The sequence below is a fragment of the Sphaerodactylus townsendi genome, linkage group LG06 (genome assembly GCF_021028975.2).
Source record: "Sphaerodactylus townsendi isolate TG3544 linkage group LG06, MPM_Stown_v2.3, whole genome shotgun sequence".
Classification (NCBI taxonomy): domain Eukaryota; kingdom Metazoa; phylum Chordata; class Lepidosauria; order Squamata; family Sphaerodactylidae; genus Sphaerodactylus; species Sphaerodactylus townsendi.
The window spans coordinates 128,674,500-128,800,007 of NC_059430.1; the positions used below are offsets into that span (position 1 = coordinate 128,674,500).

At 49.4% G+C, this 125,508-nt stretch overlaps 4 protein-coding genes across 4 annotated transcripts; 2 read left to right on the forward strand and 2 right to left on the reverse strand.

Annotated features, from left to right (window-relative positions):
* Positions 1–5,016: 5,016 nt before the first annotated feature.
* On the reverse strand, positions 5,017–81,716 carry CATSPERG (cation channel sperm associated auxiliary subunit gamma). The gene is made up of 24 exons (XM_048501729.1): positions 81,643–81,716; positions 71,605–71,731; positions 71,430–71,505; positions 67,701–67,856; positions 63,504–63,675; positions 61,895–62,032; positions 57,201–57,266; positions 54,954–55,064; positions 52,017–52,067; positions 47,192–47,321; positions 46,773–46,884; positions 42,690–42,848; positions 37,796–37,914; positions 32,500–32,713; positions 31,420–31,482; positions 26,136–26,319; positions 24,770–24,897; positions 22,052–22,132; positions 19,697–19,806; positions 15,395–15,493; positions 15,109–15,201; positions 12,320–12,419; positions 7,991–8,117; positions 5,017–6,248 (listed from the first exon to the last, which is right to left on the reverse strand). Exons 1-24 carry the CDS (start codon positions 81,668–81,670, stop codon positions 6,130–6,132), a joined length of 2,763 nt encoding a protein of 920 aa, XP_048357686.1. The 5' UTR covers positions 81,671–81,716; the 3' UTR covers positions 5,017–6,129.
* A 785-nt stretch (positions 81,717–82,501) lies between these two features.
* On the forward strand, positions 82,502–90,125 carry LOC125435536 (zinc finger protein Gfi-1b-like). The gene is made up of 3 exons (XM_048501730.1): positions 82,502–82,603; positions 86,146–86,302; positions 89,665–90,125. The coding sequence occupies exons 1-3, from the start codon at positions 82,502–82,504 to the stop codon at positions 89,841–89,843; spliced, it is 438 nt and encodes a 145-aa protein (XP_048357687.1). The 3' UTR covers positions 89,844–90,125.
* A 1,133-nt stretch (positions 90,126–91,258) lies between these two features.
* Positions 91,259–103,902, forward strand: PSMD8 (proteasome 26S subunit, non-ATPase 8). The gene is made up of 7 exons (XM_048502132.1): positions 91,259–91,490; positions 93,582–93,654; positions 96,665–96,767; positions 99,132–99,297; positions 100,510–100,610; positions 102,169–102,277; positions 103,267–103,902. Exons 1-7 carry the CDS (start codon positions 91,314–91,316, stop codon positions 103,402–103,404), a joined length of 867 nt encoding a protein of 288 aa, XP_048358089.1. The 5' UTR covers positions 91,259–91,313; the 3' UTR covers positions 103,405–103,902.
* Positions 103,903–106,048: 2,146 nt separating this feature from the next.
* GGN (gametogenetin) lies at positions 106,049–116,780 on the reverse strand. The gene is made up of 4 exons (XM_048501731.1): positions 116,751–116,780; positions 111,826–114,056; positions 107,255–107,457; positions 106,049–106,207 (listed from the first exon to the last, which is right to left on the reverse strand). The coding sequence occupies exons 2-4, from the start codon at positions 114,040–114,042 to the stop codon at positions 106,075–106,077; spliced, it is 2,553 nt and encodes an 850-aa protein (XP_048357688.1). The 5' UTR covers positions 114,043–114,056; positions 116,751–116,780; the 3' UTR covers positions 106,049–106,074.
* Positions 116,781–125,508: the final 8,728 nt, after the last annotated feature.

Consider the following 125,508-nt stretch of genomic DNA (forward strand, 5'->3'; position numbering starts at 1 on the left):
CTCTACCTCCACTGCTCTGGATGCTCTGGCCTCCGAGCAGCAGGAACTTCGTCAAGCGACCCTAGACAATCGTGCCGCTATTGATTACTTGTTGTTATTACATCACCAAGGTTGTGAGAATGTACATAATATGTGTTGTTTTAATCTTTCTGATAATTCCCAATTGATTCATATGAAAGTACGTGAGCTGCAAGAAGTTGTATCTAATCTGAAGTATGATGTTTTGCCCCATTGGTGGTCAGCCCTCTGGAACTGGCTGCCGGGAGGATGGTTGAGTGCTATTGTACAGCTCTGCATTGGTTTAATTGTGTGCCTCGTTATCGGATCTTGTTTCGTTCAATGTGTGTCTAATATTGCCTGTAACGTGTGTAAAAAGCCCCTCGAATTTCCCTTACCCCGCAACCAAGTTCTAATGTTACACAAGCAGCTCGGTCAGCTTGACCAGACGGCGGAGGAGACAAGCGTCCCTTTAAATCGCCCCCTTAGCGTTTCGGCCTCCCTTTTCTAAAATGTAAAAAAGGAGGAGATGTAGTAATGCACTGCTGACCCAGCAGCACCGTGGTAGAACGTTGGGACGCCAACGGACCTACGGCCTTCTGGTCGCACCGCACCCCCACTCCTCATCCCCCTATGAGTCACGGGTCATGAACTGTCTGGCTCAATCACCGGGCGCAGGGACAATGGTCTTGCCCCCAGGTGAGGATTAGGCTCAGACGCTTACGCTCCTCTCCGCACGTAGCCAGGTGAGATCATGCATCACATGATGATCTCCCGACCTCCCGCCTCCCGCTCTCCCGGAACTCCCCCCGGTCCTCCCTCCTACACGCCCCCGATAGAATAACAATAAAAGGTGCCAGGAACCGGCATGCGGGAGACTCGCTAGGAACACGGACCTCCGGGCTCCCGCTGCTGGCGATCTCCACCAGATGTTATCTCCGCGTCTCGTCTCGTTCTTACGCTGACCGCGTGGGTCGACTACATATATATATACATATACATATATATATACATATACATATACATATATATATATATACATACATACATATATATATACATATATACATATATATATATATATGCAGCAGTGGCGTAGGAAGTTAAGAGCTCGTGTATCTAATCTGGAGGAACTGAATGGATTTTGAAGGCCAGCTCTGCGGGCTGAGCTGTGGAGGGGGCGGGGGAATTCAGATTAGTTTGTGTACTTTACACACGCTTGTGCTGGGTGGGACCTTGGCGGTTGGTCACAGCTTCTCGGAGCTCTCTCAGTCCTACCTACCTCACAGGGTGTTTGTTGTGAGGGGGGAAGGGCAAGGAGATTGTAAGCCCCTTTGAGTCTCCTGCAGGAGAGAAAGGGGGATATAAATCCAAACTCTTCCTCTTCTTCTTCTATACAGTTGTCAACTCACAGTTGACAGGGTGACCTGTAGAGTTTTTAAGGCAAGAGTCAGAAATGGTTTGCCACTGACTGCCTCATGTCACAACCCTGGCATTCCTTGGAAGTTTTCCATCCAAATACTAACAAGGGCCGACCCAGCTTTGCTTCTGAGATAGTCTTTTTATAATCTTTTTAAAATATATCCCTAATTTTAATTTCAGAAACTTCCACTTCTGCTAACACAAGTTTGGAAATCGTTGGGCAAAATCATTCAGTACCTTCTCCAGACATGCCATTCTAAGGCGAAGGGATTTTTATTTGTCAGCTTCTACAAAATTATTTATTTTTGATACAACCCAGGCAGCCTGACCAGAGGCGAAGGAATGGATGCAGGCTGCCCTCTAGTGGGTTAGAAACAGCACAGACCAAAAAGAAATAAGGACCTGTTTTAAGGAGATGAAAAGAGAATCCTACTTAAACGTTGATTGTATGTAGTGTTTTCAAGGCATCCAAAGAGCTCCACAGACATCTTACTACCATTATTATTGTTGTTAGCATTATTCTGATAGTTCTGAAGGGTCGGGGGGGGGGGGGGGTTGAAATGGTGGCCACAAGAGAAATGGCTTTCTTGAAAACCAGAATGTGTAGGAATGTGTGTTGTGGGCACATCTACATTGCAAGACAGTGATCTTCAGTGGGGGCCACCTGCAGCTCTTCTGAGCTTTTCTACAATGTGACACCTTTTACGGCCCTGGCCCCTGCCTGATGGAACATTCTTCCAGCTGCAGCTAGGGACCTTGGTGAGTTCCGCAGAGCCTGTAAAACTGTGTTATTCTCCGGGCTTTTGGGGAGGCCAGCCGTGGAATGCCTGCCCTCGCCTGATGCTTGCACCATGCTACGCCATTTCCACTCCCAGTTTTAGCTTTAGGTTCGTACGCCATCAATAATAATTAGTATTGGTTTTATGATGATGATGCTGTGCTGTGTTTTTAAGGGTTTTAATGTTGTTTTAGGATTGAAATTTATTATGCATTGTCCTTTGTTGCTGTTGTACACCAGCCAGAGTCCTTCAGGGGTGGGCGGTCTAATAAATGTAGTAGTAGTACCGTGTTTCCTCGAAAATAAGACGGTGTCTTATATTAATTTTTGCTCCCAAAGATGCGCTATGTCTTATTTTCAGGGGATGTCTCATTTTTCTGTGTTCTGTTCGTTGGGCATGCTTCCAAACAAAAACTTTGCTACGTCTTACTTTTGGGGGATGCCTTATATTTTGCACTTCAGCAGAACCTCTAGTATGTCTTATTTTCCGGGGATGTCTCATATCCGGGAAAACAGGGTAGTAGTAGTAGTAGTAGTAGTAGTAGTAGTAGTAGTAGTAGTAATAATAATAATAATAATAATAATAATAATAATAATAATAATAATAATAATGATGCTAGTTCAGATTTTGAGAGGGAGTCGAGGAAGGGCTTTCTGCTGAGTCCAATGCTCCAGTGTCCATCCTCCAAACTTGCATAGGTGTCAAACTCGCAGCCCTCATGGGTACTGTAGTCCGTAACATGCAGTCCTTCATGGGAACTGTAGTCCATAACATCTGGAGGGCCGCGAGTTTGACACCTGTGCTCCAAAGCATCCATTTTCCCAGGGGAACCAATGCAGTCTGGAGATCAGTTGCAATTCCAAGAGATCTCCAGACCTCACCTGGAGGCTGGCAACCCTATAAAGAGAGAGGACTATCTATATACATATATTGACTCTGCTATTGACCCTAAAAATACATTTCCCTCCTGCAACTCACTGACTGACCAATAGAGCCTTCACTTAAGGCCCCCTTCGATAACGTTACGCTACTCAGGTTGGAGACCCCCACGCTGACGTCATCACCCAGCACTCCTCACTGGCCCAACCAGCTCATTCATAGGAGGAACCTCAACCTTCCCGTTCGCCTAAAAGTCTACCGAAAGCCGTTTCCGGGCCACGCGCATGCGCACGCGAGCAACAGTAGGCGCTCCCTCCCGGAACCGTTAGGGGGTGCGATCTCTACTTGCTATGGAAAAGCCAGGAGCGCGGGTGACGTCATCCTACGCGACCCTGTTCCTCCTTCCAGTCGCGTTTGTCAGGCGAAGCCGTTAGGGGCCGGCGCGGCGGGCGGGTTGCTGTGGAGACGGGGGTGGGACTGGGGAGACGCAAACCGTGGAGCTGCTTTCTGTATGGGGGGGGCACTTCGTTGCCTTGGAGACGGAGGTAGTCGCAAAGCGGCGCGGCTGTCGCGCCCTCGTGTTGCGACGATGTACCTTGACTTAGGAAAGCGGGTCTGGCTGTGACCCTCGGGCGGTCCTGTTTTCTAGGTTAAAAAATTGTTTTTATTTATTTATTTAATTTATATCCCGCCCTTTCCCGGTAGGGAAGAATGGGTGACCAGCCAATCCTGTGCGTGCTTTAAACACTGTTTAGATATAGCTGCCCATCGGCAAGAAGTCAAACTTAAGGCTGCAGCGTTAGGTTTGGTGGAGGGAGACCAGCTTTCCTACAGGGAAGGCAGTTTATGCGCCACAGGGAGAGGGAATGGAAATGGGTTGAGCGGGGATTCATTTAACAAGGAGCGAAGAAACCATGTTACCCTGTTTCCCCGAATATAAGACATCCTCTGAAAATAAGACGTGGTAGAGGTTTTGCTGAAGTGCAAAATATAAGGCATCCCCCGAAAGTAAGGCGTAGCAAAGTTTTTGCTTGGAAGCATGCCTGACGAACAGAACGCAGGAAAATAACACATCCCCTGAAAATAAGACATAGCGCATCTTTGGGAGCAAAAATTAATATAAGACACTGTCTTATTTTCGGGGAAACACGGTATTTGGAGGCAGCTCACTGGCCCCTCCCGCACATGCAGAATAACGCACTTTCAATCCACTTTCGCAATTTTTTTTCAGGTGGATTTTGCTATTCCACGCAGCTGCAAAGAGCACTAAAAGTGGATTGAAAGTGCATTATTCGGAATGTGCGGAAAGGGTCGCTGTCAAAGGTCAATGAGTCAATTCTGCATTTCGTAGGATGCAAAGTGCTGAGTTGCTTTGAGCTGCAGAGTTGAGCAAAGAATTGTTGGGATTTGGCAAGTGTCTGTCACAACTCAGTTATAAAAGGGTTAACTGTTTGTATGTGAACAAGTTGCTGAAGTTGCTGTTTACGACCTGATGTATTAATTAGCTATTGGTAAGTCAGATAGCCATTGCTTACATGTACATCTGAAGTTATAAAGTTAACTTTGTTTGAGTAGGCACAACACCACCACGAGCACAAGACAGTAGATAGGTACCAAGCTATAACCAAACTTACAGTAATGTAGATGTGTAACAGGAAAGAAAGGATTCCTTATTTTACCTCCCTGTAACCATCTGTTTATAGCTAGTAAACTCATATAGAAAAAGCAACTGAGAATTAATGTGTGTGTGAGTGAGAGAGAGAGAGACAGAGAGAGAGAGATACCCAACAAGAATTGGTGAGGTTTCACTGGAAAAGGACGCTTCAGTGAGATCAGTTGACTGAGAATCATGTTGCAGGAAGGCGAACCACCTGGATTCAACCAACAAGTGCCCAATCATGCGGAAAGGAAGAGGCTTTCCAGTCTATGGTTGTTTAATTATTTGTGAAGTGCCTAAAACTGATAGGTGCTTTACACAAAACTGAAAAAAGTAGTTACTAGATAAGCAACAGACTCCTTGCTAAACCAAACCAAACCGCACAGTAACTTTATTGAACAACACTGACTCTCTAACAGCTGAAAGAAACAATGCACAAATGTAGACAGATTAAACAGGTAACCCAGAGTCTTTCGCAGAAGTGGAAAACAAATCCACCTCCTTGGCATAAACTGGGAAGGCTTTCTGTCCCTTTGCAAGCTGTCTACACCCAGACTCTGAGCCTGCTGAGCAGAAGATTTGTCTCACTGACACCCCCTTTGAATGAGTTACGTGCAGGCCGTTTCCTCTCATCAACTGGTCTCTTTACAGCTTTGCAGACAGATCCCCGAATCATTCTTCCGGCTCATCCCTGGGGTGCAAAAGGGGCCAACTAAGCAATTTGCTCAGAATTTTACAAATGACTAATACTTAGATCGGGGTCACAGGCTCATGTGCCAGCAACCCTGCACCCTACTTTGAGGCACAAATTTCTGACCGAGAGATCCAGTACTGAACTGCTTCCAAACTGGCTGTCATTCAGCTAACTAGTGTCAGAAGCCATCCGCTTCAGTAAGCCAACAGAAGTGTGAAGGAAGTCCTGTGCAGGATTCGTTCAGAGGCAGAGCTGTAGAGGAATTCTGTATCCAGGAGTTGGGACGTGTACACAGGTTAAAAGGCATCAGTGAGAAGATATCTTCTACCTCCTTGAGACAGACATAGTGATAAGCGGAACAAAGATGTAAATGCTGCCAGTCCTTGGACAAACTACCCGCGCAGGCCCAGCTGACTTCAAACCAGGACAAGTGCTGCATGTACAGGATTGGATACATACTGTTCATATTCTAGCAGGTGAGAGGGTAAACAGATTTTATCCTCCCAGTACTGCCTGGTTAATTCTGTGATGGTTCAGCCGACAGCAAAGTGCCAGGGCAAGCAGATAGAAGTCACACGTTGTGAGATGCAGGTTGTCCCAGTATGATGAAGAGGGTGCGCGGAAGAAGAAATGTAAAGATAAAGCTGCTTGTACAAGTTCTCCTGACGATGGACAAGGAAGCTTGTAAGTCCTGGTCAGCATTACTGCTTTTCTTCGTGGACCGACGGTGAGGGGCTGCTGCTGCTGTGATCAGATATGGAGGCTCTCATGCTCAAGGAAGTCTGACTACCAAGTGAAGATCCGAAGGTGAGACTGGATTCTAGAAGGGGGGGGGGGAGAGAGAGAGAGGTTTGCAAGCAGGCTCCTTGAAAAAGCTGTCTCTAGCTGCACCTATTGGCGTGGAGATGGTTGGGAATGCCAGCATTTGACTGGCAGAGTAGGAAAAAGTTAGATCAGGAGCCTGAAACCAGAGGCGTTCCTCCCATTGGGCAATCGCCTTGTGGGGGGCGCAAAAACTGCAAGTTCGTTTGTGGGATTTTTAATATTTCCAGTGTTTTTCTGTTTCTGGCCTGCAGAGGGCATAGTTTTTAGGATAGCAGCACCAAAATTTCAGGGATTTTTCGGGGGACTGTCCTGATGATGTCACCCAGGTTTGGTGAGGTTTGGTTTTGGGAGTCCAAAGTTATGGACTCCCAAAGGGAGTGCCCCCATCCCCCATTGTTTCCAATGGGAGCTAATAGGAGATGGGGGCTACACTTTTGAGGGTCCATAACTTTGGACCCCCAAAACCAAACTTCACCAAGCCTGGTTGGTATCATCAGTAGGGTCTCATGAAGATACTCTGAAATTTTGGTGCTGCTATCTTAATAATTGCACCCCCTGACAGCAGGCATTTCCCCAGATTTTCCTTTTAAATCCACCCCCTTCCTGTCAATGCTTGTTTTCTTTCTTTCTCGGGTTTTGCCCAGGGCTCCAGTTTGCCTAGGTACACCACTGCCTGAAACCACCATTTCAGAAGAATGGAAACTTCAGAGTTGGCTGACCAAGGTGCCCAGAGGCCATGGAAGAGCCAAGGGTGCCATAGAAACAAGCCCAAATGTTTACTTCTTTAAACTTTCTTGATTCTTCAGGCACCCGCACCCCGGTGCTGTAGAAAGGCCAGGGTGTCCCAGTGACAGTAAGATGGAGAGCCACCTGTCCTGGGAGTGTAAGGGGAGGGTGACCCAGAGTCGTGAGTGGCTGGAAAGCAGAGATCACAGGATAAGCATAAGCATAAGCATTTTATTGTCATTGTGCACGCACAACGAAATTTACAGCAGCCTTCCTCGATGCACACAATTTCAGATTCATACCCCATCCTCACTTTCCCCTTCCTCCACCCATCCCTACACAGCCCCAAACACACATCCAACACGAAGTCCAGCTGAGAGTTTAGCATCGCCACAGCTCTAGAGTAGAAGCTGTCTCTAAGCCTCTTTGTCCTAGTTTTGATAGACCTGTATCGTCTGCCGGATGGTAACAGTTCAACAAGAGAGTGTGCTGGATGAGACGGGTCTCTCAGAATATTTTGGGCTTTCTTTAGGCTTCGGGAATTATAGAGTTCTTCCAAGGAGGAGAGAGGGCAGCCCATAATCCTCTGTGCTGTAGTGATCACCCTTTGGGGCACCTTCCTATCTGCCACTGTGCAACTGGAGAACCATACACAGATGCAGTAGGTTAAGACACTCTCTATAGCACAGCGGTAAAAGGACACCAGGAGTTTTCCATTCAGTTGTTGTTTCCTTAGAAGTCTCAGATAGTACAGGATGAGATCAGGGGGCAGCAACCACTCCCACCAGGTCCTTCTGGGACTTGGAGTGGGGCACAGCATGAGTGCCAGCCCCTCAAACAGAGCTCCCGGGGATCCTGCCCCACACGCTCCAGTGCACTGGGCCCCATCGGCAATTCACAGGAGACCCTCAGGGCCAGCCTCCTGCCAAGACGCAGCTGGCAAAAGCTCCCAGAAGAAACTGTGCCACCCCCAAAATCCAGAGCAGGCTTCTCCTGCTGTAGCCAACTCACCAGCCCGAAAAGCGATGGCTTCTTCCATTTTCCTGTACATGCCGTGGAACCATTTCTTGACGCCGGGGCCCACGATGAGAATGAACATGTACATGAACACTAAGCCAACTAGTGAGAACAGAGAAACCTGTGGGGAGGGAGGGCAGGCGACAGACCAAAAACTGAGCATTAAAACTCCTGGGTAATATTGAACAATACTATATGCCCAGAGATAGCACCCGGATTGCAAAGGGTGGGCACAGCCTGCTCTTGGCTAAATGAATCCTCCATCTGAAAGGGTGTGTATCTTTGCCAACTAAGGTTGCCAACTCCAAGTGGGAGGTTTGGGGGTGGAGCCTAGAGAGGGTGGGGTTTGGAAGAGGAACTTGTTGGAAGTATAATAGAGTCCAGCTGCCAAAGAAGCCATTTCCTCCAGAGCAGGGGTCTGCAACCTGCGGCTCTTCAGCTGTTCATGGACTACAGTTCCCATCAGCCCCTGCCAGCATGGCCAATTGGCTGATGGGATTTGTAGTCCATGAACATCTGGAGAGCTGCAGGTTGCAGACCCCTGCTCCGGAGCAACTGATCTCTGTCACTGTTGTTCATCGAGTGGTCTCCTTTGCAGGCACACATTTGGGATTGTGTGTGTGTGTATGCCTGCGTGTGCGCAGTCGCAATGTGGGACAGCAATGAAGCCACAGAGATGAACACCAAGTTACCACCAGCAAATATGGAGGCAGTTAGTAGGATCAACTGAATCCAGCCCGATCCAGCCATGCAGCTTCCGAGGACCTGGTGCTACAAGGAACCCTTTCCATGTTAACCAACGAATTCAGCCCTGCAGCCTTTGCAGGCAGAAGCATTGCACAGAGCAGATATCACCAAGCGCAGGATTGTGCAACTGTGTTTTTTCATCAGTCTGGCTTCCCCTCCCCCCAATACTACTTAAAGTCAGAAGGTTTTAATATTTCTAATATTTTCCATGTATTTTAAAATGTTTAAAATGAGGTCAATATTTTTAAAATGTTTTTATGCTGTTTTAAATGTATTACATTGGTTACATTTTTATGATGATTTGGTCATGTACTATGAAATGCAATGAGCCACCCTGAGCCCATTAGGGAAGGGCAGCACACAAGACAAGGAAAGAAAGAAAGAAAGAAAGAAAGAAAGAAAGAAAGAAAGAAAGAAAGAAAGAAAGAAAGAAAGAAAGAAAGAAAGAAAGAAAGAAAGACAGACAGACAGACAGACAGACAGACAGACAGACAGACAGACCTGCTTCTGACATCAGTTTGTCCCATCTGCACACCATGAGAATCACAGAATAGAACCATAGAGTTGGAAGAGGCCAGAAGGGCCATACCACGCCTGCCACGAAGCACCCTGCCACAAAGAAATACACAAGCACCCTTGACAGATGGCTATCCAGCCTCTGTTTAAAATCCTCCAAACAAGGAGACTCCACCACACTCCAAGGCAGCGTATTCCACTGTTGAACAGCCCTGACCATCAGAAAGTTCTTCCTAATGTTTAGGTGGAATCTCTTTTCCTGCATCTTAAATCCATTACTCCTTATCTTTGTCGCTGGAGCAGCAGAAAACAAGTTTGCTCCCTCACCGACATGACATCCCTTCATATATTAGAAACCAAACAATAGGAACCAGGCCATATTTCTCCAGCATGTCTTTGCTGGCTTTTTACGGCGCTGAACTGGGCTTGGAGATTTATTTTTGAAAAGTCACTCCCACCACAATGCTATCAGTACGTTGCAAAGACATGTAGCACCGTTTATATTGCAGTAGGGAGCTTCAATGTGCGCCTGTCTTGGCGACAACCCTTTAAGGAAAGTCAGTGTGATTATCACACACACGCACACAGTCCAGAGTGCAGAAGGGTCAGTGCTAGAGCATTTGCCTGGCACGCAAAAAGTTCAACCTTCAGGATTCCCCGTTCCTCAATGTTTAGTAATAGGTCTGTGTTAGTTATGTAAACAATGTTTAGTAATAGGTTTGTGTTAGTTATGTAATTGCTTTAAGATCTACATCTGGGACCTGCCATTCCTCCCTCTTGGGGAGAGGATTTCAAATACGGAGCAGCTGGATGCCATTTATATTTATTATTGTATAAATTTCTGTGTATTATATTTTCATTTATTGTATTTTGGCCATTGTATTTTATTGGTATCGTACTTGTAAGATTTTAGCTTTTACTGAACATGTATCGCAGCTTTTGCAGCAAAGATTTTGCCATTTTATGAGATGTTTGAGTTGTTGTATTAACCGCGGAGCCCCTCGGGGATAGGGCGGTATAAAAATCTAATTAATTAATTGATTGATTGATTGATTGATTAATAAAGATAAAGAATTAAGAAATAGGAAATGTAGAGTTTATTAGTAGTAGAGAGACTATTGTATTTCTCAGCAAAATTATAAAAGTCAGAGCAGTAAAGATACAAAAGTGAAAGATCAGGAAAAAAAGAAAGAAAGAAAAGAGTGAGAAACAACTGAGATATATCCCACTGAATTAGACCTGGAATGTCAGAAATATCAGACGGAGTCAATTAAGGGGGAGGAAGTGTATAACCTAGAATAATCAACAAATAAATTCTCATAGAGACTCAAACCAGTCTCTTTGAAAGAAAATAGTGAAATAGAGTTGTTGATTGTTATTCTGTCATTCTGTTATTTTATTTACATAGGTCAATAGATGACCAATAGAGATCAACAAATGTTATGTTTTGTAGACAAAAACTGAAAATGTTGGATACTTAAGTGTTGTAATGAGTTAACGTTATGTGTAAAATGTTTTAAAATTTAATAACATTTTCTATTGAGAAAAAAAAAAGGATTCCCTGTTCAAAGGGTCAGTTAGCAGGGGATGTGAAAAACCTCTGCTGGAGACCTCAGAGAACCACTGTCAGTCAGAGATCACAGAACTGACCTTCACAGACCAAGGGTCAGACTCTTTGTAGGGCAGCCTCATGCCTCCGTGCAGAGGTGATGTTGAGACTAGGGCTTGCATAAGTTACGTGCAAGCTCGTAACGATCCAAATCTCCCAGCTCATTCTTCAGTCACCGAGCGACGGCCAGGCTCATGAAGACTGAGGCCATTTCCACACAAAGCAGTTAAAGCATTTGCAAAATGTTTTCAGAACTACTGTCTTTGTCGGTTTTGTCCGCATTCTGCCTTTTAAGATGTTCTGCAAATGTTTTAACTCTTCAAAATAAAACGTTTCAGGTTGTTTGCACTGAAAACGTTTCCCTTTTTTAAAAAAAACACGCATGCGTGCATTTGATGTTTGGGAAGAAAGCGAATCTTTTGACTTATTGAAGCATCATAACCGGCAAATGGCCTGAAGCTTTCAAAAAGGGAAAACAGCACATTCATTTATTAATAGGCAGGCTATATTGAATATATAACTGTACACTGATGAAGGAAACTGTAGACAGCTGTAATGAAAGATGAGAAAACATGCTTAGGAAACTGAATAAAATGGCAGACAGTCAGTCAGAGAAAGTATCAACATAGAAAAGGGGCACGGAGCTGCAAATTCGGGCAGGAGAAATAACACATTTCTTGTTTGACTACACATCAAGGAGAAAAGGTTTTGATAACATTTCAGACTAAAAAATCATAAAAGAGCATTCATTTAAAATGTTTTGAGAGATGAAATATAACATTTTCAGGACTGAAACGGGGGGGGGGGGCATGCGGAACTCCACGGAGGAAACGTTTTATTTCCTGCCTCAAAACGCCTTATTTTGGTTGTGTGAAAAGGGATGTGCTGGGTATGACACTCTCCCCATAGAAAGGAGAGGGCAGGGCTTGGTTTGGTTTGGGAAAGATTTAGTGGATAGGATTGTTACTCTTGCCCCTAAGATGAGCTATTCGTATGCTTCTGAGGTGTGTCCGTGTGCCTGTGTGTAAATGCACAATAAGAACATAAGAACGAGCCTGCTGGATCAGACCAGAGTCCATCTAGTCCAGCTCTCTACTACTCGCAGTGGCCCACCAGATGCCTTTGAGAGCTCACATGCAGGATGTGAAAGCAATGGCCTTCTGTGGCTGTTGCTCCCGATCACCTGGTCTGTTAAGGCATTTGCAGTCTCAGATCAAAGAGGATCAAGATTGGTAGCCATAAATCGACTTCTCCATAAATCTGTCCAAGCTCCTTTTAAAGCTATCCAGGTTAGTGGCCATCACCACCTCCTGTGGCAGCATATTCCAAACACCAATCACACGTTGCGTGAAGAAGTGTTTCCTTTTATTAGTCCTCATTCTTCCCCCCACAATGCTAGCAGAGCCACACCCCACCTGCGGCAATGAGGACCCAAGAGAGGCTGCACGTACCTTCATGAGGAAGATGGCCCGGGTGGGGCTCAGGCGCAGGCCGTGGACGTGGATGATGAACTCCAAGGCATAGTCGCAATAAGTGGTTTGGTCCACATATCTGCAGAAGCAGGAAAAGGAGGAGGTGGGTCGGCTACCAGACCTCTGTATCCCCTTTGGCCAGCTCTTTTCACATCACCATATTTTGGTGCTCTACTTATCCCCATCGTAACTGAGATTCTTAGTTTAGCAATCTCCAAAACCACCCGCTGGGGACATGCAATCATGGCCCTAAGAGCTGCTTGCACGATACAACAAATAACGGCATTCAGTATAAAATAGCATAAGTCCGCAGCATCCATGCACTGAGGAAGTTGCCTGCTGCATCTCTGGATGAGTTACTGCTTTGGCCTTCCAACCAGCTTCTGCTGGGGAAAGGCCCCTTGACAAGTGGCTTCATCAGTTGTGAGTGGGACGTCCCACTCCCAATGCAAAGGCACAGAACAGCGGTCGCGCAGAAGGGATTTCCACCGCTCAGTGGTACAGCCTCCTACCATGGGACAGGCTCAGACAGGTGTCCCATTCTAGAAATGCAGGCAGTGCTCCCCAAGGTGCAGGGAATTTGCACTCTCAGGAAATGTTGCAGATGCAAAAACGGTCTCTCAACTTTTATTTATTTTATTTATATCTTCAATTTCTATACCGCCCGATCCCCGAAGGGCTCCGGGCGGTGAACAACACAATTCAAAGAACATTAAGCAGGAGCAAATCATACACAATACAATACATAAGCTCCATCCTATTAATCATCAATAAAACTTCTTAAAACTCATATAAAACAGCAGATAACAATTAATAGACAAACAAGAGGCATCCAGAAACCTCAATTAAAACCTACCCCAAGAAGGGGGACGGCAGGCCCCTCAATATGAGGGGGACCCTGATGTAACAGCGCCAGGGCAAAGAGCAGTGAGGGGGCACCATAACACCGGCTGGACACTCCGAAAGCCCGGTGGAACAACACGGTCTTACAGGCCCTGCGGAACTCACTGAGGTCCCGCAGGGCCCGGACAGCTGGAGGAAGGGTGTTCCACCAGGCCGGGGCCAGTGCTGTAAAAGTCCTGGCCCGTGTGGAGGCCAGCCGCATCATTGAGGGGCTGGGGACCACCAGTAGATTGGCCTCTGCTGGGCGCAGAGACCGAGTAGGGACGTATGGGGTAATGCGGTCCCGAAGGTATGAGGGCCCCAGGCCGCGTAGTGCCTTGAAGGTCAAAACCCACACCTTGAAGATGATTCAGAATTCAACCGGGAGCCAATGCAGCTGACGCAACACTGGCTGAATTCTGAGTGGTTACAAGCTTCAGACTAGTATAGGAGATCTGAGTGTGAATTCCCACCCATGTCATGTAAGCTTGCTGGGGTGACCTTGGGCCACACAAACTCTCAACCTAGGTTAGTTCACAGGGTGGCTGTGGGGATAAATGGGGAGAATGATATATGCCGCTTTGCTTCTCCCCTTTGGGAGAAGGGTGGGGCAAATTAATCGATCAGTAAATAAAACCTGTCCTTTTTTTACCCACTGAGAGAGTTTGGATTCATATCCCCCCTTTCTCTCCTGCAGGAGACTGAAAGGGGCTCACAATCTCCTTGCCCTTCCCCCCTCACAACAAACACCCTGTGGGGTGGGTGGGGCTGAGAGAGCTCCGAGAAGCCGTGACTAGCCCAAGGTCACCCAGCTGGCGTGCGTGGGAGTGCACAGGCTAATCTGAATTCCCCAGATCAGCCTCCACAGCTCAGGCGGCAGAGCTGGGAATCAAACCCGGTTCCTCCAGATTAGATACACGAGCTCTTAACCTCCTATGCCACCGCTGCTCCTGAGAGGTTCCCAGAGTCAAAACCACCACTCTCTGTTCTCCTTGGTATCTTCCCATGATGGTCTCAGTCCCCTAAACTGTTTACCCCAGCTCTGCTCTGCTGCCCTGTGTGTTTTCCCCCCTCTTTCACTTGGGAACATCTGAATTTTGCAAACTGCAGGTAATGTGAGCATCTTGTTTTTTTTATTAACACGTTTATATCCCACCTTTTCTCATGGCTCAAGGCAGCTGATGATCAGAGTTGGAAGCATCTTCGGTTGGAACCAGAAATAAAACAGTACATCCCCAATCCCTCCCTCCCTCCTTAGAAGATGCCTGCCATTCCAACCCCCTTGAAAGCCCTGGCATGACTTGTAGTGCCTCCTGGAGAGCTCCAAAGAGGGCCCCCCCTCACCTCTTCAAGGAGCCCATTCCCCAAATGTGTGGAAATGTGCAAATGTAGCTTATCGCAGAGAACCCTCAGATTACGGAGGCTGTCGGGGTGGGTTCTTTCCAGTGGTGGGATCCAAAATTTTTAGTAACAGGTTGCCATGGTGGTGGGATTCAAACTGTGGCGTAGCGCCAATGGGGCTGGGTGGGGCACGACGGGGGCGTGGCCGGACATTCCGGGGGCGGGGCACTGCTGGGCAGGGCTGTGGCAAGGACGCAGCCGCTGCGCCGGTCCTTGGGCAGGGAACGAATGCACGCAGGCGCAGGCTGCCACGCACGCCGGTGCACCTCCTGCTAGACTGCTTCAAGTTCTGCGCGCTACTGCTGAGAGGAGGGGCGTAACTAAGGCAAAAATCACGTGGCAAAATCACCCATTAGTCACCCCCTCTCGGCACACGCAAATAATTAGTAACCTACTCTCGGGAACCTGTGAGAACCTGCTGGATCCCACCGCTGGTTCTTTCCCTTCCGAGGCCCACGAATGCCAAGGCCCGCCATCCCAATTACCTGTTTGACACCCTCACTACAAAGAAGTAATCAGGAGCGCTCATATCCCTGGGAACGATATCGTAACAGGCAGACTTCCTCTGGCAGACGAATCTAGTGGAGGGAAAAGACGGCGACCAAGTGAATTGTGCGGAAGGGTGATTTAGGGTTCTAGGTGGAAGTCAGGGGAGGTTTTTAGGGAAGGGTTTGGACTGGAGGCTGGAAATCTTAATTCTGCAATTAAGCAGACGCAATGTTGCCAAAACAGTACGTTTTCTTTGGGAGGCAGAATCTGAGAATTCCTCACGTAATCCCATATTTGGTCCCAGAAAGGATATGGAAACCGTCCGCATCCGTGTGATTGACCGAACTGTCCTCCCTCAGCCAGATCAGACTCTCAGTTTTGCTAGGAAGAAAAAAAAATAGTGTCAGTGGGGTTCATGTTAGGATCTGTCAGACCTGATCGGCAAAATCTACCTGGCAGTTGGCCGGAAGATGATGCAGTCTCTTGTAATGGACAGAGTACGACTCATTCCCATGAGTTGCACGGAAGTGCTGATAAGAGGCTGCATAGCCATTGGTTGCATATATGTATATATAGAAGAAGGAGGAGGAGGAGGAGTTTGGATTTATATCCCCCCTTTCCTGCAGGAGACTCAAAGGGGCTTACAATCTCCTTGCCCTTCCCCCCTCACAACAAACACCCTGTGAGGTAGGTGGGGCTGAGAGAGCTCCGAGAAGCTGTGACTAGCCCAAGGTCACCCAGCTGGCATGTGTGGGAGTGTACAGGCTAATCTGAATTCCCCAGATAAGCCTCCACAGCTCAGGCGGCAGAGCTGGGAATCAAACCCGGTTCCTCCAGATTAGATACATGAGCTCTTAACCTCCCACGCCACTGCTGCTCCTAGAGACAAGGTGTGAGTTGTAAAGTGCACTTAGGGACACCTGTTACTGCGAAGCACTTTGTCAGTTGGAACCATGATTTGTACAAGTGGAATAAAGCCCTTCTTGGAAGTGAAGCTGCTGCGTTCCTGTGTCTTGTTTCTGGTTGCTGACTGCTCTACTGCTCCACTCCTCTTTAGACCCCGCTGATTTATAACCCTGGTCAGTTCATTCAGCAGATGTTTTTACTAGCTGGCTTACCATTCCACAGTCTAGAATATTTGATCCCTGAAGATTCAGGTTTAAGCCCCTGAAGCATCATCCCTAGAGGCAGGAAGAAGGCACCGCATGCAAGAAGGCCTAGCATGAACATTTGGTTTTTATACATTATAAGATTCACAAACACACGTGGCACATAGGCGCTGGCTGAAGCAATTTATATTATCTGTTAGCTTCTTGTAAAGTATGCCAAATTGTTGGCTATTAGATTTATCAAACTATTATATCTCCATAACACATATATCTCTCCATTTTAAATCCAATTCATGCAACAATTTATTACAAGACAACCTTCTCTCAAGTCCATAATCATGTTTTTGTTAAACCAACAATGTCCATAATCTTGTAAATATTATTGCACTTGATAAGGAACCCTCAACAGGTGATTCTGTACATAACAATCCTTATATCATCCTATTATTGCCATGAATCAAGTGCATGAACACTTCCCTTGAAGAAGACAGATGAAAACGCAATAATCAGCGCGAAGCGTTTGGGAAGTACAACAGAGTGGATTGAAATATATACAACTTAAAATGATGAGAAATTTGACTGCCCTTGAATTGGGACAGTATTTATCAGTAATTCAAGCCACCAATTCAAGATTTTCATTAATTGTCATGAACTTGTATTGCAGTCACAACGGGTGACATTGACGCAATAATATTTCCAAGATTACGGACATTGTTGGTTTAACAAATACATGATTATGGACTTGAGAGAAGGTTGTCTTGTAATAAATTGTTGCATGAATTGGATTTAAAGTGGAGAGATATATGTGTTATGGAGATATAATAGTTGGATAAGTCTAACAGCCAACAATTTGGCATACTTCACAAGAAGCTAACAGGTAATATAAATTGCTTGAACCAGTGCCTATGTGCCACGCGTGTTTGTGAATCTTATATTATTTTGGACGTAGGTTTTTATACATTGACGTCAAGAGAAGCACTTTCCCCTTAGGCCAATAGATTTTTTCGGAGCAAGCAGGAAAAGCAACATTGGGCTGACCTATAACCTGAAGAGGCTTCCCCTGAGCCACAGAGACAAAGTGGAAATCCAGAAACATCTCCTCCCAAAATGTAGCCTGTTCTCCACTAGAATGACCACCAATGAGAGAAACTAGCCTCCTTAGTCCCAAGAACAAGGTGAGGAAATGCACGGAACAGCAGAGGAGATTCTCTCTTCGCAGCAGCAAAAGGAGAACGGAGCAATTAGTGCGCCTCCGCCTGGTCATGTGATCGATTCAGCTGAAAAGCTCCAGCAGGAGGAGCGCTCCTGGTCTGCTCGAAAGCTTTGGAAATGTTTTCCGTGGCTAGCCTGCGCATGCGCAGTCCCCAACGGGGAACTGCGCAGAAGCCACAAAGATGAACAGATGTTCTTCAGTGAAGGCTAGTCTGTGCCATTTTCTGTTCTGGACATTCCTCTTGACTGGAGCAAAAACTAGAACAGGGATTTTGACAGACACACGAAAGGCAGCTGCGTCTGAGAATAACTCACTCATGAGTGGTGTGGAGCCAGGATATAATTACCAGCTCCATCAGAAGCTAGCTGGGATGTGCAGCCTCTTCTTATAAGTGGGGATTTGGGCTCTTGCTGGAGTTTTTGAGCAATCGTTCTGTTTCTCAGGGTCACTAGTAGGGATGAGCCAATATGGCTATCTTGTTTTCTTTTCACTTTGATACGTCACCACTGACAGTAAGGGTCTGCCAGAGGTGGAGCTACCAGGGGAATAGGGGGGGGGTGTGTTGCACCGGGCATGCACCTGGAGGGGTGGAAAATCACCCCCTGTGGGGGATGCCCCCCCCGGCACCTCTACACACACACCTTTACCTTAGTGAAACAGTGCAGGCTGCAGAAGCGGCCTGTTCCCTTCAGGCTGAAAACAGCCTGGTGGGAACTGCACTTCCCAGGAGACCTTGTGAGCCTCATGGGAAGTGTAGTTCCAACCAGGCCATTTTCAGCCTGAAGGGAACAGGCCGCTTCTCCAGCCTGCATTTTCAGGCTGAACTAAGGTAAGTGGAGGGGTGGGGGGCACACAGAATATGCACCAGGCGCAGTAAGGCCCAGCTACGCCTCTGGGGTCTGTCTTGTTTTCTCCACAGATATTGATACTTTGTTATATGATACCAATCTGCAAATAATATTGAAAAAAGTACTTTATATAGGAGGAGGAGGAGGAGAAGGAGGAGGAGGAGGAGGAAGAAGAAGAAGAAGAAGAAGAAGAAGAAGAAGAAGAAGAAGAAGAAGAGGAGGAGGAGGAGGAGGAGGAGGAGTTTGGATTTATATCCCCCCTTTCTCTCCTGCAGGAGACTCAAAGGGGCTGACAATCTCCTTGCCCTTCCCCCCTCACAACAAACACCCTGTGAGGTAGGTGGGGCTGAGAGAGCTCCGAGAAGCTGTGACCAGCCCAAGGTCACCCAGCTGGCGTGTGTGGGAGTGGACAGGCTAATCTGAATTCCCCAGATAAGCCTCCACAGCTCAGGCGGCAGAGCTGGGAATCAAACCCGGTTCCTCCAGATTAGATACACGAGCTCTTAACCTCCTACGCCACTGCTGGTCTAAAGCAGAGGTCCCCACGGGTGCCACGGGTGCCTCCTGACACCTTTTGTGGTGCTCACCAAGTGCTTTTAGAAAGTAGGCAGCTCAAGATGGGGCATGTGCCTCACAGTTCCTCTGAACGGGTACGCAGACCGAAAGGCATCCTGTTAACAGAATTTCCTCCTGATATGCTGAAGAAGTACCATTAGAGTTATATACAAAACTTCGCTCCTTGATATCTGTTCCTTGCTCAGCTTCCTGCAGCAGCTATTTTAGGATCGTGCCCGCCGCCCTGAGTCAGAGTTCGAAAGGGGTCCACGGGTACTAAAAGGTTGTGGACTGTTGGTCTAAAGGGAAAAAAAGGTCGCACCAAAAAAAAAAAAAAACCCCTGGAGGGAACGATTACTCACAGGAGCTAAGGCAGAATCAAAATGGAGGCGGTCCTCCTGAGGCAAAATGGAGGCGGTCCTCCTGAGGCAAAATGGAGGCGGTCCTCCTGAGGCAGCTTTATAAAACAGCACCCAGGGCAAACGCTGGGTGTCATGCTTACCCCACCCACAGCTGTATCCCACCCCCAAATCCACATGGAGGTCAGAGGCGGGGCAAGTCCCATTCACTGGCATTCAATTGCGCTCCTGCACCAAACTCCATGGGGAGCTTGAGTCAGGGCACAGTTACAAGGAGTGGTGTCGCCTTGCAGTGCACCCCAAGGAAGTGGCACTCGTGGGTCCAGTGCCCCGGGGGCCCCCTTGCTACACCGCTATCCTGAGGTGAAGTGGCCTGACAAAATTTAGCCTTCCCTCCAAGCTCCCAGCCCTTTGGAAAGTCTAGAGGGGAGGCCTCTCGAACACATGAGGAAAGCAGTGCGCACGTCTGCTGAGGGGCACGCCAAACGTCTCGCGCTCACCTGCCGCTCACCGAGTTGTAGCTCACAATCTCCTGTTTGGTGAAGTGGCGGATCTTGCTCTGTGAAAACGGCCCCCCACCAACGATCTTGAAGACGTAGCTGCCCATGGAAGAAGGAAGGGGGGGGGGGTGTCACAGATTTCACCTCCTCAAAAATCTCCCCTTAAAAAGTGAAGCTAGGCCTGGTTGCTGCGGACAAATCTCCACTTTCCAGGTAAGGATTTCCTGCACCAACCTGGCCTCCTGATACGCCAGTGATGGCGAACCTTTTTGAGACCGAGTGCCCAAATTGCAACCTAAGACCCACTTATTTATCGCAAAGTGCCAACATGGCAATTTAACCTGAATACTGAGGTTTTAGTTTAGAAAAAACGGTTGCTCCGAGGCGCGCGCTACTCGGGAGTAAGCTTGGTGGTAGTCGGTGGCTTTGCTTTGAAGCAACTGTGCAACTCTTCCAACGGGTGAATCATGGCCCTAGGAGGGTTTACTCAGTAGCAAGCCCCATTGCCAGCAACCGAGCTTACTCCCAGGTAAAGGATCGCACTTTAGTTCTTCACATGAAAATCAGTGGGGTTTAACAGCGCTTAACAGGGTTACCTACACTGCTTCCCCAAAACTAGGTCTTAGGTTTAATGCTAATAATCGAGCCCAGCAGCCCAGGCCAGCCTAGATGTGGGGGTGGGGGTGCGGACGACTCTGTTTGTGTGTGCTCACAGAGAGGGCTCTGAGTGCCACCTCTGGCACCCGTGCCATAGGTTCGCCACCACTGATATAGGGAGAGACGGTCCCTTAGATATGCAGGGCCAAGGCCGCGAATGGCTTTAAAGATCAAAACCAAAACTTTAAACATGACCCGGTACTCAATCGGCAGCCAGTGCAGTTGGTATAGGACCGGAGTAATCCGGTCCCTTGCTGTTGCTCCGGAAAGGAGTCTGGCTGCCGCATTCTGTACGAGTTTCAGTTTCCGGATCATGGCCAAAGGTAAGCCCGCGTAGAGCGAGTTACAGTAGTCTAATCTAGAGGTGACCGTGGCATGGATCACAGTGGCCAGATCAGAACGGGAGAGATACGGGGCCAGTTGCCGTGCCTGCCGCAGATGGTAAAAAGCTGCCTGGGCTGTCTGGGTGACCTGGGCCACCAATGATAGAGATGGATCCAGAGTCACCCCCAGGCTCTTGGCGGACGAAGTTAATTTTAACGTCTCGCCAAGAAGGGTAGGCAGGCCAAAGGCCACCGGACACTCCCCCCGACCCAGCCACAGGACCTCCGTCTTAGTGGGATTCAACTTCAGCCGACTTGCACTCAACCAACCAGCCACAGCATCAAGACAACGCTGGAGAGCATCAGGGGCCGAGGTCGGGCTGCCCTCCATTGTGAACAAGAGCTGGGTGTCATCAGCGTATTGGTGACACCGCAGCCCAAAACTCCGAACTAGACTCGCCAGGGGGTGCATGTAGATATTAAAAAGCATCGGGGAGAGTATCGCTCCTTGCGGCACCCCACACATAATGGGGCGACGCTTGGAGATCTCACCCCCCGATGCCACCTGCTGTCCCCGATCTCGGAGGAACGAGATCAGCCAATTTAAGGCTGAATCTCGAACCCCGATACCAGCGAGGCGGTGGACCAAAAGGTCGTGGTCTACCATATCGAACGCTGCGGTGAGATCTAACAACACCAACAACGCCGAACCGCCTCTATCCAAGTGTAGTCGGAGGTCGTCCACAACAGTGACCAGCACCGTCTCGGTCCCATGACCAGCGCGGAAGCCAGACTGGAAGGGATCCAGTACGTTTGTGTCATCCATAGATTATTAATAACCCCCATCATATGCTAAATATTGAAAAGGGGTCTAAAGGGAAGAAGACAGTGGTGGGATCCAAAAATTTTAGTAACAGGTTCCCATGGTGGTGGGATTCAAACTGTGGTGTAGCGCCAATGGGGCTGGGTGGGGCACGATGGGGGCATGGCCAGGCATTCCAGGGGCGGGGCATTCCTAGGCGGGGCTGTGGCAAGGACGCAGCCGCTGCGCCGGTCCTTGGGTGGGAAACGAATGCACGCAGGCGCAGGCTGCCACGCACGCCGGTGCACCTCCTGCTAGAGTGCTTCAAGTTCTGCACACTACTGCTGAGAGGAGGGGCGTAACTAAGGCAAAAATCACGTGGCAAAATCACCAATTAGTAACCCCCTCTCAGCACACACAAATAATTAGTAACCTACTCTCGGGAACCTGTGAGAACCTGCTGGCACTGAGGTGGCGGCAGCTTGAATTCCAGCTGCCAGGTTTTGGCACGATGACACAGTGCCTTGAAAGCAAGAACGCCGGACTGGGGAGATTTAGAACTCGCTGTCTTACTTTCAAAATTATGGAGCCCTTCAGCAGGTGTTTTCCACTCAGGTCTTGGTTTGGAAACAGGCCAGTGTCCGCAACAGTCACCTGAGGAGGTGGGGGGGGTTGGGGGGAGCACGATGCGGAGAGAGAAATAGCCCAGAGTTTAAAACACATAAGAAAACATGATTCCTTTGTTCCCGATTCCACTTTTCCAAACCTCTGCTTTCCATGTATGATGGCGACAGGCAGAGGCGTATGGCCTATTCACAGTGGTGGCGAACCTTTGGCCCTCCAGATGTTATGGACTACAATTCCCATCAGCCCCTTCCAGCATGGCCAATTGGCCATGTTGGAAGGGGCTGATGGGAATTGTAGTCCATAACATCTGGAGTGCCAAAGGTTTGCCACCACGGGCCTATTGGGACATGGGGTCACCCATGTCCCCAGGCGCACGCCTTTCAGTCACACGGAAGGGTACCGGGCGACCCCCACATAACAAAACAGTGTGCGCCCCAGCTGCACGCCACTAAGCCACACACCCCTGCAGAAAGGTGGGGGCGGAACTCGGCAATGGGCAGCCATGGCGCCCACCAGGGCCGCCCGCCACAACTGAACCCCCCCCCCCGCCCCCAGCCTCCGTGCAGGCCGACTTTTGACCTCCCCAGACACTGGGGACGGCAGAAGCAGGCCTGCAGACAGTTGGATGCGCGGAGGCAGAAGGTGCCCGCCACCACTGAACCTGCCCCCCAGGCCCCCTTTTGCCCTCCCCAGGCCCTGAGGACAGTCTGCAGAGAGGCGGGGGTGGGGCTCAGTGCGAGCCGCACTCATAAGTCCTGCCTGTGAGTGCTGGTGATGCTTGGAGGAGGTGTTGCCCACGAGTGCTATTTCCCCTCCATATGCTTCTGGCCACAGGTATAATCAGGGGTCTGCAACCTGTGGCTCTCCAGATGTTCATGGACGACAACTGGCCATGCTGACAGAGGCTGATGGGAATTATAGTCCATGAACATCTGGAGAGCCGCAGGTTGCAGACCCCTGCTCTATCAGTAGCTCCTAGCCCTGATGACTAAAGGGAACCTCCACATTCAGAGGCAGTTGGCCTCTGAATCCCCGGGCCTGGAGGCAATGTCAGGGGGAAGGTCTCGGTCTTTGTGCCCTGATGTTGGACCTCCAGAGGACCGCTTTGTGAGACGGAAGAAGAGCTGAAGAAGAGTTTAGATTGATACCCTGCCTTTCTCTCCTGGAGAGGGGGGGGGAGGAGGGGGAGGAGGAGGAGGAGGAGGAGGAGGAGGAGAAGCAGAAGCAGAAGAAGAAGCAGCAGCAGCAGCAGCAGCAGCAGAAGAAGAAGAAGAAGAAGAAGAAGAAGAAGAAGAAGAAGAAGAAGAAGAAGAAGAAGAAGAAGAAGAAGAAGAAGAAGAGGAGGAGGAGGAGGAGTTTGGATTTATATTCCCCCTTTCTCTCCTGCAGGAGACTCAAAGGGGCTGACAATCACCTTGCCCTTCCCCCCTCACAACAAACACCCTGTGAGGTAGGTGGGGCTGAGAGAGCTCCGAGAAGCTGTGACTAGCCCAAGGTCACCCAGCTGGACTGTGTGGGAGTGCACAGGCTAATCTGAATTCCCCAGATAAGCCTCCACAGCTCAGGTGGCAGAGCTGGGAATCAAACCCGGTTCCTCCAGATTAGATACACAAGCTCTTAACCTCCTACGCCACAAGGTGGCACAAACCCCTTTTAATTTCCTCTTCCCACCACAGATACCCTGTGAGGCAGGTGGGGCTAAGAGAGTTCTGAGAGAAGTGTGACCAGCCCAAGGTCACCCAGCAGACTTCATGTGTGGGAGCAGGGAAACAAATCCAGTTCACCAGATAAGAGTCCACCGCTCATGTGGAAGAGTGGGGAATCAAACCCAGTCCTCCAGATCAGAGTCCACCTGTTCTTAGCCACTACACCACACTGGACTAGACGGACCAATGGTCTCATCCTGCGGGGCTCTTCTCATATTCTTATGCTATGAAGATGAAGAATATCCAAATGTGCACTTCCTTGATTACTGGTGCTCAGCGTTCCTGAGAACTAACTTATAGAATCACCAAAACGGCGTCTCTAGCATGGGGGCATTCCGGACTGCAGATCGTTAGGGGTGTAGTTTAAGGTGACCAGATTTTTACTCCTGTAACGCGGGGCGCACACCCGTGCGGCCGCAGGAGCACACTGCCTTTTGCGGCGCTCCCCGGTCAGGAAACAGGGAAGCGCCCCAAAAGGCAGTGCGGCAGCGCAGGAGGCGCACGCGGCCGCAGGAACGCATTGCCTAATCGGGACAATTTTAAAACCCCGCGGGACGCGGGACATATTGCGGGAAAGCGTGAGTGTCCCGCCAAAAGCGGGACGGCTGGTCACCTTAGTGTAGTTACATGTCTGAGGCCCCTTCCGCACCTGCAGAATAATGCACTTTCAATGCACTTTGCAGCTGGATTTTACTGTGCGGAACAGCAAAATCCACTTGCAAACAACTGTGAAAGTGGATTGAAAGTGCATTATTCTGTGTGTGCGGAAGGGGCCTGAATGCCCCCCTTGTGGCTACAGGATGTAGTGTGGTTCAGTGCCACACGGCTCATTTGTTTACCCACTGATAAAGGGCCTGCCTCTTTCGCTTCTAAGGCTTCCGAGCCCCGCATGACCGTTCCTTTCAGGACCTGGCCCCAGACCCTGGAAAACTCAGCTTTTGGACAGCCCATTTCTTACTTCATACAGCACCGAGCCTCTGCTGATAAGCTCCTTCCTCTCCAGGGTTGCCGTGAAATACGTCGGATGGGATAAAACAACGGTGACCCACATGGAGCTGAGGGAATTTTCCGCTGCAGTCTCCCCCACTACAAGGGGGGAAAGGAAACCTGTCAGTCCATAAAAATCAGTGGGCCGCTCGCTGCGTTTGCTTCATGCTAGCCACCTCGTTTCAGGGGAGTCAAACAGGTGATATGGAGGTGGCATGCCCTCATCCGTCTATGAAAGGCATATTGCAACCCCGGAAGTCCCTCCCCTCCGTCCGCAGGCTCCACCTCCAAATCTGCTTCTGCTCAGCTTGAGATGCAAAAACCAAGGTTCCACTGTACTAGAGTTCCTGGAGATTTGGGAGGGGAAGCTGGGAAGGGGGCGGGGTTTGGGGACAGACCTAAGCAGGGTACAAGGCAATAAAGCCCACCCTCCAAAGCGGCCATTTTCTCCAAGAGAACTGGTCTCTGTCACCTGGAAACCAGTTGATTTCCAGAAGACCTCCAGGCCCTACCTGGAGATTGGTAACCCTACTCACATGGCCTCCTGCACACGTGAAAAGGGGGCATCAGAGGCGTTCCTCCCATTGGGCAAAGTAAGCAGTTGCCCTGGGCACCGTGGGGGGCACAAAAACGGCAAGTTCGTTTGTGGGATTTTTAATATTTTCAGTGTTTTTCTGTTTTTGGCCTGCAGAGGGGGAAGTTTTTAGGATAGCAGCACCAACATTTCAGGGATTTTTCGGGAGACTGTCCTGATGATATCACCCAGGTTTGGTGAGGTTTAGTTTTGGGAGTCCAAAGTTATGGGAGTGCCCCATCCCCCATTGTTTCCAATGGGAGCTAATAGGAGATGGGGGCTACACCTTTGAGGGTCCATAACTTTGGACCCCCTGAACCAAACTTCACCAAACCTGGGTGGTATCATCAGTAGGGTCTCACGAAGATACTCCGAAATTTTGGTGCTGCTATCTTAATAATTGCACCCCTGACAGCAGGCACCCCCTGACAGCAGGCATTTCCCCAGATTTTCCTTTTAAATCCAACCCCTTCCTGCCAATGCTTGTTTTCTTTCTTTCTCAGGTTTTGCCCAGGGCTCCAGTTTGCCTAGGTACACCACTGGGGGGGGGGGGATCATGCATTAGAGAGGGAAGAGGCAGCCACAAAAGTTTTCAAATCAAACTGGGGTGCGTGTGCGCTCACATTGCTAAAACAGTGGAGCAGCCGCACTACAACCTGGTGGCTTATGTTATCCCTCTCCACACAGCGATAACTTCTGCCTGAGTTATGCCGTGCGCGATGCCTCCTGCCTTCTATCTCCTGCACCCTCCCAGATCACTCACAGCTCTGTTTGGCTGTCCTAATGCTCAGGAATACGAAGAAAGTGTAGGTGTCCTTCTTGTCCAGGTAGATCTTGGGGGGCAATTCGTCTTGAGCCTGGAGATTGTAGATCTTGACATAATTGTCCATGTTAACGTAGACACCTCCTGGAGATTTCCTGTTTCCCGCCACGTAGAAGTAATAGTCCTGGAAAGCAGAAGGGGGGCGGGGAACGTCGTCAATTTAGGCTTTCAATCTCATCCCATCTCACAGACTGTGGTGGGAAAGCAAAATTCTGCACTCAAACCATCCGAGCGAGAGAAGTGGGACGCTGCAGAGCGCCCACTGAGAATGTGGCAGAAGTCTCTTCTTTTCAAATAATTAATTTTCCAATGTTTACCACATTGCATAATTTATTCTGCTTCTGTTACTTCTAAGGAAGGGCAAGGAGAGGTGTAAAAACAGCTGGGGCATGACTGGGTGTCATGATTAAAGAGGACCTGACCTGGGGCTTACAGACTGCCGCGGTGGTTAAGAAGGCCCAGCAAAGACTGTACTATCTGAGACTTTTAAGGAAACAACAACTGGATGGAAAACTCCTGGTGTCCTTTTACCGCTGTGCTATAGAGAGTGTCTTAACCTACTGCATCTGTGTTTGTTTCTCCAGTTGCACAGTGGCAGATAGGAAGGTGCTCCGAAGGGTGATCACTACTGCACAGAGGATTATCGGCTGCTCTCTCCCTCCTTGGAAGAACTCTATCATTCCCGAAGCCTAAAAAAAGCCCAAAATATTCAGAGAGACCCGTCTCACCCAGCACACTCTCTTTTTGAACTGTGACCATCCGGCAGACGATACAGGTCTATCAAAACTAGGACAAAGAGGCTTAGAGACAGCTTCTACTCTAGAGCTGTGGCGATGCTGAACTCCGCGGCTTCGTGTTGATGTGTTTGGGGCTGTGTAGGGATGGGTGGAGGAAGGGGAAAGGGAGGATGGGGTATGAGTCTGAAATTGTGTGCATCGAGGAATGCTGCTGTAAATTTCGTTGTGCGTGCACAATGACAATAAAATGCTTATGCTTATGCTTATGCTTTTGTCTTCAGGAAAGCAGCATGAGAGGAAAAGGAACTAAAGCCCCCTGCCCTCGCAAAGTGCTACTCTTCCTCTGGGGTGGGGGGAGCCTCTAGGACAGTGGTGGCGAACCTATGGCACAGGTGCCAGAGGTGGCACTCAGAGCCCTCTCTGTGGGCACATGCAAACAGTGTTCCCCCCCCACCCCCCAAATCTAGGCTTGCCTGGGCTGCTGGGCTCGATTATTAGCATTAAACCGAAGACCTAGTTTTGGGGAAGCAGTGTAGGTAACCCTGTTAAGCGCTGTTAAACCCCCACTGATTTTCATGCGAAGAACTAAAGTGCGATCCTTTACCTCGGAGTAAGCTCAGTTGCTGGCAATGGGACTTGCTTCTGAGTAAACCCTCCTAGGGTCGTGATTCACCCATTGGAAGAGTTGCACGGTTGCTCCAAAGCAAAGCCACCGACTACCACCAAGCTTACTCCTGAGTAATACACGCATTGGAGCCAACCATTTTTTCTAAACTAAAACCTCAGTATTCAGGTTAAATTGCCTTGTTGGCACTTTGCGATAAATAAGTTGGTTTTGGGTTGCAGTTTGGGCACTCGGACTCGAAAAGGTTCGCTATCACTGCTCTAGGAGCTTGGCTTGTTAAAAAAAAAAATTAGTGGGACTTTTTGTCAAAAGAAGCTTCAGTCCTAAGGCCCCCTCCGCACATGCAGAATAATGCACTCAATCCACTTTGCAGCTGGACTTTACTGTGCGGAATAGCAAAATCTGCTTGCAAATTACTGTGAAAGTAGATTGAAAGTGCATTATTCGGCATGTGTGGAAGGGGCGTAAAAGATTTGTCTCAGTTTTGCTGGGCCTGCAAGAAAGAATTGTTTCGCCAGGCCTATAGTTGAGGACAGCAATGGTTTAAATTGGCTAAAGCACCCCTCTGTTTCTGCCGCCTGCCTTGGGCTTCCAAATATGACGTGGCTTTTGCTGTTTGTGATTTTCCCTGGCCTCTGTTAATCTCAGGTTTTTAGCAAAGGCGGATTCTTTTGATTTCCAATTTTAAGTGCCGTCGCTATGTTCAATTTTCTACATAATGTTTTTGTAGGTATGCATTTACCGTATATACTCACATATAAGTTGAATTTTTCAGCACATTTTTTGTGCTGGAACCCCCCATCCCCCACCCCACACCCCTGGACTTATATGCGAGTAAGGTGTATTTTAAAAAATATTTTAGGGTTTTTACTTTGCCGGCCGCCAGGGGGCGCAATTTTTAGGCTAGCGACACCAAAATTTCAGGGATTTTTCAAGAGACTCTCCTGATGATACCACCCAAGTTTGGTTCAGGGGGTCCAAAGTTAGGAACCCCCAAAGGGGATGCCCCATCCCCCATTGTTTCCAATGGGAGCTAATAGTAGATGGCGCTACATTTTGAGGGTCCGTAACTTTGGACCCCTTGAACCAAACTTCAACAAACCTGGGTGGTACCATCAAGATAATCTCTTGCTGATACCAACCATGTTTGGTGATGTTCGGGTTAGGGGGTCCAAAGTTATGGACCCCCAAAGGGGGTGCCCCATCTCCCATTGTTTCCAATGGGAGCTAATAGTAGATGGGACTACATTTTGAGGGTCCATAACTTTGGACCCCCTGAACCAAACTTCACCAAGCCTGGGTGGTATCATCAGGAGGGTCTCCTAAAGATACTCTGAAATATTGGTTCTGCTAACATAAACATTCCTCCCCTGACCAAAAATCCAGTTTTGAAGGATTTTAACTCGTGTGTTTTAGCTTGGTTGCTGGTTGAGCTAAGGTTTTTGTACTTTTACAGTTATTGTTGAGACCATATTGTTTTTGTTGACCCTCTTTTCCACTTACAGAGCTAGTTTACTGTTTTTCTTTGAAATAAATATTCAAAAACATTTAACCTACTGATGCCTCAATTAATATAATTTTATTGGTATCTATTTTTATTTTTGAAATTTACCAGTAGCTGCTGCATTTCCCACCCTCGACTTATATGCAAGTCAATAAGTTTTCCCAGTTTTTTGTGCCTCGACTTATATGTGGGTTGACTAATACGCAAGTATATACGGTAAATAGACACTTAATTCGCACAGATACAGAAGCAGCATCCAGTAGGAAGGGAAAGAGCCAGAGATACTTTGAGACGCTTTATATAGGAGTTTACTCATTTAAAAGGGTAGTGTTGCATGAAATAAACAAATAAATGCAGTACTGCTCTGTTATATATTTACAGAACTATACACTTAAGATTACACCTTGACTCTTCTGTCTCACATGTTGTCATGTGCTATTCTCTGCTAGAACAAAGAAAACAAGGTAACTTTATAACTTCTTTTGTATGTGCTCACTAACATGTAAGCCATGGCTGTCTAACTGACCAATAGCTAATCAATAGGTCAGGTCATAAACAATGACTTCAGCAACTTGTCTACACACAAACAGTTAACCCTTTTATGACTGAGTGTGACAAACACTTGCAAATACCAACAGTTTTGAACTGAGCCATTTTAAACAAAGTCTGTTTTAAGTGTTTTGTGGTCTGCCACCCTGTGCCTGGCTATGCACGCGGAGGGCGAGACACGAAGAAGAAGAAGAAGAAGAAGAAGAAGAAGAAGAAGAAGAAGAAGAAGAAGAAGAAGAAGAAGAAGAAGAAGAAGGGAGGAGGAGGAGGAGGAGGAGGAGGAGAAGGAGAAGGAGAAGGAGAAGGAGAAGGAGAAGGAGAATTTAGGATTTATATCCCCCCTTTCTCTCTTGCAGGAGACTCAAAGGGGCTCACAACCCCCTTTCCCTTCCCCCCTCACAACAAACACCCTGTGAGGTAGGTGCGGCTGAGAGAGCTCCGAGAAGCTGTGACTTGCCCAAGGTCACCCAGCTGGCGTGTGTGGGAGTGCACAGGCTAATCTGAATTCCCCAGATAAGCCTCCACAGCTCAGGCGGCAGAGCTGGGAATCAAACCCGGTTCCTCCAGATTAGATACACGAGCTCTTAACCTCCTATGCCACTGCTGCTCCTTTTATTGATGAACAATCAATAAAATAAATGTTCTAAAAGCCCTCTTTCAGTACCATCGGAGAACGACAAATGCTGGACAGTTCTGCCCAGAGCTGACCCTATGAGAATGGACGAGGATCACCAGCGCAAACCATTCTGGTAGCATCAGGAGAAGCGTACAGTGGCCCTCCCAACCTGCTCTGCCAAATGCAAAAAACCCCAACCACTTATGTTTTCTTCCCTGGCTACAGACGAGTGCCAAACCTGTTTCTGTCCAGTCCCCACCCAAAACCAACGGTCACCATCTGGACAACAGACATCCACTGGCCCTAGAACAGGGGTCTGCAACCTGCAGCTCTCCAGATGTGCATGGACGACAATTCCCATCAGCCCCTGACATGCAAACAGGCAAGCCCCATGGCAAGTGGGCAGCCTCTCTCCTTGCCACTCAGGCCACTTGCCACTCCCTACCCTAGAAATGGCCATGCTGGCAGGGGCTGATGGGAATTGTCATCCATGCACATCTGGAGAGCCGCAGGTTGCAGACCCCTACCCTAGAAACTTCAGACAGCCTTGCCATCAGTGTCCACTGGCAAACAGGCAAGCCCCACGGCAAGTGGGCAGCCTCTCTGCTTGCCACTCCAGGCCAGCACACGGCAGGGGGCCTCTCTCATGGAGAGGATCAGTGCTAACAACCTCATCCTTTTCTTTTCCTTTCCCTGGCAACAGGAACCCTTAAAGTGGCACATCAAGTCAGCTTCGTGCTCACCAAGACCTCTCCACGTGTTCTTAGAAAGTGCACAGAGACAGGCGGGGCTTTTGCCCAGCAAGATGTCTGGCTGGCTGGCCACCAGAGATCTGATTGGCTGGGCAGACTTTTTAAAAAGTGCTTTGGCCACAGCTGCCATAGCGGCATAAGAGTCTTCACTAGAACAGAACTTAGCCTGAGATGTTGAAGAGTTACTATTAGATGGCATAACTTCACTCCTTGACATTTTGTGCTTGGCTCTGCCTCCTGTGGCAGCCATTTTGTGCTTGGCTCCGCCTCCTGTGGCAGCCATTTTGTAGCTGCGCCCACCACCCTGTGTGTTTGCAGGCTCCAGAGGGTTGGGGACTTCTGCCGTAGAAGCAGGGGCTTAAATTAAGACAAGGGCTTAGAATAACCAGGGAAAAGGCATTTGGTTGTTCTGAGACTTCTGCATGAAGACTGTTTTCTTACCGCATCTTGTTCCTTGTTCTTCCACCAGCGCCATGTGGGGTCATGGACTGGATCCGCATAAGGCTTGGAAAAGAAAAAGTAAAAAGTGAGGAGTTTCAAAACCCAAGGACATTAAAAAATGCAATTATTCCTGGCTAGGAATTCAGAAAGAAAACGAGTTTGGAATTATTATTTTTTTAACAACAAAGAATCTTTGTTGGCAACATTATATACACAGATCCACTTAACCATAGAGGGAAGCTAAAATAAATGTACAGGTAGAAAGGATGATGTTCAGGATTTGCTCCTAAAGCTCTGTTTTATATACAAATCCAAAAATTTGGTGACTGCATCGTTTGCATCACTACTGGGGCTGCTTGAAGAAGAAGAAGAAGAAGAAGAAGAAGAAGAAGAAGAAGAAGAGGAGGAGGAGGAGGAGGAGGAGGAGGAGGAGGAGGAGGAGGAGGTGGAGGAGGAGTTTGGATTTATATCCCCCCTTTCTCTCCTGCAGGAGACTCAAAGGGGCTGACAATCACCTTGCCCTTCCCCCCTCACAACACACACCCTGTGAGGTAGGTTGGGCTGAGAGAGCTCCGAGAAGCTGTGACTAGCCCAAGGTCACCCAGCTGGCGTGTGTGGGAGTGTACAGGCTAATCTGAATTCCCCAGATAAGCCTCCACAGCTCAGGCGGCAGAGCGGGGAATTAAACCCGGTTCCTCCAGATTAGATACACAAGCTCTTAACCTCCTACGCCACTGCTGCTCCTGAGCAGGTGTATTCTAATTTGGAGGAACCAGGTTTGATTCCTCGCTCTGCCGCTTGAGCTGTGGAGACTTATCTGGGGAATTCAGATTAACCTGTGCACTCCAAAACGTGCCAGCTGGGTGACCTTGGGCTAGTCACAGTTCTTCTGCAAGCAGAAGATTGGTATTCCACCTGACTTTGACAAAAAGGATATATCTCTGCTCAGCACTGAATGGTAACCAACAATAAATTGGAAGCCAGAATCCGAGGGCACCACAGATTTCCTACGCACCCTGACAGCTTTATGGATGCCAGCACACTCAAAGAGCTGTAGAAGAATCACAAAACTTTGCTCACTCTGTTGTAAGCCGAATGCAGCCAGAGCAGCTGGAAAATCAGCCCCTGGTAGACAGCCAGCGATTTCGGATTATGGAACTTGGTGGGGTCCATGACGTCTGGCGGCTGGGCGCTGTAATGTTCCATCCGGGTGTAGCGCTGGGGAGGCGGCTGGTCCAGGATGCGCAACACGGAAAAGGGGCAGCGGTGGGTGAACTGGATGTATTCTTTTTCGCTAAGGATCAAGGAGGAAAGAAACAAGAAAAAGGGTGGCAAGAGAGAATCCATTTTGTGCATAGAGAAGTCTAGAAAAAATATTTTTCCATCCCCCCACCCCCCACGATCAAACAACTGCTTTTGCACTAGATCTTGAAGTCAGTGTATGGACCTGGGGGGAAGGAAGAGGGGTTTGAGCAGAGGTGTACCAGGGGTAAATGGTGCCCAGAGACAATGGTGTCCCTCACTGCTGCCCTGCCCCCACACCTGGGGTGGGGCTCCCCCCTTCAGCTGGGCTCCCAGCCAGCAGCCCCTTCTGCCCTCCCCTCCGGGCAGGCCAGAAGAGACTGCCATCCCCAACCTTAGAGAGCTGCTTTTATAAGCACTGAGGGCAGGGGGCATGGCCATGCCCTCGCCATGCCCCTGTAGGTGTGGCCACACTTCCCCAAGCCCCACCCCGAGCCTCAGTGCTTATAAAAGCAGCTCTCTGAGGCCGGGGATGGCAGTCTCTTCTGGCCTGCCCGGAGGGGAGGGCAGAAAGGACTGCTGTTGGGAGCCCAGCGGGTGGAGACCGCGGGGGAGCGGGAGGGCGGAGCTGTCCCAGAGCCCACGACCCTGCCCATGTCAATGACGACATGAGCAAGATCGAGGGTGCTCAGAGATGACAAGGCAGAAGGAAGTGCTGCCTCATCTTTGAGCGTCCTTGACTCCGCCCACGTGACATCGACATGGGCAGGGTCGAGTGCACCCGGCTCCGCCCCCTCACTGCCAGCTTCCTGGTCATGTGGGGGGATGATTTTCCGTCCACTCCCATATGACCAGAAGAGTGGCGCCAGGGGCAAGGGGTACCCCTTGAGCCTAGGAAAATACGCCACTGGGTGTGGGGGGGTTCCGCCCCCCCACGTGACTAAATGGCCACAGCCCAGGGACATATGTCCCCCTGGACGGTACACCCTTAGGAGGGAGGGAGGGAGGGGGGGAATCGTGTGCTCCTTCTCAAGAATGTTCTGCCCAATGGATAACCTGATTGACTAATTGAAGGTCTTTTTGTGTGGTCAGTTAGAGGCACAAATCAGCTACAACAGCGTTCGTAGTAAATCTTTCCATTTGTCTTCACCTTGCCAAGCTTTTGTCTCCAGTTTGGTGGAAGAACTTTGTAATGCACTGAGGACTGCTCAAGCTTTTTGAACATGAGAGCACCTTTGGAATTCTGACACACCAAGGGAGGCACAGCCGCAACATGGCTATCGCAGAATGATTGTCAGGATAGGCAAAGTCAGCCACAAAATGGCTGCCACAGCTTACCTTCAATCACACGGCGTCTCCCACGTGTCGTAGGCAAATTGCGCCTGGGTCATATGCCCCCTCTGCCCCACCCCCTAGTTCAGTGGTGGCAAACCTATGGAACGGGTGCCAGAGGTGGCACTCAGAGCCCTCTCTGTGGACACGCACAGAGTCGCCCCCACCCCCACCCCCCCACATCTAGGCTGGCCTGGGCCGCTGGGCTCGATTATTAGCATTAAACCTAAGACCTGGTTTTGGGGAAGCAGTGTAGGTAACCCTGTTAAGCGCTGTTAAACCCCACTGATTTTCATGCGAAGAACTAAAGTGCGATCCTTTACCTCGGAGTAAGCTCAGTTGCTGGCAATGGGACTTGCTTCTGAGTAAACCCTCCTAGGGTCGTGATTCACCCATTGGAAGAGTTGCACGGTTGCTCCAAAGCAAAGCCACTGACTACCACCAAGCTTACTCCCGAGTAACACACGCCTCAGAGCCAACCATTTTTTCTAAACTAAAACCTCAGTATTCAGGTTAAATTGCCGTGTTGGCACTTTGCGATAAATAAGTGGGTTTTGGGTTGCAATTTGGGCACTCGGTCTCGAAAAGGTTCGCCATCACTGTTCCACCAGTGCAATGCAGACACCAAAGCACAGGCTAGATATGTGCTCGCCATGGGGTCCCCCCTGAGGACACGCGCTGCTGCATTTTGCACCAGCTGGAGTTTCCAGAGCAGGCCCAAGGGTCGTCCTGCATAGAGAAAGAAAGAATTGCAGTAGCCTAACCTAGCGATGATCATTGGATGGATCACTGTGGTTAGTCAGTCTGGAACACGTAGGATGCCAACTGTGAACCTAATGTACATGATAAAAGACCCCGTGTTTTACTTGAGTCTTCACTGATACCAAAGCAACAAGGAACACACCTAAGCAGTGGCGTAGGAGGTTAAGAGCTCGTGTATCTAATCTGGAGGAACCGGGTTTGATTCCCAGCTCTGCCGCCTGAGCTGTGGAGGCTTATCTGGGGAATTCAGATCAGCCTGTGCACTCCCACACACGCCAGCTGGGTGACCTTGGGCTAGTCACAGCTTCTCGGATCTCTCTCAGCCCCACCTACCTCACAGGGTGTTTGTTGTGAGGGGGGAAGGGCAAGGAGATTGTCAGCCCCTTTGAGTCTCCTGCAGGAGAGAAAGGGGGGATATAAATCCAAATTCTTCTTCTTCTTCTTCTTCTTCTTCTTCTTCTTCTTCTTCTTCTTCTTCTTCTTCTTCTTCTTCTTCTCCTCGTTCTTCTCGTTCTCGTTCTCCTTCTTCTTCTTCTTCTTCTTCTCCTCATAGTTAGTGCAGCGTTTAACTGCAGACCATCCAGAGCTGGCAACTGGCATTACCCTCAAAATCTTTCCAGGGCTCTGCCTGAGAAACTTCCAACTTTTAAGTTTTACTTCAGCAGCAATCTGGACAGAGGGAGGGACAAAACTCCAGCCCACACCCCACCCCAGAAAAATTTGGCAACAGGTTTCAAACCTCTTTTTGAAGCAGCAGTGGCGTAGTGGTTAAGAGCAGGTGCATTCTAATCTGGAGGAACCGGGTTTGATTCCCCGCTCCGCCACCTGAGCTGTGGAGGCTTGTCTGGGGAATTCAGATTAGCCTGGGCACTCCCACACACGCCAGCTGGGTGACCTTGGGCTAGTCACAGCTCTTCAGAGGTCTCTCAGCCCCACCTACCTCACAGGGTGTTTGTTGTGAGGGGGGAAGGGCAAGGAGATTGTCAGCTCCTTTGAGTCTCCTGCAGGAGAGAAAGGGGGGGATATAAATCCAAACTCTTCTTCTTTTTCTTCTTCTTTTGATTTCTCTCAAAATTTGTCAGAAGTTTTACCCCAGAAGAAATCTCCAGATTCACTTTGAACGTGCCGTTGTGTGAAATTTGGCTCGCAGCTCTGTTCTATTTTCCTTTGTGGGGAGGGGCACGGAAAAGAAACGCTGAGTATTCTTGTGTGGGTGGGGGTGAGAGGAACAGTTCAGACATGCTAACACCTGAATCCTGCAGTCCGGGAAAAGGTTTACCACCTGAACCGGATGGCCACATGGATATAACCTGGCTTTTACTGTGCTTTTATGAACTCCCCTGAGAATGCTTTTCTCTTGGCTGAAGGACTGGGCTAAGTTCTCAGACAGGGTTGCCAACTCCAGCTTGGGGGTTCTTGGAGATTTGGGGAGGGGTTTTTTTGGGTGCCATGACACGCTGACTGCCCTCCGAAGCTGCCATTTCCTCCAGGTGTGCTGATGTCTGGAGTATGGATATCAGCTGTAATTCTGGGACAATTCTAGGCTTCACCTGGAAGTCGGCAACCATATTAAAATATGGCAACAACAAGGGTTTGAACAATGGGTGGGACCAGAGACGTGCCTAGGCAAACTGGAGCCCTGGGCAAAACCTGAGTTTGATGCCCCCCCCATGGGCGGCCACCCTCCCCCACCGCGACCAAACAATGATTTTTTTTCCACCAGGTCGTTTCAAAGTCACCATCACATTATAGAACATCCCCCAACTCACAAATCTGAACATAGCAATGGGCCATGCCACACAGCAGAAATAATTTTTGGAAAACATTTTCAAAATGTTTTATTACTGCTATGAAAACATTTTATGGTGTTGTATCCAGTCCCCCCAATTGGGGGGAACAGCATCACTTTCAATGTTGTTTAAACTGGGGAGCCCAGATTCTCCCTTTAAGGTGGATTTAAAAGGAGAATCTGGGCTCTCTAGTTTAAACAAGTGATGCTGGAATCCACCCCCAAACAGCATCATTTTCAATGGTGTTTAAACTAGGGAGGCCAGATTCTCCTTTTAAATCCACCTTAAAGGGAAAATCTGTGGTCCCCAGTTTAAACAACATTGAAAGTGATGCTATTTTGGGGTGGATTCTTCCCCACCCTGAAACAGCATCCCTTTCAATGTTTAAACTGGGGACCTCAGATTCTCCCTTTAAATCCATGCCGAAGGGGGTGGATTTAACAACAACAACAACAACCTTTATTAGGCATTGAGAGAATAAAAGAAAGAAAGAAAGAAAGAAAACAAGCATTGGCAGGAAGGGAGTGGATTTAAAAAAGAGAATCTGGGGAAATTTAGGGGGTGCTTGTTGTCAGGGGTACAATTATTAAGCTAGCAGCACCAAAATTTCAGAGTATCTTTGTGAGTCCCTACTGATGATACCATCCAGGTTTGGTGAAGTTTGGTTCAGGGGGGCCAAAGTTATGGACCCTCAAAAGTGTAGCCCACATTTCCTATTAGCTCCCATTGGAAACAATGGGGGATGAGGGCACTCCCTTTGGGAGTCCATAACTTTGGACTCCCTAAACCAAACCTCACCAAACCTGGGTCATATCATCAGGAGAGTCTCCCAAAAAATCCCTGAAATTCTGGTGCTGCTAGCCTAAAATCTGCGTCCCCTGCAGGCCAGAAACGAAAAAACACTGAAAATACAAAATCCCCCACAAACGAACCTGCAATTTTGTTGCCCACCACTAGGTGGCGCCCTGGGCAGCTGCCCACTTTGCCCAATGGGAGGAACGCCTCTGGGTGGGACCAACAGACAATGACTGCAGGAACTGCTCAGAGAACCACTCCTGTGAATCCACACAGAAGGTTCAAGGAGGAGGGAAATTCCAGGACCCGTGAAATATCAGGCTCCCCAACCCTGAATAATCCTGAATATACAAGCAAGGAAAATGAGGCTGCAGAAAAGCCGGGAAAACCATTTCTGAATGGCAAGATGTTGGGAACATTAAAAGTCACTGCTACAACCTGGATGTTCCACTCACTCATACGTTATCTGGCGGTAAGGGGCAGTGATCAGTTGCCTGTAGGTCAGGACAGCATGCAGTGGGACTTTCCTCTTGATTACTCTCCCGTTGCCTTGTTCATCCTCTAAATAAAGCAGCTGAAAGAAAGGGAGGGGAGGCTGATGGATCCAGGCAGTTTGCTCCAAAAGAACAAACAAGGAGCAGCAGTGGCGTGGGAGGTTAAGAGCTCGTGTATATAATCTGAAGGAACCGGGTTTGATTCCCCGCTCTGCCGCCTGAGCTGTGGAGGCTTATCTGGGGAATTCAGATTAGCCTGTATGCTCCCACACACGCCAGCTGGGTGACCTTGGGCTAGTCACAGCTTCTCGGAGCTCTCTCAGCCCCACCCACCTCACAGGGTGTTTGTTGTGACGGGGGAAGGGATAGGAGATTGTCAGCCCCTTTGAGTCTCCTGCAGGAGAGAAAGGGGGGATATAAATCCAAAACTCTTCTCTTCTTCTCTTCTCTACCTCCCTTCTGTCCTTCTCATGGGTGGAAGCTTATTCTGCACAGGGCTGGGTTCAGCGGCTGAGACCCGTAAGGGAGAACGTAAGTATTTGTCGGGGAGGAAGCAACTTCACTCCAGCTCCCAGCCGTCAGCAGAGAGGACCTATGAGAATACACAACTGCAGCGGAACCTCCGTTTTCATTGCCTTCCGTTTTCATCTGTTTCAGTTTTCACCGATTTTTTCAGTGAAAAAATTGTCTCGGTTTTCATCGATTTGCCTCAGTTTTCATCGATTTGCAGTAAGGGTTTGTGGAGAAAAATCTCCCGGACAAAGCTGTTGCAGGCCGTGTCTGCAACTTGTTTAATGACAATGTCTTGCCACATTTCAGACAAATCTTAAAGAGGCGTCAGAAACAGACCTCTTGGGACAGCTTTCTGGTGCGACGTTGGTCCACTGGCTCTGAAGCTGGTCCTGGTGTTATTGTTTGTTACTGTTTTCAGCATTAAACACTATGTTTATTCACCAAAAAATGTGTTTTTGGTATGTTTTTTGGAGTGCCTAGAACGGATTAATTGGATTTACATTGATTCCTATGGAAAAGTTTGCCTCGGTTTTCATCGATTTTTTCAGACGGATTACCAACGAAAACAACGAAAACACTGTATAGGAAACAACCGTAACACAAACCCAGCTTAGCCGTTAATTCTCATTTTTAAAAAGTGAGAACGAAACGGTCCCAGAGTGGAAAACAAAGGACACATCACTAAGGCCGATGAAGATGAATGTTACTACTCAGCCAGGACCAAATGACCTGCCACCCGTGATGACATGCCTTCTAGCGTTTAAGTTGCTTGGCGGAGTTAAGAGACCCGGGAAAAGCAGTTAGAACGGAGACCTGGGTGAGTTCAGACTGTTTCTGTTAGCTGTTAACTCTTCCATAGTTCTTTTAGTTAGCGGTAAATAAACCTGTTTTAAGCCACTATGGCCATCCTCCCATCCATCACGACACCACCCATAAGAAGAAGGAAAATTCACCCAATAAAAATGTCCTTTTCCACCCTCATAGACTGAAGTCCGTTTCTCACAGGGGTGTTCAAAACTCCTATAGCCCAGGGATGGAGGGAATCCTCTACCAAGCCTGGTACCAGAATGGCCTGAAAGCTCTCAGCAGGACTCGGAAGCCTAAGGCAGCTTCCGCTGAGGTGCACGGATCTGTTTTGATATACTTTGTGTAAGTGTGGCTGATGAATCAGGGAGCAGCCCTGCAAAGTTGGGTGGGCTCAATGGCATCAAGGTTACAACCCCACCTGGGGCCAAGATCCCCTCTGTATGGAGGGGTCTGAAAGCTAAACATATCCAGCTCCCTAAGTCTCTCCTCGGAGGGCATGAATTCCAGATTCCAGGGTTAGAACAGAAGGGAGAACCTCTTGAGTAGGGATGCAAAAACCAGGATATCACAGACTTCTCTCTGTGATGCACCTCTGAAGATGCCAGCCACGGATGCAGGTGAAACATTAGGAACGAGATCTACCAGACCATGGCCACGCAGCCCGGAAAACCCACCACAACCAGTTGAATCCGGCCATGAAAGCCTTTGACAATACACAAATACAACGGGCTGTACAAAACTGTTGGGTGTGCTAACGGGCGCCCACTGAGGGGGCCAACCCTTTCTGCCTGTCCTCCTCCCTTGGCCCCATGTAAACCAGTTCTGGGGGTTAATATTAGACATTAAAAAGGTTGACGTGCGCATGGCTCCAGCAACTAATGACCAGAACACTCTTGTGTTGTTACTCCTTGAAGCTTGTATTAGAGCAGGGGTTTTCAAACTATGGCCCCCCAGATGATCATGGACTACAATTCCCATCAGCCCTGCCACTTAGCCATGCTGGCAGGGGCTGATGGGAATTGTAGTCCATGAACATCTGGAGGGCCATAGTTTGAAGACCCCTGTATTAGAGCGTTCCATAGGGATTCGATGGTCTTTAGTTTGTTTTCACAAAGCAGTTGCATTAGTCGGGACCTGAGAGAAAAATATTCTCGAGGTAAGGTTGCTGCGTTGCTGCTTTTAAAGGCATTGTAGATTGTTCTGATCTGATTTTTCACCACTTTACACTCCTTATTGAACTCCTTGTTCAGAAATTTACCGGAAGGAGGTTCATTCGGACTTGAGTAACTTGCAACTTCATCTGTAACGGTTTCCAAGAATGCCTCATACTGTTCTAAAAATCGGGATGGTGATGTTGTTGCTATTAAGTCTTGCCTGGCTTTAGTTAGGAGGGGAGAAGAAAGAAACATGTCACCAGCTCCCTCCTCCTCCTCCTCTTCTCAGATGCCTGCTCCTCCCCCCTGACAACCGTATCGCCACACAACAGTTAATAGTGCAGGTGCAGCCACCAGCAATCACAGACTGTACAGCAACTGTAATTAATCAGCGGGGGGGGGGGGGTGTAAACATATGAGAGAGTAACCTCCACATTCCACTGTTTGTGTTGTTTTTCACCCGTCTGTGTTAGCCCCACTCCCAAGCTATGCGTGCATGGCGACTGGCTGGAAGTGAGTTGTGCATGGCAATTGGCTGGAAGTGAGTTGTGCATGGCGATTGGCTGGAAGTGAGTGTGCATGGCGATTGGCTGGAAGTGAGTTGTGCATGGCGATTGGTTGGAAGTGAGTTGTGCATGGCAATTGGCTGGAAGTGAGTTGTGCATGGCAATTGGCTGGAAGTGAGTGTGCATGGCAATTGGCTGGAAGTGAGTTGTGCATGGCGATTGGCTGGAAGTGAGTGTGCATGGCGATTGGCTGGAAGTGAGTTGTGCATGGCGATTGGCTGGAAGTGAGTTGTGCATGGCAATTGGCTGGAAGTGAGTGTGCATGGCGATTGGCTGGAAGTGAGTGTGCATGGCGATTGGCTGGAAGTGAGTTGTGCATGGCGATTGGCTGGAAGTGAGTTGTGCATGGCGATTGGCTGGAAGTGAGTTGTGCATGGCGATTGGCTGGAAGTGAGTTGTGCATGGCAATTGGCTGGAAGTGAGTTGTGCATGGCGATTGGCTGGAAGTGAGTTGTGCATGGCGATTGGCTGGAAGTGAGTGTGCATGGCGATTGGCTGGAAGTGAGTTGTGCATGGCGATTGGCTGGAAGTGAGTTGTGCATGGCAATTGGCTGGAAGTGAGTCGTCGCCACCATGACTAGCTTTTTATATAATAGGATGAGCAAGCTAAACACAGTGTCCTCATCCCTGGCCATTGAGGACAAATGAATCTTACCAAACAGTAAAAGAGGGCTACTTGCTGGAATCTTCACACATTCTTTGGGACTTTCTTTTTTGGCATCTCCTCTCTTTAAAAAAAAAACCCAGATTTTGTGGATGATTCAAAACGTTCAATAGGTTTCCAGTGTCTCTGGAAAAAAGCTGCTATGGGCCGTTTCCCATCTTTTTGTAGACCAAGAAAAATAAGTTGATTTGTCTGTAGTCCCTAGCAAGTCTCCTGGACCGAGTGATCTCTCGTATAGGGATCCGCCGTAAGGTCTTCTTGTCCTCTTGGACCCTTCAAATCTTCCTCCCAGGACCAGCTCTCCACCTAGATCCATGGTGGTGAACCTATAGCACTCCAGATGTTCATGGACTACAATTCCCCTCAGCCAATTGGCCATGCTGGCAGGGGCTGATGGGAATTGTAGTCCATGAACATCTGGAGTGCCATAGGTTCGCCACCACTGACCTAGATGAATCCGCATTTGTCTTTTTTCCAGTGAGCTTTTCAGAAATGCTAGAAAATAAATTGCTCAAGTAGAAGTTGGGGCAGATAGAAAGTCAAGTTTGCCTCCTAACAGCTTGGAAAGGACAAAGCTGCCTCATCAGTGGCGCCATTCTAGATGGAGTTGCGACTGCTTTAAGCCCTAAATCAGGAGTCTGCAACCTGCGGCTCTCCAGATGTTCATGGACGACAAATCCCATCAGCCCCTGCCAGCATGGGAATTGTAGTCTATGAACATCAGGAGAGCCGCAGGTTGCAGACCCTTGACCTAAATGATCCAGAGACCAGGACTGAAGGACTTACTTTCTGTCACACAACCCTGCCAATTAGCTGAGGTCACCACCAGAAGCCCTCCTTCAGCCGTCTCCACAAGCATCGCATAGAAACAAGATGCTGGATGGGATGGACTTTGATCAGACCCAGCAGAATTCTTCCGCTGATGTTCTCTGTGTTTCCCTGCCTCCATTCCATTTCAGCGACTGTCAGGGTTTAGTACAAGACTGGTGGCTCAAAACATTGTAGAGAAAAGGGTGAAGAACACACATGACATGCAAATGGCGTTTGAGCAGCAGACCAGCCCAGGGACAGATGCTCACCTTCTTAAGGTTGGCCTGAAGCCCCTGAGTTGCCCCAACTGATGCAACCCCACCATTAGGCAACGCACCCACCTGTTTCAGCTCATTCTGGTCGTAGAAAACACTGATCGTGGCCTCCTTGTCTTCATAGTCAGGCGACTGGGTAATGATCTGTAAATCTCGATAGAGATTCCAAGGTTTCGATGGATACACCCGGATAAGGAATGAGCTGCCTTCTATGGAAACCCAGATCTAGAACAAGAAAAAGATGTGCTGGAGACAAGCCTGGGTGAAAACAGCAGAGTTGTAAAACTTCGTGCTGGGTGTTAGGAAAGCCAAGTTTGTATAGTAGTTTCAGCCCCATTGAATATGTAGTCTATGAACATGGCTCCAGCCGCACTGAATAAAATTGTACTTCAGAGCAGACCTACTCAGGACTGCTCCCTATGCTGTGAACCACAAAACACCCCTTAATCTCACTTCTAATATGATCTCACACTAGTGACCTAAGACCACCACGGTGCCCACTGGTGCTGTAGCAGCCCCCAGGGTTTTCCTTGGTGCCTGCCACGCTTTTGAAGAAACTGAGAGGGGCATTGCAAAAGAGGACCTGTTATTGGCTTCTCTCATTCAAACAAAAAGGTTTTCCACCAGACAGGGGCGTTACGCCCAGGGGGACATAATATGGGGTCAAATGTCCTCGGGCTGCAGCCATTTAGTCACGTGGGGGACTCACCCCCCACACCCACCCTCCTTCCTCCCTGGTCCATACACTGACTGTGTTCAGATTTGTGAGTTGGGGCATGTTCTATAATGTGATGGTGACTTTGAGACTAGTGCAAAATAAAGTTGGTTGGTTGTGGAGGGGGAGGGCAGCTGCCCAAAGGGGGGGGGGGCGTAAAACTCAGATTTTGCACCAGGCTAAATTTTCCCTAGATATGCCTGCTACCAGATAATGAAAAGGACTTAGCTTTCCTGACTGTGTGGTTTCATTTCCCCTTCAATATTTCCTTCTTCCCAGGAAGTGCGAAGAGGGATATATTTTGTTTGGTTCTGCTTCCTGAGGCAGTCACTTTGAGTGTGCCGTTCCTCCTGTGGCAGCCATTTTGGGTGTGCTTTTCCTCCTGTGGGGGCCATTTTGGGTGTGCTTTTCCTCCTGTGGCAGCCATTTTGGGTGTGTTTTTCCTGCTGTGGCAGCCATTTTGGGTGTGCTTTTCCTCCTGTGGTGAAAGGGTGAGGTTCACCACCCCATCTCAAAATTCCACAGGTGCCCTTGGCCTCAAAAGAATCAGCATCTCTGACCTGAGATGATGCAATGCAGTACTTAGGGGACAGTGTGGTGGTGAATGTGTCAGATTCATAGCTTACAGACCCAGATTCAAACCACCACTCAAGTAATGAAATTCACTCCACGCAGTCACACACTCTTTCTCCTTCTCTCAGCCTAGACTACATTGCAGGGCAGTTGTAAAGATAAAATGGTGAAAGGAGAATTACATTGAAGAGAAGAAGAGTTGGTTTTTATACCCTTGTTTTTCTCTACCTTTAACAAGTCTCAAAGCAGCTTACAATCATCTTCCCTTCCCTACAACAGTCACCTTGTGAGGCAGGTGGAGCTGAAAGAGTTCTGAAGAACTGGGACTAGCCCAAAGTCATCCAGCAGGCTTCATGTGTAGGAGCGGGGAAACAAACCCAGTTCTCCAGATGAGAGTCCACTGCTCTTAACACTACATCATGCGGGAATTATAATTCTGGCTTATTCTGACATATCAAGACACAACATTAAGCTTTTGCACATTCTCATTTTCCTTGCTTGTAAGTTACGGTTTGTTCTGCATGCATTTTTCTCCCTCTAGTGGTCAATTCAATATTACACCAGTTTATGTTCAGCACACATGTCAAGGCACAAGGCCCTCGCCTGAGTTGCAGAGTTCCCATGTAGTCTTACAGCAACGGAGACAGCATGTCGTTTCGGCCAGTGAGAGAAGCAGGGAGCAACTCTGCTGTCCTGTTTTCCCCCCCAAGCCCTTTTATTGACAGTTTACAAGAGGAAAAACAAACAAGGCAGGCAGGCAGGGGAAACACATACAATGGACAGGGCAAAGAGCACGGGGGTTTGAGCAGAAGATTTGGTATTTGCACGTACGCACATTGGAGCCAGAGAGTCTTGCAATGTCAGCAGTTTTCTCCGAAACCACATTTGGGAAGGAAAGGTCAGTTGCACGTGAGAGGCCTTTTTCCAAGCAGTGTATTGCCATACTCAGCCCCCCCCCCCCCGGTGTTGGGGGGCCCTTTTCCAAGCAATATGCTGCCGTACTCGAGAGCCTCCCGGGCGCTGTGAGACCCCTTTCCAAGCATGGCTGCCGTACTCAGGAGCCTCCCAGGCGCTGTGCCCCCCAACATTCCCAAGCTCAAGAGTTTGAACCAGCACTCATAATGTCAAAAGGTAACTGAAGCTTGATTTGAATAAACTGCAAAACAAAAAAACAGTGAACCCCAGCAAAGCAGCATAGCGCTGAAAATAACAAAGCTTAACTTTCTACAAACCACATTCAGATCATAAGCATAAGCAAAAGGCAGCAATTGCTAATTACAGCAAAAGGTGTGGTCGGTTGGAAAAGGGAATTGGAATTAAGGATATGGCTTCTGTTAAAGGTAACAATTTATTCTTTTGGCTGGCTGCAATAAGTGGCAATCGATTACCCATTCAGTGAGCACTTCAGGGAGCAGCAGTGGCGTAGGAGGTTGAGAGCTCGTGTATCTAATCTGGAGGAACTGGGTTTGATTCCCAGCTCTGCCACCTGAGCTGTGGAGGCTTATCTGGGGAATTCAGATTAGCCTGTACACTCCCACATACGCCAGCTGGGTGACCTTGGGCTAGTAACAGCTTCTCGGAGCTCTCTCAGCCCCACCTACCTCACAGGGTGTTTGTTGTGAGGGGGGAAGGGCAAGGAGATTGTAAACCCCTTTGAGTCTCCTGCAGGAGAGAAAGGGAGGATATAAATCCAAACTCCTCCTCCTCCTCCTCCTCCTCCTCCTCCTCCTCTTCTTCTTCTTCTTCTTCTTCTTCTTCTTCAATCTGAACCTTCGAGACTTCTCCAGGAACAGAGTCCCCCTCTCTCGCACAGAACAAAACATCTTTCTCTGACTGAAACGTTCCAGCTGATGACCAGAACATTAACACTGATGATCCCAAGGAACTCTGAGAAAGCTCAGTGACTTTCAATAGTTCAGGACCTCTCAGAGATAAATATATGCGCCTGGGAAGTTAACTTCCATACAAGATGGAGAATTACAGACATAAGACTGATTCTGTCTTGACAATAAAAACCTGCAGTTTAGAACCTCAGGGAGATATACCAGACATAAACCAGTGTAATATCAAGTTGACCACTAGAGGGAACAAAGCTCTTGTCAAACAGAAAAAACAAAACAGAAGAAACATGAACTTACAAGCGAGGAAAAGGAGAATGTGCCAAAGCCCATTAAAACAGAGGGCGGTGTCGATTGTGCTTCGCAGGGTGTTAGCCCAGCGACCTCCTGTTTCTACTGTAGAAATGACACACAAACCAACTGAGAACACTGAGCACACTGTATTGTCGAAGGCTTTCACGGACGGATTCAACTGGTTGTGGTGGGTTTTCCGGGCTGTGTGGCTGTGGTCTGGTGGATCTTGTTGCTAACGTTTCGTCTGCATCTGTGGCTGGCATCTTCAGAGATGTATCACAGAGGGAAGTCTGTCATACACTGTGTAACAGACAGTGTGAAACAGACAGTGTGTAACAGACTTCCCTCTGTGATACACCTCTGAAGATGCCAACCAAAAAACGTTAGCAATGCTGTAAGTCCTGAACCGCGAACCACATGACCGACTTAACTGAGCACATTGTCAGTTACTGCAAAAGCCTGCAAAACCTCTGAACAGAGGTGACAGTTGTTTATTTAGGGACAATTGTGTGCAAAGCAGACAACGATGAACGAAGCCAGTGAGAGCCAGCAGTCAGGTGGGGTTATGCTTCCCCTCACATTAAGAGGCCCTTTTTCTGCAGTGGGAGATGCCCAAAACCCAGGCTATTAAAATCCAACTTCCCACATCGTTATTTGCCCCCCCCCCCCCCCCACTCTCTTCCTAAACTACCTGCCACTGAATTCTTAAGAAAGACAAATAAAGAATACCTCCTCTTTATCCGTCACGCAGGCAAACTGACCCCGATATGAATGAACAAAATATTTGATGTAAGATGTACTCGGGAAACTGGAGAGGTATATATAATTCACCATGTCGTGGCTGCAAAAAAAAGAAGAAGAGAAAAGTGAGAGCAGGTATGGTTTTTTAAACACTACTTTCTGTTACTTCTTTGTAAACTCCACTCCACTCCACTTGGAAGTTACACGCAGTACCTCAACAGAATTCCAAGCGAGGTCTTCATTCACATATAAGCCCCCTTCTTTCCAAACCACAAAGCTCTGGACCATTCAGTTTCGGAGATGCATATGAATCCGGAAGGAGGGGTGGAGCCTCTGATGTTATGAGGGAGGCAAGGAGCATGCAGCAGCAACATTCAAGGTTGCAGGTTTGGGAGAGGGAATCCTACCTTTGCAAGATGACGTTGCCCCAGATGTACAATGTCATGGTGAGGGGGTTTATGGTCAGGCCCCTGGGGACGAGGGTCCGGTTTGTATAATGCTCCGTTCCCAGCAGCATCACAAAGCCTTTATCGGAGCCTGCAAAGGAAAAAGGAGAGAGGAGGGAGAGGATCGCTTGGGCAGGGGTGGGGCAAGAAGGCTTTCTTCCAGCGATTCGTGATTTGGGACCAACATACCTGAATGTTCGGTCCTGGTACAACGGTCAATAATTTGGACTCTGGATATGAAATCAGAAGTCTTTATTGGGTTGTCAGCAGAGACCAACGGCAAGAAGCCAGATCTAAGGGCGCTGGCTCTTTGCAAACACGTTTATTCCTTTCGTTTTCCTGCTCGAACTCCCCCTCCCATCTTCCCACAGATTAATAGAAGAACAAGGTGTGAAAGGCTTTGTTATGGAGTTTAAAATGTTTCAAGGACAGTGATATGCTTCACCTGGGAACCTCCATCCTCCCCCATCACGGAGGCCCCTGGCAAGGTCACCCGCTCACTATGTTTCCAAGGACAGTGATTAAGAACAACAGGCCCATTAACGTAAGACAGTTAAGCATATGGAAAGGTGTTTCCCTCTCTGTCCACGTGTGGCCTTGGGTCTTGACTAGTGTGGTGCCAGGGAGGGTGGGAGCCATATAAGCATAAGCATAAGCATTTTATTGTCATTGTGCATGCACAACAAAATTTACAGCAGCATTCCTCGATGCACACAATTCCAGACTCATACCCCAGCCTCACTTTCCCCTTCCTCTACCCATCCCTACACAGCCCCAAACACATCAGCACGAAGCCGCGGAGTTCAGCATCGCCACAGCTCTAGAGTAGAAGCTGTCTCTAAGCCTCTTTGTCCTCGTTTTGATAGACCTGTATCGCCTGCCGGATGGTAACAGTTCAAAAAGAGAGTGTGCTGGATGAGATGGGTCTCTCAGAATATTTTGGGCTTTCTTTCGGCTTCGGGAATTATAGAGTTCTTCCAAGGAGGGGAGAGGGCAGCCGATAATCCTCTGTGCAGTAGTGATCACCCTTTGGAGCGCCTTCCTATCTGCCACTGTGCAACTGGAGAACCATACACAGATGCAGTAGGTTAAGACACTCTCTATAGCACAGCAGTAAAAGGACACCAGGAGTTTTCCATTCAGTTGTTGTTTCCTTAAAAGTCTCAGATAGTACAGTCTTTGACACTGTATCTGACACTGACTGACTACCTATTCCCTTATGAACCTGACTGACCATCATGGCTGTCCTCAAAGGCCCTGCTTCATGTGCCCCAGACTGCTGAGACTAAGTGGGTGGCAAGCTGGGCCAAGTGCCTTCTCGGTCATGGCACCAAATCTTGGGAAATCCCTCTCCCCAGAACTGTGTCTGTCCCCTTCCGCTGCTGTCTTCTGCCAGGGGGTGAAGAAGTCTCTGTTTTGTTTGGCATTAACTCAACGATCCCTCCTTCCTCACCTATGTTTTTACGTTTTGTATGTATTTTAGGTTTTTTTTAATTCCGTTTTTTAATGGTTTTAATGTAAGGTGACCAGATGGTCACCTTTGTAAACCAGGACGGGCGAGTAGGCGGGCAGGAGCGCACTGCCTTCTGGGGCGCTCCCGAAACGGGAATGCCCCAGAAGGCAGTGCTCCTACGGCCACGTGCGCAGGAGGCTGCCGCACTGCCTTGCGCCCCAGAAGGCAGTGCGGCAGCCTTCCAAAAATCGGGACACTTCAAAAAAACCGTGGGACGCGGGACAAATTGTTTTAAGGCGGGACTGTCCCGCCAAAAGCGGGACATCTGGTCAGCCTATTTTAATGGTGTGTTTCCGAAGGTAGTTTATTTTAATGGTTTTTAAATGGAATTGTATCACGTATGTTTTAAACCGTTAGCCACCTTACAGGCCTGTGTGAGGGCAGAAAGGTGGGGTGACATATTTTGTAAAATGACAAACAATAGAGAAACAGAGAAAGAAATTCAAACTTTCATCCAGGGCCAGCCTGACCGTACAGAAAGTTTAGGCAGGCACCTAGGGCCCCCGGACTGAAGAGCACCAAAATTAATGATGTGGAGAAATTGGCTCCTCCCCCACCCCTCTTCTCTTCTCCAATCAGGTATCATAGATTTGGAGGACTTGAAAATGCCAGAAGGACATCAGGAAGTGCTACCTGACCTAGGGGGAAAAGATATCTTAACCCAGACTGGCCCTGAAAGAGGGGTGGGGCCTAGTAATTGATAAATTGCTGGGAGCAGAGGGGCAAGGGCTCTTTCTGCTGGGTCACTGAAGGGAGCAGACCTCTTGCCTGGACTCTGGAGAGAGCAGCCATTTTTGGACCATTTGCTCATCCAGGAAGCTCACTCAGCCTTCCAGGTAATGGGAACTATGTGAGAATTGCAACCTTCTAATCTTTAAGTGCCTACCCAGTGGTGGGTTCCAAAAATTTTAGTAACAGGTTCCCATGGTGGTGGGATTCAAACTGGCGTAGCGCCAATGGGACTGGGCGGGGCACAACGGGGGCGTGACCGGGCATTCTGGGGGCAGGGCATTTCTGGACGGGACTGTGGCAAGGACGCAACCGCTGCGCCAGTCCTTGGGCGGGAAATGAATGCACGCAGGCGCAGGCTGCCATGCACGCCGGTGCACCTCCTGCTAGACTGCTTCAAGTTCTGCATGCTACTGCTGAGAGGAGGGACGTAACTAAGGCAAAAATCACGTGGCAAAATCACCAATTAGTAACCCCCTCTCGGCACCCACAAATAATTAGTAACCTACTCTCGGGAACCTGTGAGAACCTGCTGGATCCCACCTCTGTGCAGCCTACCCTATTTTTAACAACTGCTAGGGTATGTTTAGAGAGAGGGATATTTGTGTTTATATCTCCTTTGTTTTGGAAACCATAGCTCGATCTGGTGCAGTGCTAAAACATACTTGTAACTATTTTATTTCTAATAAATACTTTTTGAACCTTAGATGTGAGGAACAGCTCTCTGAACCACGTAGGTTTCTGCCGTTTTGGATGCGCTATCAGAATAGGGCACCTGGATTAGGCTGGCAGCTGGCAAGCAGCTTTTCATCCAGGACCTCCAGCCTGCCTTGTGGAAGCCAGGAGAGGGGAACTAGGGGAGACAGAGGCTAGGCCTCAGAGTTGGAAAGAAAGCTGAAGAGCCGTGACCCTCCCCGGCGGGCAGTTCCTCAAACAGTCAGGTGGTGGTCGCCGTTTACACAGAGAGAAAGCAAGCCCTCTCCCGGAAGAGGTGGCAACCCCTGGTAGAGGCTTACGAGTGGAACAGGGCTTGCCAGGCAAATGCAATCCCATGCATTATTGACCTACAAATTGTCCTATTGTTAGCAGCATCGATCAGGTCTCACAAACTGAAAGCCATGGCTTTCTATTGACTCAGAGTATACCACTGGATTAGAAGAGAGGGTGTCACAATTAGTACATGGGTTTCACCCCCGAACTTTGGTTTAAGGCAGGGGTGGGCAACCTATGGCACCCCAGATGTTCATGGACTACAATTCCCATCAGCCCCTGCCAGCATGGCCAATTGGCCATGCTGGCAGGGGCTGATGGGAACTGTAGTCCATGAACATCTGGAGTGCCATAGGTTGGCCACCCCTGGTTTACGGAATTCACAGTATCCAGCGTGGCAGCACAGCTGGTCACAGAGAATGGCTGGGAGATGACAGCCCATGTAGTACAGTGGATCCCAAATAGGATTTTTCAGATCCAGTTTTAGATCCCCATTCTGGCAGGATATTCACTGGGTGTCCTTGGGCCAGTCATAGATGAACCTACCATACAGGATTCAGGTGGAGATAAAACAGGGAAAGACAATCCATGTACGTCAAGGGTCCCCAAATGATGGGCGTGGGCACCATGACACCATGTCACTTACCGACACCTTTCCCAGAACCCACCAAGTGTTTCTGGAACGTGAACACGGCCAGGCGGGGAGATTATGCCCAGAAAAGCTTTTGATTGGCCACTGGAGGTTTGATTGGCCTTGCAGCTCAGGGATCTTCACTAGATTGATTGATTGATTGATTGATTGATTGATTGATTGATTGATTGATTGATTGATTGATTGATTGATTGGACTTTTATACCGCCCCATCCCCGAAGGGCTCCGGGCGGTGCACAGCAAATAGTCACATATAAAAGAAAACAGCTAAAACCTTTAAAAGCAGCGATAAAAATAAAGACTGATCATAACTAAGATAAATAAAATGGCGTCCAGCTACCCCATCTCTAAATCCTCACTCAAGAGGGGGAGACGGCAAATCCCAAGATGGCGAGGGCCCAGATGTAAAAGACCAAGGGGGGAGGGGGGCACCATCAGCGGCTGGTTCCTCCAAAGGCCTGGCAGAAGAACTCCATCTTACAGGCCCTGCGGAATTCAGTAAGATCCCACAGGGCCCGAACAGCTGGTGGGAGAGCGTTCCACCAGGCCGGGGCCAGAGCCGTAAAGGCCCTGGCCCGCGTGGAGGCCAGCCGTATCATCGAGGGGACAGGGACCACCAATAAGTTGGCCTCCACTGAACGGAGAGGCCGTGCCGGGACATATGGGGTGATGCGGTCTCGAAGATACGAGGGCCCCAGGCCGCGTAAGGCCTTAAAGGTCAATCTATGATTGAAGGTAAGCAGCGGCAGCCATTTTGTAGCTGGTTCCACCTCCTGTGGCACTCATTTTGTAGGCACGCCCCACTCCCTGAGTCTGGGGGCCCCCAATACGAGCTGTCTTGAACTTCATGGAGGAAGTGCAGGGAAAAAATTAACTAGATAGGAAGATGCAGCAGCTCTTACCCTTGGGAACTAATCTAGGCACCTGGTATCTCAGTTCAAATTTTCTTTGGCCTGCAATTCAAGGGGGAAAAAAATCTCTGTGTTAAAATGTTGTTAATGTGAAGTTCATAGTACAACAGTCAATTGCTTCCTGTTGGCAATCAACTTCTATTTGGCCCAAAAGTGGCCTCTTTGCACGCAGAGGCCATTTTGGAAAATTGCTGCATGAAAATCGAGTCGCTCCCCTGCAATAAGTATCAGTGAACACAACACCTCTTCTGCCCACCAAGAACAGGGATTTGGGTTTCTACTGGCCCTTGCCATTTCCAGGAAACTGAAACATAGGCCATTTACGCACGTGTGATCTCCTTCGCATTGAGTATATATTCCATTCAGGTTTGATTCTCGGTTACACACATATTTTCCTCTTTGGAATTCATTGCGGTCTACAATCGCAGAATCCCCGCAGTTTCCAAAACCTGTTGACTTGTGACTTTTTCTCTCCCTTCACAGAAAGTGAAGGAGATCACTGTGCATTAAACTTTCTTCCAGTTTTCTCTCCCCTCCCTGCCTTTCTTCACCCACACAACAGCAATCTCTCCCACTCTTCTGGCCACTATTTTAAAAGGATCGGAAAGGTATTCTTTTTTTAAAAAAAATTAACACTGTGAAATGGACATGAGTGTGACATTTATTTTAACACTATGAAATCGACATAAATTTGACATTTTAGCACTGTGAAATTGACATAGTCTAGTTATGTAACACTAGACCAGGGGTCTGCAACCTGCGGCTCTCCAGATGTTCATGCACTACAATTGGCCATGCTGGCAGGGAATTGTACTCCATGAACATCTGGAGAGCCGCAGGTTGCCGACCCCTGCACTAGACAAAGATGGCAGAGAAAAAAAGAAGGCAGCAAGCAACTTCCATTTGGAGGTTGCACAGAAACAAGAAGGAAGCAGCGGGCAAGCAACATGGCAGAACAGATCAGGTCGGCGAAGGACACTTTGCAGCAGGAGAATCACTGTATAAACAAAAAACCACAGGAAAACCCCACTGCAAAGCAAACAGCTGCAGGGTAAATAGTGCATGCATAAATAGCCACAGTGTTGGAAACAGGAAGCAGAGTGCAGCCACAGATTTCACAGCAGTGCCAAAAAATGAATAGATCAGATCCCATCAGTACACACCACAAAGTTGGAGGAAACTTCACCTGGATCAGTTGCCCTTCCAGGCTTTGGCTCCTCTTTCGATTAACTGCTTCCCAAATTAGGGAGCTTGCTTTAGCTGTTTCAATTAGCTGCTTGATGGCTATTTGATTTTTTACTGAGTTTGTACTGACAAATAGTTTAATTCTGCAATGCATTGGCCAATTACACACAAGGTGTTTGCTGCGTGGTGGAGGTGAATGTCTTCTGCAGCAAGATTCTTTGTACGGAAGTATTTCCTCTAGCCCTGCTTTCACTCTTCACTCCCTCTGCGGCAAGCAAATTCACTTATAGCAAGATTTTAATGTTGCTTTGCTGCCAGACCAGGACAGATTTGCCAGTGGGCACAACTTTGCCCCGGCCTTCTCCCCTCCACCTGCAGCCAACCCACTTAGTCTTACTACCCACTCCATCGTGCTGCTTTGCCCTCCTCCTTGTTGCCATCTATCTCCCATTTCTTGTCCTGCTGTATCATTTCTATTGCCCATGGCTCCTGCATATTATTAGATCTTTAGATTTTCTTTAAAAAATTAAATAACCATATCGATGGATTGATAAATTGATGCTAACACTAAAAAAATGTAAAAGTGATCAGACTAATTGATCAGTCCAAACACCCGACTGGCCCCTGCATTTGATCAACAAACTGGGACGTCGACGGCCTCATAGTTTTGCATAAGCACACTGAAAGATGGGCAGTCGTGAACCTGGGAAGTTTAGCAAGCGGCAGCCCCCAAGGTCCTTTTGCGGTTTTCCAGGCTGCACGCCACCATTACTCGCCCCTCGCTTCCCACCATACGAGACAATCAGTGTTCAGTCAAAGTGTTCAGATGCCATATTCAAGACTTCTTTTTCATTGTTTGCCTTTTTATGTAGATATATCAGTCTGTTGCTAAGATTAAAGATAAAAATTAAAGCATGCATGCGCAATAGAGAACCCACAAAAGATCGTCTTCCCCCATACACAAGCAAAAAGCCAGCTGATGGGTAATTTCTGCCCCACTGCAAACAGGGTGGTGGGTAATTATGGCAAACATGCCCCAAAACCAAAGACCCCCAGGCCAATTCTCTTTGAAGTCCCGGAAGGCTTGCCATGCTTAATCGGCCATTCTTTGGCATTTCTGACACTTTTTAAAGGTTGGATCACGTGGACTGGAATGGGTGTTCGGTCTCACAACCTTAAGCTAATAAACGGGCTCTGAAGTATTGATCAGTAGTGTTTATTGAATTGGCATCAAAGCATCACACTGGGCAAAGCCAGTTCTGATGAAGCTGGCATTCACAGTCCCGTTCATCCCCCGTAGAGAATCCCCCTCCTGTTTCCCCAAGAGTTTGTGAAAAACAGTCTTTGGAGCTAAAGCGCCCCTGCGGCAGATAGGAAGAGAAAGCCACCTGGCTTCCTGCCCCTATGAGATAACGGATGTAACTCTTTTCTCATGAGACAGAGGTGCCAAGGGAAGCCTAGTTTTCTACCAAGCGTGTGAAGCCATAACATGAAGATCAAGGAAAGAATGCACAGATGGCAGTGGATACATATAGCAGGATGGTTACATATATCTTTCTACCCGCAGTGATTTGTTATTTTAAGCAGTTGCATGGTTCCAGGAACGTATCTCCACCTAGATAGCATCCCCCTGACAATGGGTCCACGGGATTCAATCTAGTTGGGAAAGTGGGAATACAAATGTTTTCACCCAATCAAATCCTTTTTTTACAAAGGAGAAGTACTGCAGGCAGTTGGCCTCACCTCGGTAGTATGCCACAACATAATGACTTCCCGTGACCAAGTCCTTCACCAACAGCATGAATTCGTTAGTTATGGTCACAAAGATGACCCAAAGGATGGAGCACTTCTGGGCTGCAAAGCAAGCACATGACGTCACTCACTAGGTTTTGGAAACCTAGAGGAAGGGGAGTCCAAAAATTAGGATTGCCAATCTCTAGGTGGGGACTGGAGTTCTGTTGGAATTACAATTGATCTCCAGACTGCAAAGACCAGTTCCTCCAGAGCAAAGGGCAGCAAAGGGCTGGACTCGATGCATAGGAGTGTCAAACTAATTTCTTATGAAAGTCAAATTGAACATAGATGTGACTTGGTCAGGTCGGGCCCCGGGGGTGGGGGAGGTGGCTGCCTCAACCGCCCCCAGAATGGTACTGGGGGTGCATGGACTAGCGAGCCTGCAGTTGGGTCGGGTGGCTGCCTTGAAAGGGCTTATCAGCCCCCCTCAAGGGACAAGATCCAGACTCTGGTGCTGCATGTTTGACACCTAGGGCCGTGGTGGCGAACCTTTGGCACTCCAGATGTTATGGACTACAATTCCCATCAGCCCCTTTCAGCATGGCCAATTGGCCATGCTGGCAGGGGTTGATGGGAATTGTAGTCCATAACATCTGGAGTGCCAATGGTTCGCCACCACTGTTCTAGGGCATAGCATCTCTTCTGTGCTTCCTCCCCAAAATGCCCTTCCCAGGAACTGCTGACAGTTTTCTAGGAATTCCCCCAGCTAGAGTCGGCAACCCTTCGGGGGGTGGGGTGGGGGCTATATGAAATCCAATAAATAAATAAAACAACCCTACCAGAAATGGCTGCAACACGGGAGACAGAACATGGTCTCTGAAAAAGGACTTTCTTTTACTACAACAGTGTTTCCCAACCTTTTTGACATCACGGTACCCTTGACCTCACTCTTCATATCTCACGGTACCCCTGCCATCCCCCCCCCACCTTCCCCTCCTAGTGCCCCTGCATGCCACCCCACTTCCCCTCCCGGGGGAGCCACTCAGGGAGGTGGGGGGTGCGGGAAGTTGCTGCTGACCTTGCAGCAGGCCCTGTCCCCGGACAGCTCCATGTCCTTGCTGGGGCTGGCAGGAGACACCACAGAAGTGAGGGGGGCCGGTAGCGTTGCCGCGGTACCCCTGGGACATGCTCACAGCACCCCGGGGTTCCACGGAACTCTGGTTGGGAATCACTGTACTACAAGCTTACAAGGTCGTTTGGTTTTTTGTTGAGAAGAAGAAGAAGAAGAAGAAGAAGAAGAAGAAGAAGAAGAAGAAGAAGAAGAAGAAGAGGAAGAAGAAGAAGAAGAAGAAGAGGAAGAAGAAGAAGAAGAGGAAGAGGAGGAGGAGGAGGAGGAAGGGGAGGAGGGGAGGAGGAGGAGGAGGAGTTTGGATTTATATCCCCCCTTTCTCTCCTGCAGGAGACTCAAAGGGGCTGACAATCTCCTTGCCCTTCCCCCCTCACAACAAACACCCTGTGAGGTAGGTGTGGCTGAGAGAGCTCCGAGAAGCTGTGACTAGCCCAAGGTCACCCAGCTGGCGTGTGTGGGAGTGCCCAGGCTAATCTGAATTCCCCAGATAAGCCTCCACAGCTCAGGCAGCAGAGCTGGGAATCAAACCTGGTTCCTCCAGATTAGATACACGAGCTCTTAACCTCCTACACCACAGCATCCCTGGAGACAGGGAAAGGTTATGCATTGAACCCCAGGGAGAGCCCTTCAAAACCAGCTCTGCTGCTCTACAAATATTTTGTCTTCAGTCATCTGTTAGGTTTTATACCAGTTCAACAATCTCACCCACCTGCGGACAAAGCCCCTTGGGAACTGTAATTCAGCGAGGGCACTGAGAATCTTGTATGATTCCCATTACCCCACTCCCCCCCGCCACTGCCCAGGAACCAGCAATCACTGGGTTCCTTGGAGGAAAGTATCCGCAGCTAAACTGGAGTGTAGAGACAGTTTAACATACCAATTAAAGAGCAGAAAAGAATACAGTCCCGGCTCACACCTCTTTTGAAGCGGATGTATTTTTGCTTCTGAACAACAGGCATATCTGGAGGACTACAGCTTTGCCACCATGACCGACCAACCGACTGACCAACCCTTCGCACCCCCCACCCCCCGCAGCACAATTCCCGACATCTGTGCTTGAGGCTGTGGAGGATAACAAGATAAATGGGGGGTGGCATGACTGAAAGAAAGGCCCAAGAAGGACCTACATTGTAAAAAACTGCACACCGTCCCGTTCTTAGTCTTCAGGGAGCCGGAGGCCTTCACAATGCCATCTGCAAAACACAGGAAAGAATGGCATGGTTAAAATGGCTGGCTGATCCCTCCCTCCTTTTCCATTGGACAGAGTATCTGACTGTGCCACGCCCTTTGGCACTGCTCCTGCCATTGTTTAAAAATTGGTATTCTTTGCTAATAGTGCCTGAGGTGATGGAGAGTAGTGAAAACAGGTTTTAAAAGATACAAATAACACCTGTATGAACACTGGTGGATTCTTCACAGGCCGAATATAACCGGTGTAGGATGTTATGCAAACTGTTTGGGCGGGGGACGACTTCACACAGGTCCCGTTCCCAAAACAAGTTTGGCCCATTTTATTCCCCTCAATCCAGGATTTTTAAAAATGCTAAACCAGTGATCCTTGCGCACAATCCTGGGTTTGAGGCGCTCTCGTGTGAACACAACAAACTCTATGCTGGGGATAATTAGGAAAGGAGTTGATCATAAAAATGCAAGGATTGTCATGCCCTTATATAAAGCCGTGGTGCAACCACACTTGGAGCACTGTGTTCAGTTCTTGAGTGCAGCCTACATTCTCAAAAGGATATTGAAGAGACAGAAAAAGTGCCGAGAAGGGCAACGAGGATGATTGAGGGACTGGAGCACCTTCCTTATGAGGAGAGGCTGCAGCGTTTGGGACTCTTTGGTTTGGAGAGGGAGGTGTCTGAGGGGGGGATATAGCCATTGAAGTCTATAAAATTATGCATCGAGTAGAAGATGTTGACAGAGAAAATTTTTTCTCTCTTTCTCACAATACTAGAACCAGGGGGCATCCATTGAAAATGCTGGGGGGAAGAATTGGGACCTAATAAAAGGAAACACTTCTTCACGCAGAACGTGTGATTGGTGTTTGGAATATGCTGCCACAGGGAGGTGGTGATAGCCACACTCACCCTGGATATTAGCTTTAAAAAAAGGGCTTGGACAGATTTATGGAGGAGAAGTGTCGATTTGCTATGGCTACCAATCTTCCAGATCCTCCCCTTGATCTGAGATTGCAAAAGCCGTAGCACACCAGGTGCTCAGGAGCAGCAGCAGCAGAAGGCCATTGCTTTCACCTCCTGCAGGTGAGCTCCCAAAGGCACCTGGTGGAGCCCACTGTGAGTAGCAGAGAGCTGGACTCTAGAGCGGTTCCGGCCCGATCCAGCTGGCTTGTTCTTATGTTCTTAAGGCCATTGCTTTCACCTCCTGCATGGTGACAGGCTCCCCAAAGGCACCCAGGGCCACTGTCAGGAGTAGTAGAGCGCTGGACTAGATGGACTCTGGTCTGATCCAGCAGGCTAGTTCTTATGCTCTTAAGGCCCTTTGCTTTCACCTCCTGCATGTGAGCTCCCAAAGGCACCTGGTGGGCCACCGTGTAGGTAGCAGAGTGCACTGGACCAGATGAGACTCTGGTCTGATCCAGCTGGCTTGTTCTTATGTTCTTAAGGCCCACTTGCTTTCACCTCCTGCACGTGAGCTCCTAAAGGCAATTCCAGGTGGAGCCACTGTGAGTAGCAGAGTGCTGGACCAGATGGACTTCCGGTCTGATCCAGCAGGCTTGTTCTTATGTTCTTAAGGTCTCTTTGCTTTCACCTCCTGCACGTGAGCTCCCCAAAGAGCACCCTGGTGGGCCACTGTAGCAGTAGGTGAGAGCTGGACTAGATGGACTCTGGTCTGATCCAGCAGGCTTGTTCTTATGCTCCTAAAGGCCATTGCTTTCACCTCCTGCACGCGGAGTTCCCAAGGCACCTGGTGGGCCACTGGTGAGAATAGCAGAGTGCTGGACTAAGATGGACTCTGAAAGGCCTTGATCCAGCAGGCTAGTTCTTATGTTCTTAGGCCTGCTCCTACCTCTGCATGTAGCAAGGCTCCCAAGGCACCTGGTGGAGCCACTGTGACAGCAGAGTGCTGAGACGAATGGACTCTGGGATACAGTCCAGCTGGCTTGTTCTTATGGCAAATGCACTTTCACCTCCTGCCATTGAGCTCCCCAAGGCACCTGGTGGGCCCTGAGTAGCAGAGTGCTTTGGACTAGATGGACTCTAGTACAGTGATCCAGCAGGCTGTTCTTATGTTCTTAGGCCCTTGCTTCCTGCATTGAGCTCCCAAAGGCACCTGGTGGGCCATTGCCTGGCTGCATTTAGCAGAGAAAGCTGGAACTAGATGGACTCTGGTCTGATCAACAGGCTTGTTCTTATGTTCTTAAAGTGCTTTCACCTCCTGCAGGTGAGCTCCCAAAGGCACCTGGTGGGCCACTGTGAGTAGCAGAGTGCTGGACTAGATGGACTCTGGTCTGATCCAGCTGGCTTGTTCTTATGTTCTTAAGGCCCTTGCTTTCACCTCCTGCAGGTGAGCTCCCAAAGGCGCCTGGTGGGCCACTGCGAGTAGCAGAGTGCTGGACTAGATGGACTCTGGTCTGATCCAGCAGGCTAGTTCTTATGTTCTTAACAGGAAGGAGACACTTTGTTTCCCTTCCTTCCACCTGTTCACTGTAGGTTCTGCGCCATCCACTTTCAGGGAGAATCTGCCCACCGGCCATTCTGTGCAGGTCGCCCAGCACGTTGTGGCAGATTCTGTAAGCACCCAACAGTGTACAAAGCCCCCCAAGCACGTTTTCTCCCCGTGGCAGCAAGTATGACCACCATACAGATCTAAAGCAACCCGTTCATTATTGCCCAGCCGTTGCTGGGAGGTTCTTTTTTCTTTTCTTTTGCGTGTTGCATATGCGCAGCTACGCAGGTGCAGCCAATCGGATTGTGGGACAATCGGCGTGGCCGCGGGGGTTCAATTCTGTATGCCTGCGCAGCTAGGCTTCTGTTGCAGGAAATTAAAAAAAGAGAAGCATCTCCGTGCGAAGGCGCGAAAGCAAGCCAGATTGTTTTCAACGGCTCCGATTGATGCCTGAATGGGTGAAGGGCAAACATGCAAAGGGGGAAAAGGGAAATGGGTTCCTTTATAACAGTGGTGGTGAACCTATGGCACGGGTGCCAGAGGTGGCACTCAGAGCCCTCTCTGTGGGCACGCGAAAACAGGTGCCCCACACACACATCTAGGTTGGCCTGGGCCGCTGGGCTCGATTATTAGCATTAAACCTAGGGCCTAATTTTGGGGAAGCAGTGTAGGTAACCCTGTTAAGCACTGTTAAACCCCCACTGATTTTCATGCGAAGAACTAAAGCGCGATCCTTTACCTGGGAGTAAGCTCGGTTGCTGGCAATGGGGTTGCTTCTGAGTAAACCCTCCTAGGGTCGTGATTCACCCGTTCTAAGCATTGCGCAATTGCTTCAAAGCAATGCCACTGACTACCACCAAGCTTACTGAGTAACGCACACCTTGGAGCCAACTGTTTTTTCTAAACAAAAACCTCAGTATTCGGGTTAAATTGCCGTGTTGGCATTTTGCGATAAATAAGTGGGTTTTGGGTTGCAATTTGGGCACTCGGTCTCAAAAAGGTTCACTATCGCTGCTTTATAACAACTGCAACCCATCATACATATGCTGTGTGGGATTCACCATTGTATGTTCCGTGCCATCAAGTCACTTCTGACTTATGGCAACTCTATGACTTAATATCCTCCCAAACGTCCTACTGTTAACAACCTGGCTCAAGACTTGCCAACTAAGACCCTTGGCTTCCTTGACTGAATCACTCCATCTTGAATTGGGCTTCCTCTTTTGCTGCTGACTTCAACTTTTCCTACCATCAATGTCTTTTCAAGTGAGTCTCATGTTCTTATAATGTGACTGAAGTAGGATAAGCTCAAGTTCAGCCATTGCACTTTCTAGGGAGAATTCGAGCTTGAGAGGCAAACGTCATCCAAACCCATTTCACAACCCACCCACCCACCCCCCGCAAACAGCACAATCCCTACAGACCCCCCCACCCACCCTGGATATACACCAATCTCAAAAGAGCAAGCAGATAACCCACCTGTTGCCCTGGCAGCTCTCTCTGTTCTTTGAATCCAGTGTTATGGGACCTGTTACTTGTTGCCCAGACACCCCCAGCTCTGAGGCCCACTCAATCCTGGTTTGAAGTGCTGGGCCTCTCACCCAGTGGTGGGATCCAAAAATTTTAGTAACAGGTTCCCTCGCCAGCCCCCCTCAGCAAAGGGGGCAGAGGCGTACCTAGGCAAACCTGAGCCCTGGGCAAAAACTGAGTTGGATGCCCCCCCCATGGGCAGCCACCCCACCACGACCCCCCCAAAATTTTTTTGCACCAAGTCATTTCTAAATCATCATCACATTATAGAAAATGCCCCAGCTCACAAATCTGAACACAGCAGTGGTGAAACACACAGGTAGAGACTGGTGAGATAAAGTGATAGAGACTGGTGAGATAAAAGGTACGAAAGGCTGAGAATCCATGAATTGCGGTACCTGAAAGGGATTAACCCAGTTCAGGGAGTTACATTATTAGTCGCAATTGCTATATGGAACCTTCACGTTCAAAGGCTCGGTTGCACTCTCGGGGAGGCGAGGGCGTGAAGGTGGAAAAGTGGACCCAATTAGTCATCCCCTCTCGACACACACAAATAATTAGTAACCCACTCTCGGGAACTGGTGAGGACCTGCTGGATCCCACCCCTGCTCTCACCCCAACCAGTGCCAGACAATGAGAGGCCGCAACCTGTCGCACATACCCCTCACGGTAATCAGAAAGAATTCTCCTTCCTGCCAGCCGCCACCAAGCGCAATCACATATTCAGAATTGTTTCTAGAGAAATGCACTGGGTTTAGCTGCTTCACACAGATGTTGTTCAATATGCGTGTCCACAGCCCTAAAGAAACAGAGAGACAAGGAGAAGGAACAGGAGAGTCATTCTCTCTCTCTTTTTTACAGCAGTAGGTTGTTGGGGAACCCCCAAATTACCTTGGATGCTTTCGTTCTAATGCACCTCGAGAAGGAGAGGAAGCATTTAAAACGTTCTAAATCAGGAGTCCCCAGCCTTTTTGAGCATGTGGGCACTTTCGGGATTCAGGCACAGCATGGAGAGCGCGGCCTCACGCAAAATGGCAGCTGCAGCTCACCTTCAGACACGCAGTGAAGATCCTTGTGGTGTGGTAGCAGCGGCTGCTAAAGTAACATTTTTAAAAATATGCACAGCCAGTCAAATCTTGAACAACCAATCACTGTCTGGGTTAAAGCCACACCTGTCCCAAACCCACTTTTCTAAAAACAAATGATGGGCACCAGGACAGGTGTTGGCAGGCACTACGGTGCCCACAGAGACCATGTTGTGGGCCCCTATTCTACATCAATCAACCAGGGGCCCCTGACTAAACAGCTCAGGAATGGCAGAGAATCCACCTTTAAGTTAATCACATGTCAAAACAGTTATGGACCCTCAAAGGGAAGCTCTATCTGCTATTAGCTCCCATTGGAAACAATGGGGGATAGGACACCCCCTTTAGGGGTCCATAACTTTGGACCCCCTGAACCAAACTTCACCAAACCTGGCTGGTATCAGCAAGAGACTATCCTGATGATACCACCCAGGTTTAGTGAAGTTTGCTTCAGGTTATCCATAGTTATGGACCCTCAAAGGGGAGTTTTAATTACTGGACGCCATCTGTTGCTGTTGTTGTTGTTGTTTGACATGTTTTATCATTGGACGCTGTATTTTAAAGTATATTACCACCATTGCATGATGTGTGCTTATTATTTTCTGTTGTAAACCACCCTGAGCCCTCTGGGTGGTATATAAGCCCTCTGGCAGTATATAAGTTTGATAATAAATAAAATACATAAAATAAAAGGGAGCCCCATCTACTATTACCCTGTTTCCCCGAATATAAGACATCCCCTAAAAATAAGACATAGTAGAGGTTTTGCTGAAGTGTGAAATATAAGGCATCCCCCGAAAGTAAGACATAGCAAAGTTTTTGTTTGGAAGCATGCCCGTCGAACAGAACACCAGAGCATGCAGCTGTGGAGCGGAAAAATAAGGCATCCCCTGAAAATAAGACATAGCGCATCTTTGGGAGCAAAAATTAATATAAGACACTGTCTTATATTGGGGGAAACACGGTAGCTCTCATTGGAAACAATGGGGAATGGGGGCACCCCCTTTTAAAAAATATTTTTATTTTTGCCGCGCCCTGCAGGCGTGCGCCCGGTGCCACACGCACCCCCCATCCCCTGGCAGCTACGCCACTGCAAGCAAGGCAGAATAAAAATGGACAGCCCACTGGAAAAGTGCCTCTGCTGTCAGAGCAGTGTAGGGAAGGGCTCCCCTCAGGCTTACATACTCGACCCTGTGGTTTTCATGTGCAAGGCACTGTAGGATCCTGTGAAGTAATAGACCAGCTGGTTCTGTCGGATGAAGAGGGTACTTTCAGTGGAGATGGTGTCCGCGATGGCAGAGGAGAAGTTCGCCTGCGGGCAGGAGATGGAGCCAATCCAGCAACTGTCAATGGACACCTGCAACAAGAGGGGGGAAACAGCAATCGGAACTAGTCTTCGGAGGGAAGACGGGCTGTTTTTGCGTGGTCAAAATATCCCAGGGTGAGCACAGAAAATATCCCTGTGCAGCTGGGAATTCCGCATGGTTTTGAACCGCTATTTTCCCTTTGCCCCGCAGCTTTCAAAAACCGCCGAAGAGAAAGTACTTTTAAAAATGCTGCTGTGTGACCCCACTGCCGTGCAAACACCACCAGAGCAGAACCGGAGCAGAATTACCCTCTTTTTCCTGCCTTGCCGCTCTGGTCCACCCCACCAATCAACAGATGCTGGAAGCAACAAACGTTTGCGTAGGCTTAGGAAGTGCTTGTTTTTCGTCTCCTCCGTCCCCTTTTTTTGTGTTTTAATCGACAACTGCTTGTGAGATCGTTGCCTTCCTCTTCTGCTCGCCTGTTTGCCCCCCCCCCTTTTGTCTTTACATTCATGGCTGTTTGAGAGGATCGTTGCCCTCTTATCAACACAGAAGGAGTTTTGGGCTCAATTTCAAACTAAGCTAGTTAAAGTGAGTGGGGGAATGGGGAGGGGGAGAATCAGCCAATCAGAATGAGGAAAATGGAGGTTGTCCACACATGTGCGGAAGAGATCGCAGAAGACATCGTGGTGCAAATGGAAGAAGGCGTGGGCTAGTGCAGGAAACATTACGTACCGGTCCTGCCTTAACCGCTTCGAAGCACCCAGGAGCCGTGCAGAAGGAGAAACCGCAACAAATCAGCAGCGGTATGTAAGATCCCGGTTCTACCCTGGGATATTTTGACCGTGCAAAAACAGCCTGGGACTCCTCCTATTGACATAAGTTCACCGACAGACATCTACGAGGCACCCTGCATCACCATTAAACTCCGCACAACCTTTTTGAGCCCGCAGCCACCTTTGGAATTTTGCAAGGGGGTGGTGAGCATCACCACAAAATGGCTGCCACAGGAGGCAGAGCCAAAGCTCCAGTTTATTATTAGTTCAGTTTCAGTTGCAGAGCCAAAGCCAAAATGGCTGCTGCAGGGATAGTGTCGCCAACTTCCAGGTAACAACCAACCAGACTATGAGGTTGGGGCAGGTATATGCACCTTAATGGCTCCTGGTATACCAGTACCTGTATCTTTAAATAAATTCACCAAAGCTTTTCTGTGTGAGTCTAATTATTCAACTTGCATCACTCAAATGGGCAATTTTTGAGTGATACAAGTTGAATAATTTAGACCTTGCCACCTTAACTTTGAATTTACCCAGTATAACTTTAGAGTGCCAATAGAGGAAGGGCATGACTCCCCAGCGTGCGCCTCAGTGGGGGCGCAGCTGGGGCGTTCCACTGGGGTGGTGGGGGTGTTCAGGGGGCATTTGGGGGCAGGGCAGGGTCGGGCGGCTCCACAGCAGGAACACAGGGCACATGCACGCCCCGGGCGCAGTTCTCCCTCATTTCACCCCTGCTTTGGGGGATTTATTCAAAGATACAGGTACTGGTGTACCAGGAGCCATTAAGGTGCATGTATATATATCTGACTAACTTTCAAGTGAGGCCTGGAGATCTCCCACTGTTACAATGGACCTCCAGGAGATAGAAATTGATTCCCCTGGAGAAAATGGCTGTTTTGCAGGGTGGGCTCTCTGGCACTTTACTAGGCTGACCAGTTGTCCCGCTTTTGGCGGGACAGTCCCGCCTTCACAAAATTTGTCCCGCGTCCCGCGGATTCTTTCCATTTTCCCGATTTTTGGGAGGCTGCCGCACTGCCTTCTGGGGTGCAAGACAGTGCGGCAGCCTCCCGTGCGCGCGGCCACAGGAGCACGGCCTTCTGGGGCGCTGCCATTTCAGGGCGGGAAACGGTAGCGCCCCAGAAGGCAGTGCGCTCCCGTGACTGTGCGGGCATGCGCACGAGGCCACATGCGCATGGCCTTCTGGGGCGCTGCCATTTCAGGGCGGAAAACGGCAGCGCCCCAGAAGGCCGTGCGCTCCTGCAGCCACACGCACATGCACATGAGGTTTCAGGAGCACTGCCTTCTGGGGCGCTGCCATTTCCAGCCCTGTCACAGGGCGGGAAACGGCAGCGCCCCAGAAGGCAGTGCGCTCCTGTGACTACGCGCGTGTGTGTGCGCGTGCAGCTGCCTACCCCCGTTTCACTGTTGTTACCAAGGACCCTTGCCTTACTTCGATATTTAATAATCTTTCTAAACGTGCCTTCTCCGAGCAGCTAGTAAATTTTAGCAGGCAGTGCCAGGGACTGAATCTAGGAGTTCAGCAGGCAAATTAGATACCCTGGATAGGCACACTAAGGGGAAAATAAACTGTGTCCCCCCCCCCCCCCCGGTTCCATAAGACACAGCACCTTTTCATCCGGTCTCTGCATCCCCACCGCAGCATGAGTCTGTTGAGGGGGTCAAAGTTAATCCCAGGATCAAAAACTAACTATTTCCATGAGCCCACGATCTCCTCTGCGGCTCTTTCCAGTGTTGGGGTGGGAACGCGGCCCCTCCCCTCTGCTTGAGGAAGGTTGTTTTTTTTAGCTTTCTGAGTGCACAGCTTCATAGAAACATAGGATGTCTATTTTTTGACTTTTCGGCTGCACAGCTTCGTTGGTACACACACTCTGTGCTAGCTCTCCTTCTCTTTGCAGGGTCATGCCTACGAAGCCACGACCAAAACAACAACAAAAAAACCCTTTGCATTCTCTGGGCCCAGTGTCAGGCCACGCCATCCTTGGCCTGCCAGAGAGCACGTACATAGCCCAGCTGCAGCTGGGCTCGCTATCTCCTTGCCCCAAGGCCACGGAGCCTCTGCCTTTTGTTTCGCATGTAACTAGTCAGAGGTGGGATCCAGCAGGTTCTCACAGGTTCCCGAGAGTAGGTTACCAATTATTTGTGTGTGCCGAGAGGGGGTGACTAATAGGTGATTTTGCCACGTGATTTTTGCCTTAGTTACACCCCTCCTCTCAGCAGTAGCGCGCAGAACTTGAAGCAGTCTAGCAGGAGGTGCACCGGCGTGCGTGGCAGCCTGCGCCTGCTTGCATTCGTTTCCCGCCCAAGGACCGGCGCAGCGGCTGCGTCCTTACCACAGCCCCGCCCAGGAATGCCCCGCCCCAGGAATGCCCGGCCACGCCCCCATCGTGCCTTGCCCAACCCCACTGGCACTATGCCACAGTTTGAATCCCACCACCATGGGAACCTGTTACTAAAATTTTTGGATCCCACCACTGTAACTAGTTCAATAGAGCTTGCCAAGTACTTCTAGTCTTCCTTTCACAAGGAGTAACTCGCCTATTCCCAAAACGTTATAACTGTATTACTGTCTCTTCTCATGCTGATATTGGGGGAATGCAAAGGTGGGGGCTTTATGGGCTGAACCAAACTGTAACCTTAAGGTATATACTGGGGCCAGGGAGTTTGGATCTCAGATTCAGCTCCCTGGCCGTTGGGGCTTGACACAGTTCTAATAAAGCTCTTGGACCCTTCTTGAGTTTTACACCCAGCCCACTGTGCTCTGGTTGGTTTGTGCCTCCTAGGGCAGGAAAAATAAACCATATTGTTTTTCTGCTGCCTCCCCGCCGATACGGTCCCAGCCCACATTTTTCAAAAAGGTGTACTTTCCTGCCGGTTTTTTAAAAATGTGGGATGAGGGGGAGAGCGCGCCCCGGGGCCGGGATGGATCCAAGTTGGGCACTGAAGTCATGGGGACTCATTGCCCAAGCCAGGACTTTTACCGTATCACACGATTTTTTGACAGTGGGGATTCCCCCACTGGTTCAACCTGCTGTTGTCAAACTGAGGCTCATTCCGCACATGCAGAATAATGCACTTTCAAACTGCTTTCAATGCTCTTTGAAGCTGTGCGGAACAGCAAAATCCGCTTGCAAACAATTGTGAAAGTGGTTTGAAAATGCATTATTTTGCGTGTGCGGAAGGGGCCTGAGAGCCAGCCATCTGCTATGCTGCTATCGAGAAGGCCTTTGCATCCACAAAATGTCAGAGATGCACCATGCAAGGACCTCTTTTATCTTTACCTCTACTGGCAAGAAATCGTCAAACTGTGTATCCGACAAAAGGATGACCTTCCAGCCAGGCACTTGACCGATGATGACCACTGGGGCCTGGTCGTAGGTGGCCCACAAGGGACGGGATACCTCCTTCAAGGACAGGATGCGCTTCAGGTTAGGCAACTGCAGAGGCCAGAGAAGAGAGCAGAGCACAAGGTCAAGCAGGCGCCCTTCACAACAGCGCCTAACATATAAATGCAACGTGATCAAGGAATGGTTTGTTGTCATGACTGCAGGAAGTCACAGGGCCCTTTCCCCACTTACTGTTTGCTGCGCGCTACTCTGCCCAAATTAGTGCGGGGTCCAGTGGGCTCCCCAAGGTCCGGGCGGCGATATAGCAGCAGAAATGACTTGCGCTGCGGGTAGCGCGCCGCAAACAGTAAGTGGGGAAAGGCCCATATATATGCAACATGATCAAGGAATGGTTTGTTGTCATGACTGCAGGAAGTCACTGTTCAGCACTGCTCCATGGCCATGTGGGGCAGGGGGGCGGGGGTCAGAGGAAGCATGCCAGAAAGAAAACCAGAGTCCTTTCTTCTTTTCCTGCTAGCCTACAGACAAAGCAGGGTTCTGCACGTGCGTGACTGTGTGTCTAAGAAGGAGCATTTAGCCAAGCCTGCCTCCCATTGGACTCCGAAGCAGGTACAACACAGGAAAAACGTTATTACCTGATATTGCTCCTGAGATAAACTGGGTCCGAAATCGCAGGCAAGGCGAAGAGATCTCCCCAAGACTTGCCGCTTCCCAGGTTTTAACTTGTGAATCTCCCCCTGTGCTCATGGCAACCATTCGAAGTCGCCCCCCCCCCCCCCGGAGAGAGCCCACTTGGAGATTTATCTTTCATTCTTCACTTTAACAAATTGTGTGGATGGGTGTGTGGTCTGGGAATCATTTAAACATACTCACTTTCTTCCCTGTTTGGTACCATAAACCTAGGTCCATGGTGGCACTCAGAGCCCTCTCTGTGGGCACGTGCTCACAGAGTTCGTCATGTGGGGGGGGGGAGAATCGCCTCCCCACACACACATCTAGGCTGGCCTGGGCTGCTGGACTTTGATGTGTGTGCATTTCAGCGAGCAGGGATGACTCGGCTGTTGGGCCTGGTCCCTGTGCTCCAGGTGGCTGCTGCCCGGGGGGACAGAGGGGGCAGAGTTGCAGCATGGTGCATGTGGGACTTGCTGGAGGCTACACAGGCAGGACCCTGCTCAAGGGGGTTATTCCGGTTAAATTGCCGCATTGGAACTTTGCAATAAATAAGTGGGTTTTGAGTTGCAATTTGAGCACTCGGTCTCGAAAAGGTTCGCCATCACTGACCTAGGTTATGTGTAGCTGGAGTCTCGATTGAGTGGAAATATTTTTAGGAAGCACGAATTGCAAACAGCAGATGTTTAGTCACTGGCTAAGCATCACAGATCAACTGGCTTGGGCGGGGTGTTGGGAGTTAGAAAAGGGTTAGCCTTCATTGGCAAAACAACAACAAAAAACAACCTGTTTCTCTGCTGAGGGATATGCTACTTTGCTGCACAGGAGTGGACTGTCTTTGGAGAGCCAGCGTTGTGTAGTGGTTAAGAGCAGGTGGATTCTAATCTGGAGAACCGGGTTTGATTCCCCACTCCTCCATCTGAGTGGTGGAGGCTTATCTGGTGAACCAGATGTGTTTCCGTACTCCTACATTCCTACTGGGTGACCTTGGGCTAGTCACAGTTCTTGGGAACTTTCTCAGCTCCACCTGCCTCACAAGGTGTCTATTGTAGGGAGAGGAAGGAGCTTGTAAGCCACCTTGAGTCTCCTTGCAGGAGTGAAAGGTGGGATATAAATCCAAACTCTTCTTCTTTGCTGATAGAACTACTAAAAGAACTGCCAGAATCTATGGAGGGAGTTGCCTGTAAGTTTATAGTTAGTTATATGCTAGACAGACTTGGCGTTTGCCTTGCCTGTGACTGAATGCCTGTATTTTGCAGCATTTTGTAAATTAACAAATTTGAATCACACTTTTCTAGAATGACTAACTGGATATAGGCAGGGGCGTAATGCCCATTGGGCAAGGTGGACAGCTGCCCAGGGCACCACCTTGTGGGGGGCATCAAAACGCAGGGTTCGTTTTTGGGTATTTTAGTGGTTTTCCATTTTTGGCCTGCAGGGGGCGCAGTTTTCAGCATATCATCAGGAGATTGGCCTTATGCTACCCCCCCCCCCGCCCAAGTTTGGTGAGGTTTGGTTCAAGGAGTCCAAAGTTATGGACTCCCAAAGGGGGTGCCCCCATCCCCCACTGGGAACTAATAGGAGATGGGGGCTACAGTTTTGAGGGTCCATAACTTTGGCCCCCGTGGGGGGGGGCATCCAACTCAGGTTTTGCCCAGGGCTACAGTTTGCCTCGTTACGCCCCTGGATATAGGCACTCTCCAAAACGGGACCCAGAGGGTGTAAGGCTGGCCTTGAAAAGGATAGAGATATTCACTCTCTAAGGGGTGTTTGTATGAAGTGTATACCACTCACCTTGTTATTGGAATAGCCGTGTCACTGACCAGACTGGGAGATCTAACCCCCTCCTTACTCATACACCCGCTCTGCCTACGACTGGCCTATGTAGGCAACACACTGAGGTGCCACAATTAAAACTTGTCCTAGAAGCCAGCCTGACAAGGACTTCAAATGTGTTAAGGGACTCCCATGTGACCTATATAAGGCGCAGCACGGGCCACCCCTGATGGTGCACACCATGGCTGGGAAGACAAACCAGCCTTTTGCACTCATTTACCTCTGGAAAGGAGACCCCTGCTACAAAGCAGCTTTTCTCAAACTGGGTTTCATCGACCTCTGAAGGTCCACGATGATGTTCTGGGGCAGTGGTGGCGAACTTTTGGCACTCCAGATGTTATGGACTACAATTCCCAGCAGCCCCTGCCAGCATGGCCAATTGGCCATGCTGGCAGGGGCTGCTGGGAATTGTAGTCCATAACATCTGGAGTGCCAAAGGTTCGCCACCATGGTTCTGGGGGCCTTGTCTCAAACCTGCCCACCTTCTCAGAAAGGGTGAGGACAGAGGACCCGCTCCCTCTGAGACCCTGACAGCAGCAACAGATATGTGGGAGAGCCTCAGACAGCAACTGAAATTCCTACCACAGCCTCTGATGTCTCATAGTACATGGCCGTTAGACAGGAAATTGGGGGGGGGGCAGGGGGTGCTGAACAAAAATAATCAAAATGCAGATCCTGGAGTTGCAGTGGTGGCGAACCTATGGCATGGGTGCCAGAGGTGGCACTTAGAGCCCTCTCTGTGGGCACTCGCGCACAGAGTTCATCATGGGGGGGTGGAAAATCATCCCCCCCACACACACACATCTAGGTTGGCCTGGACATGATCTTTTACCTGGGAGTAAGTTCGGTTGCTGGCAATGGGGCTTGCTTCTGAGTAAACCCTCCTAGGATCGTGATTCACCCATTTGAAGCGTTGTACGGTTGCTTCACTAAGCTTACTCCTGAGTAACGCGCCCCTCAGAGCCCACCATTTTTTTCTAAACTAAAACCTCAGTATTCAGGTTAAATTGCCGTATTGGCACTTTGTAATAAACAAGTGGGTTTTGGGTTGAAATTTGGGCACTCAGTCTCGAAAAGGTTCACCATCACTGTGCTAGGGTTTCAGAACCTCCAGTTGATCCTCCAAGCACCCTGTCTGGGAACCCCCAACAACTCCACCTTTGTTCCAATCGTATATACGATTTCACCTTTCTCTTTATTGAATTTTGCAAAGCCGTTGACGTTGATGGAGAACCTGTGGACGAAGAGAGAGGGGTCGTCAAACAGTCCCCTGAGACATGGGCAGAGCAGCATCAGAAATGATTCCGGTTCAGTTTCCGCGCTTCTCCCTCACCTTTTGTCCTCCACCAGGATCCCGAGGCCGTTGCTGTCCACGAAGACTTCCATCACCACGCTGCCGTTCATCATTGGCATGGGAGTGAACCAGCACATCCGACACACCTCCTCACTCTCACATTTTCCTAGAGCCCGGGGGGGGGGGGGAACAGCAGCTGAGCCTGGAGAATGGCCGGTTCCCTGCGGTGAGTGGGAATCTCTTCTGGGTAACGGAGTCAAGACGCTTTTGTAAAGCGGAAGACATGACTGGACGGACTGGCAAGAACAGTTGTGGGCTTTTCGTGAGGTTATTTGCAGAGATTATGCCTGTCATGTCTATGACTTCATTCAATGATGGACTCTGGATCTTTGTGAATCAGAAGCCTTCATTGAAATGAACAACAACACATCCTCACAACAACACAAGCCTTTATTGGCATATAAAACAGGACAAAATTTTAAAACAAAACAAGGTTAAGAAATACAGTTAAAATTACTAATTTCCAGTATAAAATTTGCAACAGTTTCACAAAAGAGTACATCAGGGCTGTTCAGGAGATTGGGTATCTTATAACACTCATGCCACTGAGAACATTGCAAGAAAATGGAATTCATGTATTTCATGCGTATCTTATTGCATTTAGGGCATAGAAACAAAGAATGGTCAAGTGTTGGTTGAAATGAACAGCATGCACCTGGTTTTGTGAAAGCCAGTTCTAACCCCCTCCTTCCCCATTCCTTTGAAAGGCAAAAGCGGGAAAGTGAAAAAAAAGCGGAAGTCCATCTGCAAGGCCGTTGAAGAGATGGTGCCAGGAAGATGCCAGAAAGAGAGATGGAGGGAAGGCGCCAGAGATGCTTCTAACTACCTACATTGCCAGCATGAGAGAAAGAAAGAACCATTAACCCAGAGAGGCACGGTATGGAGGATAAAGAGAGCAAGCATTAAGCAAGCACAGAGACTCTGACATTGCCACACACTGAGAATACCTACGGGGTCCTGGTTAGGACATGCAGGGAAAGCTACCCTGGAGGCCACTCTGACCTTCTCTTTTAGACAGCAGTTGGGAGCACTGAAATTGGGAAGATGCACCTGTCATATGCCTGCATCCCCACTATCTTGCCAAGCTTAAACTATGTCCTGTTGACATGAGCTTCGGGAATTATAGAGTTCTTCCAAGGAGGGGAGAGGGCAGCCGATAATCCTCTGTGCAGGAGTGATCACCCTTTGGAGCGCCTTCCTATCTGCCACTGTGCAACTGGAGAACCATACACAGATGCAGTAGGTGAAGACATTCTCTATAGCACAGCGGTAAAAGGACACCAGGAGTTTTCCATCCAGTTGTTGCTTCCTTAAAAGTCTCAGATAGTACAGTCTTTGCTGGGCCTTCTTAACCACCGCAGCAGTCTGTACTAGGGTTGGAGATTCGGACAGTCCGAATCTGGATTTTTACCGAATCTGCACTGATTCGGCCGGATTCAGATGAACAGGGTCCGAATCTGAGCTGTCCGAATCCTAACAGATCCGAATCCATGGGATTCGGATCACCAGCCGAATTGCGTTTTTATTTTTGTTGTCTTTTTCACGTTTCGGCCTGCAGGGGGCACAGTTTTAAACATATCGGCACCAAAATTTCAGGGTATCATCAGGTGACTGTCCTGATGATACCCTCCAAGTTTGGTGCAGTTTGGTTTAGGGGGGCCAAAGTTATGGACCCCCAAAAGGGGTGTCCCTATCCCCCATTCTTTCCAATGGGAACTAAGGAGATGAGGCTACCCTTTTGAGGGTCCATAACTTTGGCCCCCCTGAACCAAACCGCACCAAACTTGGAGGGCAACATTAGGACAGTCTCCTGGTGATACACTGAAATATTGGTACCTAAACATCTACAAATGCACCCCTGCAGGCACCCCCAGAAATTTGCACAAGATTCTTTGTTCTGCAGTGACTTAGCTGCATTGCTGTCAATAGGGAATTTCTGATAGAGGGCTGTGGAGTGCACATTTTTCATGGTAAACCCACAAAACCTTCAGGATATCTTCAGGAGAGTCTCTGGATGACACCATGTAGGTTTGGGGAACTTTACTTCAGGGGGCAGTGGGAGATGGGCCCTACCCTTTTTGGGTCCCATAGAATTTATCCCCCTGAAGCAAAATTCCCCAAACCTGGATGGTGTCATCCAGAGACTCTCCTGAAGATACCCTGAAAGTTTTATGAGCCTACCTTCAGAAATGTGCACCTCTCAGCCCTCTACCAACTGCTCAGCTCCCAACAGCTGCTCAGCTCCCAACTGCTGTCTAAAAGAGACAGGTGACTGTCCTGATGTTGCCCACCACGTTTGGTGCAGTTTGGTTCAGGTATGGACCCTCAAAAGGGGTGCAACTATCCCCCATTGTTTCCCATGGGAGCTGATAGGGGATGGGGGCTACACCTTTGAGAGTCCATAACTTTGGCTCCTCTGAACCAAACTGCACCAAACTTTGGGGGTATCATCAGGACAGTCTCCTGATGATACCCTGAAAGTTTGGTGTCACTAGCTTTAAAAATGCTGGTTTGCATGTTTCACCGCTCACTCACTCCAGCAGGCTTCATGTGCAGAAGCGGTGAAACATGAAAACCGGAATTTTTAAAGCTAGTGGCACTGAATTTCAGGGTATGGACCCTGAAAGGGGGGCCCCTATCCCCCATTATGGACCCTGAAAGGGGGGCCCCTATCCCCCATTGTTTCCAATGGGAGCTAAGGAGATGATGGCTACCATTTTGAGGGTCCATAACTTTGGCCCCGCTAAACCAAACTGCACCAAGCTTGGAGGATGTCAACAGGACAATCTCCTGATGATACCCTGATATTTTGGTGCTGATATGTCTAAAAATGTGCCCCTGCAGGCACCCCAAAAATTTTGCCCAAGATTCTTTTTCCTGTAGTGACTTCTGAATTGCTGTCAATGGGGAATTTCTGGTGGAGGGCTGTGGGGTGCACATTTATCAAGGTACCGTCACAAAACGTTCAGGGTATCTTCAGGAGAGTCTCTGAATGACACCATCCAGGTTTGAGGAACTTTGCTAATGGGGGCAGTGGGAGATGGACCCTACCCATAACATTGAACCCCTTGAAGCAACGGTCACCAAACTTGGATGGGGTCATGAAGAGACTCTCCTGAAGACACCCTGAAAGTTTTGTGGGTTTACCATAAGAAATGTGCACTCCACAGCCCTCCCACAGAAATTTCCCATTGACTGCAATGGAGCCAGCCAGCCACTACAGAGCACAGAATCTGGGGAAATTTCTTTGGGTGACTGTGAGGGGTGCAGTTTTAGAGCTACTCAGGGTATCATACAAGTACTGCCCCTATGATACTCCCCAAGTTTGGTGAAGTTTGGTTCAGGGGGTCCAAAGTTATGGACCTTCAAAAGTGTAGCCCCGTCTCCTGTTAGCTTCCTTTGGAAACAATGGGGGATGGGGCACCCATTTTGAGAGTCAATAACTTTGCCCCCCCCGAACCAAACTGCACCAAACTTGGGGAGAATCATCAGGACAGTCTCCAGATGATATCCTGAAAGTTTAGTGCCGCTTGCTTTAAAATCGCGTCCCCTGCAGGCCAAAACGTGTAAAAACACCAAAAATTCAAAAAAAATAATAAAACGGACCTGAATTTTTCGGATTAACCCGAATTTTCGGGCATATCCGAATCGGCTATGATTCAGATTCGGGCATACAAATCATTTTATGCCCCAAAATACCCAAATCCGAATTTTACCGAATTTTTTTAGTATTGACCAACCCTAGTCTGTACGCCCCAGGCCAAGTCCTCTTTAATCATAAAGAGATTATGATTAAATTTAAAACTAGCCACCCGCTCCACTTGATCTCCATTTATAGTCAAGGGCTGAATTTCTGAGCTATTCCTTCTATAGTCCTTCTATAAGCTCCTTTGTCTTGTTAGTATTAAGAACCTATAAGCTCCTTTGTCCTATAAGCTTCTATTTTCCCTGCACCATGAGAGAAGCCAGTCCACCTCACTCCAGTAGGCAGACTCATCCCCTCCAGAGATGAGCCCCACCACCGTTGTGTCATCGGCAAATTTGATAATGGTGTTACTATGATAGACAGGAGAACTGGGCTACGAATTATGAACCAGGAGAACTGGGCTACGGATTAGTCAGATAGTCAGATGTATTCTGATGTCTTCAACGCAATATTACAGCGACCCTGACTCCCAGCTTAAAGAACTGGTATTTCTAGATTTGAGGTTCTTCCCAAACCTGCTTGGCGGGCTCTCTCCCTCAACCTCCCTGTTTTCTGAGCTGCAAGGATGCATTTTTCAAGCACCCATTCTGACGGTCCAGTCAACCTCTCTGGAGAGGGGCTGATACACAGGTGTGATCCCACCCTGGGCAGCAGCCACAGGCCCCACGTTCCATGCTAGGAACCCCCACCACCCTGAACCAGCCGCCTCAGCTGCTGCGCTAAAACACCATCACTTTGGATTCAAGGCTGATGCCTGTGCTCTTGAGGTTCAGGAGTGGGCAGAGCAGTCAGCTGGAAGGCAGTGGGGAGCGGGCAAAGTGATGGGACTTGGCAAGTGCCAGTCACACAATCCAGTAATGAAGGAGTTAATTGTTGCATGCAAATTAGTTAGTGAGGTCAGAAGTCAGTGACCAGGTAATTGATACCTATTGGTTGGGTGGGCTGCATGCAGGTCTGCACGTAGGCTTTAGATATATCTCCTTTGTGTTGCACTCTGCCCATGCTCAGCTCAGTTCAGTTCAGTCTATAGCGTAGTAGCCATGTAATAGTCTAAGCAGCAAGCTGGCTGTTGGTGCTAGCTAGTAAGAAAGATGTTTATTGTTTTTCTTCCAAGTTTCCCTTCCCTGTAGTAAGTAAACTTTATTTCAGTAAAGCAACTGGTCTCTGCCTCATTATTGCATTAACTCTGCTAATTAAGTATTTGTCCACACAACACAAAGGCCCAACTACAACTGGCTGCTTGAGAGCCAGTCAGCGCACGGGGGAAGGACGTCAATTGTAGGGTGGTTTGAGGGCCTCCACCACCCTAGAACTGATGGCTTTCCAATCCATGCTAAGTATTTCTTAGGTCCCATCCTTGAGATTTGCTCACAATGATGCCTGTGACCGGTGGCCTCTAGCTCCCTGCAGTGGCGTACAGTGGAACCTCGTTTTTTGCTGGTAATCCGTCCGAAAAGAATCGATGAAAACCGAAACCGATGAAAACCGAGGCAAACTTTTCCATAGGAATCAATGTAAATCCAATTAATCCGTTCTAGGCACTCCAAAAAACATACCAAAAACACATTTTTGGGTGAATAAACATAGTGTTTAATGCTGAAAACAGTAACAAACAATAACACCAGGACCAGCTTCAGAGCCAGTGGACCAATGTCCAAAGAGGTCTGTTTCTGACGCCTCTTTAAGATTTGTCTGAAATGGGGCAAGACGTTGTCATTAAACAAGTTGCAGACACGGCCTGCAACAGCTTTGTCCGGGTGATTTTTCTCCACAAACCCCTGCACCTTCCTGCAAATCAATGAAAACCGAGACAAATTTTTCATTGAAAAAATCGGTGAAAACCAAAACCGATGAAAACCAAAGGCAATGAAAACCGAGGTTCCACTGTATTTGCCTTGGGACAGGGGGTCCCCTCTGTCCCCAGGCGCCACTGAGCTGGTCATGTGGGGGTGTATGAGCCTGCGATGTCGTTCTGGCCTTTCGGTAGCTTTGCATGCCAGATAGCAAGTGGCCTGCCAACTTCTCCAGCAGGCTTTCTCCCAGGCTTCCAAAGAAATAATCTCCTTGGTAGGAGCTTCCTCCTCCAGACAAAATAAAACAAGACAAGAAAGCTCCCGGCTACAAGATGTTAAGAAAGTCCAATAGCCTTTTTATTCAGGAATCAAGGAAGTCTCCTCAGGTAATCAAGAGAGACTGGATCATACTTTCAAGAAGCCAGACACCCGAGTATATTTTCAGCCTTGTTGTCCTGATCAGTTATCTGCTCTCCCTAGCCCACAGCTGGTGCTTGTTATTTTTTTTACACACAAAACCTTTATTAGGCATAATACCAATATAACAACCAGCATTATCCAGGCAAATGTTCCATACATAAAACCATCACAGGTATTATTCCAAAGTTCCTAAAAGGAACCTAGCTACAGAATTTAAAATCACAGAAGAAGAGTTGTTTAGTAGGAATGCAACCTTCCCAGCAACAGAGTATTCCTTAAACTTAGCAGGAAGAAGAGTCAAAAGCCTGGTCCTAGCTTCTTCGTATCTGGGGCAATTAAGCATTATATGTTCCATAGATTGCACCACTATAGAACAGTGGGAGCATTTCCGCTCTCGCGAGTCAATTTTAAGAAACCTCCCTTGGAGTACAGAACAAGGGAAGGAATTACAACGAGCCCTTGTGTATATCCATCTAAGCTTGGGCTCTTGGAGTATACTCAGATAGTCTGCCATCAGATTGGTTTTGAATTTGATGTTGAAAAAGAAGGGGGAAGAGTTACTTTGCGCTTGGTCTTGTAGAGCTTGTAGCTCCTGGTCAAGGAGTCGCCTTTTTAGTTGAAAAAAGAGTTCGGAAGGAGGTAGCATTTGTAAAGAGTCCCAGGAGAATCCCAGGGAAAGTATTTTAATTTCAACTGCCCGCCACCACTTAGATCCATGGAGTTGGGGGAGGATATGACTGATAAGGCTACCAGTGTCCGAATTAAAGCACAGGCGAACCCAGAACTTAAGGGTGGCCAGCCATGGTGCTTGTTATTAGCCATAGCCATTAATCACCCTCAGGTGTTTATATTCTAGGAGATAACCTCCTTTCCTACAGGCAGCGCCCCAACTGGTAGTGCTCGAGGCTGCCATGCAACTGCTACATACAGGGGGTTGCAAAATCGGCCCCCCACGTGACCAGGAAGACGGCAAGGCAGCAGGTAGTCCTGCTGCCTTGTCATCTTCTGGCACTCTCGGCCCCACCCATGTCATCATCAACATGGGCGGGGCCAAGGAAGCCAGAGGATCCCCCCAAGCCTCGCCTCCCTCCCAGCTGCTGGCTCTCCCCAAGCCCTGCCCCCCTCCCGGCTGCTGGCTCTGAGCCAGCAGCCGGCAGTCCCTTCCCGCCACCCCCACTGGGGAGGACAGAAGGAAGTGGAAGACTGTGCTGGGGCCTTTACTTTTGTAAGCTCGGGGGCATGGCCCCCACCCCAAGCTTATAAAAGCAAAGGCCCCAGCACGGAGCCTTCCAGTTGCTTCGGTCCTCCCCAGAGGGGAGGGCAGAAGGGACTGCCGGCTGCCAGCTCAGAGCCGGCAGCCAGGAGGGAACGGGGCTCGGGGGTGGGGGCAGGGGTGGGCCTCGCCCCAAGTGTAGCGGTGGGGGTGTGTGCCCAGAGAACAGATGTCTCCGGGCACTGTTTCCCCCGGTACACCTCTGGCTCCTTGCTTACCAGTGAATGGGCAAGCACCAGTCAGTGAGAGGTTGTGGAACCTCTGGCAGGGGGAAGATTCTGCACAGGGAAAATCTTTCATGGCCTTAGAGAGGATTTGGGGAAGCAACAGAGAAGCAGGAGAATAATTAGGCTCTCTCCAACAAAGAAAAAAACTGAGACATCTATAATGTATCTACATGGGACTCAGAACACAATAACAGGCCAGGAATAGAGTTGGTATCCCTGCGTTGTGTGGGGGATTGAGGGAAATAAGAGACAAATATCAGGGGGATTGCATCTATGTGGTTGAGATGCAATCCTAACTCAATGTAGCTACAAATCAATGCTGCTAAAAGATATATGTAACCACCCTGCTATATGTTACCACTGCCATCTGGGGTATTCTTTCCTTGATCTTTTCTTTATGGCTTCACACGATTGTAGATAACTAGGCTTTTCCCTGATACCCTGCTCCCATGGGAAAGGGAGGCATATCCATTGTCTCATGGGGGCAGAAAGCCAGGTGGCTGTACCACTATCTGTCGCCGACCTTGGGGCGCCTTAGCTCCAAAAGTTGCTTTTCAAACTTTCTTGGGAATGTGGGAGGGGTGACTAGTAACGAGAGAAAGGGGATAGCAATTGCCAGGTCTGTCAGAACTGGCTTTGCTAAGCTGTGGTACGCTGACACTTATCAATAAATGCTATTGATCAACAACACAGAGTCTGTTTCTTGGCTGAAGATTCGAGACCTAACAACAAGCTAACTTTGAGGCCCATTATGCATGGAGAGTTTTCCTTGGGGCTCTTCGCTGTGCAGTGGGGATGTAGTGGGGTCTCTTCACACTTCTCTGTTTACAAGCCAGGAGACACCCCTTTGCCTGCTGCGTGGATTCCCTGCTGAGCACCAGTGTATAATCGGCCTGAGATTCTTGAATTTAAAGAGAAGTTTCAAATAAAATAATTCATCTCTCTTTTATAGAAATAGCCTGCCTGTTCAGTAAACCCGTGGATGTGTGACACTGTGTTTTAAAGCAGAATTTTGCTTTCCCTTTCAACCAAGAACCAATGCCTTGCTACGTTCCTTGCCTTACCCAACAAACCACGAAGATCTGCGCTCTACTTAAGAAAGGATAATAAACTTTGCGTGCGTGTGTTGTGAAAAGGCTGATCTTGAACTGAGCGAGGGATTGGATTAGCTGGCCTGTATGCAACTAAGATTTTATTATTCTAAGGCTGTGGTGGCGAACCTTTGGCACTCCAGATGTTATGGACTACAATTCCCATCAGCCCTTGCCAGCCGTGCTAGCAGGGGCTGATGGGAATTGTAGTCCATAACATCTGGAGTGCCAAAGGTTCACCACCACTGTTCTAAGGGGAGGGGGAAGTAGTAGAAATTTGCTCAGATTCCTATTCTGGGTCCCCAGGCTTCCACTATCGTAGTAGCATGTAATCCGCCCCAGTTGTTCACATTGCCTTACTGATCACTCACAACCCACGCCATAATTTAAGATCAACTTGGTCACTGCTACTGGAAGGTGTGACGGGATAGCAATCCTGCTACTATTGGGTGTGATGAGATGTGTGCCTTTAAGAGTGAGCTGATGGGTGGAGTTAAGAGAACCAGGGTTTGGAGCTGAGAAAGTTATCTCAGGGCCCTTTGCCAGGACATTTGGAGATTCCAAACAGGATGACCCCTTCCACAAACATGCAGCCTTGCTCACTGAGAAGTCCTCTGGATCTGGCCCCTAGAGAGGGCTTATCAGTCCCACAAACCAGCTGAGGCAAACCTTCGCCCTGGCTCCTGATCTGGCAAGCCCACAAACGCACATCCTGGTCCAAACAAGTCATATTTATGTTATACCCGGCCCTTGGAACAAATGAGTTTGACACCCCTGCTCTAAGGCAACCTGGGGCAGAAGAAGAAGAAGAGTTTGGATTTATATCCCCCCTTTCTCTCCTGCAGGAGACTCAAAGGGGCTTACAACCTCCTTGCCCTTCCCCCCTCACAACAAACACCCTGTGAGGTAGGTGGGGCTGAGAGAGCTCCGAAAAGCTGTGACTAGCCCAAGGTCACCCAGCTGGCGTGTGTGGGAGTGCACAGGCTAATCTGAATTCCCCAGATAAGCCTCCACAGCTCAGGCGGCAGAGCTGGGAATCAAACCCGGTTCCTCCAGATTAGATACACGAGCTCCTAACCTCCTACGCCACTGCTGCTCCTTCCTATAGAAGACCTTCCTATAGGACAGTGGTTCTCAACCTGGGGGTCGGGACCCCTTTGGGGGTCGAACGACCCTTTCACAGGGGTCGCCTAAGACTCTCTGCATCAGTGTTCTCCTAAATGGATAAATGTTAGGGTTGGGGGTCACCGCAACATGAGGAACTGTATTAAAGGGTCGTGGCATTAGGAAGGTTGAGAACCACTGCTATAGGATTAAGCCAAACTGCTTCCCTTGGTGCTAAAACTCTTCTAGGTAAGGAGACAGCTGCTCCACTGTAGCTCAACTGCAAAAAAAAAAAGAAATAGTACCTCATGGGGAAGTATCCTTTGAATTACATTTTCTGTCTCCCCGCTATCACTGATCATCAGGATCCTGTGTAAACGCACCTTGAAGGACAACAAAGTACCTCTGATCTGGAACGGTGCGGCTCTCATCTGGATCTGCAACTGCTCCCGTTTCTGACGCACAGAGTGGACAGGTTCATGAAAAGTGATTGTCACCCTGGGGATCAGACCACTATAGTGCGCCGTCCGAATGGCTCGTGAGGAGTCCTGGAATTTGTAGGGGGGAGCAATCAGCATCTAATTGGGGGGGTGGGGGCGGCCCTCAGAGCTTGAGGCCTTGAGCCTGTAAGACAGAGCTATTCCACCGGGCTTTTGGAGGGGCTGGCCACGGTTCCATCGCCCCCCACTGAAATCAAAGCTGCCTGTCTGGACCATCTTGGTTGGGCCCTAATTCCATCCTGGGCCCTGCCTACCTCCTCCTCTCCTTTTTTCTTCTTTTGGCCTTTTAGATCGGGCGCCTGTGTGTGTATGTTTTACACAATTTTGTTGTTTTAATCTGTCTATTGTTATTACCTGCTGCTATGTTTTAACGGATTCAGTTTTATGTTGTATTGAATTGCTGTTGGAAACAGCCATGTTGTGAGTCGCCTCGAGCCCTTCGGGGATGAGGCGGCCTATAAATAAATGGATGGATGGATGGATGGATGGATGGATGGATGGATGGATGGATGGATGGATGGATGGATGGATGGATGGATGGATGGATGGATGGATGGATGGATGGATGGATGGATGGATGGATGGATGGATGGATGGATGGATGGATGGATGGATTAGATGGATTGGATGGATGGATGGATGGATGGATGGATGGATGGATTAGATGGATGGATGGATGGATGGATGGATTAGATGGATTAGATGGATGGATGGATGGATGGATGGATGGATGGATGGATGGATGGATGGATGGATGGATGGATGGATGATATCAAAATTGCCACACAGGCCTTTGTCCGCTTTCACTCCCCCCGGGAGTTTCTCCACGCAGCTCACCAGCAACAGCCACCGGTGGGAACAGATGTAATGACAGAGTTTAAGAGTTTAAAACTACATGAAAAGCAGAAGCTGAAAACCACTCTCTGCTCGCCATGAAGATGTGCATGTTATTTAAGCAACAGGAACACAGGGAACTGGAGCTTAAATTAGAATCCATACGTTATCTTCCCAGTGGACTCTTTTCCCTTACCTGTTCTAGGCAACTCAGGTTAATTTTCAGGAAATACGGAAACCCAAAGTAACGCTGGGAAAAAAAAGAGATAATTTATTTCAGGACCCATTTCCATCCCATGGAATTTCACAAATGGCTCTCGTTGCCTGCTGAGCAAACAGCTGAAAATTGACCAAAACATTAAATAAAACGATTCATTAAAAACAAACAAAATTAGCTGAGTTCCTGAGGGATCCAAATTTATTTCAAACGTTTATTCAGGAAATTTACATGCTGCCTCTCCAGGTGGCTTCCTCTCCTCGAGAATTTCTGGGAATAGAAGCATCGAGCTGTGCTACTTCTTGTCTCTTCTCGCTGGTGGATTCTGCACAAGCCAAGTATAGCAAGTGTCGGACATTATGCAAACTGTTTTGGGGGTGGAGACTTCGCACAGGTCCCATTCCCAAAACGAGTCTGACCCGCTTTATTCCCCTCAACCTGGGATTTTTGAAAATCACCAAACCAACAACCCTTTTGCAGAATCCCTGGTTGGAGGCGCCCCATGCCAACCCAACAGGCAGGAGAGGCTGTATTCCCACCCGTTCACTTTAGGTGCGGTGCCATCCGCTGTCAGGGAGAATCTGCCCGCCTGCCATTCTGTGCAGGCCACCCAGCAGGTTGGGGGCAGATTCTCTGAGTGCCAGACAGTGTACAAACCACATTTTCTCACCGTGGTAGCGAGTATGACCTCCATACTTGGAGCAGCAGTGGCATAGTGGCTAAGAGCAGGTGTATTCTAATCTGGAGGAACTAGGTTTGATTCCCCGCTCTGCCACTTGAGCTATGGAGGCTTATCTGAGGATTCAGATTAGCCTGTGTATTCCAACAAATGCCAGCTGGGTGACCTTGGGCTAGTCACAGTTCTTCAGAGCTCTCTCAGCCCCTCCCCATCTCTCCCCTTCTCCACCCATCCCTACACAGCCCCAAACACATCAACACGGGGTTGCTGGAGTTCAGCATCGCTTACAGCTCTAGAGTAGAAGTTGTCTCTAAGCTTCCTTTGTCCTAGCTTTGATAGACCTGTATCGCTCGTCGGATGGTAACAGTTCAAAAGAGAGCGGCTGATGAGACGGGTCTCTCAGAATATTTTGGGGCTTCTTTAGGCTTCGGGAATGATAGAGTTCTTCCAAGCAGGGGAGAGGGCAGCCGATAATCCTCTCCGTGCAGTAGCTTATCACCTCTTGAGCCGCCTCTTCCTATCTGCCACTGTGCAACTGGAGAACCATACACAGATGTAGGTTAAGACACTCTATAGCACAGCTATGGTAAAAGGACACAAGGAGTTTTCCATTCAGTTGTTGCTTCCTTTAAAAGCTCCCAGATAGTAAGGTATCTATGCACACCTGTTGGTACACATAGCAGGCTCCAGACCCCCAGGGCCTTTCCAGATAGCTCATGGGATTCACAATTCCCACCAGCCAATTGACCATGCTGGCAGGGGCTGATGGGAATTGTAGTCCATGAACATCTGGAGAGCCACAGGTTGCAGACCCCTGCCACAGAGTCTGCCCTATTGTCCAGATTGCAGAAGTCTAGGGATCAGTTGTAATTCTGGGAGGATGCCAAACCCCACTTTGAGGGTTGGGAATCTCCCATAATCCTTGCAGTAAGTGTTGGTATGAGAAAGGGGTAATGTAAATGGGTTCTTATTATCATCTGCAAAGTGTTGGAGGGTATGTTACCAATAAACTCCACTAGCCAGGGATTGTACAGTGTGGTTTCTGGGATAAGGTGTAGTGAGTTTTCTTTGAAGAGGTAGATTACTCTTTGCATGCACACACGCGTGCGCGCGCACACATGCTACCTGCCAAGTCTGGCTTCCAGGTGGACATGGGACAGAAGGAGGTGGAAGGCTGCCCTTGGAAAATCACCACCTGAATTAGATCTGACCTGAGGTCTCACTGACTGAAGAAGTGACACACCACGGAGAACATTGACACTGGTTCAGTCCATCAGGACCCAAGAGGTTCTCACAGATTCCCTAGAGGAGTGGTACCACTCATTCTGTGTGTGTGCCGAGAGGGGGGGTTACTAATGGGTGCGATTTTTGCCACATGATTTTTTGCCTTAGTTACCCTCCTCAGCAGTAGCCATTGCGAATCCTGGTAGAAGCAGTCTAGCAGGAGGTGTACCAGCTGCAGCGGCAGCCTGCGCCTGCTGCATTCCTCGCTTCCTGCCCAAGGATTCTGCAGCTGCTGCGTCTCACAGCCCCCCTCCCATGAATGCCCCCCCGGCCCTGGAATGCCCCCGCCACGCCCCATGTTGTGCCCTCACTTCCAGCCCCATTGCTGCTACGCCACAGTTTGAATCCCACCACCATGGGAACCTGTTACTAAAAATTTTTGATCCCACCACCGCCCCTGTCCTAGATTTTCCCACTCAGAGGTAGCAGCCCTATAGCAAGCAGGCTTCTTCGGGTGTTTTCCACAGCCTAATTGCTGATAATACTCGATATTAACTCTAACTAAAAAAGTTACAATGCAGAATTACAATATGTGTGTTTGTGTCTGGGGGGGATTTGAATTCAAATGCTAGGTGCTGGATACAAGGGCATTATATTCTAAACGAACTGTTGGCAGATGCATGCATTTCCCCGTGAACAAACCTAGTTTTAAAGGTAGTCAATCAAGCTGTGGTTTTCAAGCTGGTCTACTGTGAAGGTGTCAGCAGTAGAACAAGTTGATAAACAGCAGCTTGTGCAGTGAAAGGCTACCTGGCAAAACCACAGAGGCCAGAGATGAAGCGCTGCAGATGCCTCTGAGGAACGCTTCATAGTAGGAGTGGTTCTGGCACTCCAGGCTAGTGGACTGCTGGGTTTCATCAGCCCCTGCCAGCATGGCCAATTGGCAGGGGCTGATGGGAATTGTAGTCCATAACATCTGGAGTGCCAAAGGTTCACCACCACTGCCCCAAGGGAACGCTCAGGTAGGACATTAGCAAGATCAAGACCTAAGACATCAAGGGGCACACAGCCAAAACAGAGGCCTTAAGGGTGCCAATTTCAGATTGAGAAATTCCTGGAGATTTTTTGGGGGGTGGAGCCTAGGGAGGGCAGGGTTTAGTGATATATCTATAACTCCATCGATTCCAATTCCACCAAAGCAGCCATTTTCTCCTAAGGTACCCACCCTGTAATCTGGAGATCAGTCAGAATTTTGAGAGATCACCACAAGACCCGCCTTGAAGTTGGCTAACCTAGGCTTTTCCCAGAATCCCCTTCTCCCCCCACCGCCTCTTGGAAGGCATAGGAGCCTATCTGTCCTTTTGCAGCTATTCTTGGTAAGTCTCAGGGTGTTCCTTGTCTCTCCCTGACGCATCTCCGGCTTGTCCTGTGCTGCTCTTTTGCACTCTCTAGAGAAAGCTTCAGTGCAAATGGAAAACTCTCAAGAGGTTCGGGACGCTGTCCACCCATCTGCTGATCCACTCAGACACCCGCCTTACCCCTTGCCAGTACTGTGGGAAACGCTTTCACCAGAAGTCGGATATGAAGAAGCACACCTACATTCACACAGGTGAGGGAAAGCCCAGCGCATGGAGATGGGGGTGGGCAATTGAGAAATGTATTGTGAACGCAGGCATGATATAACACACACAATCGCAAACAGCAGCAGCGACCAAAAGACTGGAGGCAAAACACAAGGAGCAGCAGTGGCGTAGGAGGTTAAGAGCCTGCATTCAATCTGAGGAATCGGTTTGATTCCCAGCTCTGCCGCCTGAGCTGTGGAGGCTTCTGTGAATTCAGATGAGCCCAGGCGCCTCCCACACACGCCAGCTGGGCACCTTGGGCACACAGCTTCGAGCTTTCAGCTCCACCTACCTCACAGGGTGTTTGTATAGAGAGGGGAAGGGCAAGGAGGTTGCAAGCTCCCTTGAGTCCCTTGCCAGGAGAGAAAGGGGGGTATAACCAAACTCTTCTTCTTCTTTCTTCTTTTTCAAATTCAAGTCAATCTTTATTACATATCAGCATAAAAAAGACAGACAAAGATAAATCCATATATAACACATAATAGATCTTTGAGAATTGGATGCAATACTACGGAAGTCTTGCTCTGTATTTGCAGACGATCCACCATGCAGCTGGAAATGTTGCTGTTGTCTCAGTAATATTGACATCATTATTCAACAGGTATAAGATTTAATGTTGTCCACAAACTTTTTTCTTGCCAGAAGAACAAGTTGCAAAAAAAAAAATAATTGAGTCTAATTGTCTCATATAGAAGCTACCTTTTTAAAAATGGAATTCCTCTGCTTTTCAGGTGACATATAAAAGGGGAATGGTTAGTTTAAGGTGTCGGTGGTCTATTCTTATGGTCTGTGCTTTTAATGTATAATACGCTTTAATGCAGGATTTTAAGCTGCATCGCTAAAAGGTTTGCTTTTAGTATTATTTTCATTTGACTGACGCCTTGGACAGGTTTCTAGAGAGACAGCATAATTCTTTTCCTAAATCAATCCATAATATGTCATGCCTCTTGGATAGGCTGACCAGATGTCCTGCTTTTTGGCAGGGACAGTCCCTACTTTTAAACACTTGTCCTACAGTCCCGCTGGTTTTTTTTTTCAAGTGTCTCGAGCTGGAAGGCCGCCTCGCATTCTCGCCTTCTGGTGCAAGGCAGTGCGGCAGTTCTTCCACAAGACGTCAAGAGAGGGCTATGCTTCCCGCTTCCGCCCTGTGACAGGGCAGGAAACGGGAGCACCCCAGAAGGCAGTGCACTCATGTCACAGCGCATAGCGGTGCGTACACCCACCCACCACCGTCTCTGATGCATGTAAAGGTGACCATCTGGTCACCTTACTCTTGGATTAAATAGCTGAATTGATTGGAATGGCTGGAACATTGAAAATGCTGGGGGGAAGAATGAGGACTAATAAAAGGAAACATTTCTTCACGCAACACATGATCGGTGTTTGGAATATGCTGCCACAGGAGGTGGGGATGGCCACTAACCTGGATAGCTTTAAAGGGGGCTTGGAGGAGAAGTCCATCTGTGGCTACCAATCTTGATCCTCCTTGATCTGAGATTGTAATGCCTGAGCAGACCAGGTGCTCGAGCAGCAGCAGGAAGCAGCAGCAGAAGGCCCTTGCTTGCTACATCCTGCATGTGAGTTCCCAAAGGCATCTTGTGGGCCACTGCGTAGCAGCAGAGAGTGCTGACAAGATGGACTCTGGTCTGACCCAGCTGGTTCTTTCTGATGTTCTTAATGTTTTAATATTCTTAGATGATTCCATTTTATATGTATGTTTTATATCTATGTTGTAAGCTGCCCCGAGTCTGGAAGGGGAGGGGCAGCCTAATAAAACAAATCAATCGATATAATAAAAATCTATGCCTATTAAAGGTTAATAAAGATAAAGAAGATAATAAAATGCAATTCAGCAGCTGTGAGAAAGGTGGGATTTCAACACTGCTCCTGGCTATGACATTCCACACATGCAGAATAATGCACTTTCAATCCACTTTCAATGCACTTTGCGGCTGGATTTGACTGTGCGGACTAGCAAAATCCACTTGCAAACAATTGTGAAAGTGGATTGAAAGTCCATTATTCTGCATGTGCGGAAGGGGCCGATGATATGAAAGGTCTCTTCCTGTGACTCTGGAGAGGCACTGTCAGTCTGAGTGGACAGTACTGACGCCGATGGACTAATTGTCTGATTCGGAAGAGGTTGGTTCGTATGTTCAGTAAGTATGGCTATCCCAACTCTGCATCAGTCAAAATCCCTATTCTGCTATTGCAGGGAAAGCTCTCCCTCTCCCTCCCTTGCATGCCACCCCTCCCTGCTCCCATCTCCTCCCTCCCTCACTCTCTTTCCCTTCCATGGCACCCTCCCTCCCTCTCCATCTCTAGGTGGGTGGGCCAAGGTCCAGTTGCCGGACTCCCCACCCTCCCTCCCTTGCATGCCACCCTTCTACCCTCCTCCTCCCTCCCTCCCTTGCATGCCACCCCTCACTACCTCCCATCTCCTCCTCACTCCCTTCCATGGCACCCCTCCCTCCTCTCCATCTCCCAAGGTGGGTGGGCCATGTCCAGTTGCCCGGTCCCCACCATCCCTTCCCTTGCACGCCACCCCTCCCTCCCTTCCCTCAGATGCCACCTCCCTCCCTCCTCTCTGCTAGGGTGTGGTGGGGCCATGTCCAGATGCTGGCCCCTCCTCCTCCTCTTGCATGCCACCTCTCTCTCCTCCTCCCTCCCTCCCCGGCTCCCTACATGCCACCCCCACCCCTACCCATAATGCACTGGTACTGGATTGCCACCAGGAGCTGGGTTTGGACATGCCTGGCAGTGGCACAGGCCCTAGAGGGATACCATTTGCCTTCTCTGCTGATGGTGCTGAGTTGCCTTTGGGGGGGGGAGGGTTAGGGAGCGAGAGAGGGGAAGGGAGCCCATTATCCCACACCAGGGGGGTAGGGTAGGGACCTACCATCTGCTCGTGGTCCACCCACTCTGCTGGAGGACGAAGGGGGGAGGACAGAGGGGGAGAGGGCCCAGCACCTGGTCATGATCCCCCACCCGGGGGGAAGGGGAGCGAGGGCGAGGGGCCCATCATTTAGTCGAGGACCACCCACCCTGGGAGGAAGGGGAAGTGGGAGAGGGAGTAAGCTGCACCCCTTGGGTATCTCTCAGGTCTCCTCATTGGGCTGCCCCAGCCATTCTTTTGTAGGGTGGCCAACTCTGGGTTGGGAAAGTCCTGGGTCTAAAGTTGGCATTTTTCAGCAAACGAAAACTGATTACCCTGCTGTTTCCAGTCTTTTCCCCATCTTTTTTAAAGCGGCCATTTTGGTTCACAACCCACACTGCTTCGAAACACTCGCACGCACACCGCAATGCTAACAAGGGATGTTCCGTTGTTGTTTCCTTCCTCTCTGCCCAGGGGAGAAACCGCACAAGTGCCAGGTTTGTGGCAAAGCCTTCAGCCAGAGCTCCAACCTCATCACCCACAGCCGCAAGCACACGGGCTTCAAGCCCTTCAGTTGTGAGCTCTGCGGGAAAGGCTTCCAGCGCAAGGTGGATCTGCGGCGACATCGGGAGAGCCAGCACAGCCTCAAGTGAGGGGGACCCTCTGCCTGCCAAGCTAGAGAACCTGCAAAGACAAGGAAGGGCCATCTACCATTCTCCTCAGCCCACCCAGACGAGGAGAAAGAAACCTCTGGCTAACTAAACAGTCCGCCAAAGCAGTTCTGTTTACCCCAGTTGGAAGGCGGCTTTGGCACAGGGTGTTCCTCCTCCCCCCACCCCAATTGCGACTCCCTTCCCAACAAGGGCGGAGCGAGGGAGAACTGTGCCCAGGGCGTGCGAGCGCCCTGCACCCCTGCTGCGGCACCACCTGCCCCCCCCCCCCGAACCCCCCCGCCACGCCTCAAGTGTGTGTATGCCTCCAGGGCGGCATGCCTGCTGTCCCATTGGCTTACCACTGCTTCCCCAACCATTTCCCTGGCCCAGTTGTAACTATACTGATAGGAGCAGCTTATGACTGTCTTGTTGTCCTTTCAGCTGGCCACTGTTGCCAGCGAGTCAAAAGGGCCTTGTATTGCTGTAGGAGATTTCTGAGGCTTTTTTTCAAGACATAGAATGCACTTTCAATCCACTTTCGCAATTGTTTGCAAGTGGATTTTGCTATTCCGTACAGTAAAATCCAGCTGCATAGTGCATTGAGTGGATTGAAAGTGCATTATTCTGCATGTGTGGAAGGGGCTTAGAGATGCCTGTGACAGTGACAGTGACAGTGAAATATACATACCGTGTTTCCCCGAAAATAAGATAGTGTCTTATATTAATTTTTGCTCCCAAAGATGCGCTATGTCTTATTTTCAGGGGATGTCTTATTTTTCTGTGTTCTGTTGCTGGCAGGGGATGATGGGAACTGTAGTCCGTAACATCTGGAGGGCCGCAAGTTTGACACCTGTGGTCCAAATGATTGGTGAGTCCATCTGAGTCCAGGTGGCATCCAGCCTCATACCCACATGTTTCCTCCTGGGTCCGCCCTCAGGACCCTTTACAAATAATGACGCTATAGCACGTCACCCAGCCACGTGATGCAACAGGGCTCTGCTGGTTGGCTACACTCGCCTTGCCCTGCCTCAGCAGTTCGAGCGAGACCCTAGTTCAGGGGATATACCAGGTGACTGGCGTGACGTAATTTCCCTTCTCCGTAGGTCTGTGACTTCAAAGCTGCTGACGACCACGGAGAGAGCGGAGTTTTGTCGTTGTTATCAATTTGCATACATCAAACGAAGCCAGCCACGCAGCCTCATGGCGTCACTCCCTTCGTGACGTCACCCCGTTTCCTCACACAGCTCCTTCCTTCCCCCGCCTCCCACCTTGTCCCCCGATTACGTCACGCCCTCCGCGCGCCCAACGGTTATTTCGCCTCGCGCATGCGCGAACGGTCGGCTCGCCGCCGAAGCTCGCGCGCGCCTGTCGGGAGGGGCGGTTGCCACGGCGACTGGGGCGCGGGCGGGGAGGCGGTGCCGGCAGCCGTAAAGCGCGGCCGGTCGTGCTCGCTCGCCTGGTTGCCGATTCATGGCGGCGGTGGCGGTGGCGACGATGGCTGGGGCCGGGGGGCCGGTGCTGAACGGGGCGGAGGCGGGCGCCGCGGGGCTGAAGGAAGCGGCCGGCATGTACGAACAGCTGCGCGCCGAGTGGAACCGCAAGAACCTCAACCTGGGCAAGTGCGGAGACCTCCTGGGGCGCCTCAAGGTAGGACCAAGGGGGGGGGGCCTTGAAACCGGCGGGGGCGGGGCGCATGAAGCCGCTCTTGGCGGGGTCCCTTGAAACTGACAAGCGTGAGAGTTGGGGCGGCGGGTGTCTAATGGTGTCCACAACGCGGGGGGCGGCGGTTGGCATCAACCAAATTGGGATTTCTAGCGGGGGGGGGCAGTATCCAACGTGAAATAATTGGTGGGGGGGGGGTTCCTGAAAACCGACACTCTGGACAATGCGGGTGGGGAGGGGGGTCCTGTGAAATTGAACGGGGGTGGGGGGGGGTGTTTGTTAGGTATTGGCGGGGGCTAATGGGAGCCCCTGTTGCTGGAAGGGCTGTCTTTCCTAATGGAGCCTGCCAAGGACCAGCGCAGAGTGAAGGTAGCTGGAGGGGGGAAGGGGGGGGGGCGGTCCTGGAAGTCAGCAGGGAGACTGCCGGAAGCCGAGTGGGTGACTCAGCCTTGGCATCCTTGCTGGCACCGGAACCGGTTTGGGAGCCTCTCTGCTGAGTCAAGCTGCTTCTGGTTGGGTTCTGGAGGATGACTCCCTCCCCACCCCCCACCCCCCCGGAGCCCCAGCTGCCAGCTGAGCGGTGTCTCTGGATTGCCAACCTCCAAATGGAGCCTGGGAAGCTCCTGGAATGACAGCTGCTTGCCGGATGGCGGAGATCACTTCCGCTGGAGCACAGGTGTCAAACTCGCAGCCCTCCAGATGTTATGGACTACAGTTCCCATCATCCCCTGCCAGCATGATGCTGGCAGGGGATGATGGGAGCTGTAGTCCATAACATCTGGAGGGCCGCGAGTTTGACATGTATGCCCTGCTTTAAGGATGGCCTATGAGCAGTGGTGGGATCCAAAAATTTTAATAACAGGTTCCGATGGTGGTGGGATTCAAACAGTGGCGCCGCCACACACACGCACCTCCAGTCCCTATTGGGCAGGGAGGTTGCTTTAGTAACCCCTTCTCGGCACTCAGAAAAAACTAGTAACCGCTTCTAGAGAAGTGGTGAGAATGGGTTGGATCCCACCTCTGCCTGAGAGGTGCTGTAACCACTGAGGTCCCCCTCCAAATCGCCTCCTAGGCTTCACCTCCAAATCTCCAGGGATTTCCTCACCCAGAATTGGCAACTCTACTACCCTGTTTCCCCTAATATAAGACATCCCCGAAAAATAAGACATAGTAGAGGTTTTGCTAAAGTGCGAAATATAAGGCATCCCCCGAAAGTAAGACATAGCAAAGTTTTTGTTTGGAAGCATGCCCGACGAACAGAACACAGAAAAATAAGACATCCCCTGAAAATAAGACATAGCACATCTTTGGGAGCAAAAATTAATATAAGACACTGTCTTATATTCAGGGAAACACGGTACACAAGGAGTTGCCTTTGGTTCATGGGTCTGTCTAAATTTCCCCTCACTTTGTATGCAGCTGTTGTAGCTTTTGACAGTGGCCTGTTCATTTGGGCTGGCATCTTTCAAACCTAATGTGGGGGTGTCAAGCAGGAACTTCGAAGAGGGGGAGGAGGAGTTTGGATTTATACTTCACATTTCTCTCCTGAAAGTAGTCTCACTTCTGTAAGGGGTGGGTTACAATCACCTTCCCTTCCAGTCCCCACAACAGACACCTTGTGAAGTAGGTGAGGCTGAGAGAGTTCAGAGAAAACTGTGTCTGGCCCAAGGTCAACCAGCAGGCCCCATGTGGAGGAGCGGGGAACAAATCCAGTTCACCAGATAAGAGTCCTCTGCTCATGTGGAGGAGTGGAGAATCAAACCCCGTTCTCCAGATTAGAGTCTGCCACTCATGTGGAGGTTAAGTGGTTCTTTTTCAGGTACTTGCAGCGGCCTGGGCAAGTGGTGGGTTAAGTGGTCGGTCTGTCCGGCCAGACTTCACTCACCGGCTGCCCATCGTTGATGACAGACTCATATTACGTGCCATACTGTGGGAGTCTGAGATCAGACGCATCCATCTTGATCCATCTGTTCCCTTGGGACCTGGTGGCCCATCAACTGAGCAAGGGCAGACCTGATGCAGCTTGCCTGTGTAACGCCTCTTAATGCAGCTTGCTTGTCTTTTCCTCTGTTCCAGTTAGCCCTGCTGGAGCTCAACTTTCTGCCCACCTCAGGCACAAAACTGACAAAGCAGCAGCTCATTTTGGCAAGTGAGTATCATGCCTGGTGCTAAATGTACTTATTAAAACATCTCTACCCCATCTCTGCTCATGGTTCAAGGCAGCTTCTGGTCACGATCGGTGGGAAGCGTGACTAAGAAAAAGGAGAAGAGTTTGGATTTGTATCCCACTTTTCTCTCCTATAAGAAGACTCAAGGTGGCTTACAAGCTCCTTTCCTTTCCTCCCCCCACAACAGACACCTTGTGAGGTAGGCGGGGCTGAGAGAGTTCCAAAGAACTGTGACTAGCCCAAGGGCAACCAGCAGGAATGTAGGAGTCTGGCAACACATCCGGTTCACCAGGTTAGCCTCTGCCACTCAGGTGGAGGAGTGGGGAATCAAACCCTGTTCTCCAGATTAGAATCCACCTGCTCTTAACCACTACACCACGCTAACTGCCCCCCCCCCCCCAACCTCAAAGCTTCCCATAGGCCTGGGCATAGTCTCTGATCCTGTGAAGTCAGAATAACAGAGAGCCTGGAAGTTCAGGTCTGTCTGAAGGCAGGATGTTTACATATCAGAGTGACAAATACACTTCCTCAAAACAGGGAAGCACCCTGATTGAGCTTGCTAACCTATGCTCTGATTGATGTAGCAGCCCAATGACTCAGAGAGGGAGGAGTCTGTCAAAAAGAGTTTTAGGATGCTTTGGGATTTTGTTTCCTGGGAGGGAACATCTATTGCCCACTGTGTTAAAACATATCTGTTCTAAGGGTATATTTCAGCACAAGCTGAGAAAGCAAATAATACCCAGACTAGAAGAACTGGTTGTTTTCTTTTGGGGCCCGGAGCTGAGATGGAGGAGCAGTGCTTTTCTCAAGTGGACATAAATAGGAATAGGAATGTCATGTCGAAGAGGGAGCAAGCTTATATTTTCTGCTGCCTCAGAGGCTTGGATACAGAGTCATGGATTCAAGGTGCGGGAAAAGAGGTTCCACCTAAAAATTAGGAAGAACTTTCTGACTGTCAGGGCTGTTGGACAGTGAAATTCACTGCCTTGGAGAGTGGTGGAGTCTCCTTCTTTGGAGGTTTTAAAACAGAGGCTGGATGATCTTCTGGAGCAGAAGAAGGATTCCTGAACCAGTTAGTGCAGGATTATAAGCATTAAGTGGATCCCGTCTGGTGTATTTGGGTTTTGTTTAAGTTTTACCTCAGGAGGGAGCTTTATGTTTGAGTTGGGTAGCTAACAAAGTCAAAGCTCGTGTGCGTATACTGTGAAAGGGTGCCAGCCAGTGGTGGGATTCTGCCGGTTTGCACCAGTTCAGTAGAACTGGTAGCTAATCCACCACTTTGGGGGGGCTCTCTCCCAGCGACCCACTTGAGCCGGAGGAGGCCACAGCAGCCGGAGGGGGAGTGAAGCAGCTGGTGGGCCCCCATCTTACCGCCAGCAGCTGCTGCCCCCGGCTCAAAATCCATTGGCAGTGGCCCTGCTGCCTCGTCTTTGGAGGCAGCAGGGCCGCCACCAGTGGAGATTGAGGAGGAGGCAGAAGCAGCCAGTGGTAAGCCACAGCCCCACCTCCCCCCTCAATCCTCTGAAGATGAGGCAGCAGGGCCACCGCCGATGGCGGTTGAGCCGAGGTGGGGGGGTGGCAGCTGGTTCTGGTTGAACCGGTTGTTAAATTATTTTAATCCCACCACTGGTTCCAGCCTGTTAGGACTCAAGGTCTGTGATAATCCAGTAGCCGGTAACGTCAGTAACATCAAACTGTACTATCTGAAGTAATAACCTCTTGAACATCTGAGCAACTGAAACTTATAAAGACTAATGAAGTTGTGGGCCAGTGCCTGAAAAGTAAGGCCAAGTTGTATATGATTATCTCCTGCGTATTTTCCATCCATATACGTTTTCTCCTATCCCATCTCATCTGTTCAATGCATTTTCCTTCAGTTTGGTGAACCTGCCTCACTATTCTTTGGGTGCCTTGATAAAGGGAATTTGCCAACTGGCTGCTTTCACCTTCTGTGGAGGGATAGGGCTGAGTTATTACTGAGTTATTACTGAGTTATTATTAACACGGAGTTATTACCGTGTTTCCCTGAAAATAAGCCCTACCATGATTTTTCAGGATTTTTGGAGGAGGCTTAAAATATAAGCCCTACTCCAAAAATAAGCCCTACCGGTAGTTACAGATCAGGATGGTGTGATCCGGCAGGGTGCTCCCTGCCAATGAGGATGCAGCTTGCATCCCATGTGACAGGGAAGTAAGGGGGCTGCCAAGAGCCCGCCTTAATGAATTGTGAAGGTACCGTATTTCCCCTAAAATAAGCCCTACCCTGAAAATAAGCCCTAATGCATCTTTTGGGGCAAAAATTAATATAAGACCCTGTCTTATTTACCTGACACCACCACTACCCAAGCAGCTCCGTCACGGAGGAAAGGCTGGAAATCTGAGCAGCTCAGTCAGAGCGCGAAGTTAGGCGGGTGAAGGGGTCGGTCACAGATACCAGTTCTGTAGCTGCTGCTGCTGCTGCTGCTGCTGATGATGATGATGATGATGATTATTATTATTATTATTATTATTATTAATTAAACTTATATCCATATTCTCCCAAGCTGATGCACACAGACTGCACAGCTGCCTGCTTTGCTGCTGGACTAGAAGCTGTGTCAGGATCTGGCTTGGCGTGAGCCCCTGCTCAGTGTGTATCTAGCACACTTTTAGTGTTAATGGCTCCTCAGGTGGATTGTCTTACTGCCACTTATGAGGAGCCCGTTAAAGCAGATCAGTATATTTATCCCCTCTATTGTTGAGCTGGTTGGCTTTTGCGTCTTGGCCACAGAGGGGTGATACCACCGGCAGGAGAGTTAAGATTCAAGCCAGTTTGACAGCAGGCTGAATACCCCGTTTCTTTCTCCGATGTCTGGCTCTGCAGACAATCTGCATGCCTGGATCTGACGGAACTAGAAGGCTGAGGCCTGCACCTTCCAATTGGTTGCTGTCATATTGTGATATTTCCCATTGTTGCTTTTAAAGCGCTGACCTCCTTTCCTCCAACCACAGGAGACATCCTAGAAATCGGAGCCCAGTGGAGCATCCTGAAGAAAGACATCCCCTCTTTTGAGCGGTACATGGCTCAGCTCAAGTGCTACTACTTCGATTACAAGTGAGCGTTCTTGCCATGTGCAGGGAGCGGATTTGTGTTTCTTGTCAGGATTGTAATCTCCAAAAGAGCCGTTTGCAGGGAGGGGGTGAGGGCTGTGGGGTGATGGCAGTGATCTTCTCTTAAGCTTGCTGTGGAAATGGATGATATCCAGAGAGATGACTGGGATTTGGGAGGGAATCCAGCTTCCGTAGCATTGCATAAATATTTGCTTTCACTTCCTTCATTGAGACAGGGCAAAAACAGGTGTGACACTAGGGAGCCCTGTAAGGGTCTCTCCTGGCTCGGGCCTTCCCTGGCTGCCTGGGGCAAGTGGTCCAGGCCAAATCCAAAACCTTTATTAGGCATAAAACCGGAGTGTGTCATGAATTCCAAATACAATAAAAAGATCATTATTGCACAACTTGCAGTACAGAGAGTAAAAATGTAGCAACAGCTTCAGAGATTTCAGCATTAGAGTTATTTAGAAGCTTAGCCATTTTTAACTTATCAGAAAGGAGCATAAATCCTGTTGGTAATACAGTTCTCAAATCAGTTCTGATATTGTTGTAATTTGAACAGTGCAGCAGAATATGAGAAAGTGAATCAGTTGTATTAGGACAGAATCGACAGCAACGCTCATTTTGTGGGATATTAGAGAAGCGACCTTGAAGATGTACTGACGGAAAAGAGTTGCACCTTGCTCTAGTCATGACCCAACTGCAATTGTAATTAACAAGATGTTCCAGGTATATAGCAGGGCTAGATTTCTGAGGGATAATCCCAAAGAATATTGGAGAGCAAGAGCTTTGCGCTTTGCTCAGGAGAAATTGATATTCTTGGTCGAATAATCTAGACTTTAAGCGATGGTAAATCTCCGGAGCGGTGAGCATTTGTAGGGCCTCCCAAGAGAAGCCCAAGGAAAAGATCTTTTTTTCAATATGTAGCCACCATTTCGAAAGCTGAAGCTCTCTCATTTCTAACTGGGACAAACTGTTAGGGTCAGTGCAGAAACAAAGACACAGCCAAAACTTAAAAGTAACAACCCATGCCCTTGTTTCTAATAAATGTTGCCCTGAATTCCAAACAAAAAACACCATAGGGGACACAATACAGGGTTCCAAAGATCTTATATAGGAAATTGGATTGCATGCGTTCCAATTTCTGGTGCCATGCTTGGATCCAGATGGGGATTCCATACAAAAGGTGCTGGGAAGTGGTCCAGGCATTTTCCCTGGACCTTTGTGGTGGGAAGGGTTGTCTCCTTTCCGGACACTGGGCTATGAAGAGGCTTGTGTTAAGAAGAGTCTGGTATTGTACCCCCACTTCTCAATCTTTGAGGAAACAAATCCCTTTCCCTTCCCTTACCCACAACAGACATCTTGTGAGGTAGACGGGATTGAGAGGGTTCTGAGAGAACTGTGAATGGCCCCAAAGTCACCCAAAAGGTTTCCTGTGGAGGAGCAGGGAAACAAATCCAATTCACCAGATTAGAATCTGCCGCTCAAGTGGAGGAGTGGGGAATTAAACCTGGTTCTCCAGATTAAAGTCCACTGCTCTTAACCGGTACACCACACTGTTGTGGTGGCCTTCAAAAACCGGCACACATGGAGCGATCTTTGAGGTATTCAAAGGAGAGGGCACTGGGTGTGGCGGGCAGATAGTATTCAGAACTATTCCTTCTGCCCCTATCCTTCCCATTGCTGATGGGCCCTCTCGCCCCACGGTTTCCCTGATCTTGGGGTAAGGTGTGTGCCTGTCACTCCTGTGTGGCCCATGCCAGCTCTCCCTTTCTCCAGGGAGCTCAGGTGATTTTCTTTTTGCATTATTATTCTCCCAACACGCAGTGGGGCAGGTTAAGCTGAGAGTGATGGCTCAAGGTTACCCAGTAATCTTCCAAGGCAGGGGTGGCCAACTCTGGCACTTCAGATGTTCATGGACTACAATTCCCATCAGCCCCTGCTGTTGGCCATGCAAGCAGGGGCTGATGGGAATTGTAGTCCATGAACATCTGAAGCGCCAGAGTCAGACACCCTTGTTCTAGGGCAGGGGTGGGCAATTATTTTTTCCATGGGGCCGCATAAGAAACAGAAAATATTGTGGAGGGCCGGTCCAAAAGGCAGGGGGGCGAGGTGCTTTTGAAAGCCCCGCAGAAGCCGGCAGCCAAGGCAACCGGCTTCTGCGGGGCTTTCAAAGACGCCTCGCTCTCCAGCACGACAGGGGGGCCAGTCAGGGTCATCCAGCGGGCCGGATATGGCCCGCGGGCCATATAATGCCCAGGTCTGTTCTAGGGGGTGTCTGGAGGACACAGATCTCCCAGAGTCTGCTTTTAACCTCTATGCTACCCTTGTTCTCTATGGCTTCAGCATCTGTCTCTTTCTTTTCCAGGGACGAGCTGCCGGAGTCAGCCTATAAGCACCAGCTGCTGGGCTTGAACCTTCTCTTCCTGCTCTCCCAGAACCGGGTTGCTGAGTTCCACACAGAACTGGAAAGGCTGCCAGCAAAGGATATCCAGACCAACGTCTACATCAAGCACCCAGTGTCTCTGGAGCAGGTAACCTCTTGTTGGATTGTGTTTTCCCTGCTGTGTTGCTTTGTAGGCTCTGGCTTGCAAGGGCAGAACGGCATTCTTAATTGTTCACTACATTTTTTGCTGTCTTATAAACCCCGATCGTTTAGGTGCCTCTAATGTATGACACAATTAATGATTCAAAAGTCACAGTCAAAGCATTTTCCCAGTTGAATCCCATGTTCTTGGCAAAATAAAAAAAGTGTTCATCAGTCTAACACAGCGATTCTCAACCAGGATTCCGTGGTACCCTGGTGAGCATGTCCCAGGGGTACTGCAGCAATGCTACGGGCCCCCCTCACTTTTGTGGTGTCTACCGCCGGCACCAGCAAGGATATGGAGCTGGCCCAGGGGGGCAGGGTCTGCCGCAAGGTCAGCAGTCACTTCCCACCCACCCCTGTGCTTCCCTTCACCCTGGGAGGGGAAGGTGGGGGTGGCAAGCAGGGGGAGGGGAAGGTGGAGGGAGGATGGCAGGGGTACCATGAGATATGAAGAGTGAGGTCAAGGGTACCGTGACGTCGAAAAGGTTGGAAAACACTGGCTAACAGGACAAAGGGAGAAGGGACCTCCCCGTGACTGTGGTCGACCCCTACTTCCAAAAAGACAGCCCTTGGGACTGCGTCTTGGAGGGTGGGGTGGGGGGTGACTAAAAGGTATGGGCATATCCATGCCATGTGCCACTGCGCAGACATGTCACATTCCCGAAGAGACCCTTTTTGGTCTCAGAGGTGTGGACTAGGTTTTGAACTGGTGTTGAAAGACTAGTAAAATCAGCTCCATTGATTCATAAGCTCCATTGCCCTCTTCCGCTTCTAGGGGTCCTAACACCATCGGGACCCATTATTCCTTTCTGGGGAGAGTTGTATATGGGTTTCGTGGGACATTGTTTTAGAACTGTTTTAAATTGTATGTAAGTTTTTATATATTATATTTATATTGTTCACCGCCCTGAGCCCTTCGGGGATAGGGCGGTGTATTACATCCAATAAATGATAATAATAATAGGGCTCTTGTTTACCAATCTCCAGTCAGCCTGAAGATTTAACAACCAGCAGACCTGGTCTTGGGTGGTCTCATATTTGCATTGCCGGGTCTGCCCTCCTATGTGGCTTTAGGCAACGTTTCCCTGAAAAGGGAAGCCCTTTTTCACACATCTGTAATTTTACTCTTCCCCTTCTCCCTTTACCCCCATTCCAGTACCTAATGGAAGGCAGTTACAACAAGGTCTTCCTGGCAAAAGGCAACATCCCCGCAGAAAGCTACGCGTTCTTCATCGACATCTTATTGGATACGGTCAGGTGAGTCTCCTCAGAGTTCTTTGCACCGAACCAGGTGCTGGATTTTGTCGTGGCCACTTCAGAGACTGGCATTTTTCTGTGCCAGTGTACATTTTGAAGCACTTGAGCTTTGGCCTCCATACCATGGAATGAACTGCCCTCATGAGACTGCCTGTTGTGCCTCTGTGTGAGTTGTGGCTCTGGCCTTGCTCATCAGCCTCCGTTGCAGGTGGGGAAATTCCAGCTCAGCTGCTCTTTCCGTGAGACGGGAGGTGCCATGGAGTGACCCAGTTTAATCACGCAAGAGGGTCAGATAATGAGACGTCAGTGCAGATTCCCCTTGTGTTCCCGGCCCCTCAAGCTTCTCTGAGCCCCACAGAGTGAGAACCTCTGGGGTGCTACAGTTTCTGTTGTAGGTGGGGTTGAAGGGGCTTGGGGCGGGGGTGGGGGGGGTGGGGAAGCCTCTAGCTTGTCAGCCTCTGTCCGAAGCAGGAAGTCTCCAGCACAGCTTCGAGGGTTGTGTTCTGACCCCCTCCAACTGGGGGCGTTTCTGCACATGAGTAAAGTAGGTTTGACCCAGTTCCCTGAGAAGGGTACTGACCCAGGTCGAAGCTATTGTTGTTCCCCACTGCAACCAGCTTGATCCCAGCTCGGAGGGCGGAATCATCCTGTGCCTCTTCGCCGCTCCGTTCCGATTGGCTACTGTTCTACGGCCATGTTCCGTCTATCCCAGGGGTAGGGAACCTGCGGCTCGAGAGCCACATGCGGCTCTTCTGCCCTTGCACTGTGGCTCCATGAGCTGAACCGCCGGCCCCATCCTTGCCCGCCCTGCAGGCAGCAGGGCGGGTGCACCAACTGCTCGCGGTCGGATGGGCCGCGCTGCGGGCTTCCCCTCTTGCCCGCCCTGTTGGAGCAGGGTAGGTGCTTTCCCGGCAGCCGGCAAGGCCAAGCCACCGGCTTCATCCTTGCCCGCCCTGCAAGTATATTGATTGATATACTATCAATCAATCAATCCATGCGCTTCTCAGAATGAGTGGAGTAAAAGGTAAAAAAACCCCAATATATATAGTGTTATCTTTATTTTAAATGTCAAAAATTATTTGCGGCTCCAAGTGTTTTCTTTTCCCATGGAAAACGGGTCCAAAAGGCTCTTTGAGTGTTAAAGGTTCCCTACCCCTGGTCTATCCCCACACACATTATTTAAAAAACTGCCACAGGAATGGAGGGACGAAGGTGGTGTTTTTTGATTGGCCAGCTGTGTGCATGCCCGAAACACTCAGCTGTGATTGGCTGAATGGGGAACTCCTGGCACCAGAGATTCCGCACTGTACTGGAATCGAGCTGAGTTCAAGCGTGGTTCCCTGAAAAAGTAGTAGTCCCAACTGGAGTCGGAAATTTGACCGATACACGGGGCGAAGCTGGTACAAAACCACGTCGATCCCAGTGGTTGTGCGGAGCACTTAGGTCGAACGCAGCTCAAACGTAGGTCGATAACGCAAGTGCGGAATCGACCTGGCTGTCAAACAAGCCCCTGTCCTGGGTGATCCACTTGCCTCTGCTTTTTCTCTCCTTCACCCAGGGATGAAATTGCCAGCTGCATCGAGAAGGCCTACGAGAAGATCCTGTTCAACGAAGCCACTCGGATGCTCTTCTTCAACCCCAAAAAGATGACAGACTATGCCAAGAAGGTGAGGCTGCTCTCCTGTCCTGTTGCCTGCTGCCACTCACTTTATTAAAAGCATTTTATGTATTTTAGAATAGTCATGTACCCCCTTTCCAAGAAAAATATGCCCAAGGCAGCTTGCGATGCAAATATCACAGGGCAAGGGTATCTTGATTTGTTTTCTCTTCCCCTAAAATCCCTCTCCTGGGGACTTCCCTATAATATTCCCTCCCTGCAGGTATGCCTGAAACCCAACCCAAAGTGCCACAGCCATGTGGCTAGAGGCCACAAGGAGTAGGGCTTTCTCCACGCTGGCTTGCCTTTTACCTTCTAAAAACCTCTGGATGAGCCAGCCAGTCGGCACTCTGGGGACAACCCTTCCAGCACCAGGTGGCCCAGTGTGGCTTCATGTCAGGCTCTATGACTGAAGTCAGCAAAGGACTCTGGATTCTTGACCAGAAGTCTTTATTGGAAACAACAGGACATCCCTGGCTTTGCAAAAGCCAGTTCTGATCACGCTTGCAGTTGTCCCACGCAGCAGTCATAAATCCCCCCCTCCCTTTTCCCGTTGGAATGTGAGAAAGACACAGCAGAAAGAAAGAGCCGTTGGGGAGGCGAGCATCCTCAAGGCCAGAGCAGCGATGGACCAGCCACCTGCTGCCCCCTTCGGAGTTGGCGTCAGGGTCATTCCTAGTTGCCTATAGTTGCCAGCATCAAAGGAAATGAAAGAAAGGTCCATTAACATAGCAGAGAGAGCTCCTTCTCCAGGACTAGGTGTGAATGCCCTCACCTGAGGGACGTTCCTTTGATGGAAGGAGAAAGCACATCCTGACACAGTGCTGGGGTCACACCTGCAAAATGGGGGTGATAGGAGAAATGTGGCCGTTGCCACCTGCTAAATGTGGCAGCGGCAATTCAGCCTTAGTGAAACAGTGGAGCGTGGCAGCAAAATGTTTGTGGTAAGCTTTATGTCCCTTCATCCCCCTCACCCCACCCCGTCTTTTAAACTTCCAGCGCGGCTGGGTGCTGAGCTCCCACAACCACTACTGCTTCATGGGCCAACAGCAGAAACCGGAAGACACCACTATTCCCTCGACGGAGCTCGCCAAACAAGTGATTGAATATGCTCGGCAGCTGGAGATGATTGTCTAGCAAGACTGTGGGTTATACGCCCTTCTCCTTATTTTAGCCTTCTTTTTTTTTTTACTCTGGTTCCCATTTAAAGGGCCGTATACGCCAAGATTTGATTTCCCACCCCCCGCCCCCGCCTTCCTTGGGACACTGGAGTAAAAGTGGAGAGCTAGCACCCTGTGGCGTTGTTTCTTCCTCCTGCGTGAGGAGACAGATCAGGGGACAAGCCAGTCATGGGCTTCTCGGACCTCTTCAGGAAATTCCCTTTTTATGATTGTCACGTACCAGCCTGTCATTTGGAAACAACCCCCGACGGTTCTAATCGTGCCTGGAAGTGGAATTCCTCCATTTTCTGGTCAACAAAAGGTTACGCTTGTCTCCCTGACCAGTGATCTTGGCCTTTTTATTATATTATTATTATTATTATTATTGTCGTTTGGTAAATTGCCATCCTTCGGTGCAAATTCTCCATTACGGAGATAGTCACAAGTTAAATAAATACACCATTTCTTCTACGAATGTAATGTTCAGACTGTTGTAAATAAATCCCAAAGCTATTAAAAGAGAGGCGAGCTGGAGAAGTTGGCAGGGCCTATACCAGGTGCCGAAGACAGGGGGCGCAGAGAAACGTCATCTTTGGCCTGTCCTGTTTTATATTGCCAGCCACTGTGAAGAACTCAGCAGCCTTTTTTCTTGGGGTTGTGGACTAGTGCCAGATTTTGTGTGCAAAAAGCCCAAAATTTACAGCAGCTGCTAGAATGGTTTGACGTAAACCACTGGCAGCATTTCCCTTCGCATTCGTGTCTGCCCTCCGTTGCGTGCACATGGCCGTTAAAGTGCAAGAGCGCTGACCATAACTCAGCATGATGCTTTGCACCACAGAGGCAAGGGCTGGCCTGCATGTGCCCAAGTTTCAATTGTTGCCTTGTAGTTCGGAGAGACTGCAGTGGAGGGGAAAGACAAGAATCCGGACAACATTTGCGGGCCTTCGTCTTGCATTGGCTTCCCTCTCCTGGCCACCAAGTCTAGGCTAGTGTGCCTGCTGTCCAAAAGGAAACAAAATCATTCACCACTGTGTCAAATAGGCCATATTTTTATTCTTGATCTTCCTACGCGCCAGGATTTTTTTTTTCTTGAATCGGAAGGTGGTTACTCTAGGTCGGGATTCCCCACCTTTTTGAGTCCGCACACACCTTTTCAATTCTGACACAGGGTGGTGGGTGCAAAGGCGAAATGGCTTCTGCAAGAGGGGAAGCCAACCATCGTATGTCCCGGAATAAGGGGATGGATAACCTCTTGTAGTAACTGTTGAAGCAGCTGATTTACTCGGAGTAGACCGGATTTACTCGGAGTAGACCACCTTGCAATGTAGACAAGAAGTGATAGACACACAGTCACCAGTGCAGTTATTGCTATCTACTGACAAAGTTCTTCGCCAGACCACAGGTGTTTTCAGGCACACATCACTCTGTTTTCTGTGCTATCTATATACAAATGTGGTACCAAACAGGTGCCCTTACCTTATCAGGTTTTGCACACGGCACCTGCTAGAAGGAGGGTCCAGCTGTCATTTAGATTTTGCTCATCTAAACACATGTTCTGACAGTAACTTCAACATTTAAGGCCAAAAAACCTGCGAAACAGGATGCTTTTTAAGCAGCGCAGCCAATGAGAAGCCCTGCTGGGCACAAGCCCCATCGAGTCCTGTCCACGTCCTTAAAAGGCTAAATGGATACTGGGCAAGCTGCTGGTGAGTGTCAAGTTGAGACTCTCTGCTCTAGCTCCTGGAATACCACACCCACTTCACACTATAGCTATTGAACTATGGCTTAACTCAAGAGTCGTCAAGTCAGACTGGAGCCTCACGGCAAAGTTCTGCCCGCGTGTGGCTCTCTGTTTTCTGGTCAAGGTGACTTATCGAGCAGGGAGCTTTTCGTGTTCCTGGCTGTGCATTTAGCCAGAGGCACCTGAGCTCTTTGCAAAGGTGAGCCACAAGAGCCTGTGACCCGGCTGAGCACCCCCCAGCTTCCTGTCCACTGAAGAAAGGACTGCTTGACTCTTTGCTGGTACTGAAACATCCCCCCTAGTTGGTGTTTGGAAGCAAAAGGACGGCTCTACACTCCTATACATAAAACCGCTGCACACACCTGAGAACCAGATTTCAGTAATCTGGAATCCTGGGTGATGGCTTAGTCCCGTGGTGGCGAACCTTTGGCACTTCAGATGTTATGGGCTACAATTCCCATCATTCCCTGTCAGCATGGCCAATTGTAGGGGCTGATGGGAATTGTAGTCCATAACATCTGGAGTGCCAAAGGTTCGCCACCACTGGCTTAGTCGAGCGTGGACCTGGGAAAAAACATCTGGCGAGCTCCCAATTGTGGGATGAGAAAGATCTTGGGTAATGCTCAAGAAGAGCATTACCACTGAGGAGTAGGATCAGGCCTCCACCCTTCCCCCATCCCTTTATCAATCTTTTCCTGTCTGTCCAGGGCCTCTTTTGCCCTCGAAGTCCTTCTCCTGGGCCTTGGCAGGCAGTGGTGTTGTCCACCCACCCCACTCCAACCCCCCAAGAGGCAAATGCTTTTCTGTACGGTGAGACTTCAGCTTTTCCCACAGGACCCAACAAACGAAGTCTCAAGCTGAGCTAACATACGAGGTTTTATTGAGGAGGCTGCTTGGGCGAAGAGTTCAGTCTTCATGGGTGGGGTGTTGCTGTTTGTAGGAATCCAGGCAGAACTTGGTCCCGGCAACCAGTGAGACGGCTAGCAGAGCGGTGGCAACCCAGGGAGGTTCGGCCAGGTGGTTGGTGGAAGGGTTGAGCCTGAACAGAGATTGGGTGGGGGGGGGAGAGAATTGAGCAATAGGATGACTGTGCCTTTGCTGATCGCTTTGTTGAAATGCCCCCAGTTTGGGCTGACTTGACAGAGCAGCTCCAAGTGACCAGTTATATAGGCATCGGGGCTTATTAAAAATTTGCCCTGCATTCCTTGATCAACTTGACCACATATTTGATCTTGCCGCCCACCAAGGAATAAGCACCTATAAATAAGCATGAGCATTTTATTGTCACTGTGCACGCACAACGAAATTTACAGCAGCATTCCTCGATGCACACAATTCCAGACTCATACCCCATCCTTCCTTTCCCTTTCCTCCACCCATCCCTACACAGCCCCAAATACATCAATACGAAGCCGCGGAGTTCATCATAGCCACAGCTCTAGAGTAGAAGCTGTCTCGAAGCCTCTTTGTCCTAGTTTTGATAGACCTGTATCTATAACATTCAAAAGTTCAAAAAGAGAGTGTGCTGGATGAGACGGATCTCTCAGAATATTTTGGGTAAACCCCAAATGTACCTGCAGAAGGGTTGATGGTAGCAGGGAAGGAGATAACCCCCCTTCCCAATAGCATTTGAAGCCCACTAGCTCTGAGGACATATCTACCCTGCAAACTGAAAACCAGCTTAATAGTGACCATCTTTGTGGCCATTCCTGGAACTCAAAAGGGGATGATGCATTTGCATTCATTTATATCCTGCTTTTCTCCCCAGCTGAGGCTCAAAGCAGTTTTTAAGAACAGCCTTCTCTCCTCCGTCGTCTCACAACAACCCTGCGAGGTGGGCCAGGCTGAGAATTTGCTACAGGGCACAATCACGCAGGGGGCCGCCATGGTTGAACTGGGGACTGCCACTCGACCACAGCGGCGCTCAGAGAAGGGGGCAGCGCAGGGGATCCAAGGGAATTCTTGGCATCCTGGCCAAACTTCAATTCCCAGCATTCTTTAGAGGCACTCACGAACAGCCAAATGCCTCCTTTCTGTTGCAAGTGACCAAGCAAGCGAGGTTTGCGCTCGCCCTCCATCCACTCACCAAGCCGCGACGTTTTTGGGCAGCTTCCGCTCCTCTTGGTGTCTGCAGTAGCACTTCCTGGGGCACGCGTCCGCCACCTGGAAAGCTGGCCACTGGCGACGCTGAGCAGGGCAGAGGACCTCTCGATCTTGTTCAGGACCGGCCTGGGCGTGGGCAGCGTCCTGTTTGGTGGCTTCTGACGCATCTGGTGACGAGGGCGCCTCCTAGACAGATTGATTCGTTTGAAAGCCAATCAGTTCTGTTTGTTTGTGGTCATCTGACCAGCAGATTTTTAAACAGAGAAAACTACAAGGTAATCAAAACGATTGGCAAAATTACGCTCTTGTTACATCGATCAAAGATCTCCGCACCCTACACAACAAAATTTGGCTGCTCGGTAAGAAATAATACCCTTATCCTCAAGTAAAAGATTGATCCTCAATTCACCAGCTGTCTGAAAACTGATCAGCAACGATTGAAGTCAATTGACTTGCACAGGACGTCTGCAACCTGCGACTCTTCAGATGTTCATGGACTACAATTCCCACCAGCCAATTGGCCATGCTGGCAGGGGCTGATGAGAATTGTCGTCCATGAACATCTGGAGAGCCGAAAGGTTGCAGACCCCTGGACTTGCAGATGCGACAGCAAATGAACTCCTCCCGGACACTTGCAAATGAACCCAACCCCCCCCCCCTCGAGAACTGGACGAACATGCTCCACCACACAAGCTATGCCACGGAGAGTAGCACATTTTGCCTTATAACATGCAGCTGAAGATGCCAGCAGTACACAGGTGTCAAACTCACGCCCCTCCAGATGTTATGGACTACAGTTCCCACCATCCCCTGCCAGCATGATGCTGGCAGGGGATGATGGGAACTGTAGTCCATAACATCTGGAGGGCCGCGAGTTTGACACTTATGCAGTAGTACAATGGTGGCGAACCTTTGGCACTCCAGATGTTATGGACAATTGGCCATGCTGGAAGGGGCTGATGGGAATTGTAGTCCATAACATCTGGAGTGCCAAAGGTTCGCCACCACGGCAGTAGTAGATTCGGGCGAAGTGTTAGGAGCAAAACCTACCAGACTGCAGCCACATGGCCCAGAAAACCCACCCAAGCAGAATCAAACGTATTCTAATCTGCACGGTGCAATAAAATGTGAGATTTCGTTTCAGCTGCTACTGAATTATAAGGACAAAACCGGGCCTCCAAAGGCAAACCTCGAAGCGGAGCTGACGGAACAGCGTTAAAAAGGGCTCTGGGGACAGGCCCACCGTAATTTAGGGGAGGTAGCAAATGTTAAGTAGTACTGAAATTCCAAGTAAGGGGAAATGCCGATGATGCAGTTTTATTATCAAGAACAAGATCCGGTCTCAGAAACACGCTAAGTGTGGTGAATACTGTTCAAATGACAGGTTGGTCATTAACCCAATTAAGTCTAAAGTTGTGGTTTTTTTCCCAATGTTTTTAGTCCTTCAAGATGGTCTCTCCAAGGTGCTGACATCGAGCAAGTTAACTTGTTCAAGTATCTTGGGATAATATTCCATCATAGGTCAACCTGGACCACACACAGAGATAACACCCTTAAAGCCTGCAAAAATTTATCCGCTGCAGTACTGGAATTCCAAGTAAGGGGAAATGGACAATCCCTCCCAACAATTCAATGCTCTGCATGGGGTGGAGAGGCGGGTCACCTCATTCTGCAACTCTCCTCAGGTGCATTTCTAATAAGTTGTCACCTGCTCTGGCGATGGGAAGGAGGTCATTAAGGATCTCTTAAATCCCATAAGGCAGGGGACTTGGGCGACAGTAAAAAAGGTGCAAGGCCAACGCGTTGAAGGTTGATTTTCTGCCCGCAATTGACCATTATTATCCGAGCCCTGATCTCTACTTTTAATAACCCACCCTCCTGTCGAAGCACCGCACTGGGCGTGCATTTTGGAACATTCAACAGGCCCCTAAGCAAGCCCGATTCTGTTCTCTCCAAAAGGAGCAAAGTTTGCATAAGAGTCCAGCTGGGCATTGTAAGTCAGTTGTGCTAGTCCGACCGCAGTGGTGGCAAACCTTTGGCACTCCAGATGTTATGGACTACAATTCCCATCAGTCCCTGCCAGCATGGTCAATTGGCCGTGCTGGCAGGGGCTGATGGGAACTGTAGTCCATAACATCTGGAGTGCCAAAGGTTCGCCACCATGGTGGCTAGTGATTCAACTGGCCAAAGCTTAATTGCAGCTGGGAAAAAGTAAAGGTAAAGTTTCCCCTTCAGTCGTGTCCGACCCTGGGGCACCACTGCGAGCAGCGATTTTATAGGCAAGCCTCTTTTGTGGGGTAGTTTGCCATTGCTTTCCCCGGCTATTCTTTACCCCCTAGCTATGTGCTAGGCTAGGTACTCATTTACCGACCAAGAAATGGATGGATCGCTGAGTTGACCGCGAGCCAGCTGCCAGGATATCTGACCCACAGGGGACTCGAACTCCTGACCATGTGAGTGGCAGTGCAAGAACTTAACCACTACGCCACGCGGCTCCTCGCGCAGCTGGGATAAAGCCACCTAAACGGTAAAATCTTATGGCCAATGTACTTCTTTCAGCAGAATTAACTATAGAATGAATATGTGCAGTTAGTCTTCGACTGTATTGTAAGATCACGCCGAAACAGCTGAAACAATTCATCTGATAGATTTAATATGGCGCCCCTCACCGTGTTCAGTCTGGGGGCGGCTCGCAACATTTCATGCAACAGATGAAAACATTTTAAAGCATTGCAAATAAATTACATTTCATTTACAACATCCTCTAAGATCCTCTATAGCAGTGATGGCAAACCTATGGCACTCGGAGCCCTCTTTGTGGGCACACGCACACAGAGTTCATCATGTGGGGGGTGGAAAATCACCCCCCTCCCATGCACACACACATCTAGGCTGGCCTGGGCCACTGAGCACAACTTGCACACACCGCCGCGGTGAACAGGGAGGGCTCAGCTGGCGGGCCTGGTGCCTGTGCTCCAGGTGGCTGTTGCCCGGGGGGCTGGGGGGGGGGGGCAGAGGAGGCAGAGATGCTAGAAAGGCACAGAGCAGTGTGTGCAGGACTTGCTGGAGTGAGAGCAGGCTGGCCCCTGCTCAAGCAGGTGGGGCGGAGGAAGAGGGAGCCAACCCACTAAACTAAACTAAAGCAGCAGCAGAAGGCCATTGCTTTCACATCCTGCCTGTGAGCTCCCAAAGGCACCTGGTGGGCCACTGCGAGTAGCAGAGGGCTGGACTAGATGGACTCTGGTCTGATCCAGCAGGCTCGTTCTTATGTTCTTCTTATGTTCTTAAAACTAGTTTTCTAAACTAAAACCTCAGTATTCAGGTTAAATTGCCGGTTGGCACTTTGCGATAAATAAGTGGGGTTTGGGTTACAGTTTAGGCACTCAGTCTCAAAAAGGTTCGCCATCACTGCTCTATAGTCAATACAGAGCTCATCAATAACCCAGGTATACTTTTTAACCCTGTTGTTGAAAAGCATTATTTTAGTTCTAGCATAATTAACAACCAAACGTTCCTTTTGGCAATAGAGAGCCAAAATTCTCAAAGCTCTTTTAAGTCCTACCCTGATTTGGATACAATAATAATGGCGATCTGTTTCTTTTCCCTATGGCAGGGGTGGCCAACCTATGGTGCTCCAGATGTTCATGGACTACAATTCCCATCAGCCCCAATTGGGCAGGCTGGCAGGGGCTGCTGGGAATTGTTGTCCATGAGCATCTGGAGCACCATAGGTTGGCCACCCCTACCCTATGATTATCATGCCAGTAAAGCTTAAGAAGAAGAAGAGTTGGATTTATATCCCCCCTTTCTCTCCTGTAAGGAGACTCAAAGGGGCTTACAAACTCCTTTCCCTTCCCCCCTCACAACAAACACCCTGTGAGGTGGGTGGGGCTGAGAGAGAGCCGAAAAGCTGTGACTAGCCCAAGGTCACCCAGTTGGCATGTGCTGGAGCGCACAGGCTAATCTGAATTCCCCAGATAAGCCTCCACAACTCAAGCGGCAGAGCGGGGAATCAAACCCGGTTCCTCCAGATTAGAGTACACCTGCTCTTAATCACTGCGCCACTGTTGCTCCCAACGTGAGTCGCTTAAGCCAATGGGACTCAGCTCACTAGCAGCCAATCAACAAAGCCAGCTTTGGTTTACCTCCAATGTTAAATACTAATTAACTAATTTAAGGATTTACGAATTGAATAGAAAATTTTTATTGATACTGAGACTATTAAATATATGACCCTTAATCGGAAGTCAATTTGTCTTTGTCTTTACTATTATTAATTTATTTTTTCTTTTCTTCTTTTTTTTCTACCTTTTGTTTATACATGTACAGTTGTGGTGGGATTTTATATATATTTTTTTACTAGTGATATGATACTCTTGGAGTAAGTAATCTGATTAACATAATTATATAAAGTAAATTAAGATAGAGATAAACTGTTGTACGAAATGTAACTTTTTTGTTTTTTATTTGGTGATTTATGTAATAAAAACTGTTAATAAATTTTTTTAAAAAAAACAACAAAGCCAGCTTTAAAGAATCTAGATCATGACTCACCATCGGTTCTCCAAAATAAAACGGCCTCGCAACCTTCTCAAAAGGCATGAAGAGAGGAACCTGCTCCAACCTCAGCGGGCAGGTCACGCCGCTGCTGCGGGGCCGTTGCTTCTGCCCCTTGACCTTGGCGACCTTCACCTTGGGCTGGCCCGCGGATTTGAGTTTCTCTTTTGACTTGGAGGCGGCGGGAGCCTGCTTTCGAACCTTGGGCCTTGCTTCCACGGCGGCTGGCACCTTCTGCTCTGGAGTTGGCCTGGCGGGGCCGCAGGGGGCAGAACCGGCGGGGCTGGGCGGCTCTGGTGCCTCGCTGGGCAGATGTGGTTGTGGGGCTAGAAGCAGCACGGAGGGGGGGTCCTCTGTTTGGGAAGACCAAACGGCAGCCAGCGGAGACAAGTCGTGCGGTGGAACAGTTTCTTCTGCGCCACCTTCCGGGCCCGACAGCCTCCACCATGATGTCTGCCCGCACCTGTCAGCCTCCTCTGGCAGTTCCTGTTCCGACAGGAGAGCTGCGATGGAGGGAGGGGAGCCGACCTCTTCGGGCTCTTGGTCGCCTGCGCTGCACTGTTCTGGGGGGGCCGCGCCCGCTTCGTCCACCGCCATGGCAACGTCGTCCAGTGAGATTTGGCTTTCATCCTGCACCAGCCAATCGCATTTCGAGTCGCTGCCCAAGAAGGTGACCACCGGAGGCACAGCCGTATCGAACGCGGGCAACTTCCTGCTACGTCCCTTGCGGTGCTGGGGGTATGGAGTCGGAGGCCGGGGCCTCTGCCATTCTGGCCTCTTGGGGTTGGCGATGGACAGCTCCTCTAGGAACCTCACCACTTGCTGGTTGGGCCCCTGGTCGGTGGGCTCTTTCAGGCCCACCTCTTTGACGTGATCCAGAAACAGCTGCCTGAGCGCAGAGATGTCTTCGGGGTTGTTCCTCTCCAGGCCTTTGAAGGACGGCAGCTTCTTTATCGCCATGGTGAGGTGGTGCAGGGCCTTGGATATGGCCGGGGTGGCCGCCTTCTTTGGCGGGCACTGCTTGAGGATGTCAGCGTAGGACACGCCCGGAGGGACGAGGCCCGCTTTTTGTTTCACGGCCTTGATGCTGGGCGGCCACTGACCTGGCTGGATGGTCACTTTGTACAGGAAGTTGAGGCCCCAGTGCAGCAGCTCTTGCACCGACTCCGAGCTGACCGATTCTGCCCCCTCCGCCTCATCCTCTCCCGCAGCTTTTGCATCGCTTCCCGAGGCCGCGGGCATTTCTTCAGGGCCGCTGGAAGTTGTCGCATGTTCGGTCAGCAGAGCAGGGCTCTTCGAGTCGCCATCGCTCCCGGGGGCGCTGTCCTGTTGGCCGACTTGCTCCTTCTCCCGCTCTTTCTCTCCAGACCCCCACGAGAGAAGGACTTTCTTCCCTCCGGGGGGAGCCACGCCACAGGAAGGAGCCGGCCTATTTATGTTCCTCTTGCTCAGGGATTTGGGGGCTCCCGCCACGTCCTCGCTCAAAGGCGCGGGGCAGGGCGTCACGCTTTCCAGCTGCTTCCGAGTCGGAGGCCCAGAGTTGGACGGCCGCCCTTCGTGCTCTGCATGTTCCTTTGGGCTCAGCTTGATGTGCTGGGTGCCACAGGCCTTGGCTTCCGCAGCATCTTCCTCCACAAGTGTGACGGGCCCCAGTTCCATCCATCCCTCCGGCTGTGGCGGTGGACCTAAGGAGGCATTCTCTGCCTTGCTTTTCCCTTTGGGCGCTTCTTTTCTGGTGCCCAGCTCTCCATGGTTGCTGGCCCCCCCTTGGGGAGGCTTTAAGACTGCCTTCGGTCCTTTCTGTTCTCCTGGGAGAACGGATCCAGTACTCTGGCCGCTCCGGAGGTCAGCTCTGCTCAGACACGCCAGCCCGCGTCTCTCCGCCACAGGGTCCTTTTCCCCGCGGCTAGCCTCCTTGATCCCGCCGCTGGACAAATTCTGGGCCCACACCGACAGCCTGAGCTTGGATTTTTTCGAGTTGCTCTTCCCCGTCTCTGCGCCTCCTGATTGCCTGTCTCCTTCTCTGGGCTCTTTGCCCTGCGCTTGGCCGGCATATTTCGGATCAGCGGTTTGCGGGCCGTGGGACAGACTTCCCGTCTCTCGTTTAGTGCCACTCGGTCCCCATTTCGGCTTGCTCCGGTCCGGGTTGGCTTTCTCCTCCCCATCTTTGGTAGTCTCGGATTCTTGTGTTGACTCCGATTGGACATTGCCCATTATATTAAGTCACCCTGGAGGTAAAAAGAGGTAGAGAGCTCAGAGTGCATCACCCAAGGCCCTGATTCGTTGGAAGAACTGCACGCAGGCCAGGACATGGCAGGAACGCAACAGGGCCAGCCACACTGGAGGGGAGGCAACGTGAACAGTTTCAAGGACGAAATCCCGGATGTTAGGGGGAGGGAAGGATCTAGTTATTGAAGGTGGGACTGAATTCAAGACTCCTAGCTTCTCTCCAAACTTCAGGGGAGTAACGGTAACACCTTGTCAGTAAGGTAGCCAATTTTTCCCTACACTTGAATCTTTAAATGGTGGCAGACAGACAGGCAGCGCGATGAAATGGTTACAGTCTTGGGAACCCTGGTTCCAATCCCCTCTCCGCCGCAGAATATTGCTTGGTGACTTTGGCCACCTCTTCAGGTTGTCGCTGTGATGACAAAACAGAGGAGGGGGGAGATGTTGTGAGCAGCTTGTGGTTCAGCCAGTCGGGGGGCAAAGACAAGATTGGTTACCGTCGTGCCTCCAAAGTAACGAATCAATGCACCTGGAGACCCTGGGCAAAACCATGAGTTGGATGCCTCTCATGAAGTGCCACTCCCACCACGATTCTCAAAATACCCTTGGCTCCCATCCCTGGCCCATTCTTTGCTAAGGAGATGGGGCTACCCTTTTGAGGGTCCATAACTTTGGACCCCCTGGAACTAAACTGGCACTAAGCTCTTGGGGGGTCCCATCACCGAACAGTCTCCAGATGATACCTCTGAAATTCTGGTGCTGATACGTCCAAAAATGCACCCCCTGCACAACATCCCAGAAATTTGCCCAAGAATCTTTGTTCTGCATTGAGTTTTCTGCATTGCTGTCAATGGGGGGTGCATGCTGGGGAGGCACATTTCTGAAGGCACAGTCTCAAAACGTTCAGGGTCTCATCAGGAGACTGTCCTAATGATACCCCCTAGGTTTGGTGCAATTTGGTTCGGGGGGCCAAATGTATGGACCCTCAAAACTGTAAGCCCCCATCTCCCTATCAGCTCCTATTGGTAAAACAATGGGGGGATGGGAGGCATCTTTTGGGAGTCCTAAAACTTTGGACTCCTAGAACCCTAAACATCCACCAAACTTGGGGGTAGCTATAAGGACAGTCTCCTGATGATACGCTGGAAATTTAGCCTGTGCTAATTTTAGCTCAAAAATTGCTCCCCTGCGAGGCAAAATGGGAAAACCATCTAAATAATACTCCTAGAGGCAACAGCCCTGCGTTTAATGCCCTCAATAATCTACAAGCAAGGTGGCGCCCTGGGCAGCTGCCCACCTTGCCCATTGGGCATTATGCCCCAAGGAGCCATCATAGGCAGATGGAAACCACATCTGCTGCGTGGTCCTTCCTTTCACCATGTGGGGCAAGCTTCGTGGTTATAGTGAAGGAAGAGGACGCTAGCCAATGAGGGCAAGGACAATCGAGGGCTCTCAATCTGGGGGGTGCAGGTGTCCCTCTTTGACTGACAATAGAGACCTCTGCCCAAATAGAACGGCCCTCTCCCCATCCTGGATATGCAAGCAATTCTGTTTCCCTTGACACAGAAATAAGACCTACACCTCTAAAAAAGAGCCTAAGCTTGATTTTTTTTTGGGATTTTGGAGGATGCTTGAAATGAAGCCTCCTCATCAAAAAACGAGCCCTAGTTACAGATTCCCGGCACAGCTGAATTCTGGTCACGCGGTGGTGGGGAGGTAATGTAAAAATAAGACATCCTCCTGAGAAAGAATGTACGCCTCAGTAACATCTTTTGGAGCAAAAATTAATACAAGACCCTGTCTTATTTTTGGGGAAACAACAAGGTATATACATAGACAGATATAGGTACCACTACTCCTAGAGTTTTAAAAAAGACACCCTTTGCACCATTTCCAGTGGATCCTGGGACTGAGAGATGATGATGATGAAGAAGGAGGAGGAGGAGGAGGAGGAGGAGGAGTTTAGATTTATATCCCCCCTTTCTCTCCTGCAGGAGACTCAAAGGGGCTGACAATCTCAACACCCTTCCCTCACAACAAACACCTCTGTGAAGTGCTGGGTGGGAGCTGAGAGGCTCCTCGGTGAGCAGCTGGGACTGCAGCCCAAGGTCACGCCAGCTACAGGCGTGGGAGTCGCATGAGCTGAACGTCTGAATCCCCAGAGAAGCCTCCATTATCAGCTCGAAATGACAGAGATGGGAATAATCCAAACCCGGTTCCTCCAGATTAGAGGAGACGTGCTGGAAGCTCTTAACCTCCTGTACCTACCAAGCCACTGCTGCTCCTGATTGTGACATTTGATGATGATGATGATGATGATGATGATGATGGTATTATGATAGATAGGATAGATAGATAAGATAGATAAGATAGATAGATAGAATGGAGAAATGGATATATAGATAGATAGATACAGATAGATAGATAGATAAATCACCAGCGGATCCATTACAATCTTCCTCCCAGCCTCTGCGGTGAGGGCTCACAACCACCTAAAGAATTTGCAGCGTGGGGATGTTCGTATCCAAACTCCAAATCAGTAATAATGAGTGAATAATTCAAACCCTGGACCCCGCCCACTAAGGGGCGTGCCTGCACCCCGGTCTCCTCCAGGCTAGGCTCCCACGCAGCAAGCCCCACCCACCCCTCTTTTAGTGCCCACCTCCCAAACCTTGCTCCGCCTCCCCACTCACCGCCCGGCTTCGCCAAGTGGGCGGGGCCGCAACGGCTGTAACGGTCGCCCCGCCCCGCCCAGCCTCCTGCTTCCTCGCCCCCTGCCCCCGTCCCTCTGTGGGGAGGGGCTCAGAGTGGCTGGTGGCGCGATCCTGGCGCTCGCCTGGCGCGCTGCGCCGTGGTGGGGGAGGAGGGAGGGGCGATGCCAGGACTCCGGCGCAGCCAGGGGTGGGGGAGACCCGGATTGGGGTTTTTGGAAGCTGCGGTCCTGCCGCTGGGCTCCGTGGGGCTTGATCCTCAGTCCAGGAGAGTGTGTTGATGGGATGGGCAGCGCGATCCTATGTTAACCAATCTTATGCTATTACTTTCAAGTCGGGTCATTCATTCCCCCCTTTCCTTTTCCCTTCCCCTCCCTTTTATTTCCCCTCCCTCACTTCCTCCTTCCCCTTTCGTCCCACCCCATTTCTCTCCACCTATTGGGATCCTGATGTGTTTTGCACCCCTATAGGATTGTGGGTTTTTTTTGCCTCTGGGATTAGTTGAAAGGTTGGAATTGCTGGTACGGTTTTAAAAAATTTTAGATGTCTTATTTATGTGTGTTGTAAACCTCCCCGAAGGAAATTTAATATTAAGGCCAATTAAATTACATTTAGGATCCCCCTATCCTCGGGGATAGGGCGGTATAAAAATCTAATAAATAAATATAAAATAAATAAATAAATAAATAAAATAAATTATGTCCAGGGTTCCACTGGGCACCCCCACCCCACCCCTGGGATTTTGGAGGCAGTGAGACGCAGGTGCTTCTGCAAGACACCTGGTCCCTCATCTGCCCTCCCCAGGTTGCTGTGCTGATCTGTGCTTGAATGGGGACGGGGGGGGGGAATGCAAATTGATGTTGGGACCCCTTCCCCCAGAATGAAACCCTGCTCCCAAATTTCCAGACCTGTCCCAACCCAGAACTGGCACTCCTTCTTGATGCGTATTTTTCTCACACGCCAGAATCCAAACGGCCCCCGGGGGATCCACTCGGCCCAGCGATCTGGATGCTCCCACCCCCCCCCCCCCCCCCCCTGCACCTTAGTCTCCCTCCAGTCACAACCTGGAGTGCTTCTAAGAGCTTCACCCCTCTTCCCTCGCTTCAATGCCTTATCATCTGGCTGACGCTTCACAGGGTAAGTGGCAGCTGGATTTTGCCACAAGATCGCCCCCCCCAGGAAGTGCGTTTCTGGAACGACTGCAGGTAGAATTGGTTCGCTGGGCGCTGTAATAATGTGGACTGGCAAATAAAGCGGCGCTGGGCTTCCGATTGATTGATTGATTGATTGATTGGTTAGGTTATATACCGCCCTCCCCTTGAGGCTCAGAGCTGATGAACAACATATATAGAATGGAGCACATATGGCGTCAAACTAAAATCCGTTAAATATCAATTAATGTAGGCTCTACCATAAAATAAACCCCACCCCATTATACCGGTAATGCAGCAGCATTATTAACATCAGCTTATAAGATGGCAATTCTTTTTACTATCAAGTTATATACTTTATTTGGTGAATTCATGTGCCGCCTTTCTGCCCATTTAAGGCCCTCGAGGTGATGAGCCCAGAGGTGGGATTCATCAGTTTCTCACAGATTCCCGAGAGTAGGTTATTAATTATTTGTGTGTGCCGAGAGGGGGTTACTAATTGGGGATTTTGCTACCGTGATTTTGCGCTTTAGTTACTTCATGATGGTGGGATCCAAAATTTTAGTAACAGGTTCCCTATGGTGGTGGGATTCAACCTGTGGTGGGTAGCACCAATAGGGCTAGGCGAGGGCATGACAGAGTGGGCATTCGAGAACGGCCGTAGGGCGACATTGACTGGGGCGGGGACGGGGCAGCCGCTGCATGGAGATCCTTAGGCGGGAAGCCGAATGCACGAGGGAACATGAGGCTGCCACGCCGTATTTGATGCACCTCCTGCTCGACTGCTTCAAGTCTCTTTGGCGCTTACCGCCGGAGGAGGAGGTGCCCAGCTAAAGGCAAAAATCAAGTGGGCAAAAGCACCAAATTATAAAGCCTTCCTCTGGCAGCACAGCCTGGAAATAATTAGTAACCTACTCTCGGGAACCTGTGAGAACCTGCTGGATCCCACCTCTGGGTAGGAGCAGGTGATTCATAAACTATACCAGCCCTAGTCATTGTTAAAGTTTTTGAAGATCAATGAACTAAAGTGAATTGTAAAGTGTGTATTGCGTGTAGGGTTCGCACAAGGAAACAGGACTGCTGGATCTTTAACAGAAGAGGTGTTTTTGGCCAAGTGCAGCTTCTTGGCTCCTTGGGGAGAAAGCAACACTTGCTGAGATTGTGAGGATGGGATGCTGTTTTATTTCGGGTGCTCACAATCTGTATGTCTTGCTACAGGGCCATTGTGCTTCAAGCGCAATTCTCAGCCAGTTCACGGCTGCCCCTGTGAGTCTCTGACACAGCTAGTGTAGTAACAGGGGATCGGACTGTGTAATCCAGTGATGGCGAACCTTTTTGAGATTTCCCCCCCACACACGATGAACTCTGTGCGTGCCCACAGAGAGGGCTCTGAGTGCCACCTCTGGCACCCGTGCCATAGGTTCGCCATCACTGCTATAGGGCCATTGTGTTATTCTCAGCCCGGCTCCCAGAGCTCTGACCGCAGCTATGCAACAGGGGATCGGACTGTGTAATCTTTGCATTGGGAAATGCTTGGCCTGCTACATTTCTGGGTGCGGTGAAAAGCATGGGAGCAAGGCTGGGGTGAGGTGAACGTATTTATCGGTTGCCGTTCTTGCTTTATTTTACAAGAACACCACACTCTGAAATTGCATGGGAGGGAATCGGGTGGCCCAGGACAGCTTTTCCTGGCTCGCAGAAGGGAGAAGTGGCATCTGGGAAAAAATCATCATCTCTTCTGCTGAAACTGTTGCAAATGTTGGGGAATGAATCAAAATTTAAATGTAAGCAAATAACTATTATTTAAGCTTGAGGGGGGCAACCCTAGGAAAAAAAGAAGCCTTTTGAAGCACTCCCAAAGATAGTAACGGCCTCAGCTGTCCACAGTGATTGCAGTGGCATAAAGGGGGGGGGGGTGTTTGCCTCGGTGTCCCCAGCCCATTTGAGCCTGTGGGCACCTTCTAATCTGGAGGAACCGGGTTTGATTCCCCGCTTTGCCGCTTTGAGGCACTGTAGGAGGGGCCTTATCACAAAATTCAATCTGGGGATTCAAGGATTTGAAGCCTGGGGCACTCCAACACTGCCGCCAGCTTGGTGATTTGGCTTGAGTTCAGGGGTCTGCAGATCCTGCAGCTCTCCAGATGTTCATGAACTGAGAATTCCCTATCAGCCCCCAATTGGCCATGCTGGCAGGGGCTGATGGGGAATTGTAGTTCATGAAGCTTATCTGAGAGCCGCGAGGTCCCAGACCCCTGAGCTGAGTCATCTAGCTTTCTCGGAGCTCTCTCAGCCTCACCCACCTCACAGGGTGTTTGTTGTGAGGGGGGAAGGGAAAGGAGATTGTAAGCCCCTTTCAGTCACCTTACAGGATAGAAAGGGAGGATATGAATCCAACTTTTCTTCTTCTTCTTCTTCTTCTTCTTCTTCTTCTTCTTCTTCTTCTTCTTCTTCTTCTTCTTCTTCTGCATTCCTTGTGCAGCGGTGGCACAGCACGGCCAATCAGAAGCCTGCTGGAGAAAAATCCCACCTGACCCCGATTACTTTCTAAAAAAAGTCAGTGGGCACTAGGGAAGGTGTCAGAGGGCGCCATGGCGCCCATGAGCACCACGTTGGAGACCCCGGGATGACACTTTTTAGGGTTGAGGGAGAAGAAGAAGAAGAAGAGTTTGGATTTATAGCCCCCCTTTCTCTCCTGCAGGAGACTCAAAGGGGCTTCCAATCTCCTTGCCCTTCCCCCCTCACAACAAACACCCTGTGAGGTGGGTGGGGCTGAGAGAGCTCCGAGAAGCTGTGACTTGCCCAAGGTCACCCAGCAGGCGTGTGTGGGAGTGCCCAGGCTAATCTGAATTCCCCAGATAAGCCTCCACAGCTCAGGTGGCAGAGCGGAGAATCAAACCCGGTTCCTCCAGATTAGATACACGAGCTCTTAACCTCCTACGCCACTGCTGTGGTTCAGTGGGATAGCCTCTGTTTTGCATGCGGAAAATTCCAGGTTCAATACCCGGCATCTCTAGGTATTGTGAGGCAGGGGATAGGAAAGGCAGGCCAAAGAAAATAGTGTGTAAAAACTCCATTCTGTACAAGGGTGGAGGGTTAATTCCCCCCTCTGACCCCACCTGAAACTCAGGATAGCCGCTACCAGTCTGAGTAGGCAATGCATAATGGACTGATTCAAAATTAGACAACTCTGTGTGTGTGTGGTGGTGGTGGTGGGGGGGGGGGTTTAATGGCAAAGACCTTGAATTGTGTAATGGAAGCAGAAGGAAAACTGTGGCTCACATCAAGGAAACGACCCACTTCCATGGTCATGCTGCCAAACCTCCAAGTATTCATTTTATTCACTGGTGGTCGGAGAACTACGCACAAAAAAAAAAAACAGAAGGGGAAAATCAAAACCCAACCTATATAATAAGCCACGAACCAGTCTGAGAAAAGCAGAAGAAATAATTAACATTAAATAATATATACCATACGTTTTTATCGCACGGTGCTTAGAGAAATCATGTCAGAAAGAACGTTAGATACTTAAAATTATAATAATTCAGTAGGAATTTGCGTCAGAAGATTGCATCTGAAATGACATGAAAATATCAAATTGATTGCACGTAACGTGGATAAACCTGATGCATTTCTTCAGAGGTCAAAGTAGATAGGCACACAATACAAAATAGTACAAAAATCAGAAAGAATCCAGTAGAATCCTGGGAAACTATATATAGCATGACTTTGATCGCCAATTTCATGGGAAACCTTCTGGCCGTGTCAGGCCTCTTTGCAGTTCTTTTCCCCTTAAGGGGAACAAAGATTTTTTTGGGGGGGGGGGGTCCTTTCAGAAAGGATGTAAGGGCACAGCCTCTCTGACCATGTGGAAAATTTCTTTCTGTCTGGACAGAAAATGTTAAAAGCAACCAGGCATAAGGGGGCAGAGTCCAGCTGGATGATGCTGGAACAGGTGCGCCAAGATACATATTTCTTAGCTTATTTCGATAATTAATGTTGTAATGATCACATGGTAGCCCACTGGCCTGTAAAAAATAGTCCTTTAATAGAGGTTTCATGCAGAGGTGGGATCCAGCAGGTTCTCACCAGTTCCTGAGAGTGGGTTACCAATTATTTGCGTGTGTCGAGAGGGGGTTACGAATTGGGTCTGCTTTTCCATTAGAAATTCCATTCGGTCCAAAAAGCATACAGTCCTGTTGTTTCCTATGTGGCTGGTTAGCGGAGGTAGAAAACGGGATAATTCTCCCTGTTGGGCTGTTTTAAAAACATGTTTTAGAAATTTGGTAAAGTTCCTTGTTTAAGGAAAGCATCCTTCTTTTGATTCCTAGAAACAAAATTAAGTATTTGAAAGTATTAAGTATTTGACAGGCAGTGAACTAGAGAAGTAGTTGTTTCTGTTGGCAGCAGACGATGGGACTTGCTATAATGAGTTTAAATTATGGACAGAAAGATACCAGCTGGAAATTAGGAACTTTTTTTTTACAGTAAGAGTTTTTTACAGTAACAGAGAAATTGTTAATGCCCCGCCCGCGGAATGCCCCGCCCCGCCCCCGTCGTGCCCCGCCCAGCCCCATTGGCACTACGCCACTGTTTGAATCCCACCACCATGGGAACCTGTTACTAAAATTTTTGGATCTCACCACTGGTTTAATGTGTGGAAATGTGTCTTGGGATGGAGTTAAAAAACCTAACTTGATAAATTACACCCTATTAAGCCACAGGACAGCACTTTTTCTTCTGCAGAGTTTGGCAACCCTAAATGGCAGCTAGAATAAATTGAAATTACCCAATTGGTGAGACCAAAGGTCCCTCTCTTCCTGCCAGATGTCTCTGGAAGGTCACTGCCAAAACATTAAACTTTCTGTGTTGTTTGTTCCCAAGAAATGAAGGTATACTACCTTGAAAAATGGAGGCTCTGCTTTGCAATACCATGTATTAGATGGCGCGTCGATACATTTTTCATCAAGTCACCTAGACTTTGCTCTGAATTCCCCGTGGGTTTGTCTGGCTAGCCATTTTCAGAGACAGGGATTCTAGGCTCATCCTCAGCTGCAAATTACTTGCCTACGTAAAAATGTCTTAAAATGGCGAAGGATCATGTGTGACCACAGCTGATTCAAGATCTGTGAGGCTACAGTCTAACTCCGTGTTTCCCAACCTTTTCGAGATCAGGGTACCCTTGACCTCACTCTTCATATCTCACGGTACCCCTGCCGCCACCCTCCACCTTCCCCTCCCATTGCCCCTGCTTTCCACACCCCCCCACCTTCCCCTCCCAGGGTGAAGGGAAGCACTGGGGGGGGGTGGGTGGCTGCTGACCTTGTGGCAGGCCCTGCCCCATGGGCCAGCTCCGTGTCCTTGCTGGCGCCGCTGGGAGACACCACAAAAATGAGGGGGGGCGGTAGTGTTGCCACGGTACCCCTGGGAAATGCTCACGTCACACCAGGGTACCAGGGAACCCTGGTTGAGAATGGCTGGTCTATACGTTTTTCATCAAGTCACCTAGACTTTGCTCTGAATTCCCCGTGGGTTTGTCTGGCTAGCCATTTTCAGAGACAGGAATTCTATGCTCATCCTCAGCTGCAAATTACTTGCCTACGTAAAAATGTCTTAAAATGGCGAAGGATCATGTGTGACCACAGCTGATTCAAGATCTGTGAGGCTACAGTCTAACCTGTGGCAGAGCCAACAGTGAAGACAATTCCAATAGCCCTGCCATGATTGAAATAAGGTCTGGTTTGTTCGTTTTTTAACCTGTCTGCTGTTTGCCACTTAAGGAAAAGATGAGTTGATGATTTTTTAAGATCCTGGATAGAACAAAAAAGTGTACTTTTCTAATCTGTTCTTTCTTCTTCTTTTTTTGCCATCCAGACACAGGTGACTTACACAGGTGACCCCACAAGGTTTGTTTCAGAGATGGTTTGCTATTGCCTGCCTAGTCCTCCGGACCCAGGTATTCCTTGCCCATCCAAATACTAACCAGGGCCCACCCTGCTTAGTCTCTGTGATTTGATAAGATCAAACTAGCTTGGCTGGTTGTGGTGGGTTTTCCGGGCTGCATGGCCGTGATCTGGTAGATCTTTTTCCTAACATTTCGCCTGCATCTGTGACTGGCATCTTCAGAGGTGTATCACAGAGAGAAGTGATCCACCTCTGAAGATGCCAGCCACAGATGCAGGCAAAACGTTAGGAACAAGATCTATCAGACCACGGCCACACAGCCTGGAAAGCCCACCACAACCAGTTGAGTCCGGCCGTGAAAGCTTTTGACAAACTAGCTTGGGCTGTCCAGGTCTGGACGGAGAGCAGCAGAGGTGGTTTGCCATTGCGTCTACATCATAACCCTGCCCTTCCTTGGAGGTCTCCCATCCAAGTACTAACCAGTGATTACCCTGCTAAGCTTCTCAGATCTGATAAGATCAGGCTAGCCCGGACTATCCAGGCCAGGGCAGAGGGTTAAACCAGTGGTGGGATCCAAAAATTTTAGTAACAGGTTCCCATGATGGTGGGATTCAAACTGTGGCGTAGCGCCAATGGGGCTGGGCGGGGCACGATGGGGGCATTCCTGGGGCGGGGCATTCCTGGGCAGGGCTGTGGCAAGGATGGCCGCTTTCATACCGTCCTTGGGCGGGGGCATTGTAATGCCGCAGAACTTGGCGCCCAGGCTACCACGCAGTGCACCTCCTGCTAGACTGCTTCAAGTTCTGCGCGCTACTGCTGAGAGGAGGGGCGTAACTAAGGCAAAAATCCTGTGGCAAAATCACCAATTAGTAACCCCCTCTCAGCACACACAAATAATAAGTAACCTACTCTCGGGAACCTGTGAGAACCTGCTGGATCCCACCTCTGGGTTAAACAGGCCCTAAAGTTAGCTATGGCAATAAAAATATGGGATGAGAATTTGAAGGAAAATTCAACAGCAGCAAAGACACCAGGTAGAAAATATAATTTGTAAAAAAATGTACAGGTGGAAGGGGAGATAGGAGACGCTGCAGGACTATAGATTTCAGTAAGGTCAGAAATTGCACCATCGAAAACTGCGGAAGGCTGGTAGAAAGCCTTGCCGTTTTCCAAGGCTTTGGGATCTGTTTGAGGCCGTGGCCACAAGGCCATGACATTCATATTATATAGGCCGTGACATGTCTGTGTGAAGCCTGCATGGGTGCAAAATAAGAACAAGCTATGCCCACAGGAACTGGCAGTCAATAACACACAATCTCCCCACCTTTGCTGTTACATTTGACATGCATGGCGAGAAAACCTTCCTCTTGATCAAAGCCGAGATGAAAGCCAACTCCAGCAATCGGTTCCCTGGTCCGTGGTCTCGTTTGCCCCCCATAAAAGTACCATTTGCTCTCACCCCTTTGCTTTTTCGTAACCCCCGAAGGCTTCGTTTGCCCACCCCAAATATCCTTCCAGAGTTTGGGAGCATCTTCCAGAGGGCCAAGTCGATTTCCACCGTTCGCAACATCCGGTCGCGTAAAACACAAATGGTCGATTTCAGAAATTGCTCGCTGCTGCCTGTTCGGTCCTCTTGACCCTCTCGGTGTTAGGGGAGGGGTGCCCGGGCCGGTTTGCCTTGCACCGTG

Bases quoted from the DNA above. Each gene is read 5' to 3' on its own strand.
- CATSPERG (XM_048501729.1), bottom strand. From the start codon at position 81,670: ATGAGAGCCGCACCGTTCCAGATCAGAG. The intron at 26,320-31,419 runs GTAAGAAAACAG...TCTGCTTTCCAG, and splicing joins AGAACAAGGAACAAGATGCG to GACTATTACTTCTACGTGGC. The intron at 12,420-15,108 runs GTAATTGGGATG...CTGCTTCTGCAG, and splicing joins GTAGTGAGGGTGTCAAACAG to ATATGTGGACCAAACCACTT.
- GGN (XM_048501731.1), bottom strand. From the start codon at position 114,042: ATGGGCAATGTCCAATCGGAGTCAACACAAGAATCCGAGACTACCAAA. The intron at 107,458-111,825 runs GTGAGTCATGAT...CAATCTGTCTAG, and splicing joins TTTATTTTGGAGAACCGATG to GAGGCGCCCTCGTCACCAGA. The intron at 106,208-107,254 runs GTGAGTGGATGG...ATCTCTGTTCAG, and splicing joins CCCAAAAACGTCGCGGCTTG to GCTCAACCCTTCCACCAACC.
- PSMD8 (XM_048502132.1), top strand. From the start codon at position 91,314: ATGGCGGCGGTGGCGGTGGCGACGATGGCTGGGGCCGGGGGGCCGGTG. The intron at 91,491-93,581 runs GTAGGACCAAGG...CCTCTGTTCCAG, and splicing joins ACCTCCTGGGGCGCCTCAAG to TTAGCCCTGCTGGAGCTCAA. The intron at 99,298-100,509 runs GTAACCTCTTGT...CCCCCATTCCAG, and splicing joins ACCCAGTGTCTCTGGAGCAG to TACCTAATGGAAGGCAGTTA.
- LOC125435536 (XM_048501730.1), top strand. From the start codon at position 82,502: ATGGATGATATCAAAATTGCCACACAGGCCTTTGTCCGCTTTCACTCC. The intron at 82,604-86,145 runs GTAATGACAGAG...TGCACTCTCTAG, and splicing joins AGCCACCGGTGGGAACAGAT to AGAAAGCTTCAGTGCAAATG. The intron at 86,303-89,664 runs GTGAGGGAAAGC...CTCTCTGCCCAG, and splicing joins GCACACCTACATTCACACAG to GGGAGAAACCGCACAAGTGC.